General features: G+C 36.3%; 2 protein-coding genes across 3 annotated transcripts; one reads left to right on the forward strand and one right to left on the reverse strand.

Annotated features, from left to right (window-relative positions):
- Window positions 1-46,521: 46,521 nt before the first annotated feature.
- LOC131068614 (E3 ubiquitin-protein ligase COP1) lies at window positions 46,522-114,452 on the forward strand. 2 transcript variants are annotated; one of them, XM_058003845.2, is made up of 13 exons: window positions 46,522-46,990; window positions 91,941-92,018; window positions 101,049-101,204; window positions 102,800-103,159; window positions 103,809-103,984; window positions 104,149-104,214; window positions 106,008-106,086; window positions 106,216-106,371; window positions 106,511-106,609; window positions 106,904-107,008; window positions 107,101-107,280; window positions 113,186-113,296; window positions 113,401-114,452. In XM_058003845.2, exons 1-13 carry the CDS (start codon window positions 46,646-46,648, stop codon window positions 113,566-113,568), a joined length of 2,079 nt encoding a protein of 692 aa, XP_057859828.1. In that variant the 5' UTR covers window positions 46,522-46,645; the 3' UTR covers window positions 113,569-114,452. The 2 variants fall into 2 exon arrangements, with proteins under 2 accessions (XP_057859828.1, XP_057859827.1); XM_058003844.2 differs by having other exon boundaries at window positions 46,525-46,990; window positions 113,180-113,296.
- A 20,328-nt stretch (window positions 114,453-134,780) lies between these two features.
- On the reverse strand, window positions 134,781-135,695 carry LOC131068582 (uncharacterized). Its single transcript, XM_058003812.2, has one exon. The coding sequence runs from the start codon at window positions 135,693-135,695 to the stop codon at window positions 134,781-134,783; it is 915 nt and encodes a 304-aa protein (XP_057859795.2).
- Window positions 135,696-144,179: the final 8,484 nt, after the last annotated feature.

The following is a 144,179-nucleotide window of genomic DNA, read 5'->3' on the forward strand; positions in this document are numbered from 1 at the left end:
TTGCAGAGCTAAGAAAGGATTGTTAGTTGATTTTAGTCAAAGTTGTATCATGATTTGAGTAATCAAGCTGATTTGAAGGTTAGTGAAGACTGAACTGATGTGCACTTGAGTATTCAACTGGTAAACGAGGCAGCGCACGTAAACTAAGGTATTTCTTTGAAAAATACTGGTTCGAATCTAGTCTATCTGAAATGGCATCATCTTCTAAACCAGTAGAGAAATTGATAATCACATATGAACCTATGGAGGTTGTAAAGTCAGAATGAATTGTGTCTTATAATGCTTTATCTCAAGTTCCTAGTGGTGTCGTAGTGAAAGGAGATTTGTCCAACTACATTGATTGCAAAATTGAGGATTTATGATCATTGTCGATATATTCTCAGTTGAAATCCCTTTGCGACAAAAACAGAAAGATTCAACCAGAGTATATTAGGGTTTATGATAAAGGTTTTCATAATGCAACTTATTTTCTTGAAGATTTTGAAGAGGAACATATCCGAATTATTATGAGTCGTGTTCATGGGTAAAACATGTATTTAGAAAGGACTCACACTATAACCAAGGAGGCTATTCAAGCAGTAACTGATTTTTGCTCAACCGGTGATGTACCTAAGCTGAGGCAAATTTCAAAAGAGACAGTAAACACTTTGGCTACATCAACTTCTGATGGACGTGCTTTTTTTGTCAATAACATCAAGGACCCAACGGTTAAGTTAGCAGCTATGGTTATAGGCTACCAAATATTCTATTCCAGTAGAATGAATAGTGTACCATCTGCAGCAGTGCATATTGCTTATAAAATGATAGCTGAAAATGCTAATTATGACCTATGTGAGGCCATAAGGAGCCAATTAATGTTGAATCTTTAGTCTATCAAGAAGGACGGCAGTCAAAAGTTTAAATTTGGTCAGTAGTTGATTGGTCTATTCTTTTATTTCCAGAACTTCCTACCGGGAATTGGTGATGTTGAATGGTCTAAGGATCTACTGGTAACTGCCCAGATTAAGAACAACATCAAGGCTGTGAGGAACACCACCTCTATTGCAATGAATAAATATTGTTGGTATTACAGTAAGAAAGATTGTTGATATTCAATAAGGATATTGAGAAGGTTGTTGAAGATTATTGATATAACTGAAAAAGGATGATAACTATCTTTATAACATTATTTTGTCATTGATGTCAAGAAATTGATTATCTGATTCAGTATGATGTTGCCATATCTTGAGAAGATTGATTAGAAGAGAATTAAGATGTCAGTAAAAGACACAGAAAGAATGTGATGAATAAGGGGAGGAATAAGTTATTCAATGGGCAACTATTACCGAGTTAGACAATGATGAGATCATGATGTTTAGATTGTTTTGATATCCTACATATGTTGTTGATTGTAAGGATAATACTATACTATACAACCGAGCAATGAACCTAGTCGGTAAACCCTAAGGTTATCGATATTGGTTAATGAAGGCGAAATGTCTACCGAGTAAAGTTTAGTATTTACCGAGTTGCAACCAAGTTATGACAGTGCGCATGGGATGGATAAAAGAATTATTTAATGAAGGACAATGATTAGCTGGAGATGTATAAATGATTGGTATGTTGTGTATGAAGTTTGTTAAGGATCTATGGCAAAGGAAAATCAGTAGGAAGATCTACAACGTAGATTGAACCGCAATAACCTTATTCAAGTTCCAAGATAGGAATGCAAGTCCTGAGGTAAGGTAAAACATTTTCAGATTGGAAGGATACATTGAACCTATTCAAGTTTGAAGATCTGATGGCTAAGATTGATCATGGGAAATGTGATCAAGGAGATTTAGCGGTTAGCAATTGTTTATAAATAAGGAATTGTTAATAAACAATGTATGCGGGCAAGTGTATGCATAGGGATGCTACATAGTGATTACCGAGCATAGAAGCTTGAAGACCTGTTTGAATAACAGAGTAGAGAGCCCAACAGAGGGACAAGATAAGTCCTATTACTAGATTGTTTTGATCAAATAAGAATCTACTTTAGCATTTAAGATGTGAAGTTGCAGATAGATTTTATTACTGTTATTTTGTAAGTGACAGAAAATCTCTTAACCGAGTGGACTTAATAGTCTTATATGTAAACCCTTTAGCAAGGTAGCATTCTAAGTGAGTGTTTGAAATCCTTTAACAAGGTCACTTCTAACAAAGTGAAGATCCTAATAGATCTGAGGGAAATCCCTTAACCGGGTCACATCTAGCAATGTGTTTGTAATCTTTAACAGGATTTGCTTTTAACCGAGCATATTCTGGAAGAGTATATTTCTTAGTGGGTCTGAAATCCCACAGTGGTTTTTCCCTATTTGGGTTTCCACGTTAAATCTGGTGTTATGAGTGTTATTATGATTTTGTGTTCATAAGTTTGCATGTTTAACAGTTTTTTGGTTAAGTTGCTGAAGTATAAGTTACCGAGGTTGAATCTGTTGATTTTATGGAAGTTTAAGTTTGTATGATTCACCCCCCCCCCCCCTCTCATCTTGTTAGCTATTGGCATCTGTACTTTACATTAAGTATCAGAACTAACAATTGGTATCAGAGCTAAGGACTCTGGAAGAAAAAGTTTAAAGGTACTTGAGGCAAAGATCCGAAGATGTATAAAAGGGATGCATCGAAGCTGAACAAGTCAAGTTTCTCCACATGGCAGAAAAGGATGAAGCTACATTTATCAGGAATTGGAGAATATGCAACATATTATCTGGAGGATGATTACATTTCACCGAGCACCAACCCTATGACCTTGGAAGAGATTAAAGCAAAGCAAGAACATATTCAAGCTATGATTGAAATAACATCAGCATTGATCGACTCAGAGTTTAATGATCTAGAAGGCTACAATGATGCAAAAGCAATGTGGACTAAGCTCACATTTGTATATGGAGGTGATGAACATGTTCAAAGAGCAAAAGTAGATAGTCTAAGAGGACAACTTGAATCCATGAGGATGAATGAAGGTGAGAACATAACCCAATATAGTGCAAGACTAAAGGAGATTGTCAATCAAATTAAAGGAGTAGGTGGAACTATTGAAGAAAAGGATATAACAACTACATGCATTTGAGTTAAATAATTTTGATAACAGTGGGTCTTCGGTAAATAAAGTAGAATCTACATTCAGTTCTTTTCATATTGGTGAATCTGATGATTACAATGATAGAATGAGTAAGTACTCTGAAGGGGATCACGGTGGAGCAAGTGAAAGATTTCGCAAGAACATGGAAAAAGTGCACAAATTGTATGAGGAAATCAAGAAGCAAGAAGAATTTGAAGCATTATTAGCTAGAAGCTTACTGAGAGGAAAAGGTAAGTATAAAGGAAAGCTACCTTTAAAATGTTTCAATTGTTATAAAATAGGACATATGGATTATAACTGCCCTGAAAAACATTCTAGTGAAAAGAGAATACCGAGATAATAGGCAGAAAGATAACCAATACAAAGGACACCGAGACTTTAGAAGTAGATATAGAAAGACATGTCTAGTAGCAGATGAGAAATCCAACGATGATGAATTTGATGAAACTAATACTGAGGAAGTTGTTTATGTGGCTATTAAAGATGGATCTGATGAGGAAAGGTATGAAGAAAAATCCCTAATATCTCACATAAATAATAATGATTCTTGGATCATAGACAATGGATGCTCACATCATATGACAGGTGACAAACACAAGTTTGTTAAATTAGAAGACTATGATGGAGGCTATGTAAGATTTGGTAATGATGCACCATGTCTGGTAAAAGGTAAAGGATCTATAACACTTCTTGACAATGCTAAATGTGATGATGTATACTGGGTTGAAGGTTTGAAATACAATTTGTTGAGTGTAGCACAGCTAAACAATACAGGATACCGAATAGAATTTCAGAAAGGAATTGTCAAAGTTCATGACAAACATGGAAAGTTAGCTGCTACTCGGACACAAACAAAAGGTAATACATTTCATCTTGACTCAAGTCGGAACAAGTGTCTATTGAAATGTGGCAACTAATCAGTAAAGTACTATACACTCAGCATGTATCCTCGCCGAGGTCTGGGGTCGGGTGGGCCCCGAGCAAGGGTTCGGGGGCGGCAGCCCCCGAGAAATTTTTTTTTGCCATTTTTTCATTGATGAAAACCAACATTGTAATAAAACCCTAAAAAGGCTGACTTTGTTTGTTGCCCAAAAAATGCATGTTATAAGCGGCTGGGATGCTTAAGGCATTGTAAGGTTGATGTACTGTTTTTCCTGGATAATAAGAAAGATTGGATGGCTGTGTATGGTGGACGTAACCCATTCTGGGTGAACCACGTTAAATCTCTGTGTTATCTGTGTCTTGTTTTATTTCTTTATCTTTTGTATTTAAATCTGCATATAATTGTTAGTTCATATTTGCTTTGGATCTGCTTGAAACCCTAACAGTGTCTTTATGCAAAGATAGATGATACCTGGTTATGGCATAAAAGGTTTTGTCATGTAAATTTTGATAATCTGATCAAAATAAGTAAGAAGCACCGAGTAGGAAGTCTACCGAGTCTTGAAAAACCTGAGAATGCTATGTGCCGAGGATGTCAGATGGGTAAGATGACAAGATCAAGCTTTACAAGTAAGTCCTACACTTCTAAAGGAATTTTAGATCTAGTACACACTGATCTTTGTGGTCCTATGAAATTTCAAAGTTATTATGGTGATAAATATTTCATATTATTTATGGATGATTACTCAAGGATGATGTCAGTTATGTTTTTAAAAGAAAAATCAGAAGCTTTTCAAATGTTCAAATGGTACAAGACAAGAGTTGAAAATGAAACAGGAAGACAACTGAAATGTCTTAGATTTGATAGAGGAGGATAATTCACTTCTGATGAATTTAACTTATACTGCAATGATCATGGTATAAAGAGGCAAGTATCTACACCGAGAACACCTTAGCAAAATGGGATAGCCGAGAGAAGGAACAGATCAATTGTGGATTGTGTAAGAACCCTGATGATAGAAAAGAGGGTACCTCAAACATTTTGGAGAGAAGCAATCAGCACTATAGTTCACACCCTGAACCAAGTTCAACTGAAGAAAGGAACTATGAAGACACCATATGAGATCTGGTATGACAAGAAGCCTAATGTAAGTTACTTTAAAGTCTTTGGAAGTAGATGCTATGTTAACAAAGATGACAGAAATGGAAAGTTTGATCAGAAAAGTGAAGAAGGAACATTTCTTGGTTATTCTTCTAGAAGTAAAGCATTTAAATGTCTGATCAAATCATCTAACAAAATAGTGGAAAGTGCAAATGTGAAAATTAATGAATTTACAGAAAGAAATGATGAAAGAAATTCCAAAGAACCAGAAGATTATGAAGAATTTGTTTATGTTCAACCGAGAAGTCCTACCGAGAAAGTTGTTGAAGAAAATGAAGATAATGTCCAATTACCGAGTGATGAAGAAGATCATATAGAACCTACCGAGCCTATATTAGCCAAATATGTCAGAAGACATCATGCATCAAGTCAGATTATAGGAGATAAAGTGATCCAGTGATGACAAGAAACAAACTAAGACAAAACACATGTTTGATTTCTGAATTTGAACCGAGAATAGTGAAAGAGGCATTTAACAGTGAAGATTGGGTAAATGCTATGACAGAAGAAATTGATCAAATCAAGAAGAATAACACATGGATACTAATCCCAAGACCAAAGGACAAAAATGTAATCGGTACTAAGTGGATTTTCAGAAACAAGCTAAATGAAAAAGGTGAGGTCATTCGCAACAAAACAAGACTAGTTTGCAAAGGTTATGCTCAAGAAGAAGGAATAGATTATGGTGAGACTTTTGCACTTGTGGCTAGACTTGAGGGACTAAGAACATTGTTGGCATATGCTACTTTCAAAAATTTCAAGGTATATCAAATGGATGTTAAATCTACATTTTTGAATGGTATACTAGAAGAAGAAGTTTTCATTGAACAACCTGAAGGATTTGTTGAAGACAAGAGTAAAGATCAGGTATGCAAACTGAACAAAGCCTTATATGGTCTGAAACAAGCACCTAGAGCATGGTATGAAAGATTTCACTCTTATTTAATCAAGATTGGTTTTATAAGGACAAGTGAAAACAACAATATGTACATGAACAAAGATGAGGACAATGGAATACTGATCTCAGCCATATTTGTTGATGACATTATATTTTATGGAAATGACTCCTTATGCAAGAACTTTGGAAATGAAATGTGCAAAGAATTTGAGATGTCACTAATCGGTGAGATAAAGTACTTTATAGGTTTACATATATTGCAAATGAAAGATGAGATTTTCATTACTCAATCCAAGTACATAAAGGAAATCTTGAAGAAATTTGGAATGGAGGATTCTAAACTAGTAAGTACTCCTATGACTACTAACTATAAATTATCAAAGAATGATGAATCTGCATCTGTTGATGAGACACTTTACTGATCTATGATTGGAAAATTGCAATATGTTGTGCATAGTAGACTGGATATAGCACATGCAGTTGGTATTGTAGCAAGATTCTCTGCAGATCCCAAGGAAACTCATATGACAGCAATCAAGAGAATTTTCAAATACTTGAGAGGCACTGAAGATTATGGCTTAGTATATGAAAAGAGAAATAATTTTGATTTAAAAGTTTATACTGATGCTGATTGGGCAGGCAACATAGATGATAGGAAAAGCACAAGTGGTGGAGCTTTCTTTTTGGGAGAAAGACTAGTAAGTTGGCTTAGCAAGAAACAAGGATGTATTTCTCAATCTACAGTAGAAGTTGAATATGTTGTTGCAGCATTGAATTGTACCAATATAGCATGGATCAAACAACTGTTGGAAGGTATAAATGAGAAAGTTGCCAAGCCAATAACTATATTCTGTGATAATACTAGTGCCATTAACATTTCAAAGAATTCAGTGATGCACTCTAAGACAAAGCATATATCTATAAAGTATCATTATCTCAGAGAAGAAGTTCAAGAGAAGAAAGTTGTGCTGGAATATATCAGTTCAAAGGAGCAATTAGCAGACATCTTCACAAAGCCACTGCCAAGGGACACTTTTGAGTATCTCAGAAGCAAGTTAGGGGTCCTACCCCTATCTTCTACTCACTGACTGAGCTCGGTGAAAGCATCAATTCGATGAATCTATAGAATATTATGTGTGGATTGATGCTAATTTATGCCCTTTATGAGGTCACCTAAAGGTGTGCAGAAAAAAATGAATAGAGGCAAGTTGATCTGACTGAGACTGAGATGTTACACAGCAAGGCAAATCACTTCACAGAGAAAGAAATCATGATTTAGTTCTTTTACTTTTTGAGATTGTTGTCAAAGGGGGAGAAGACTAAATGGTTGAAAGACTAAATGGTTGACTGCATGATAAAGCCCTGAATGATGGAAATAACAGAAGACTAATGACAGGGGGAGTAGATTACAAAAATGGAGAAGACTAAATGCAAGTCAACAACTCAGAAGCCTAATGAAAAATGGAGAAGACTTCAGAAGACAACATATCAAGGATAACAGGAGAAGTCTAACAACAATCTGAATCTGAATCAATTTTAATATCTTGTTGGTATTACCATTTAATTGCTGGTTTTGCCATCAATGCCAAAGGGGGAGATTGTTGGCATTACAGTAAGAAAGATTGTTGATATTCAATAAGGATATTGAGAAGGTTGTTGAAGATTATTGATATAACTGAAGAGGGATGATAACTATCTTTCTAACATTATTTTGTCATTGATGTCAAGAAATTGATTATCTGATTCAGTATGATGTTGCCATATCTTGAGAAGATTGATTAGAAGAGAATTAAGATGTCGGTAAAAGACACAGAAAGAATGTGATGAATAAAGGGAGGAATAAGTTATTCAATGGGCAACTATTACCGAGTTAGACAATGATGAGATCATGATGTTTAGATTGTTTTGATATCCTAAATATGTTGTTGATTGTAAGGTTAATACTATACTATGCAACCGAGCAATGAACCTAGTTGGTAAACCCTAAGGAACCTAGTCGGTAAACCCTAAGGTTATCGATATCGGTTAATGAAGGCGAAATGTCTACCGAGTAAAGTTTAGTATTTACTGAGTTGCAACCGAGTTATGACAGTGCGCATGGGATGGATAAAAGCATTATTTAATGAAGGACAATGATTAGCTGGAGATGTATAAATGATTGGTATGTCGTGTATGAAGTTTGTTAAGGATCTATGGCAAAGGAAAATCAGCAGGAAGATCTATAGCATAGATTGAACCGCAATAACCTTATGCAAGTTCCAAGATAGGAATGCAAGTCCCGAGGTAAGGTAAAACATTTTCAAATCGGAAGGATACATTGAACCTATTCAAGTTTGAAGATCTGATGGCTAAGATTGATCATGGGAAATGTGATCAAGGAGATTTAGCGGTTAGCAATTGTTTATAAATAAGGAATTGTTAATAAACAAGGTATGCGGGCAAGTGTATGCATAGGGATGCTACATAGTGATTACCGAGCACAGAAGCTTGAAGACCTGTTTGAATAACAAAGTAGAGAGCCCAGCAGAGGGACAAGATAAGTCCTATGACTAGATTGTTTTGAGCAAATAAGAATCTGCTTTAGCATTTTAGATGTGAAGTTGCAGATAGATTTTATTATTGTTATTTTGTAAGTGACAGAAAATCTCTTAACCGAGTGGACTTAACAGTCTTATATGTAAACCCTCTAGCAAGGTAACATTCTTGTAGCGTCGTAAATTGTACGCACTTGCTAGGGTGGTACAATTTCACACCTAGTTTAGCACCCGGCTTGGTGCATTTTGCATTTTGCATTGCATTTCCCCTTTAGCACTTAATTAATTAAATTAATTAGGTCTAAGGTCCTATTTTATCATCTCCCATATCATAAAGTTGGGCCCTTTTCATTAAAGTGTGCCCCTTTCATTTTATTCCTCCAATACATCATTTAATCAGAAACCCTAATTAGGTCCTATTTTGAACTTGGGGGCTTGATTTCGGGGGTCAAAACATCTCGAAATCACCTGTAACTTCGGGATTCTCTCTAAAATCATCATATCCGATGGCCCTGAAAATTTGGTGAAAAGTTGTCGGGACCATGGCGCCCGGAGTGCACACGGTCCCGGACATTTTTCTCGAAATTTTAGTAGCGCGATCCAATCATAAAATAAAGCTTAACCCCAAGAAATTGGCGGGAGATTCAATCTCTAAGTCGGCCTAAAGTTGAAATTAAGACCTAGGGTTTCATATATAAGAGCTCTCTTTCTTCATTTAAAAGGATCTGAATTTTGGTTTCAGGGGACCTTCTATGTAGCGAAAGAGCAGATCTTTGAAGACTTCAACAACATTCAACATCCATCCATCAAACATTCATCAATTTCATTCATCCATTTAGGGCTTTGAAGACATTGAAGAGAAATAAGGGATCACTGACTGAAGATTGGCTCGTACCCCTCCCTTGGGGTTGGGTATTGTAAAGCGGAAAATCGCGATCGAACCCTAGTTGCTCTCCCCTCTTCCAACTCCGAGGAGAGAGAAGGGAGAGTCTCTAGGGTTGATGGTTTTCACTTAGGGGAGAGACTTTACATTCAAAAGAGGGGTTGAAACCCACAAGATCCAATCCCACGCAATGCAAGATTGGATGCTAAATGTGTTTCAAGGGTTATGACAGCAAGGCTACCCTCTTTTGTAAAGAATGTTGATAGAAGAATTAAGCTAGGAATGCATAAAAAGTGAGAAAGATTCGCTTATAAACTGAGATAGGAATACAGTATGAAGCTGCAGACCTGGAATTAGCAGTAAAATGTCGATACGGCGCTGTCCTGCAAATTTGAGCAAAAGTTGTCGGGACGATGGCGCCCGAGCGCCACGGTCCTCCGAAAAATCCGCGAAACGAAGGGGGATCTGTTCGTCTCTGCACAAGGATTCCAGATCTTCAATTTCAGTCGTGTACCTACAACCTACACACAGAAAAGCGAAGACGATTGGGGGGTTAGGGATTAGGGGTTTGCCTTTAGGTCAAACCCCGGTTTTGGAATTAACCAAGAAATGAGCAATGTTGTAAATGTAATGTAAAACAAGTACTAATACCTTGTTGTAAGGATGTTTGTATCCTTATGTGCGAAGGTATAGATGTTGTATGTTATATGTTGTTGTAGTATGTGATCTCCTCTTCAATGGTTGAATCCTTGTCTTGAATGCAACACTTAGCCTTGAATGGAGACTTGAAATGATCAATTGCTTGAAGGAATGCTTGAATGCTTGAATGCTTGAATATAGTTTCCACGCTTTTTCCCTCATGTATGTATCTATCCAAATGAGAGAGGAAAATGTCATTTATATACTTGTCATTTAGGGTTGATAGACTGATTTTCCCGACCTTAGGCCGACCAGGAAAGATAATTTTCCAATTTGCAAACATAAAGACCCGAAGTCCAAAAGAGACCGTGCCCAAAATAGGACCCAGGGACCAGGGCGCTGGGCGCCATGGTCTTGGGGGACCAGTGCGCTGGGTGCCCTGGTCCCCCAAGGCACTGGGCACTCTGGTCCCACCTCTCGGGACAGCAAGGTGCAAAGGAGGTTCAGGCCAGGGTGCAAGAAAATGCAGTTTTTGGTGTCATGAGCAAGTTTCGGGGTCTCCATTCAGGTTGCGTGTTGCGTCGCCATCGTGAAGACCGAAATGCAGTCAAAATTGCAAGTGTCACAATTTTAGGACGCTACATTTAGCCCCCACTTTAGCAGGAGTATGTATGCTCATACTTCCGGTAAAGTACAAGGAAACAACATTGAAAGGCTTTCACCACGTCAAGGAGGCAAGACACACCAAGCCCCCAGTGGACTAAGGATCTTACGACTTCGATTGACAAAGTAAAAGGGAAGATCACGAGGGAGAACCATGACTGTCAGTAGTAAGGTTCCCTCACTATGAGTCATGCAAGAGAAATACCGAAAATTTTCAAGGCAAAGCTGAGTTCTCCAAGAAATTTTCATGTATCCTGAAGGGATAGACAGGGTGTATGCCCCCCTACATTAAAGCGATCGCACACGCCTCAATGGGGGTGATTGTTTTAACGTAGTGATACACATAAGAAATGAGAAAGGAAAGGAGCACGATATCACAAGGATTTAGCCCCCAAGTGTGAGATAAACCCAAGGATAATAGACACAAAACACAAAGCACGAGGTGACTTCGCTTTCCTCGGGGTCAGTATGTCGTATGATAATTCATGTATATCATATGTATATATGCATAATTATTCTTCATTCCCCAATCAAGGAAGGTCACCTAGAAGAAGGGAACACATGTGTCTTTTGAGTCAACATGAGAGAGACCAAAAGAGATCTCAATGCTTTGCATCATCCTCAAGTAAACAACACTAAGGACAAGAAATAGAAGAATGAGAATAACATATAGAAGAAGTAACACAAGAGAGGAGGAGAGAATCTGCTATGCTAATGTAACTAGTCTAGCACGTCATCTACCCCCCGATCTTGCTGATCAATGTTTCGGGAAGGCAGGGAACACGCTAGACGAGGAACATTCAACACAGCAGATGGAGCTATCACAAGATCCAAACAAGGGCTATGTTCATGTTCCAAGCCACGCTGTTCTTGTCTAGGAGCTAGGATAAGTGCTTTAGAAAATTCATTAGATAAATGGTTATCAATATCAACAAGTTCATATTCACTATCAGAAGCAAGAGAAGTAACATTTTCATCATGAATAACATTTTCATCTATAGCATCATCAAGATTTATAAAAATAGGATCTTTAACTCGCACAGGATCAAGACCATCATGCATCTTATGTTTTGGAGATTTTGGAGAAAATGGAATAATGCTTGTTGAAGGTGTTTTTGGAGATTGCAAAGTTTGAGAAGCAGCTGCTTGAGCTCTAAGACGACGCTTTCGTCGATGTTCGCGTGTAGAGCGATTTCGTCTAGTCTTAGTAGGAAGTGGAGAAGATTGAGGAGGAGGAATGTTCTCATCCTTATCACTTGGGTGTTTAGGTTGTGGTCTCTTAGGCTGGATAATAGGAGAAGAGGAAGGTCTCTTCTCTCTATAGAAGGAAGGAGGAGGGACTGCTCCATACAAAGGAGGAATATTTGGTTTAGGAAGAAGACCAAGTCCATCATGACGAGGAGGTATAGGTCTACTCTTAGAAGGTTTATTAGGCATAGACATAATCACATCTATGGGAACGGGTTGGGAATCTTCTTGAGGAAAGACATTAGTTTTATCTTTCAAAGGAAGAACTTCCTTCTCAAGAATGATAGGAATATCAAGTTTAGGTGTTCTAGGTTCACTTAGAGATAGGATCATATCTGTTTTCCACTTTTGATAAGATTTGAAAAGATGATCACTTCGCGGAGGAAGGGATTGGAATTGTTTAGGCCAAAAATAATCAATAGGAACGCTAGAAGTTCTTTCAGCTGGTTTAAAGAGACTATGATTGACAGTAACAACTTCACCATTATGGGGAAATTTCAAACACTTGTGAATAGGAGAAGCAATAGCTTTCATGGAAGATAGCCAAGGATGGCCAAGCTTCACACGAAATTGTTCGGATGAAGGAATAATAGCAAAGTTCACATCAAGGGATTTGTTATGGACCTCAATAGGCAATGTAATAGAACCAATTGCAGGAGAAGAAAATGCATCAAATAGTTTCACAATCACATCTGTTTTGTCATATATCACTTGATTCAATTGCAAAGTAAAAAGAAATTCTTCAGTAATAACATTAACCATGCACGAAGGATCAATAAGCACTCCACGGCAAGGTGTATTCTTGACTTTTGCAACTATGTATAAAGGACCATCAGGTGCCCTAATGGTTTCACTGGAATCAAATGTGATGGAAGGTTCTTTAGGGTTTTCTTGCTGCTCTACAAAGTTAATCACATCCGGAGTCATAGACACAAGACCATCAGATGAGAGAGAGGAATCATTAGCCTCAATTGCATTAGAGGTATGAGAAGGTAATGGATCAGTGAAAATATGAAGATTTTGATTAGGAGGAGCTACAGATGTATTGCCTTTATCATTCACTCCAGAAACAGAAATAGTATTATTATCAATCAAATCTTGAATTTTACCCTTTAAAGAAAAACATTTTTCAGTATCATGCCCAGGCTGACGATGAAATTGACAAAAAGCTTTGTTATCAAAATAAGGTGAAGTAATCTTTGCAGGATCAATTTGTCTTATAGGAGGAAGAGTAAGCACATTTTGTTCCAATAACTTATTCATAATACTATGCAATGATTCATTCAAAGGAGTATACTTTCTTTCTTTCTTGAAAAATTTAGAAATAGGAGGCACACTTGATGCTGCATTCACATTGTTGTTGATGATGTTTTCATTGAATTTGATGGAATCTCTGTTCGGTTTAAACTTCCCAAATGGTTGTTGACTGCTATCACCCTTATCACTCGGAGCCATAGGATGTGATTGTTCCATTTGACTCACAGTCAGTTGATAATTGTGAAGAGTTGCACACAACTGTTGGAAAGAAGTAAACTCAGAAAACAAAAGTTTGTCTCGAATATCTTTTTGTAAATTAGAAATAAAGATTCTTTGAATATCATTGTCAGGCACTGGAAAAGAAATTTGAGCATACAAATGCTTATATCTACCAATGAAATCAGTCACTTTTTCCTTAACACCTTGTTTACAATGCATTAAATCAATCAAAGTAACTTTAGGACTTATATTGTTTTGAAATTGTTGAATGAAAGCATTTGCAAGTTGTTCGAAAGAAGTAATAGAATAGGAAGGCAACGAGCAATACCATTGTAGGGCTTTGTCTCTTAATGTTCTAGTAAACAGTTTTGCAAGCAACCTTTGGTCATAAGCAAAATCGGTACATATTGTTTGAAAGGTCTTAACATGTGTTAGAGGATCACCCTTACCATTATAAAGCTCCAAATGTGGAATTTCGACATGTTTAGGGGGGATAGCTCGAACAATGTCAAGAGAAAGTGGGCTCGCAACATCAAATGTGGGCACACTAAACTTAGATTGATTCATAGAGGCAATTTGTTGCTGTAAAGAAGAGACAGTTTGTGCAAGATTGTTAATGGTCGCTTCAGTCGAAGAGTTCATACTAGATGTGTTAGATTGAGATGGAGGTGTTATATTATTGAAAGAAGGTAAAGAGTAAGGTGGTGGGACTCTATGATAATTAGTCATAGGAGATGATTGGATAGGAGGAACACTACAAGGAGGAATGGAATGATTGAATGAATTGCCCCCTTGCATCATGTTCATTTGTGGAGATGTAATAGGAACACTCATTGAAGGGATGAATGAAGAAATCGGATTGAATGAAGGAAGAGGGTTAATTGAAGAGGAAGGATTGCCCCCATGACTAGTGATCACAGGAGGAATGTCCTATGTAGAAGTAGCCATTATGTTTGATGTAAAGGTAGGTATGCTAGCAATAGAAGTCATCAAAGGAATAGAATGATTGACTTGAGTAGGAGGTTGTGTATAACCCAAATTTTCAGCACAACTCTTCATAGGCATCACATTCAAATCCACAATGTGTGCAATACCACGCAAAATATCAATTCCATTCTTATCACTTTGAAGCATACGTTTTAGACCCTCAATTAAAGGAAGAGCTTGACTATCGGGGTATTCTTGAGACATCCATTGTCGAAAATCGTCAAATTGGTTATCCAATTTTGAAAGTTGTTCTACAGAAACCTCATGGAGAGCTTCTTCATCATTAAGAGGATTAGAGGAATTACCCATGTCCTCGTTAAAAAGACCATTCAAATTAGGTTCCATCTCCTCAGTAATTAAACCTCGGAAAGACTTAATTCTATGGCTTCGTCTAACGGGAATAGTGTAAGTAGGGCTTATTGTTGTAAAACTCATGGACTAGAGAGAGAGAGAAAGTTTTGAATTTAGAGGTAGCAATTTTCAGTAAAATCAGCCAATCTTCCAGATTTAAGCTGTTAAATACAATCAGGACAATCTCCCGAAATTTCAGAAAAAATGTCAGGGACCGTGGCGCTTCGGAGTGCACACGGTCCTGGCAACTTTTTTCGAAATTTGCAGGGATGAAAGTTATGATGATTTTGGAGCTAATCTGAAAAAATTGAGTGGTTTTACGATCTGTAGATAGGCCAAATTAAAGTTGCAATCTCGAAATTGAACCCTACCAAGATTGTCGAAAAATGCAAAAATTTGAATTTTGAAAAAGAGAGGGAAACTGAAATTTTGAATTTTATGATTTTAGAGGGAATACCAAAAGCAATGCAAGTTTTGAAATTCAAAAGTTGACTCAATTTCACGCAAAATTCAATTTTGGAAGCGGAAATCAAAGTTGTTGTAATTAAGCACTTAATTTCAAAAGTCACAGATTGCAAGAATTTGAATAAAGCACTGAAATTTCGAATGAATGCAAACACACTTTTCAGATTTAGGACAGTAAGAACACAATTTTGACACAAAATTTCAATTTCAATGATTTTTGAATGATTAGAAGCGTTAATCCAAGCAATCCCTAGACCAACTTTGACTTTAATTTTGAAAGTGTTATAATTAATAAAATCAGCCAAAATTCTGGATTTTAGCAGGAAAATACAGTAAGATCTAGCTCCCGAAATTTCAGAAAAAATGTCGGGGACGATGGCGCTCGGAGTGCACACGGTCCTCGCAACTTTTTTCCAAATTTTCAGGGATGAAAGATATTGTGATTTTATTGCGGAATCCAAAGTTACAGCTGATTTGGAGATGTTTTGATCAGTGAAATTGTCAGACAAAGGTTGAATCAAGAGGGTTTCAAAAATTAGGGTTTTGACACTTAACCACTTAATTTTCAAAATTAAAGCATAGATATGAATTGATAATTTGTAATAGAAGGGTAGATCTGAAACAAGCATTAACATTTAGACATTTCACAAGCTTAATTACTAAAAAGAAAATTTAGGGTTTTTATGCAATTAACCTCTAAAATTTTGCAAAAGATCAACATGGAAATGTAATCAAGGAATCCTATTTTCAGATCTAACCATGAATAATCAGAAAGGATGTTCACGTCAGGTTCACCAAAATGTAAAGCGGAAAATCGCGATCGAACCCTAGTTGCTCTCCCCTCTTCCAACTCCGAGGAGAGAGAAGGGAGAGTCTCTAGGGTTGATGGTTTTCACTTAGGGGAGAGACTTTACATTCAAAAGAGGGGTTGAAACCCACAAGATCCAATCCCACGCAATGCAAGATTGGATGCTAAATGTGTTTCAAGGGTTATGACAGCAAGGCTACCCTCTTTTGTAAAGAATGTTGATAGAAGAATTAAGCTAGGAATGCATAAAAAGTGAGAAAGATTCGCTTATAAACTGAGATAGGAATACAGTATGAAGCTGCGGACCTGGAATTAGCAGTAAAATGTCGATACGGCGTTGTCCTGCAAATTTGAGCAAAAGTTGTCAGGACGATGGCGCCCGAGCGCCACGGTCCTCCGAAAAATCCGCGAAACGAAGGGGGATCTGTTCGTCTCTGCACAAGGATTCCAGATCTTCAATTTCAGCCGCGTACCTGCAACCTACACACAGAAAAGCGAAGACGATTGGGGGGTTAGGGATTAGGGGTTTGCCTTTAGGTCAAACCCCGGTTTTGGAATTAACCAAGAAATGAGCAATGCTGTAAATGTAATGTAAAACAAGTACTAATACCTTGTTGTAAGGATGTTTGTATCTTTATGTGCGAAGGTATAGATGTTGTATGTTATATGTTGTTGTAGTATGTGATCTCCTCTTCAATGGTTGAATCCTTGTCTTGAATGCAACACTTAGCCTTGAATGGAGACTTGAAATGATCAATTGCTTGAAGGAATGCTTGAATGCTTGAATATAGTTTCCACGCTTTTTCCCTCATGTATGTATCTATCCAAATGAGAGAGGAAAATATCATTTATATACTTGTCATTTAGGGCTGATAGACTGATTTTCCCAACCTTAGGCCGACCAGGAAAGATAATTTTCCAATTTGCAAACATAAAGACCCGAAGTCCAAAAGAGACCGGGCCCAAAATAGGACCTAGGGACCAGGGCGCTGGGCGCTCTGGTCCCACCTCCCGAGACAGCAGGGTGCAAAGGAGGTTCAGGCCAGGGTGCAAGAAAATGCAGTTTTTGGTGTCATGAGCAAGTTTCGGGGTCTCCATTCAGGTTGCGTGTTGCGTCGCCATCGTGAAGACCGAAATGCAGTCGAAATTGCAAGTGTCGCAATTTTAGGACGCTACAGGTATGATTTCATGTTGTTTTCATGTCTTTGCATAAGCCTCATTATATCATTTGTATTCATGCTTTAGATCACTTTGCATCTTGATTTGGAGCATTTACATTATCATTTACAAGCAATTAGGGTTTACTTTCTAGGTTGCTCTAGTTTGCTTACTTGCATTTTAGGATCTTGCACACACACTACTTTTACAATACAACTTGGCTATTCGTGGAGGTGGGAATCACCAAAGTGGGGGTTTGACTAAGGCAAAACCTTATATAGCTGCCCACCATACCTTTTAAGATATAAGTGCAGATTTTGGGATTCGGACGATGCCGCAAATTGCAGATCTGGCGGAAGCAGACGGAAACTGAGCTACACACCGAAATTCAAGGCAGAAGACCAGGACAGGGGCGTGGGGCGCCCTGGTCCTGCCAGCACAGGGGCGCTGGGCGCCCTAGTCCCTGGGACAGTGGCGCTGGGTGCCCTAGTCCCTCTGTTAGACAGCAAGTTTTAGCATTTTCTGATAGCTTTTCAGGTTGCAAAACAGCAGTTTCAGGAGCAGAATCAGGACAATGGTGCCTGCGCCCCCGTCCCGAACATTTTCACTCAAATTTTAACTCCAGGTATGCATCTGCATTCTTGTCTTGTCCTTGTGTTTACAGCTTTCCATTGTTTAATCTTAATTTTGCAATCTTGTTACTAGTTCATACTTACACTTTAGGGTTAATAGTTGAACTTGCATCATTCTATCTATCATTTGCAACAAAGGAATAGAAATCCTAATAGGTAGCCTGTGGCTCTCTCTTCCACAAAAAGAAGTAGCCAATTGTGTGATACCTCTAGACTCTTTCGTATTCCACAATGTGTGTCAAAAGGTAGGATTAGGGCATGTTAGCCTAGTTTCGCTTTTTCCCCCACACAATTCTAAGTGAGTGTTTGAAATCCTTTAACAAGGTCACTTCTAACAAAGTTCAAATCCTAGCAGATCTGAGGGAAATCCCTTAACCGGGTCACATCTAGCAATGTGTTTGTAATCTTTAACAGGATTTGCTTTTAATTGAGCATACTCTAGAAGAGTATATTTCTTAGTGGGTCCGAAATTCCATAGTGGTTTTTCCCTATTTGGGTTTCCACGTTAAATCTGGTGTTATGAGTGTTATTATGATTTTGTGTTCATAAGTTTGCATGTTTAACAGTTTTTTGGTTAAGTTGTTGAAGTATAAGTTATCGAGGTTGAATCTGTTGATTTTATAGAAGTTTAAATTTGTATGATTTACCCCCCCCCCTCTCATCTTGTTAGCTATTGGCATCTGTACTTTACATTAAGTATCAGAACTAACAAATATTTCAATGAATTTCAGAAGAAATGAGTATAAGGGTAAGGCTAGCTTAGGATATGGTGAAAAACTTCACTAAGGATATTATTTTCACAGTCACCATTGATTTCTATCTGATGGAGGCTATTGATCCTAGAGAAGATGAAATGGAAGACATGAGCTATGAAGTCAACTATGACTTATTGATCGGTTATGCCAATAATCTGTTGGCATCTCTAGTGGACAAAAGGAAGACAAGATTGGATACAGTTGAAGTTCAAACTGCAAAAGCTGAAACCAGTAGTGTTCCAACCATAAGTGGTAAAGGTAAGAGGAAGAAGGCTGAGAAAGAACCTCCGGTGATAAAAAGTACAAGAGTGACACTAAGTGTCCAAACTAAAAAGGAACCAGAACCTAAAGTATATGCAAAGAAGGAGACTGCACCAAAGAAAAGAAGTCGGAAACTGATTCTCCAAGCAGAATCTGAAAGTACTGATGCTCAAGAGGAACCCAAGAAAGTGAAAGCAACTGGCAAAGCAACCAAACCAGTGAAAGAAGTGCCAAAGGAAACTGTGCGTCTTAACTTTCAAGTCTGAGACTAATTTTGAGAGAAAGGTGAAGACATTAGGAAGAAATAGATTTGATAATGTCAAAGATCATTTTGTTTTAGTCAATGAAGATTAGAAGGATCAAATTGTTCAACAGGTAATCAATTATTTATGCCATTACAATCTATTACCTCATGATCTTGAAAAGGATATTTCTAATTCCTTATATACTATTCTTTTGAATAAATGGGAGGAAGCTGTGAAGAAAGATAAAGAAATTATAGATGATGTATTTGTGCAATATTTTTTTGATTTGTCAAAGGATGAGTTAAATAAATTGCTTGATAAGTACAAAGTCCAATTTGCTTTCAAGGCAAGAAGATTGAAGCTACTTAGTGAAAAGGTGCAACCTGTTGAAACTAAGACTCATTAGATTGCTCGTAATATCCAATGGATGCAAGAGCTTATAGATTCTTCTAAGGATGAGCAAGATACTATTGATGTACCTGAAATTGATGAGGAAGAAATTGTGCAAGCTGATGTTGTCTATCTTGTCAAGGAGAAGGATGACACCATTCCCCAATGAGTCATACTTGTTGATGATATTCAAGAAGCAATAGATCTATATGGAAATATTATTGCACCAGATATGCAGCCACTGACAATTTTAGACTCACGGGTTACTTCAATTGAGATACCGACAAATCAACCAAGAGTGGATATTCCACCAGCCAAGGAACAACCAGTGAAACCCCAACTCCCACCGGTTTCACATGCCACTCAAAAGGAATCTTATGAAAAAGTTGATACACAGATTTCTGAACAGGAACTAGAGAAAGAACAAGAGAAAGAGAAGATTAATAAGGTAACATCTTCTGAACCGGTAAAATCATTAGTTATATAGCAGACTGATGATGATGATGATGATGAATCATTACGCATCTCAGGGCCTATAATTGTTGATAACATGAGTGCATCTGAAATGATGAAGATTGCAATTGTCATGCAATCTAGGGCACACAAGAAGAGACTTAAAGAACAGAGAATGGAAGCAGAAACCATTCAGAATGTTGTGGATATTCTGACAAGTCTACTACCGGAAACTGCTACAACGCATTTGACAAATCCTATTTGCAAACTTGGTCAATTGGTTGCTGATGCATCTAACCAACTTAAGTCCCTAGAAGAAGCAATTCTAACTTATGTTGAGAAGAGTTATAGGAAGAAGCGTGGAGAGCAGCTTATGAAAGAGATTGATATAGGAAAAATTGCTCTCTCTTAATAAAGATTTATTAAAAAAGCTATTGAAACAAGAGGTAAAATTCTTGCATCTACTTCTAATGTTTCATTCTTTTATTCTGATATCAATAATAGGTGAATCAAAACAGAGCAAGAGCTAGAGAAGATATGTAATGCATATATACCACTATAAGATTCTATTTTTGTTTATGGCAAATCAGTGGATGATTTGCAAAACAGGTTAGATACCTATGATTTTGAAAAGACAAAAAGACTTCGATCCCTAAAGGAATTGAAGAATATACTCAGACCCCAAGTGGACATACTGCAAAGAGCCTACAAGAATGCAGAAGCTATTTTGGCTACTCCAAAAACATGTACACTTGATTCGATGGAAGAGTTCTATACTCATATTATGACCACAATTGAGATCACTGAGAACTTGTTGGAGGCATGGGAACATGCTTTTTCTCAATTGAGAGAAAATTTAGTGACATTTTTCTAAGGATCGCACTACATACATCTTGATTCAGTTTTTCAAGTTTTTGTATATGTAAAACATTTTGATACAAATTTTTCTATATATATATATATGTATTTTGCTTTTCAATTTGGCATTGTTGTTAAAGGGGTAGTAGAAATATGTATGTGTGTTGTGAAAATTTTGTATGTTGTATGTAGTAAGGGGGAGTATATGTGTGTGTGTGTGTGTGTGTGTGTGTGTGTGTGTGTATTAATTTTTTTTTTGTAAGCACACTTAGCGGTATTGCTGTAAAATTTTCTAAGTTTTGCCATCAATGCCAAAGGGGGAGATTGTTGGCTTGATGATGATTGTAATGAATAATTTCATCATATGTTGTCATTGATGAAACACATACACACACATATGTTCATATTGTCTATCGGTGTGACTTCAAAGTTGTTTATATTACAACCGATATACTAGAGGTTTATATCTAACTAGCACATGGTGACAACTGATATATACATGGAGACAACCAGTGGATATACATAACTCAGCATCAACCTAGAGATCCAGTGGAGATTATCAAAGGAGCATCAAAGGACAAACGGTTTATATGTTTAACTCCAATCGGTATTGTTATTCCAATCGATATTCATTAATTATGTGATGTGTTATCACTAGTTGTGATGAGTTATCCTTACCGACAATTTTTGGCGGTATTTTTGTGATGAGTTATGATTGTTTGACTAGATACACTACACCTAGGAAATTGTGATATGATTTCTAGAGGCTGACATGAAATCTAAATGTTTATATATTGACATCACAATGAATGATTTTGTATGAGCGAAGGAGATGTGTTATGAGATGATTTGATGCGAAGGCAGAAGTAGAGTATGTTGGTAAAGAAGTGTTGAGTGCGCATGATCTATTCAAGCAAATTGTGCTACTACTAGATCACACCACTTGTTGTTTTCTAATCACTGCAACAATCAAATCCCCTAACCAGGTAAGCTCTAACAAGCTTCATTGTACAAATCCTCTAACCAGGTGATCCATTAGTTTGGATTAAAAAATCCTCTACCGAGGTTACTCCTTATAGGGTACTACCTTTTACAGGGTATAGCTTTTAACTAAGCTTTGGGATCTTTAACAACATTCGCTCCTAGCAGAGCAACTTTTTGTAGACCTTAACTGGTCAGTTATCTATTACTACAGATAGTTAACTTGTGAGTCCCATCTCACCGTGGTTTTTTCCATTTGGGTTTTCCACATATAAACACTTGTGTTATGGTGGATGTTTTACTTATTATGGATGTTGTTATAACATTTTGGATTGTATGCATATTGTTTAATAAACTTGTTAAGTATATCTACCGGTCACTGTTTAAAGTAGTATTATTTTTGGTGTCATTGATTCACCCCCCCCCACCCCCCCCCCCCCCCCCCCCTCTCAGTGCTTTACAAGTCTGTCAAGGTGATAAATCTGTTAACCAACATGTTCATGAATGCAAGGTATGATCACGAGAGGATTATATTTATTTTGAACATCAAAAGAAGGAAATTCATCTTGCAAGAATATAATATCATTTGGTTCAGCAGAAGGAGAGTCAACTACCTTCTGGAAGGTTTCTTGGATCAACCCATTGTATGTAGGTGAAGTTTGAATTAGATCCCAAAGGGAGATCTTAACTAAAGTATCATGAATTTGTTCAACAAGATTAGGTTCCCTAGTATCATGTTGATGAAGGAACATTGTTTGCATAGTTATGTGTATGAGCCATTGCATGATAATTATGTTGTTATGGCATTTGTTGTTTCATCCTATCCCTTTGAGTGATTTGTTTTGCATATTTCTAGATGTAGCTAGCTTCTTAGCAATAATCATAGGTTTGGTTTGAGGCCGAGGGGCATCTTGATGAAGATGGATAACAATTTTAGGCTTGACATGTTCATTTGTATGATTGGAAACATAAATTATATTGGTATGGCATGGATTAGGCTCTTGTTCTCCAAGGATTCATCTATAGAAGAGAGAGCATCAAAAAAAGTTTTAATGATATCATCCTCTTGCTCAAAGGTATCTTCACAAGTAAGACAAACTTTGGGAGAGGGACAAACATAATTCATCAATGCTTCATCTCTAGAAGCGAGATCATTGAAGTGAATATAACGTGAGGTATCACTAGAAAAAGTAACAATGATGTCATCCTCTTGCACTAAATTATCCTCATGGGGTTGGGGGGGAGGGGGGGTACATTTTTGGAGAAGGATAAACATCATTCCTCCAACCCCATCCCTAAGATAGATATTTTTGAAAGAAATTTTAATACTCCCTTCTTGCATGAAAATGTCCTCATGGGTGAGATCAATTTTGGGAGAGGGAAAAGCATAGCTATGGCTATAAGGAAGAGATAGGTTATCATCATATACATAAAATGAAATGTCATGAATGTCTTGGATAAAACTTGAAATTGAACTAGCAAAAGAAGATAACAACTCCATTCATTAAATGCACTATGATTGAACGCGATACTTAATAAAATATACCATATTAATCAAAAATGATGTAGCCAAAGTAATGTTCAACCAATGTATGTAATGAATTTCTAAAAATTTTATGCAAAAATCACATCTAAAACTGAAAAATCAAAATTTATGCAAATGTAAGAGGAGTTGGGTTCACCAAAATGAAAAGGTGGTGGAATGGGTTTTCACTAGACTAAACATGCAAAATAGGAATCAAACCCAATCTCATCAATTTCATTCATTGGAGAACAATCAATTAGGCCCAACTTCAGACCCTTTGGAGAGCTAGGCACTTGGGGTTGATTATTCTCTTTTTTTATTTTGATATGATTGGAATGAGAAACAATGCAATAACTAGGGATTTTGACAAGAAACAACATAAATTGGAAGGTACAAAACTGTAAATCAAGAACTAAGCACGAATCTAGAAATGTAATACATAGAGGAACCTATGTCTACAATCTAGGCCTAAAAGTGTTGGCAACTATGGATACATGCCACTGTTCAAGTGATATTTCCTCAACTTAGATGTGCAAAATCAAGATTAGGATGCTTCATAGATTGTCCTCCCAAAAAATAGTAGAAAAGTGCTAGACACTTCTGAACATTGAATAGAGACCATGGTTTTTCACATGTTTTGAATCTAAAATTGTGTATCTTTATCTGCACTTTGTGGATCTATAACTATCTACAGTCAAATCTATCGCTTACACACATAAAAGAGAAGAAAAGTGTTGGGCTATATAGGTTTTTTCCTAAGTCAAACCCCAGGTAGGTGTTAACCTCTATTGCAACAATGATGATTAGAAAGAGAGCTTACCCTTGGTAGCGTAGAGGCTAAATATGAAGGAAATGTTAAATTGAAGTCCTAAAAGGGAATGATTATACCTTTTGTTGATGATGCAATTCTCTTTAGATAAGTTCTCCAAGTGTTGATGCAATAACATGATAAATCACAACAAAATCCATCATGAAAACATAATTGAAGACAACTTGTTGTATCTTGATGTTCCTTATACTCATATATGCTCTTGAATGAAGAATTAATGCTCTTGAATTGGAAGATAGATTATGAAAGGATGTAGATGATCAAATGAATTAAGGATGATGTCTTATATAGGGTTCTCAAGATACTTTTTCATTTAGGCATACTTCTAACGGTCATATCCAAATTTCGAGACCAGATTCATAATTTTAAGGTCGACACATAATTAACCCAAATTTTGGCAAAAAATGTTGGTCACTATTCACTTTTGAACAATGACCCAACAAAATAGGTTCCTCTTTTGTAGGAAGTGAGATATTAGGGACCTAATATTGGATCTAGAATTTAAATTTAGATTGACAACATTTAAGTGTGGAATATAGTGCTTTGAAATTTAAAATAGGATATAACCCAAATAAGCTTGAAATGACATAGCAAAGGGCACACTAAAGCAAGGAACCAAAAAGGAGTGTGAGTAAAGGGTTACAATTTATGACACTACAATACCCATTCATGTCAACAATAAATAAAAAATATTATTATGCAATCGGTGGAAATAAACAATAATGAATACATGAAAACTACAAAGGAAGAGTTGACGAGGCTTGGTAAACATGACCATAAACATTTTTTGGAAGGAGCTAGAAACAAGTAGAGAACTAGTAGATAATTATTTTTCACATTAATATAATAGATAGAACATGCAAAACATTTTTATGAGTTTCATATAGATAAAGACATCCCTTTATAAATTAGTGCATAACCAAAGTTATTCACCATTAGAGAGGTTACAAATGGGATACAGAGAGTAGAGAGTTCTACAAAAGATCGAGATATAGATGGTTTATAAGTCAAACACTTAAAGTGGGAAAGCAAAATTGTGGTACTTCACATTAGAGAATTTCAACAACATTATTGTAATATTCCCATTTTCAGGTTCTCTAACAGTGCAATTGTCGTCAACTTTCTAGGTTTGTGTCAGCATGTTTAGAGGGGTAAATTGATGTTAGTAGTGAGCTCAAATGGTTTACAAAAGTCATGTGATGCTTTCCAAATGTTATTTTTGGCTTTTAGTTTGGGATCCAAGGTTCTTAGAGGTAGCATTTATTTTTAATAAGTAATCCAATCAAGTTCATTTATCATATTTTATCACTAGGATCACTCCTTACTCAATCAAATTTAAATTTTGAAGCATTTCAACCATTGTCACTAATTGGGTTTATTATTAAGTTATATTTAATCATTTTCACTAATGTTTCCTTTTTAATGAAATATATTTATTGGGCACCTCAGTGTTATAGCTCATTGGAAAGAGAATGGAAAGTTTTAAAAGATGGGATGCTTAAAAATGACTTTAAGTGCCAAATTTTCTTTAAAACTAAATTAACTCACCTTTTAGAGTTAAAAGGCTTAATAAATTAATAAAGTGATTTTAAAAGGAAGTTTATAGAAAGTTCCCTAAAAATCTTATAAAAAAGGGGGATGTAGAGCTCATTTGGCATGTTGAGTTTATTATTTTTTATATATCTCTGAGAAAACTCTGCATGGTTCTAGAAATTTGGATTTGGTCCATCTTAGCCATCTTGAGGACAAAATCCCTCTTGAATAAGACTATCAATGGTAGTTGAAGATCTTCTCTAGTTGGTATTTGTTAGAGATATCTTATAGGTATTCCATAATGCATTTCTAGTTTGGTTTTTTTGAGTGATGTTTGAGTTTCAATAATTTTTTAGAGACATTTTCTAGTGTTGTCTGTACCATTTCAGCTACCCCAAGATTCACATTTTTGCTCATATCTCTAAAAAATAAGACATATATTATTCCAAGTATTATCTCAAAGATTTTCTTATGGATAGGTGACGAGGATGCATATATAATATGTGGGTTTTGTTAGGGAATTTATTTTTCTAGCCCAAGTAGCTCCTTTTAGGCAATGCCCAACTTGGGTATTGGCACATGGGAATTTATGAGGTATTTCTTGTGTCTGGAGGCTACAAAATCATCTTTTGCGGGCATTTAAGCATTCCTAACAAATCTAAATCAATTTGGAGGGTAAAAGAACTGTCTCAAATTTATTATATGAATCGACCCTGTGTTTTTCCTTGCATTTACTTATTGGAGCATAGTTTGTGATGCAGGAGCATCCCCGGTCTATGAGCAATCTTGCATCAACCAAAAATATTTCCTTTCAGTTTAGTTCTTGTTCAATCCAGTGTGCAATTTTCTATGTTCTTACTGGTAGGTACCGGTAGTTGCTTGCTTTTCATTACAGATCCTGTTTTCAGTTTCCAGGTTGATTTATGTGCTTGATTTCAGATTTTTTAGTCCATTTGGATTCTTTTCCGGCTAGTTATCGCTCCCGACTGACTGTTTCTGGGTTTCAGGATAATTCTTGTGCTTACCGATTAACTTTCCTTCATTACCGGAGTGGTTCTTGCCATGTGGATCTATTTGGGGTCTTGTCCGATGTTCTTGGGCATGTGGTCGACCTTCTTGTTGATCCAATCTTCTTGGTTGTTATTTTCCAAAAATATTTCTTTCATTCTTAGGGACGACCTAGTTACACGTTTCATTTTCCTACATTGGTAAATGTAATCTTTTGAGGCTGACTCGGATATGTTCTAGAGGGTATATATATGGCACTATGTAATCATTTGTAGGATAGAGGACGTAGAAATAAGAATAATGATTGAGATTGGTAATTAGTGATTTAGTTGATTCTGAGAGTCCTGGTTAGATTGTATCTGGCTTATAGCCTGCATGTAATCGGTTAACTACCAAATGTTCTTTGATGATTGTATGATGATAATCAATTGATTGTCGGAAGTTCTAAGTCAATAACATGATCTGTTTCTATAATCTTGCTATGTTTTATTGTTTCTTTTGTTGTGTTACTCTTGTTGCATAAGCTCGTTAATTCTCTTTGAGGGTTTTACCAGTTATGGTTGCATCAAGTGGTATCAGAGTTGGTTATGAACTGATTAGTGGAAGAGTTGTTTGCAAACCTTGAGGCATTCCTTTGGGTGGATAGATCGCTGATTGGAGGCAGGCTACGCATGTGTTCAATAGATAGCCGAGGATAGATAATTGAAACCGGTAGTCAGATCGTCAATTTGAGACAGTTCACCGGAGCAGAAGAGGAGATGTCGCCTAGAAGGAAAAACCCCCAGGGGGTAGAGCAGATGATGGAGGACTTTAAGAATGAAGCGAGGAACGAAATCTGAAATGCTTTGGTTGGTTTGCAGAGAAACCCTGAGTCTAAGGATAGTATGAAGAAGTCGGTGAAGAGATTGAAGTGGAAGAGGCTGAAGGACCGGAAGACGAAAGAGAGGAAATATTCCTGAGAGCAGTGGCGCAAGCGAGTAAAGTTCATAAAGTGAAAGTTTCAAACTTTTCCAGAACATTGAACCTGGAGGATCTAATTGATTGGATCAGAGAGTTGGAGGATTACTTTCAGTTTGAGGATGTCAAGGACCCACAAAGAGTTTGGTTGGCATTAACTAAGTTGAAAGGGCATGCTGCCTTATGGTGGAAAGAATTACATAAAGACAAAGTGGACAATGGTGAAATGAATATCACTCGATGGAGACAGATGGTTGCAAGATTGAAGGCCAAGTTCATACTGGGAGACTATGAGTTGGAATTGTTCAAGAAGTTGTAGAACTTGAAATAGAGAAACGTGACTGTGAAAGAGTACACTGCGAAATTCTACAAAGTGATGATTAGATCTGGACATAGAGAGATGGATAGAAAAGATGGCGAGGTACATAAATTGTACTTTCATTTAACATTCTGGAGGAGATGAGTATGTTGAGGGTTTCCACAGTTGAAGAAGCTTACTAGTATGCTTTGAAGGCTGAGGAGAAGATGAGAAGAAGACAGTCGAATAACCCTAGAGGGAAGGAGAGATTCAAATGATAAATGAGTATAAAGAAGCAGAATGTTGAGGAAGAATCAAAACCTAAGTGGAGTAAAGAACCGGAATAGAAAACATAGAGGAAAGGCACTAGCAATATCGATAGAGAATTTTCGAGTAAATATTTCAAGTGTGGAGAATCCGGACATATATTTTATGAATGTAAGCAAGGAATGACAAGAATTTGTATGAAAAATGAGGAACCAAAAAGTGAAGTTACTGGAACTAACTGTACACCGGAGCAAGGAGAATCCCTTATGTTCAAAAGAGTCATGATGGAGCAGAGCAGTGAGGATACTGAATCTAATTAGAGAAAGAATCTTTTTCAAATTGTGTGCAAATTAGGTGGTAAGTGTTGCAAGGTTATTGTGGATAGTGGAAGTACTAATAATTTGGTATTTGAAGAGATGGTAGTGAAGCTTAGATTGAAAATTCTTGAGAATCCTTGTCCTTACAAGGTAAGTTGGTTACAAGATGATCAAAAGATAGAAGTAAAGGAACAATGTTTGGTGAATTTCAATATTGGGCCTTTTAGGGATGAGGTCTTGTGTGATGTTGTGTCTATGAGTTCTTTTCATGTCTTGTTGGGAAGACCTTGGCAATTTAATAGAGGAGCTATTTATGACTTTAGAAGAAACCTAGTCACTATTGAGAAATATGGGAAAAAATTCACATTGACTTATTTGAAGGAGAAAGAGAAGGAGGTGAAGAATCCGAGTCTTGAGAAAAGTTGTAGTACTGAGAAACTGATTGCAAAGATAATACCAGAAAGTGGCATGAGTTTACAGAAAGATCTGATAAATAAGCCTGATGGACAGATAGAACTGGATGACAAAGAGCTTATGGTGACAAACCGGATTGTCTTGTGGCAGAAACAAATTAGAGTTGCGGAAGAAAGAGAGCAATAAATAGAGATAATGTGCATATATGAAGCAAAGGAAGAGAAACAAAGAGAGTCAGGGATTAGAGAAGTCAGTTAAGATTCTAGAGGAGCTAAAGAAGAGGTTGACAGATAAGGAAGATGTTTGGATCAGAAATGAGCATGGTGTCTTTATCCCGAATCCTTTTAGATGTTCATGAGTTGCCTCTCATGGAACATCTTTTTCTACCTGGGGTGTTTGATGCAAGAGCATCCTCGGTCTATGAGCAATCTTTCATCAACCAAAATATTTCCTTTCAATTTAGTTCTTGTTCAGTTCAGTGTGCAGTTTTCTGTGTTCTTACTGGTAAGTACTAGTAGTTGCTTGCTTTTCATTGCAGATCTTGTTTTCGGTTTCCAGGCTGGGTTATGTGCTTAATTCCATATTTTTAATCCAACTGAATTCTTTTCCGACTATTTATCGCTCTCGGTTGACTGTTTTTGGGTTCTGGGACAGTTCTTGTGCTTACCGGTTAACTTTCTTTCATCACTAGAGTGATTCTTGGCGTGTGGATCTATTTGGGGTATTGTTCGATTTTCTTGGGTGTGTGGTCGACCTCCCTGACGATTCGATCTTCTTGGTTATTATTTTCTTAGGGCCGACCTAGTTACACATTTCATTTTCCTGCATTGGTAAATGTAATCTTTTGAGGGCGACCCAGATATGTTCCGGAGGGTATATATATGGCACTATGTAATCATTTGTAGGGCAGATCAAGTAAAAATCAAAATAAGGATTGAGATTGGTAATTAGTGATTCAGTTGATTCTGAGAGTCCCGGTTGGATTGTATCTGGCTTATAGCCTGCATGTAACCGGTTAACTACCGGATGTTCTATGAAGATTGTATGATGATAATTAGTTGATTGTCGGATGTTCTAAGGCAATAACATGATCTATTTCTGTACTCTTTCTATGTTTTCTTATTGCTTTCATTGTGTTACTCTTGTTGCATAAGCCGATTAATTCTCTTTGAGGGTTTTACCAGTTATGGCTGCATCAATTTGAGTTACATTTTCTGAGTATTAAAGGCTTAGTTTGGTGGTTTGTGGATTGTGTTATGATTGAAATATTGTGGTAGACTTGTAGTAATCTTTGTATGATCATTTGATGGTAAATTTGAAGGCATTTCAAACCTTTAGTAGCAAGAAGACACATATTTCTAAAGGAACTCATGCTAAGTCTATTTTCTAAGTGCATACTTGATTGTAATATCCAAGTTAGATGTGAAAAAATCGTGATTTTGTGAACAAAAAATTGTATGGTTCATGTATTTTGGTTTAGATGATGTTAATGTTGCTTTCCATAGACATGTATTTGCTATGAATGAATGAAACAAATTGGATTAATATTTCAAGTATTTATTTGTATTAGTAGATTTCATGAATCAACAAGTTAATGTACTTTGTTAGTAAATGTATGCAAACTATTTGACAAAATTAATCTAAGGTAAAAGTGCAAAAAAATGAAAAAACAATAGCAAACATGGCACCATACTAGAATTGCGCATGAAAGATTTCATGAAGAATGGACTACCAACCTATTCAAATCCCTTTTCATGAGTGAAGAGGTCAACAATCCATCAAATTATATAACTATTGTGATCAATTATCCATGCCAAAGTTGCTTGCAAGTTTAGTTGAATGTAAGATTGGCTATTAGGTTGAAAAAGTGTCACGACCCAAATTTAGACTAGTAATTAGACATTTATACATGATAACATTTTGATATTTTGATGGCATTTGATGCTTGACGACAGTATTTGTATTTGATATTATGATGCCATTTGATGTGTTTGGTGACATTATTTTGTGATGTTAGTTATGATGCTAATCAATACTAATAATATTATTAACATAGTGTAATTTTAATTTTATTATGGAATTTTATGATCTGACACTTTTTTTGTCAAGTGTTAGGTGGATGCAGGGTCACCCGTCAAAGACAAACATATGATCGAGGAGGGGTCTCCTAACTTGTCAACAACGACTCACGAAATGTAAACCTGTGAATACACCAATAACAATTAAATAAATTAAATTTATAAAAAATATAATAATGAATTAATTATAAATAGATAAACAAGATATAATAATAAATTCAAAATTTTTACGTTCGAATGTTAAATTATTTTTAAAAGTTTATAATAACTAAAAACTGTAATAAGAATTGAATTTGTGGTTTCCAAAAGGTAAAACTATTAAAATATGAATTTAAACATGTTTTTTAAATTAAAACATGAGTTAGAATTTGATTGAAGAGTTAAACTCCCCTTGACTCCAAATTAAACTCTTGATTAGTTTTCTCAACTGGTTAATCTATTTATGTCTTCCCCACTCCAAACTTATCAACCACCCTTGATTTTGTCAGTTAGATCCATGAATTTTGGATCAACCTCCTCAACTCAAGCTTTTATAATCTTAAACTAGCTCGTCCAAATTTGGCTGGAAATTTCATTTCCAATTTCCTTTTTCTCTGTGAATTCGCTCTCTGCAAATCAATTTTTACGAGGTGGAACTACTGGGAGGGAAGAGACCACGTCTCTTTCTCCCTTTCCCCACCTCGACTTGCTAAGACAACCACATATTTATATCGCCCTTCTTAATTTTCTTTTCCATGTCATTGGTCTGAAATCAGGCTGTGCAGTAAGGCGTGGAAGGTGAAATAGAAGGATAAAGCAGCCGACAATAAGCCATGCCTATCCATCTCCGCTCTGCAATTTGAACGGCTAGCAAAGGAGATCGAGTTTGCCTGTGGAGAGTCGCCCTTTCTCCTCTTCTCTCCACATGTTTGACAAGGAAATCTCGCACCCTATCTCCCCTCCTTTCCACGAGTGTTGCAAGGTAAGAGATTTTGATTTTGATTTGCATCACCTTCTTCATACAGATTTTACCTGAATTGATGGGTATCTAATTGATGTTGTATGTCTCGCATATCGCTTAGTTGGCAGAGTAAGACCAATTCCAATGTGGACAAATGCACTTGCAGATATTTTTGAAATTCTTGATGTGAATTGTATCTTGCTTCTCTTTGAACTCAAACAAACATATCGCCCTGCTGGAAAATCCTATGACTATTCAAAACGCAAATTTTGGCTGCTGACTCCAATTAAAAATTTGGTTAGGCTCCTATGTTTATGTGGGTCTGTCTGGCAAATAAGTGTTTGTTGTTACTTGTTTCTGCAGATTTCTCTCAGGAATGTGGCATATACATTTCAAAATTCTTTTTGTTTATCCAGTCAATTTTGGATGACTGAAGACTTTTATTTGTTTTCATGTATCTCACCCTTGGTTGATTGTTGTATACCAATTTGGACGTAGTATTCTTATTTTCTTTATTTGTCTAGCAAGTCGATATCCATATCCTCCATATTTCATTTTAAGTAACCTTGGTTGCCCCTTGAAATCTTTATGGTAGATTCTCCTACTAACTCTCATGTCACCTTTTGGGTAATTTAATTTAATTAGTATGGTAAAAAAGGTTATATTTCTGATAGTAATCAAATGGTTCAAATTTATCTTCTATTTATTTATACATACCTATTTTTAGGTTATGATTTAATAATTTTATAATTTGGGGTTTGGATTTATGATGGTAGGATTTGAGTTAGAACCAAATGGTTCAAATTCATCCGGTACACACACACACAAGGATATATTTATTTTGGATAAATGGGAAAGTATGATTCGGGAGAAATAATATTCGAAAACTTTAAATGAATAAAAAATTGAATTTATCTGGGAAGGAAAAATTTAATTGTCCATGATGGATGTTGACGAGTCTATAAATTGACCATATTATTTCATGTTTTATGATACTTTACCTCATGTTTATAATGTCCTTTCAAGTCATTTCCAAACATTACCTTGGTTTTGTGAAGCATTAACTAGGATTAACGGTGTTTGATATGCATATGTATGTCTAGCTAGTTAATGCTAAATAAAGGTAAAATATTATAATAAATACTTATTATTGAATGTAAAGTACTTAAGAAGGATTAATATGTCTTTTTTGAGTGGTTTGAATTGTTCATAAATGATGCAGAAGCACCAGAGTAGTTCAAACTGACACCTTGATTTGATCCCGATGAGACACCGATCCTGGTATTGGTCTGGTATTGGTGTGCTCTTATCGATTGGATTTGATCCCGGTGAGACATCGATCTCGGTATTGGCTCAATATTGGTGTGCTCTTACCGGTTGGTTTTGGTTGTGAATGGAATCGGGTTGCAGGTGATTCCCATGACTTGCGGATCGTTGAGTGATGTTGCTTTGAGCCTTGTCTGATATTCCCGGAGGCCTGCGTGATGTTTTATGCATTGGAAGTTGTTATTGGTGATTTGGGCCAATGTGTTATTGTTTATACATTTCATCATGAACCGGTTGGTCTTTGGCCGACTTGATCGAGTTGTTAATGCTTGCAGATGGTATAAAGGGAAAGTTTAGAGATTCATTTCAGGACAAAAGACAAAGGACAGAGATCAGAGAAAATAGAGATCGAACGAAGATGTAGTTTCCAAAGAGATTCTGATCTAGGGAGACTAAAGCCCAGAGGGACTGAAGTCTGGATCAGTGCAGAACAGTGCAGACTATTACCGGAGACCTATTTTTCGAGCATAAGATATGTGGATCTTAGTTTTATGTTGCAAGGATTGTTTTGTAATCTTGGGTTGCGGTCCAGCATGTGTAGTCGTTGAAGGCTTATGTAATTATGTAGATGATTTTAATGATGGATTTATTTGTTACCGATTACATTGTGTGTGTTGCTCCTACCAGTTAAGGTTGCTTACCGGTTAGACCTTGTGTTCTGTTACCAGTTGTCGGTATCTTGCATAGTGTTTTATGTTAACCCGGTATCTTTCATGGAGTTTTGTGTTATGAGCTGCAAGGTGGGGATTTCCTTCATTGGATCTCCCTACCTTCACTACACCAATATAGTTAGAAGAAAGGAGGAGCAATTTGGCAATTCATAGATGTAGCAGTTGACTGAAATTACAGAAAAAGTCAAAAGATCAATTTCAGTAAAATGAGCATACCTCACTCATTTCTTAACAAAATTCATATTTTCAAAATGACGTGGAAATCTTAAAATTAGATCTAAAAACCCTTTAAACCGTTTGAGCAGATTCACAATAGTTAATTAGAAGTATTCACTAGAACTGAGACAAACTAGCAGATTTTCAGGCAGTAGTTAAGGATTGAGTTCTAATTCAACTTGGACTCTTCTACCTCTTCATGAGTTCATGTATTTGGATTTATTAAAGTCAAGGAACATTGGATAAGCTTGTGGAAATAATATTTGATGATTAATAATTAATTTTAACATGTTTTGTACACATGTTCAACTATGATTGTATTTTATAATTGTAGAGTTTGAAGGTGATTAGAACTCTCAACTATTGTTAGTTTAATTTTTATTATCAGTCTTGAATAGAATAAGTCATCTCCTTGTTGTCATAGGAGAAATGAAATTTATAATAAGTTGTTGAGTTTGTAATTACTCCAACTCTCAAGCCTCAAACATAAATCTAAGATTTTGTTGAGTTGTGAGTAAGTAGTGTTGAAAATAGTGTAGAGAGTATCCAATTAGTGTTGAGTCTTGTTAATGGTGTCTATGTTCAATCAACAAGTCCGATACATGTCCATGTAATATTTAATTTGCAATAATAAGATTATTTGAATATTGAAGCTTGTCTATTGAAGATGGAATTCTAATGACAGATTAAAGCAACTCAAGCAAGGGCCACTTGAGGAACTGTGACTCCATCATAATTTATATTTGTAATAGTTTAGTTTTTTATTCATTATGCTTTACTTTTATTAGTGAGTTGGTTATGATTGATGGTGTGATGAATCAATAAGGATCCAAACAACTACTGTGAGGGGGGGGGCGGGGGGTGAATCAGTAGATAGAAAGCTGACTAAACTTTCACCAAACTCAAAAACAATCTCTCAAGTCAATCACTGAACAAACTGGTTCAAACACTGAGCTACAAACAACAATAGCACTGACAGTTTACCGGTTTGACTGGCATATCAAAATAACAGTATAATAGATCTAAAACTCCCAAACCATTTAACCAAAATATCAAAATACTTTACTGACAATAGTAAAAGCACATTTCAAATAACTATCGGTCGTCTTAACATAACTAAGTGGATTAAATAGTTAAGCAAATTAACTATATCAAACATAACCACAAAAACCGTTCACCACTTGACACAATGATTTCTGATGTGGAAACCCAAATGGGAAAAACCACGGTGGGGCTGAATACCCACAATTATTATGAACTCTTCTGAAGTTCGTCCTGTTAGGAGCCAAGCTTGTTAAAGCTTTACAAAATATCCTGTTAAGAATGGATCTTGTTGGGGACCACCCGGTTAAGGGAATGACTATAATGCCATGTTAGAAGCAATACCCTATTAGGAGTAACCTCAATAGAGGATTTGAAATCCAAGCTAATGGATCACTTGGTTAGAGGATTTAGATAGCACTACTAAGCCTATTAAAGTTTACCCGGTTAAGGTATTTAACTGTTGTAATTGTTAGAGAACAACAGGGGTTTGTTGATCTGGTAAATAGCACTACTTTGCTTGATCAGACCCTTTTCATGCTCCTATTGACCTTCACACATACTGCAGATACTCCTTCTGGTTTGACAATCAATCACACTGACACAACCAAAATTTCCAACACTACAACAAAACAACTCATCGACCTTATAAACAAAACAATAGGTCAATAACACATCACAAACCTAAGATCTCATAGAGATTACAAATAAATTGGTTCAAGTATGACCCTTAGATTGCATATCAATCAACATCACATTGTTCAAGACAACCTCAACCGCTCCGTGATCACCGCTCATTGATTCTTGTAATTCATCACACGGTTTCTTCTTCATGCAATGTACTCGCTCATTCCCAAGATAAAACTGTTATCTCTATGCACCAAAAACCACTTGAAACTAATCACATACAACATGAATACATAGCATAATCATTATTGATTATCATTTGATCATAAACTAATACAATTGATTCACCAAGCTCCATTGGTTAGGGTTTGACACATCAACAGGTAGGGTTACCAGTTGATCTCACTGCTTCTTAAGTAATATCGGTTTCCTTCACTTGCTCACCTACCTGTTGCAAAACAACATCATAACAACATCATTATCGGTTACAATTGACATCAATGACAACACAATAGTTCATCAATGCAATCTTCAATCAAATACCAACAATCTTCCCTTTTGGCATTGATGGCAATATAAATATCAATACCCTTAATTGTGTTGATTGAGAGTAATGCACATACACAGATATAGGAATCTTGGTTTACATTTTACCATGTACTTTCCTTCAACTGAGTCTCCATGTCTTTAGCCGGTAACTGGCTATAGGTCTTCTCTTTATTAATCATACAATTCATCTCCCCATAATCAAACAGTTCTTCTCCCCCTTTGACAATGATGCCAAAGTGAAAGTAAAACATGCAGTGTGACACTTCACTATTATGCATCAACAATCTGCAACTTGATGCTCCCCATGTGGAGTAACTCCACTCTACACCAATCCTACTTCAAGATTCTTCAATTAGCTCTAGGACTGATGTCTACCACATTTGCTCAATTGACCTCATGTAGGGGCACAACCCCTAGTTGACCTCTAAGATACTCAAAAGTAGTCTTAGATGGAGGTTTAGTAAAGATATATGCTAGCTTCTCCTTAGTAGATAAATGCTACAATAATACATCCATACTCTGCACTTTCTCCATCAAGAAATGACATTTCAGCTCAATATGCTTGGTTCTAGCATGCAACACCGGGTTCTTTGAGATATTTATTGTACCGGTGTTATCACATAAAATCTTTACCGATTCTGAGATCTTCAACTTGAATCCTTACAGAATGTGTTTCATCCAAATTGCCTAGGTACAATTCATATACACTGCAACATATTCAGCTTCAGCAATGGACTGTGATATACAACTCTGCTTCTTGTTGCTCCAAGATACAACTCTTCCTCCAAGAAAGAATGCACCACCGGTTGTTCTCTTCCTGTCATCAACATTTCCTGCCCAGTCTGCATTTGTATAAACCTTCAAATCAAAGTTACCTGCATATGGATACCATAATCCATAATCAATAGTACCTTTCAAATATCTAAATATCCTTTTAGTTGCAATCATGTGTGTCTCCTTAGGGTTCTTCTGAAATATGGCAACTAATCCAACTGCATGAGCAATATCCGGTTTGTTGTGAACAACATAATGCAATTTCCCTTTCATTGATATGTACTCCTTTTCATCAACAGATGCAACACCATCCTCCTTAGACAGTTTACAACCTGTAACCATTGGTGTCCCAACTGGTTTACAATCACTCATTCCAAAAGTCTTCAATACCTCTATCACATATTTGGACCGTGTGATAAATATACTACTCTTCATCTGCTAAATTTGCAAACCTATGAAGAATTTTATCTCTCCTACCAAAGACATTTCAAATTCACTCTTCATCTCATTTGCAAAGTCATCACTCATGTCATCATTGCCTCCAAAAATGATATTATCCATAAAGACTTCACTAACCAGTATCTTATCTCCTTTAGTCTTGAGATATATATTGTTGTCTTCACTAGTTCTCTGGAAACCTATCTTCATCAAGTGTAAATGTAATCTTTCATACCATGCTCTTGGTGCTTGCTTCAAACCATATAGTGCCTTGTGCAGTTTACACACCATATCCTTTGAATCAGTCAAATCATAACCATCTGGTTGTTCAATTTATACTTCCTCTTCCAGTATTCCATTTAGAAATGTTGACTTCACATCCATTTGATATACTTTGAATCCCCTATATGCTGCAAATGCAAGTAGAGTCCTAACGCCTTCCAATCTAGCAACTAGTGCAAATGTCTCGCTATAGTCTTCTCCTTCTTCCTATGCATAACATTTGCTTACCAATCTAGCTTTGTTTCTGATCCATCTTCACTCAGATTATTCCAGAATACCCATTTAGTGCCTATCACATTTTTACTCATCGGTCTGGGTACTAGGATCCATGTATTGTTCTTCTCAATCTGGTCAAGCTCCTCTTCCATAGCTTTGATCCAATGATCATCTCCAAAGGCTTCCTTAGCAGTTCTAGGCTCAATAGTGGAGATCATGCAAGAATTCTCTCTAATTCTTCTTCTGGTTAACAGTCCAACATCTTTATCTCCAATAATTTGTTCAGGATTATGATTGAGTCTCACATACCTTGGAATAACATGATCGTTATCTTTAGGTTCTTCTTCCTCACTATCATAATCTTCTTCTACAGAATCTACCTATTCTGGTTGAATTGGTACTACAACATTCACTTCACCAATTTTTGGCTTCACCGGTTCTGGTTCCAAAATCAGAATGTAAGGTTCATCTTCCTTCTTCTCCTCACTGGTTTCTCCTGAAACTTCAGGACACTCATCCACTCGGACATCAACACTTTCAATGATTCTCTTTGTCTGGTTGTTGTAACATTTGTAGGCCTTACTCTTGGTGGAGTAACCAAGAAATATGCCTTCATCACTTTTAGCATCAAACTTACCAACATAGTCACCTCTCTTGATAAAACATTTACTACCAAAAATCTTAAAATAACTGACATTAGGTGATCTACCATACCAATATTCATAAGGAGTTTTATCCTTACCTCTCTTTACCAATATCCGGTTAAAAGTGTATACAATTGTGCTAACAGCTTCTCTCCAGAAATTTTTTGCTACACCTCCTTGTATTAGCATCATTCTAGCGGCTTCAATAACTGACCGATTGTTCCTCTACAATATTATTCTGCTGTGGTGTCATAGGTGCAAAAAGTTGCCTCTTAATTCCATTTTCTTAGACATTTTATCTTCTTACCACTTTCCTTTTTAGCTAAGGCCTTGAATGCCTTAAACTTACTAAAGGCTTATGTTTTGTCCTTCAAGAATTTGACCCACATCATTCTTGAGCAATCATCAGTGAAGATCATAAAATATCTATCACCTTGAATACTTTTAGTCCTTATTGGTCCACAGAGGTCTGTATGAACCAAATCTAACAAATATTCTGCTGAGAAAGATTTTCTCTTAAAAGTTGAGGATGTCATCTTCCCTAATTGACATTCCTTACACAGAGCATTCACCGGTTTGTCCAACTAAGGCAAACCTCTTACCGACTTGGACTTACTGACTTTGACAATGTTATCAAAATTTATATGACAAAATCTCTGACGCCAAAGCCAACTATCATCTACTTTAGCAATTAAACAGTTGTTGACTTTAGGATTTAGGTGAAACAAGTTACCTTTTGTCTGCTTGTCGGTTGCAATCAGTTCACCTTTTCTCCCATAGATTGTACATTCCATTCTTAAATTCCAATGGATATCCTTTGTCATTTAGTTGAGCTACACTCAACAAATTGTGCTTTAATCCTTCAACCGAGTAGACATCATTTGTACTGCTCTTTCCATTAAGAGAAATGATTCCCTTTCCTTTGACCATGCAGGGTGAGTCATTTCCAAATCTCACAACTCCTCCATCAAATTCCTTCAAAGTAAGAAATTTACTCCGGTCACCGAGCATATGGTGTGAACAACCACTATCTATGATACAATCATTAGAACTATCCATGCGAGAAACTAATGCCTTCTGATTAGATGTCTCCTCTTTAATGGCAATAAAGACAATGTCTTCATTAACATCTCCCTCAGATTCCTCATTAGTGATTCCACCATCAACTGCAATGAGGCAATCTCTTTTGCCTTTTCCTTTGTACTTCTTGTACTTATCATATTTATGCTCATTGTCACCATTAGGAAAGTTAGCAACAATATGTCCAATCTTGTTAAATGCAAAACACTTCAAAGGTAATTTACCTTTGTACTTACTGGTACCTCCGGGTAACCGCTTGGCCAACAATGCTTCAAGTTTGATCAGACTGTCTTCATCATCAACTTCTCTGCTGGATCTAGACTCGTAACTGTGACTAACATCTTTGCTTTTCCTCACAGGTGGATTAGAAACTGAAGCTCTAAATGCAGGTTCAGATTTATGAGCACTACCATCATAACCATTTAACTCAACTGCAGTAAGTTTACCAATGATGGGGTAAAGAGTTACCTTTGTTTTATCAATAGACTTTAGCTTTTGAATGGTTGCAACTCAGATAGCATAGACCGATAGAAGGGTTATCAACACCTTACTAACCATTGTGGCATCCTCCACTTTATCACCAACACTTGTGATCTCACCAACTATCTCCTTGATCCTTTGACCATACTATTGAATATTCTCACCTTCAGCCATCCACATGTCATCAAATTTACCTCTCAGACTCTCTTCTTTGGAAATCTTCACATGCTCATCACCGCTATGGATTTCCTCAAGATTTTTCCACACATCATAAGTAGTCTCTAGACCATGGACATCAACATACTCTAAATCAGACAAAGAACTGATAATGGCTTCCAATGCTTGATTATTCTCTTGTTGCTCTTTCTTTTGATCATCAGACAGAGTCCCACTAGGTATAGTATATTGTGTAACAACATGTTCCCAGTATTGACTTCCTAGACACTTGATTTAGATTTTTATCCTATCACTCCATATTTTGTAGTTTTCCCTATTAAACCTCGGACCTTCTTTCTTCATCATGTTCTTCTAGATCTTTACCTCAAGCTGTTAGGCTTAGACACTAGAGGATTTGAATAGCTCTGATACCAATTGATGGTATGATGAATCAATAAGGATCTAGACAACTACTAAGAGGGGGGGGGTGAATCAATAGATAGAAAAATAACTAAAGTTTCACCAAACTCAAAAACAATCTCTCAAGTCAATCACTGAACAAACTGGTTCAAACACCAAGCTACAAACTGCAATAGCACTGACAGTTTACTGGTTTGACTGGCATATCAAAATAACAATATAACAGATCTAAAACTCCCAGCCCATTTAACCAAAACATCAAAATACGTTACTGACAATAGTAAAAGCACATTTCAGATAACTGTCAGCCATCTTAACATAACTAAATGGATTAAATAGTTAAGCAAATTAACCATATCAAACATAACCACAAAAACCATTTACCACTCGACACAATGATTTTTGACATGGAAACCCAAATGGGAAAAACCATGGTGGGGATGAATACCCACAAGTATTCTGAACTCTTCTGAAGTTTGCCCTGTTAGGAGCCAAGACTGTTAAACCTTTACAAAATGTCTTGTTAAGAACAGATCCTGTTAGGGACCACCCAGTTAAGGGATTGACTATAATGCCATGTTAGAAGCAATACCCTGTTAGGAGTAACCTCGATAGAGGATTTTAAATCCAAGCTAATGGATCACCTGGTTAGAGGATTTAGATAGCACTAAGCTTGTTAAAGCTTACCCGGTTAAGGGATTTAACTGTTGTAATTGTTAGAGAACAACATGGGTTTTGTGATTTGGTAAATAGCATTACTCTGCTTGATCAGATCCTTTTTATGCTCCTATCCGCCTTCACATATACTGCAAATACTCCTTCTAGTTCGACAATCAATCACACTGACACTTAACCGAAATTGCCAACATTTCAACAAAACAACTCATCGACCTTATAAACAAAACAATAGGTTGGTAACACGTCACAAACCTAAGATCTCATAGAGATTACAAACAAATCGGTTCAAGTATGATCATTAGATTACACAACAATCAACAACACATTGTTCAAGACAACCTCGACCGCTGCTTGATCACTGCTCATCAATTCTTGTAACTCATCACGTGGTTTCTTCTTCATGCAATATACTCACTCATTCCCAAGATAAAACCATTGTCTCTACACATCAAAAACCACTTGAAACTCATCACATACAACATGCATACGTGGCATAATCATTATCGATCATCATTTGATCATAAACTAATACAACTAATTCACCAAGCTCCATCAGTTAAGGTTTGACACATCAATAGGTAGGGTTACCGATTGATCTCACTACTTCTTAAGTAATATTAGGTTCCTTCACTTGCTCACCTACTGGTTGCAAAACAACATCATAACAACATCATTACCGGTTATAATTGACATCAACGACAACGTAATAGTTCATCAATGCAATCTTCAATCAAATACCAACAATGATAGGTTTTTTTTTCAACATATTTAATTTCACTAGTTTTAGAACAGTCAGCTTGCAGCCACTGCTGTTGCAAATAACCAGTCTACCTGCAACCATTGTTGTGTAATTAGTTTTGTTTCCAACATTGTTGTGTTTTCAATTTAGTTTATTGTTTTGAGTTTATTTGCTATACACAACTGATACAATAGCTTAGAAGGTTTCCATAGTGCAGATATATTGTTGTCTCATTTCAAGTTCACGTCCTTGGGTTGTTAATTAAATGTAGCTTCTAGTTCATGAAGGGTTGCTCAGTGTGGATAAAAATCCCTAAGTTGTGAATTAGTATCCCAATCTCAATTGCAATTAAAAATCTCAACAAATGCATTGGAAATATGTGCTTGATTATAGGATAAATCAGGGAAGGGTGTTTCTCACCTACCCCAATAGGGTTAATTGGCCAATAAATTAAAATCTTCCTGCCATAACGCGTGTAGCTAAGTTCAACAATTGGGTTGTTAGATACAACATGCACACACAGGTTCCATACCCAAAAGTTGATGCCGATTTGCTAGGAAACTTCATCGTGAGGGACGGGAGCTTCTCATGAGCACCAGGAAGCGAAAGCTTCATTTGGTTGGGCAGATAAAATGCATAGGTCATATGTTCGTCTTCCAGATTGCAGATGAAGGTGAGTCCAATGGCAAGGAAGACACTACACCCGGATACAAAGATTCATATTATATCATTGTAAAATCCTATGTATTATTGTATATTGTATTATGGATTCATTATAATAGACCAATGTGGTCTCATGATTGAGATATGAAAACTATGTAAGGGATTAATGGGGTCTATTGCCATAAATGCGACAAGAGGTCGCCATGTAAATGTAAATAACAAAAAGTAAGGAAAAACCATCAACCCACTAACCTACTAACATGTGTCCTTGTGTGCATGACTCATCTCTTATGTCTTTTATTTGCTTAGTTTCTATCTTTTCAATCATGAATGCATGTTTTATTGATACTATCGAGTTGATAAGTTATTATTACTCATTTGCACATTGATCTTATATTGTATTAATCATTAGTTAACATAGAAATTCAAAGTTCTTCATGCACATTCATGTTTAGTTATCTTAACTTATTTATACTAACTATAAGTTGCAACATTTATTTTGATAAGATATTTCTTATACTTGATAACATATAGTCCTTAATTTATGAGGAATATCTTAACGTTCATTTATGAGGAATGCGTTATCAAAATCCTTATCCAAATCCAACTTATATTCTTATAAGTTGCATTTGTATGATAATTTATATTCATGCGAAAAATGCATGTTAGATTATTATTTCGGTATGCATATATGTTCATACTAATGATAATTTTTTATTCATTTGTGATAAATGTATGTATTCTTTAATATATGCAAGTTATATTTAAATAGGATTTAATGATGATAGTTTTACTAAGGTTAGGACTAGCGAGTCCTTACAAAAGTAAGGAAAAAGAGTAAAGGACAAGCAAGCTTCAAACCAAATAATTCAACTATAGATAACTACATTACCCTTAAAAATTTAATTGAAAAAGTATTGGACAACAAAGGAGAAGAATTTTTTTGTTGCTTTATTGACTTCAAAAAACCATTTTATACTATCCCTAAAATTAAGTTGTGGAATGTGACGAAAGAAATTGAACTACTAAAAGAGTATATAGATGCAATCCATAAACTTTATGAGCAGGTTAGCACTATAATCCTAATACATAAGGTTATTAGAGACTTTCAATAATGACACGAGGCTTTAAAAAGGTTGTCCACCTTTACCCTCCCTATTTGGCTTATATATTCACAAGTTGAAAGAATGAATAAATAGATTAGGAGGATACAAGGTCTGCATAGTTAGTTATGTTATCAAACTCCTTTTATATGCATATGGTCTTATATTAACCACAACAACCACCTAAAGTTTAAGGGATCATTTGAAAGCCTTAAAGCTCTTTGGTAATGAAGTTAGAATGCACATCAAGGCCAACAAAACAAAGATTTTGATCATCTCAAGATGAAAGAATAAGAAACATAATAGCCTCATATTTGACGGAAACACACTTGGGATAGCTACAAAATACAAGTACCCAAGGCTTGACTTCACTAACAAGCTTAGTTGAGAAACTTGCATAATGAAAATAATTCAATGTGTATGGAGAGTGTTATGTTCACTATAAAAACATGTGCAAATATGTTGATTTATGAGAATGGAAAACCACTAAGGTCTTGTCTGGGTAGCTAGTAGTATTAGTGGTGCTCTTTGATTGCGAAGTTTGGGTTAGTGATACATCAAGTCTAAAGTGGAGGTAAATTGAGAGAATTTAGAAATACTTAATCACAAGAAACTAATCACAAGCAACTTTAAAATTGATGTGTTAGTTTCACACATAATAATTCTAGTAAACATGTACTTTTCCAATAGAAGTAATAGCTATAAATCATCTCCTATGCCATATAAAAATAGAGAAAATAGTGGAGGGCATGTGACCAAAGGTTACACTGAGAGAAGAGTTGATCAAAAGAAAGAGGACATGAATGAAACGAAACAAATTATGAATGTAAATGTAATGAAACTTCTTAGATTTAATTGTGTGAATTTTTATGTTATTAATTATGGATGACTAAATGGGGTATTACCTTACAAGAATATCAAAAAACTATCAAGAAGTAAAAGCTATGTGAAGGAAAAATTTAAAATAAATATGTGGACAAAGCAACATGGGACGAAAAAAGTAATTCTATACGTTAGTATAATCTTATCCATGAAAATAGTTGAAAAACACACAAAAGCAAAAAAGCCACTGAAAATGAAGATGCTTATAACCTAATTAAAGAAAAAATTGAACCAACTTAGATACAACAAGGATAAACAAAATGTTCCAAAAAAAATAAAAAATAAAAAATATACATTTTGTACACCTCAATCAACATTAAAATAAAATGGTACTATATTATAAAACACTACGCATATTAAAACATTTGAGACACATATTAAGACAACTTGGAAATACATAACATGTTACTATTTGTCTTTTGAGCCAATTTCAAGATTGACAAAGGGAGGCCTACTTGTGGAGCTTTCTATCGATTGTTGTTGTTGTTGTGTAGTGATTGCACTTGGTCTTTGTTGTGCGAAGCAAAGCTTCATAGCTATGTGATGTACAAAATTTGCTATTGTTGTGCATTCATTTATATTGTGGCATTTGTTGCTAATATATTATGTAATTTTTGTTGTTGTTTTGGAATTCTTGATGTAACCATCTTGTAGTTAAACTACTTTTCAGTAAAAAAAGATCATTTTTTTTATACATTTGAAAAGAGATATTAAATAATTTTTTTGATCAAAATTTAAATGAGAATGAATTTAAAAAAATAAAAAATAAAACTCAAATTAAGACCTTACCATTGTGATCTAGTTTTAGCAACACTAATTTCAGTTTTGTAAACAAGTGAAAATACAAACAATCATTATCGAGCCCTTGGTTTGTTAGTGAAGTCGAAAGGTTCTTAATGAGCTCACTAAGGATCAAGCCTTGCTAAGTGCAAGGCTCCGACATCATAAGGGATGAGACTGAGATCCTGCCCTGAGCAAAATTAGCGATACCCCTGAGTCCTTGACTCTTAGTCAAAGAGGTTTCAACCTAAGACTCGTGCTCCTATATCAAATAGCTAAATTAACTTTGTGAATGAAAAATCCTCCATAAAAAAAATAAAAATGAAACAATAATTACATCATATTCTTAAAACATTAGGAGGGAATAAAACAAAGCACAACTATGCATCGCCTCCATTAAGTCATTTAAGGATAAATGTAATTGTTTTATTTCAACTCCAATATAAAAAAGAGAAAAGTATAGCAGTTATCGGAGGATATTATAATGACCGCATTTCCCCAGGTTTATCTAGATGGACCCTCGCACTTGATACGACGACGTGAAGCATCCATATTTTAGTGGCTCAGAGTTGCCGGCCCATTTCACACCTTCCAAACCCCCACCTCATATTCGACACTGCTTTCAAAATATAGCATTAAATACACCCCGCCAAATACAAAAATAATTTTAAAAAATGAGGGCTGATTCATGACGTCATCGTGGGGAAATATCACCCTCACATTCTCGCACCCCCGTGGCCACTTTACTTAACTCTAGTTTATTCGTTATAACCCCGGGCGAGTTAAAGCGGGGTTATACAGGGGGTTCACTTGCACACTGTAAACAAAACATTCTGTATGGCTCTGATAATCTGTTAATTGACAGGAGAATAGAGGAAAACAATGGAAGGTTCTGCCGGAGTTCGCGTGCCTAATTCCGTCAAGGCGGAGGCAATGATGTTGCAGGAGGCGCCATCAAGTGACGTGAACAATAATAATACCGGTAGTGGAGAGTGGCTTTCGCAGGGATCGAACCCGGGTCTGCCCGGTGTAAAAAAGTTGGATTTGGATAAGGATTTTTTTTGCCCTATTTGCATGCAGACAATTAAGGATGCGTTTCTGACGGCGTGCGGGCATAGTTTTTGTTATACATGTATTATGACTCATCTGAGTAATAAGAACAATTGCCCCTGCTGTGGACAGTATTTAACTAACAATCAGCTCTTTCCCAACTTTTTGCTTAATAAGGTCAGCTTTCTATTCGTTAACTTCTGTTTTTTGTTTTAAATTTAAGATCTGAAGGTTGAATTTTCGTGTTAATGTTAAGTAAATATGAGGTGCTGATTTTATCCACTGGAAACTGCTTATTCTATATGCAATTAGGCGTCACTTTCTAAAGATTATAGACGGAAATTTTGTGTTTTAAGTTTTAAATGGAAAATTTTGTTTGAAAGTGTGAAAATTGTAGGTGTTTTTTCTCACTAATTTACGATTACTACTCTGGGCGTCTTTTTTAATGAATTGTAAGAGCAGATAAGGTTGAAATTGCGTGTAAAAGTAAAGTAAATCACTGGATATAAAGTGTTGGTTTTGTCCTCACAAAATTAAAATTGAAGGTAATAAAATTGAAATTTCATTTGGAATTACAAAAATGAAGGAATTTGCTCTTGAAGGTGCCATTGCTATCACGCAACTTTTATTTATTCAATGTGAAAGCAGAAGGTTGAAACTTTGAGTAGGAAGCTTAATTTTTTTTTTTAAATTGTGTAGTTACGATATTGTCCGCATGAAATATGTTCACTCTGCGTGCATTCTCTTGGTTCATTATATGTTTCCATTGGCTTAACTTTTAACTAAGGTAGTTTGTAGATTATCTTTGAACTTAAGAGCCTAAAGCTGAAAATTTATGTAATTTTTCTGTCAAGGTGCATTTTGAGCGGCCAAAGCTTAAACTGTTAGTTATGCATAGAAAACATCTAGACATTACAAAAGAAATTACATACACAAAATTGCAGAAAATAAGCACTGTTCTAGTGTTACCAAAAGTGTGACTATGCCAAATTAAAGCGTGCAGCCATTTTTATGCCACATTTAAGAGCACAAGTGAGTAGTTTTGTATAGGAAATCTGAATGGAAGAAATGTACAATATTGATTTTATCTGCCCCAAGTTTAAGAGCATAACATGGAAATTTTATGTAGAAAGTGTAAAATTCGCCCCCACCCCCAAGTATATTAGAGAATCTTGTAATTCAAAATGTAAAAACAGAAGGCCGAAATGCAAATAAAAGTTCAATAAATATGAAATGTTGAATTTGTCCACACAAAATTTGCCTGTTGCATATACATTTTGAGCATCATTTTTTGAGATTGAATGGAAAAGAATAAAATGAAAATTTCTTCATGAATGTAAAAATTGAAGAATTTTTTCTTTTCTTTAGGTGGTACGATTTCTGCTATGATACTCCTTTTTGTTTTAACGTAAAAGCACAAGACTGAAAATATGTGAAAGTTTAGTATGTGTGGCGTTGATTTTGTTTGTATGTCAGACCTATCATATATGCATTGAGATTTAATTTGAGAAAATAAGATAGAAATGTTGTTTATAAAGAATATAAGTTGAAGGATTGGTTTTCTCAGTAAGGTATGATTACTACTCCGAGGTCCTCTTTTGTTTAAATGTGAAAGGAGGAGCTTAGAATTTCATGTGGAAGTATAGTATATATTTAATGTTGATTTTGTCTACATGAAATTTGTCAGTCCTGTGTTTGCTAATTTTAAAATTGAGAGAACCAGATAGAATACTTATGAAAAACTCGTAGAATTGAAGGTGCTCTTTATTTTTTAGTGTGAAGTCAAAGGTTGACTTTTTGTTGGAACGTTACATTATGTGTATTATAGTGTTGATTTTGTCTATGTTTATGGAATGCAATTATTTTATTAAAAGAATGGAAGTGTACATGTAGCGTTCATGAAGACGATGTTATTAAGAAACAATCATAAACAGAAGAAAAATAGAAACTAACTAAAATGTTCATTATGATACATTATTGACCATTAATAATTAATAATAAAGATATTATTCTAATACCCTTCCGTAATGGTCAATCTATCAACTACACCAAGTTGCCTCCTAAATTTTACAAACTTGTCCAGGCTCAGAGACTTGGTGAGAATATTTGTTGTTTGATCATCTATCGGAACATACAGCAACTGAACCAATCCATCTTCAATCGGCTTCCAAATGAAGTGACAATGAAGTTCAACATGCTTGGTTCTCTCGTGGAAGACCGGATTCTTGGCCAGTTTGAGCACCCCTTGATTGTCACAGTAAAGGGGAGTAGGACTTGCTTGAGACATCTACATCTTTGAAAGCAGCCTCCGAAGTCAAACTGCCTCACAAGCTGCCTTGACTGTTCCTTGCTACTCTGCTTTTGTCAAGGAAAGAGCCATTGCCTGTTGCTTCTTGCCAGTCCATGTGACTGCACCGGATCCCAAACTGAAAACATACCCAGACGTTGATTTCCAGTCATCAACAAAACTTGCCCAACCTGAGTCTGTAAAACCAATGAGTCTAGGATCGTGACTTCTGCTGTATAGAAGACCAAAATCAGAGGTGCCTTTCACATGACACATCACATGCTTCGTTGCTACCCAATGATCAGCCTTGGGGGCTGTGGACAAGCCAAATGTTACTCATTTTGGCTGTAGGAGCAAAAGTCCTCATAGTCAATGCCTTCCTTCTGTGAGAACCCCCTAGCAACGAGACGAGCTTTGTACTTGTCAAGAGTTTCATTAGCTTTGTACTTAACTTTATACACCCATTTGCAACTAATGGGTTTCTTCCCTAGTCGAAGATTAGAGAGGACCCAAGTGTTATTCTTCAGAAGACTTTGGTGTTCAGCTTCCATAGCCTTTTCCCACTCAGGAATTCCTTTAGCCTTAGAATATGTTTGAGGCTCAAAAACACTGTGAATGTTGGCCATGAGAGCCAAGTTGACTGTAGTTTGCTGCTTGCTCTTGTTTCTGGAAGATCTACCTGTTGATTTGTTTTTTAATGCACATGCGAACACAGAATAAAATACCCAAAAGTATCTTATCCTCTCTTGAACAAAGTTTCTCAAATGCTGAAGATTGGCTTAAGGATCACTTGAGACAACTCCAAGGTTCATAAATGTTAGGTCTTGACGTGTGGATAAGCACAGTGGGTTGATGTGATTGCTGGTATCACAAAGGCACTTACGTTGAATTGTTGAATGCTTGAATCGCTGGAACTCGATCATCTAATGTTGCAATCCTGTGATGCTTTTCTATCCTAAGCTAACTTGAATTGAAAAAAGGGCAAAAGATAAAGGGTTGGGGAGTTCTATTCTAAGACCTAGAATGTAAGAAGATGGATGAATGATTAGATGGAATCCTACTGGGCAAGGTCTCACCATCAACTTGAACAATTTGACACAAGCTTAATGCAATCTTCTAAGGACATTTCAAAGATGTTCAAATCATTACCATCAAACATTGATCACCATTCAAGTTAAGGCATGAACAATGGACTTATGACAATCTGAAGTTAAGCTCATATCACTCCAGTTGACCACACAAGGCACACTTACAATCAGCAAGAGGCTAGTGGTATGGACTAAACGGATTCCATATAAATGCATTCAACAATTTCTTCCATTCAATCTAATCAACATGAAAGCAAATTGAGAAGTAAAGATCATGCAAGTTGTTGAAGCAACAAATCAAATTCACCACAACTTCAATGAAATCAATTGTTGTTTACAACAAGGTTTGGCAACAATCTTTGCCGTCTCCTAATCTAACTTCTACTCTAATTGCTATGCTATTCTTCTCCTACTACTAACTATTCACTACTCACTATTGCTATTACTATTCACTATTAACCCTTTACAAATGAAGAGCTTGAGCCTTTTGTAATACTTTCAATACAATTCAATGGCTCAGATCAATTTGAGATCAATGGCCGAGATTTTACAATGAAAACCCTAGTTAGGGTTTGTTACAACAAACTCAGTTTTGGCCAATGAAATAATTACAACATTTTAGCATAACCAAAAGATAATAAGGGTAGGTGCCTCGAAGTTTGTGCCATCATGGGTGAGTCAGGTGCTTTGAATCAAGATGTGCTGATGTGGAACTCCTCTGATTGGTGAGTAGTGACTGGGATGATGACTAGGATTCCACCTTTAACTTGCACTTGTAGGCTTGATAGATCATCATGAAGGAATATTTCTTGATACTCAACATTATTCAGCTTCAACGATGATGATGATCTTCTAACTTTGATTAACTCTTCTGAAACTATCCTCTTGAGGGTTTCAATCATGGAGGTGCAAGGTATAGATATTAGTTTTGAAGTATTGATGTTGCCTTGGAACGAACTTTTGATGTCACCACTGCTTCTCTCCTTTGGAATTCCTTCTTTGTGACTCCCTTCATGTCGTTGATTCTTTCAATGCATTAGACTTTGAGTATCTGGATCATGCTCTTGTATTAGTGAGTGCTTCTTGTGTAATCATCTTCTTGTGCCTGTCTAAGAAGTTCCTGTGAGGATATCTTCCTTGTATCTTAATCTTGATGTTGAAATTTGATCTTCGAGCAACTTGTTTCAATCCTTTTTCTATGCGATCCCCTTGATTTCTTTCTTCGTCTCTTGCACAACAAACAAGCAAGCATCAAACACACATGATATATATATCTTCTATATAATCTCCTAGTTTGGTATAATTATGTAATTGCATGTGGTTTGCAGGTTTAATAAAAGCATTTAGAGAGAATTTGCCTTCGTGAAGGAGCACTTGAAGTTGTTTTTCACTCCTAGAGAAATTTGCTCCAATACTGATGTTCATGAAGTTACCCTTAGACTTGCTTCACATGAAGTGATCTTTGAACTTTCACCTTTCATCTTCTCAACTCAAAATGACTCTTTCCAAACATCAAATTAGTTAAGGTAGTGGTCTTGTAATCAGTCTTGCAAATTCGCTCTTGAATCTCAGAAAATGAAGTTCGCTCCCCTCTGTCCATTCATGAAGTTCGCTCATAGGTGCTCGAACATGAAGTTTGCTCATGTCCCTCCAAACATGAAGTAAACTTGCCTTTCATCATCTTGAATTCGAATTTGTCCTTTCCTAAATAGGTTAAGGCATCAGTTCAGCTTAAGGTAATGATCTATTAGCTGCTTTGTATCTTGTTTTGAAACAAATTCGCTCATCTCCTCCAAATTGTGAAGTTTGCTCATGTAGGCTGATTCTTGAAGTTCGCTCATGTAGGCTGATTTGTGAAGTTTTGCTCTCAAGTGTTTGAAGATGAAGTTTGTTCCAAATTGAATCAACTCAAGGTAAATGCTATCAAATCTCCTTCGCTCCTCTACTTCTAACATGAATTTTGCTATGCTCCTTCAAATTGTGAAGTTTTGCTCTTAGGTGTTTGAAGATGAAGTTTGTTCCAAATTGAATCAACTCAAAATAAATGCTATCAAATCTCCTTCGCTCCTCTACTTCCAACATGAATTTCGCTATGCTCCTTCAAATCATGAATTTCGCTCATCTACCTTAGTTTGTGAAGCTCGCTCATGTACCCTGATTTGTGAAGTTCGCTCATGTAGGCTTGAACATGAAGTTGATTTCAACTCAAAATTATATCGACTCAAGGTAAATACTCTCACATCATTTCTCGGGCATATGAAAGAAATTCGCTCTCACTTAGGAATATATGAAGTAAGATTTCGCTCCACTTAGCAAGCTTATTAAATTCTCTCTCCTTCCTCAATTCCTGAAGTTTGCTCTCCTTCCTTGATTCCTGAAGTGAATTTCTCATGAAGATTGCTCAAATTCAAAGGCAAAGGAAATGCTTTTCAAGAGGAGATTGTTCAAATTTACCATCTCCAGCAGCTTTTTATCAAAATCTCCATTAATTCGATCCCCTTAAATGGCTATCTCCAGCCTGCTCTCATCAACACTTTCCTTGTCATGTCCCTTCTCTAGCCGCTGTAATTTTTTCTCCTAATAAGGCTTAAGTATGTTTCTTCTCCATACTTAGCCAATTTTATGAGTTAGAGAAGTCTTTTGATTCAATAAGTGGTGGGGTCCGGTTCACTTAAGTGGCTTCCTGATTTTCAGTCATGGCTTGGGGCCAAGATAAATTAGATATTTTATGACTTCTTCCTACCTTGTGGATCAGCGCTGAGGGTTATTATTTTCCCTAAATTATCGCCAAGTTTAGGTTTAAAGGGGGAGCGCATATTTTAGGGTTGAGGGTTATATTGCTACGGTGGAAGAAAAGGAGGTATTCTGCAATCAATATGATTTAATATTATTTTTGGTCTGCCGCCAGAACTCCATGCTAAGGACGCAACCCCTGAGCATCAAGCCTTGGATGCCACCCCAAGCAAACAGTCCCAGTCACTGCATGCATGCTACAACAGTGTATGTGCGGTTACAGTAGCAGATTTCAGTTTCGGAATTACAGTTCACCATTGCTGAGGGTTTCAGAGGTATTTATGAAGGTTTCAGAGGTATTCACTCAGGCAATGCTGATGATGGACAATGAAGGGTTTGAGATCGTCGTGGGTCCTCCTCTAGATTTTTTTTTAGCTCTTGGTATTCCTCAATCATCCAATAAGAAATAAATAATATTGTTTTCAATACCTTACTTCTGTTTTAGACAGTTTAGGCATATCTGGTTTATATCCAATAAGATTGATCTATCTTGAATGGAATGCTTCAATTTGATAGTATTTTCAACTCAATACCCTAGCTGGGTTATTTCAGTGGTATCAGAGCCACAAACCCTGCGAGTCTGTGGGGTTTAGTTTGCTTTTTCGTTGCATGTTCTTGTAACAGGGTTCTATGCACTCTAGAGGGTTAGAATATCACAAATACAATACAAGGAGTAGGTATGGACAACGTGAAGAAGCCGAAATTATCCCAGTTGAATCTGAGATGGGTGAAAGAAGAGATGCAAGTCCACCTAGAGATTTGAATAATCAACTGGATAACTTTTTGACAGTGTTCGCCCAATAGCAGCAGCAAATGATGCAACAGTTCCAGGACAAAATGATCACAGCCATAGGGCAATTGAGAATTGATCATGCTTGCTCAAGAAGGTCAAGTAGTCATCACAATAGAGGTGAGGTTGGATAGGGAAATCAAGATAGAACTGCCTCCAATGTGGTATGGACAGCTGATACAAGGTCTGGTCGACCTTTACGTCCTCAATTTTTACCACGTCAAAATGACAGAGAACCCCCTCCTGAAGCAGAGGAAGAAGAAACTCATGTCACAGTTGATGTCATGGTGGCACAAGATGAATATATGCAGCTACCAGCTGACGTAAGGCAGCTAATGAACTTAAATCAGTTCATGAACCAATGTAGGGACAAGTCCAGGAATCGTCAGGAAAGACAAGACAGGAGGCCTAGAGGTCCAGTGAGGCAAGCTTTCCAGCCATTGGAATATAAAGATGCCTTGAATAAGATAAATATTCCAACTTTTAATGGAATTGGAGAACTATCAGCGAGATCATGGGTTCATAAGTTGGATACCTTCCTGGCACTCAAGCCCATAGAAGAGGAAAAGGCAATATAGTTTGCTACCATGCATTTGGAAGGGGTAGTATATGACTGGTGGCATCACGGTCTCGTTTCCCAGGATCATGCCATGATTCAATCATATGAAGAATTTGTTAATAGGCTGATCACCCGCTTTGACAGGAAAGATATAGAAGTTTATTACAGAGAGTTGGCTCAATTGAAGCAAACCGAACAGCTGGAATCATATATCAATGAATTCTAGAAGATTGCAGTAATGGTGCCCGATATGCCTTAGGAAAGGATCACCATGCTCTTTGTTGAAGGACTTAATGATAGATTGATAGGCTTAGTGAAATCTCACAGGCCGAACTCCCTTGATGATTCCATCGGACTAGCTATGGATTTAGAAGTTTCAACACCTTATCAGCCTCACAAAAAAGTATACAGTCCATGGAAAGCTGAGAAAAAAGGCCCGAATCAACAAAGGAGTACAAGTTTCAACCAACCAAGAAGTACTCCTTCAAAGGCTGATCAGGAGTCTAGAAATGAGCTTAGGAGGAAGAAGTTGTGCTTTTCCTGTAAAGAGCCTTGGGAACCAGGACACCGCTACCTTGGTAAAGGCAAACTTCATTTAATTGAAGTTCACTCAGAAGATGAGGATGAGTCCGAGGAAATGGTTGAGAAAGATAACACACAGGGGTTTCAGAATCCACTGATTGAATTGGAAGATACCGTTGTTGAAGAAAATCCACAGGTAGCTACTCTCTGTGGAATTCCGAAAGGTAGACCTTTTCGGCTGAAAGGAGTCATAAAGGGACAACGAATAGTATGTTTGGTAGATAGCGGCGCAACTCACAATTTCATTGATGAGAGTCTTGTTAGCAAACGTGGACTTCAAGCAGAGGAGTTCCCTGGATTTAATGTGATTGTGGCGGATGGTTTTCCCTTGAGTTGTACCCAAGTTTTACCTCAACTTAAAATTCAAATGGGAGACTATACCTTGATAGGAGATTTTTATGTTCTTAATCTCAGTGATGTGGATGTTGTCTTGGGTCTCTAGTGGCTTGAATCCTTAGAAAGGTATGTTCAGGATTTAAAACAAATGCAGTTGGAGTTTATGGTTGAGGGTAAGAAAACAGTGTTGAAAGCCATGGTGGATGGTGGACCTAGAGTAGTCTCTGCCAAAAGAATGGAGTCTCTTTTCCGTCATGATGACATTGAGTGGGCAGCCCATTGTTTTGTTTCTAATAATGCTGTTACAAAAAAAGAACTAGTCTATCATGTGGATATACAGTCTATGTTGGACAAACACGGTGCAGTGTTTGGAGATATTCCACCAAGATGTCCTCCTGATAGAGGATTTGAGCATGTTATTGAGCTGGAAGAGGGCTCAAAACCAGTAATAACCACTCCTTACAAACATCCTTGTCACTTCAAAGAGGAAATAGAAAAGACAATTAAGGAGTTGCTGAAAATGGGTCATATCCGGCCAAGTTCTAGTTCGTTTGCTTCTTCAATAGTGCTGGTCAAGAAGAAAGATGGCACATTACGGATGTTTATAGACTACAGAGCATTGAATAAAAGAACCATTAAGAACAGGTACCCTATTCCTAGAATAGATGAATTGTTGGATGAATTACATGGTTCATTTTTGTTCTCCAAAATTGGCACTTCCGTTGTCATTATGGGCACTTCGAATTTCTTGTCATGCCCTTTGGTTTGACCAATGCTCCTGCAACTTTTCAGTCTTGCATGAATCATGTATTCCATGAACAGTTGAGGAAGTTTGTATTAGTATTCTTTGATGACATACTAATATACAGTAAAACGTGGGATGAACATTCACAACACTTAGACGTGGTCCTCAACATCATGGAACAACAATCTTTGTTTGCCAAAGCTTCTAAGTGTGAGTTTGGAATGTTAGAAATTCTCTACTTGGAACATGTGATAGGTGTTGACGGGGTAAAGGTACATCAGGAGAAGATTCAGGCAATCCAGGGGTGGCCAATTCCCAAAAATATCTCTGATCTCAGAGGATCTTTGGGATCATGTTGCTATTATAGGAGGTTTATACAAGGCTTTTCCCAGTTAGCTTCGCCATTGACTGATCTTACAAAGAAAGGGGCTTTTCAGTAGACCACAAAAGCACAAGTTACCTTTGAGAAACTCAAAAGTGTTATGAGTACATGTCCAGTGTTAGCACTACCGTATTTTACAAAGCCTTTCATTGTGGAGTGTGATGCTTCAGGATATGGAATTGGAGCAGTATTGATGCAGGATAGACATCCTATTGTGTTTGAGAGCAGGAAGCTCATAGATCTAGAAAAACTGTACTCCACCTATGACAAGGAGATGTTGGCTATCATGCATGCTTTAGCCAAATTTAGACAGTACTTGGTGGGTGCTAAATTTATTGTTAGAACCGATCATAATAGTTTGAAATATTTTTTGGAACAGAAGGATCTTAATGAGAGGCAGCAAAAATGGGTGAGCAAGATTCAGGTGTATGATTTTGATGTGGAATACATCAAAGGGAAGAAAAATGTGGTGGCTGATGCACTTTCTAGGAGGCCTATTCTTTGTTCACTTACAAAAGTTTCAGCTGATTGGAAATCACAGTTGGTGGCTGAATATGCTAAGGATTCTTTTGCTTGTTATATACTGGATGAGAAGATGCATGATGACAGATATACCGTGCTAGAAGATATAATATACTATAAGGGTAGAATCTATCTTGTACCAGGGTCCAAGTTGAAGCAGAATATCTTGAAAGCTTTACATGAGACTCCCATGGTCGGGCATCTAGGTTTCTTTAAGACTTATAGGCGGATTAGAGAAAGATTCTCTTGGAAAGGTCTTAAGGATGAGGTGCTGCAATATGTTCGTGAGTGCTTAATTTGTCAACAGAATAAGGCAGGACATACCTTTCCAACAATTTTTCTACAACCCCTACCCATTCCTGAACAAAAGTGGGAGGGTATTTTAATGGACTTCATCACGGGTCTCCCAAGGGTACAAGGGAAGGATTGCATATTTGCTGTGGTGGATAGATTGACCAAATATTCCCATTTCTTTGCCATTGCCACAGATTACTTAGCACCACAGGTTGCTGATTTGTTTTTTAGAGAGGTATTCAGATTGCATGGTCTTTCGAAGACCATTGTTAGTGATAGGGACAGCAAGTTCATCAACTTGTTTTGGCAGGAGTTGTTTCAGTTGGTAAGGATAGAGCTGACACCGCGTACCAGTAATCACCCTCAGACGGATGGGCAGATGGAAATAGTAAACAAATGGATTGAAGGCTATCTCCGAAATTATGTTTGAAGACAACAACGTACATGGATCAGATGGCTGTATATGGGTGAATACTGCTACAATACAACATATCATATGACTATTGGGATGTCCCCATTTAAAGCTCTGTATGGATATGAGGCTTTGTCATTTGTGGACTTGGCTTCTGATAATAGCAAGGTACCCCGGGCAAGGGAGACTATATTGGAGTACCAAGATATACTCAAAAGTGTTGAAGGATAATATTCTACATGCACAAAAACAACAAAAAATGTATGCAGACAAGCATAGAGTGGAAAGGGAATTTCAGGTTGGTGATTTAGTATTCCTTCGCTTGCTACCTGACAGACAATCTTCCCTAAAGAGCAGTGGAGCAGAAAAATTGAAACCGAGATTTTATTGACGCTATAAGGTGATTAGAAGGATTGGAGAAGTTGCCTATGAACTTGAGCTTCCCTTAGGTAGTAAGATTCATAATATTTTTCACATTTCCTGTTTGAAGAAGGTTGTGGGACAACAGACAATTGCATCTCCTGAATTACCACCATTAGATGAGTCTGGGAAGTTGGTGCTTGTACCTGAAGGCATTCCTGATTGGCGAGAGAGAAAACTGAGACATAAAGTGATCCGGGAATATCTAATTAAATGGAAGGATTTACCTTTAGAAGATGCTTCTTTGGAAGTGTTGATGTGTTTTTCATGCACATGCGAACACGAAATAAAATACCTAAAGGTACCTTATCCTCTCTTGAGCAAAGTTTCTCGACTACTGAAGATCTCGCTGAAGGATTAGTCGAGGTAACTCCAAGGTTCTTGTATGTAGGTTCTCTACTCGTGGATAAGCTCTCTGTGGTATGATGTGATTTTGCTGGAATCACAAGGGGACTTACACTTGACGACCTAAACGTTTGATTTGTTGGAATCACAGGTCCTATTAACTAACTGGAAGACAAACAAATGACAAAAGATGCAGGGTTCAGGAAGTCTACTCTACTACCTAGAATGCAAGAAGATGGATGAACGACTAGGTGGAGTCCTACTGGGCTGAGTCTCACCATCAGGCTTGAACAATCCGACATCAACTCAGTGCGATCTTCTAAGGGATGCTTCCAATATGTTCAAATCGTACACCATCAGACTGATCACCATTCAAGATAATGCATGAACAATAGACGTGTAACGACTTAAGATTAAGCTCATTTTATGCCAGTTGACCACGCAGGGTGCACTTACAATTAGTAAGAGGCTAGTGGTATGGACTAGACGGATTCCACACAGGTGGATTCAACAATTTTCTTCATTCAATCTAATTATTTACCATCTACAATGAAGATTCAACAAGAGACCATGCGTATTGTAAAGAAATGACATTTTTCACCATATCTTCAATAAAAAAAGGGGTTCATTTACAATCAAGGCAACAATTTCTTGCCTTCTCTTCCTAATTTACTCTAATTGCTACTCTATCAGCTGACTATTCACTATTTCTAACTATTCACCCCACTACTGACTATTGACTAACAATTATCTTTACAAATGAGGAGCCAGGGCTTATATAGTGCCCTCAATACAATTCGATGGCTCAGATCAACTTGAGATCAATGGCTGAGATTTTACAATGAAAACCCTAATTAGGGTTTGTTACAACAAACTCAATTCTGGCCAATGAAATAATTGCATTATTTGGACACATGTCTTCTCTGGAATACGACCAATGGATAATCGGGGTAGGTACATCGAAGTTTGTACCATCTCCAATGAGTCAGGTACATTGAATCTCGACACACTGAGGTGGACCCATCCGATTGGAGGAGTGATGATTGGGATGCCACCTTGTCTGACGCTTGCAACTTGGTTGATGTTCAATTTGATGATGCCGAGAAGCTAACTTTAATTAACTCTTCCGAGACTCTCTGCTTCTCCAATGGACCCTTGCTTTAACCTCCTTTGTCTTTGATGTGCAGGATGGATGGTGTACCTTTCCTTCAAATGCTAGACTAGAAGAGGTCGTCCTTGATGATGCTGGACTGGAGGAGGTCATCCCTGCTGATGTTGGACTGGAGGAGGCCGTCCTTGCCCTGGCTTGGTCTTCTTTCACCTGCAAGACAAACCATAAAATGATTAAGGACACATAATATATTTATTCTAACATAGCATTTTATACCTTAAATCATCATCAAAAGATATTAAAATGAAGCTTGCTCAAGGTTCTCCCCAGGGACAGGACCTATCCAGAATTTCGCTCTGGACCCTTTGGAAGGGTCAGGAGCGAAATTCTCATTTTAGCTCAAAATTCACACTTTTGAAGGTCAAACATCTTTCCAAGGCATTCCAAATAGTTTTTCTCACCCTAGTCCAGGCCTGACTTAGCACAAAAAATAAAAAAAAGGATGGTTTTAGTGTTTTTCACTCTGGACCCTTTGGAAGGGTCAGGAGCGAAATTCAAGTTTTAAGCTTGATCCTTCATCTTCTTCACTCCAATCTATCTTGCAAGGCTAAATAACATCCTTCCATCCTCAACCATGCCCTAAGAATCAAAGTCTTGGCCTCACACAAGGGAAAAATAGTTGATTTGAAGAATTTCGCTCTGGACCCTTTGGAAGGGTCAGGAGCGAAATTCATTCCTAGCTTGTCTTCCCTCACTCAATTCCATTCTTCTCACTCTGTCTCCCCTTGACTCCCTCAATTGGATCTATCTTTCAACTTGACAACATTTGCTTGATCCTCAGAAGGCCTAAAGGGAAAATTCGCTCAAAATCATGGCCAGGGACAGGACCTATCTAGGATTTCGCTCTGGACCCTTTGGAAGGGTTAGGAGCGAAATCCTTGTTTTAGCTCAAAATTTACATTTTTGGTGACCAAAATCCATTCAAGGGCAATCTTAAGGCTTATCTTACGTAGGTCTCGGCTTAGCTTGGCACAAATTTTGGAGAAAATGATGGGTTTTAGGATTTACGCTCTGGACCCTTTGGAAGGGTCAGGAGCGAAAATCTTGTTTTAGACTCATTCCTCCATCATTTCAACTTGAACTCACCTCCAAGACTAAGGACACTCACTCCTATCTAGGCCATAAAAATCAAAATTTTAACTTGTCTTGCAAAGAAAGTAGGTGATCCTAGGATTTTCGCTCTGGACCCTTTGGAAGGGTCAGGAGCGAAATCCTTGGTTTGGGCCAATTTCCATCATTTTTCAACACCAATTAACTTCAAAAGGTAAGAACATGTCTCCTCGCACCCATCCAAGCCATGAAAACCTAACGTTTGACTAGACTTGCAAGGAAAATAGGTGGTTTTAAGATTTTCGCTCTGGACCCTTTGGAAGGTTCAGGAGTGAAAATCACTTTTTGGCTCAATTCCTTCAAATTTGATAATCATTAATAATTCAAAGTCATTCCTAAGGCCTTCTTTGATCCTGATCCACACTAGATTTGGCATAAAATTGAGGGAAAAGATAGGTTTTGCACAATTTTGCCCTGGACCCTTTGGAAGGGTTAGGAGCGATTTTCAAGTTTTCTAGCATGTTCATCCATCATTTCATCTTGAATTCACCTCACAAGGCAAGGAAACACCTCTCTTCTCTCATCCAACCCAAGTTTGACTTGATTTTGCAAGGAGAAAAGGTGATTAAAGAATTTTTGCCCTGGACCCTTTGGAAGGGTCAGGAGCGAATTTCTTCCTCTAGCCCAAAATCATCATTTTTGGAGACAACAATCAACTCAAGGGCAATCTCAAGGGCATTTTTCACCTTGGTCTAGGCATGGTTTGGCACAAATTTGAAAGGAATATGTAGATTTAGGATTTTCACTTTGGACCCTTTGGAAGGGTCAGGAGCGAAAATCTTGTTTTAGGGTTATTTCTCCATCCTTTCAACTTCAAATCACCTCCAAGACTTAGGACACCTCGTCTCACTCCTCTCTAGGCCATAAAAATCAAAATTTTAATCTTGCCTTGCAAAGAAAGTAGGTGAACTTGGGATTTTCGCTCTGGACCCTTTGGAAGGGTCAGGAGCGAAAATCTTAACTTGGCTCAATTCCTTCAATTTCGATGATTTCTAGCAACTTGAAGTCACTCTCAGGGGCATCTCCTTCTTGATTTTACCTTAACCCTCACTCATCTAGCACAAAATTGATAGCAAAGAGAGGTTTTGAGAAAATTCGCTCTGGACCCTTTGGAAGGGTCAGGAGCGAAAATCTCATTCTTGACCAAAAATCATCATTCTTTCAACTTGAAACTTCATTGCAAGGTAGAATCTCACCTTTCTTCGCCCTAGGAACAAGGTTTTAAGCCTAAGAAAGGTCAAAAGGTAGGCTTGTAAGGAATTTCGCTCTGGACCCTTGGGAAGGGTTAGGAGTGAAATTTCTTTCCTTGGCTAAAACACTCATTCCTCAACTTTTTCAAACGTCCTTAAGGGTTTCAATATGCCCATTTTCTCTTTCAACATACCTTGGACATCAAAATTTGGCCAAATAAGGAAAGAAATGAGGTCTAGGAGGATTTTCGCTCTGGACCTTTTGGAAGGGTCAGGAGCGAAAATCTCATTCTTGACTTGATCCTTCATCTTTTCAACTCCAATCTTCTCTGGAAGGTAACAAAACATCATTCTTCACCCAAGAAACAAGGTTTGTGGTCTAAGCAAGGTCAAAAAATAGGCTTGCAAGGAATTTCGCTCTGGACCCTTTGGAAGGGTCAGGAGCGAAATTCACCTTCTTGGCTAGAATCCTTCATTTTTTTCACCTCCAATCCTCTCTAGAAGGTAGCTAACATCATTCTTCACCCAAGGGACAAAATCCTCTTCAAGGCAAATATGTATCAAAACCTACCAAACCATGCCTTAGAAGTTCCTAACTTGGTCAAGCTAAGAAGCAAAATAGAGGAAATATGAATTTCGCTCTGGACCCTTTGGAAGGTTCAGGAGCGAAATTTACATTCTTGGCTCGATTCACCCTCAAACTGGCTTGACTTTGTTCTAGGCTAGATCCTTGATTCATTCCTTCCCTGTCTTAGCCAAATTTGCTCAACCACTCATTGACTTCCTCGAACTCAAATTGGACACCACCAACAAAACCAAGCTTAAAGAAGACCTAGAAAGAAACCCATCTACTGACTCATCTTAGCTCGAGCAGAGCCTACTATCCATTGATCCCTCTGGCAACACTCAAAAAGCAAAGGCTAACAGACAAAACCCTAGAAACCCAGAAAAACAAACCCTAGAAAGCAAAAAGCAGGGGTCCCCATTTGCAATGGGGCGATGTGTGAATACGTCACAACAAGAAGGAGAGGAAATTTTGCAACATCCAAACTTGCGATTGCTTGTGGATCAGCAATCTCGGGAAGGGAGGACTGTCATGTCCCTTCTCTAGCCGCTGTTATTTTTTCTCCTAATAAGGCTTAAGTATGTTTCTTCTCCATACTTGGCCAATTTTCTGAGTTAGAGAAGTCTTTTGATTCAATAAGTGGTGGGGTCTGGTTCACTTAAGTGGCTTCCTGATTTTCAGTCATGGCTTGGGGCCAAGATAAATTAGATATTTTATGACTTCTTCCTACCTTGTGGATCAGTGTTGAGGGTTATTCTTTTTCCTAATATTATCACTAAGTTTAGGTTTGAAGGTGGAGCGCATATTTTAGGGTTGAGGGTTATATTGCTATGGTGGAAGAAAAGGAGGTATTCTGCAATCATTATGATTTTATATTATTTTTGGTCTGCCGCCAGAACTCCATGCTAAGGACGCAACTCTTGAGCATCAAGCCTTGGACGCCACCCCTAGCAAACAGTCCCAGTTGCTGCATGCATGCTACAGAAGTGTAGGTGCAGTTACAGTAGCAGATTTCAGTTTCAGAATTACAGTTTGCCATTGCTGAGGGTTTCAAAGGTATTCACTCAGGCAACGCTGATGATGGACAATGAAGGGTTTGAGACCGCCGTGGGTTCTCCTCTAGATTATTCTGTCAGCTCTTGGTATTCCTCAATCATCCAATAATAAATAAATAATATTGTTTTCAATACCTTACTTCTGTTTTAGACAGTTTAGGCATATCTGGTTTATATCCAATAAGAAACAGTTCCAGAACTGTTTGATCTATCTTGAATGGAATGCTTCAATTGATAGTATTTTACTATTTTCAACCCAATACCCTAGCTGGGTTATTTCATTCCTTGATGCACTCTTCTGTCCAGCCCTTATGCCAATTGTTCATGTCTATGAGCAAAGGAAAGGTTGTATTTACATCAAGGCAAAGAAACTTTCAAGAATCTTAATCGGCATTTACACCTTCAATTGCCTTCATCAAACAGATCAAGTTATTGAATTTTGTTTGCACAAGACAAAAAGTGCCCAACATATCACTTATATCCTCTAGCGTTAATTCTCTGATTGAGAATCGATGATTTTATCTTCATTTGTATTCTTTACCAAGACTGATTGGTATTTTGTGTTCATTTGTACAGAGTCAAAGCAATCTTATCTTTACATAAACAAAATCTTCACTCCTAGATAGGTGACCAGAGCTTCATTTGTATTTGAGGATTTGATCAATCAAATTTTGCTTGTCTTCACCTTTCGAATCCTCATTGATTTGGGGCTGCTGCCTTCTATCTCCTGCAATTTCAACACCTTGAGTTACAGTATCAACATTGAAAGCAAAAATGAAGGGTAATTAGATTCTGGAAATCAGAGAATTAATATAAAATCTGAAAACTATTCTTATTTCCAGCCTTGACTCATATGATAGCCCTTTATTAAACTCAGATTTTACTTGATAGTGACCATGTTAGCACAATTTCATTAACAGAAACAGAATTTGATAATTAAAGCCCAGAAAGAAAATCATCCTCAGGCCATTATAATGTTCAAGACTCAACATATGTCTGATCCCAAACCTGCATTAAAGAGGTTAACTTAAATCAAGCTGAGATTTAATGAAAATATCTTAGAAATCATAGCAAATGATGCTTCCAGGTCTGAGATTGCTCAGAAATTCATTTAAATTCACCTTAATGCTTGATCAAATCTTTCTCTGCTTTCTGTTTTCTCTTCTTATGATCTGATAGGCAGATATTTGTCCTTGTATTAGGCCTGCAATACTGGCTTCAATGCTTGGCAAGACCCCCTTTTATGTCTGATTTTGCCTTATGTGGAATTAAATATCCAGTGTTTTATTTATGTGACACATATTTGCTCAAAGGCCAGCTCCCTATCTTTGTAGAGCCACACCTTGCCCTATGGTTCAACGTGGACTAAAGGGGCTTAGGCATATGATGAGGATGGTGAGGTGGATGCTCTCCCTTTTAAAAATAAAATAAAATGTCTTAAAAAAACTTTTTCCTTCACCTTAGAGTTTGGTGGGGCCCAATCAAGGCTGCGGTGGTAAAGGAAGTCAAAGGAAATACTATGTCTTAAAAGAAGCTTTTAAAATCTCCATTTCAGATTTTGTGGGGCCCAGCAAAGAGTCCTTCAAAACTTATTTAATTCTCTATTTTGAGTTTAAAGTGGGGCCCAAAATGTGTGAGAGGAATGTGAGGGAAGTGGTAAGGGAAGCTGCTACGTGAGGAAGGGAAGGAGAAGATGTTGGGGAAAGGGAGACATAATGGTGTGGATGATGAAGGTAGGAGATACGTGGGGTGAGGAGGTTTAGGATGTGGGAGGAGTTAGGAGATGTTGGGGAATAAAGTGGAGTGGGAGGTAAAGAGGGTGTAGGTTATAATGGGATGGGGGTTAGTGAAGGGAGGTTAGGGTGTGGGATGGAAGGGTAGGTTTACAGAATGTGGGTGAAGGTAGAGGTAGGTAAATGTAGATGAAGGGTAGTGGATGAGTGTACTAGGATGAGGAGAGGGTTAGGTAGGTAAAGGTATAGGTTAGAAGGTGGGATGTAAGGTAAGGGAGATGGAAGTGGTAGGTTATGTAGAGATGTGAAGGAGATTAAGGATATGGGGATGGGTGGAAGGAAGGGTAGATGGAGTATAGAATGGTAGGTGAGTTAGAAGGTATGGTAAATGGAAGTTAAGAATGGTAAGGGAGGTGGAAATGGAATGGTGAAATGGTGATGGCAATGATGAGAAATGGGAATGGGTATGATTGGGTTTGGGCACCCATTGACAGTGTTGGGAGAAGTGGAAGTGATTATGCCTTGGCTGGGCAAAGGGAGTGTTGAACCTCACTTCATTCTTAAGAGGGAGACTTGATCAGCTCTTGAGCAACTACAAACAAAAGGTTAATAGCAAAGACTCGACAACAACTAACTTCCAGGCTAAGACAACCAACCTAGAAAGCGAAAAAAAGTGGGGGTCCCCATTTGCAATGGGGTGATGTGTGAATACCTCACAACACTACCCTCAATGAGCTCATTAGGATGAAGATCACTTATGGTCTTAGCCCACCATTTAGGCCAAAGGGTAGAAGGACCAACATCAGATGCAAGAGGAATAATTGGAATTGGATTTGGAACAGGTTGAATAGGTGGAATATCGACCTCATCCGGAGGAAATTCAGGTTGAGCATCATCAAATTCAGATTCTGCATCGTCCCTCCCATCAGGTGAACCTAATGGAAGACGAACACCCAAATCAGTAGCCTTCAAAGGCTGATCTTCAGAATTTTGCACAGACAAGGATAGCTGAAAAGGTCCTTGTTCTTCATCAAAGACAACATTACGACTAAAGATGAGACAATCAGTTTCTACATCAATCTACCAGTAAGCCTTGTGGTTGTCACTGTACCTTATAAACATAAGTTTCTAACTCTTGGAATCCAACTTGGAGTGCTTGGCATTTGGAATCCAAACATATGCTAAAGAGCCAAAGACTTTCAGATGACTGATCCTAGGTTTGCGACCAGTCCAGGCTTCCTCAAGAGTCTTCCCCTTAACAGCTTGTCTGGGAGATTGATAAAGAAGATAAACTGCAGTATATATTGCTTCTGCCCAATATTTCTTGGGAACACTCTTGTGTTAGAACATTGACCTAGCCATTTCAGTTATAGTGCGGTAGAGCCGCTCAACAACACCGTTCTGCTGAGGGGTGTATGGTGTGGTTAACTGGCGTTTGATGCCATGAGTATCACAAGAGTTGGAGAAAGCGGTAGAACAAACCCCCCCCCATTATCTGACCTAAGAGTGACCATGGGACAGCTAGACTCTTTCTCTACTAAGGCCTTAAACTTCTAAAATACAATAAACACATCTAATTTCTGTCTAAGAAAGTACACCCACATTTTATGATTGAAATCATCTATAAAAAGCAAGAAATACGTGGAACCAATAACAGAAGGTGTATTCATTGGTCCACATACATCAACATGAACCAATTGTAGTACCTTGGAGGCTCGCCATGAGTCACCATCCTTGAATGGTGTCCTGTGCTGCTTCCCAACCTGACAAGCTCCGCAAACTCCCTAATTTTGAGTCAGAATCTCAAGTAAGCCATGAACTAAATCTTTTGGAACAAGCTGAGCAAGATAATGAATGTTTAGCTGCCTGTATCGTTGATGCCAAAGACTGCTAATAAAAGATGATTTGGCTGCAAAAGCATGCTCCAGAGACTCACCCGTATCCACAAGTCTATATAGACCATGATCCTCGATGCCAACAGCCATAGTAGTGCAAGTCGCATGATCAACAATCGAACACTTGTGTTAACTAAATACCACATCAAGCTGAGGAGAGTGTCGCATAATCTAGCTCACGAAGAGAAGGTTTAGTTCCATGCCAGGAACGTAGTATACATTGAGGAAAATGAGATTCCTCCCATCAGACTGTATTTGAACGTTGCCCTTGCCGACAACAGTATACTCTTCACCTCCTCCAAAAATGACTGAATCAGTGAAAGGTGAGAAGTCTGTGAACCAATCACTCTGATGAGTGAAGTGTTGAGACGTATTGGAGTCAATGTACCAAGGAGAAGACTTCACATGATCTGCAGGTTGTTTCACCATGAAAGCGTAAAAGATAGATTCTTTCTGCTGTGAGTGCTTTGCGACATTGGGCTTAGGCCGAGACCCTACCCGCTTTTGCTGTTCAAAAGCCAAATGATTCCGACAGTCCTTTATCAAGTGACCATACTTGTGGCAGTAGTTGCACTGAACTTTCTTCTTCTTCGAGGTATCCTGAGACTAACTAGGGCCTTTCTGCTGAGAGGACTGAGATTTGCTTTTATCCTTGTTAAAGGATTTGGCTGCGAAGGCTTGTTCTGTGGAGGACGAAGTGGCATTGCTACCAAACTGTTGTTTCCAATGATCCTGCTACAAAAATATGGTGCACAACTCTGGAAACTTCAAGTCAACATTCGTTGAAGTAATGTTGAGCATTTCTATAAAGTGCTCATAGGATTCAGGTAGACAATTCAGGGTGATGACTACCATATCCTCTTCCTCCATTTTCCGATCAATTGCTTTGAGATGATCTCAAATGTCCTTAATTTTTCTCAAATGCTCCTGTAAGGACATACGCTCATCCATCATGATAGAAAATAGTTGGTTCTTCAAAAAGAACTTACTACTCTTGTTTGATATCTCATGGAGATCCTTTAGATGGGACTAGATTTTTGCAGCTATCTTGCTTGACGACACTTGAGGCAGCTGATCATTAGTAATTGAAAGTTTGATAAGCATGACCACTTCCTAGTTGCGCTCGTCAAACTTATCCTAATCTTGTCCACATGTGGTAGGATGAGTCTCTTTACCCAGAACGAGATCATCGAGGCGACAATATTCAAAGATCGTCATCATTTGTTGCTTCCATGTGTTGTATTTTTTGTTGTTAAATTGTTGACTACCTTCCAACATTATGTTGGTCAAAGACGCCATCTTGCATGCGTTTTGATGCATGAAAAGCGAGATTCATTGAAGAGGCGAAAAATTGATTTTTGAAGAGCATGGAACCCGAGGCAGATTCAGGTGTAGACTTTGAGACTAAACGAGGTACGGTTGGCACAAATCCCAAGGTACAAATTTTGACAGATCCAGAAAAATTTGACGAAGACCCAAAAATCTTTGTAAAAAAAAAGCACAAGGAATTTGTTGTTGAAAACTAATTTCAACAAAAAATCAGAGGATTTATTAAAAACCATAGCCGACAGAAAGCAAATCACAACTTTCTGAGAAACGTGAAAAAAATTGGCACAAATTTTTATTAGAATATGTGGGTGTCGAAGAAAACCCCAGGTCACAGAGAGTACAAAGGGTTAAACGAAAACTCTAGGCATTGCGTGGGTGCAGAAATCGCGAACAGAAGAGGGGCGACGGGCTGAAAGAAGAATAGAATCCCATCGCCAAATTGAAAAACCTAATGGCGTAGAGGTTGCAGGCTGCGTGCAGGAAAATGGAGGGAAGTTGCGTGGGTTTCGTCGTGAAATACAATAGGTTCCCAGAGCAACTCGAAAATTATGCCCCCGGAAACACCTAAGTTGCGTGTATAAACCGATGTGAGGGCACGAAGAACCCGTCGCAGTCATGTATTGAGAAGAAATAATGCGTGGGCATAAAGAAGTTCATTGGTCGAAACAAGACGGACGATTTTGCGTGATTTTTAGAAAACCCTACGTAGAGGCAAAGCGAATACAGAGAGTTGTCAAGCTAGATAAAAACGATACCCACAAAGGCACCCAAAAAACTCACGACCCAGAAAAATTTGAATTTAATGAAAAGATTTCTTCAAATTTTTTTTTTTAAAGATTTTGACAAATTTTTTAATGTCTTCCTACTTTGATGCCTGTTGTGACCATTTCACACATCGCCCCATTAAAATGGGGACCCCCTCTTTTTCGCTTTTGTTTCGCCTGTTCTTCTCTCTGCTTTTAGGGTTTTGAGTGAGTGAGTGGTCTGTCTGGGCTAAGGCTAAACCTTATGGGTTTCTTCCGAATGTTTTTCAAGATGAGTCCAGTCAAATTTTGAGTTATTAAGCATCCTCCCGAGGATTGGGATTGAGTCGATAAGGTAAGTCTGTCAGGAAAGTCAAATAGGTCTCAGGTTAGGTCTAGTCAGGGTTTTTTGAGGGAAAATTCAAATTTTGTCTAAGTGTTAGCATTTTGAAGATGAAATTGTGTATTCTTGCTTAGGTAAATTTTGATCAAATTTCGGAGGCAAGATGATGCCTGAAACAGCAAAAGTGCTCTTGTCCCTCTCCAAGGGACCAGGGCGAATTTCATTCTAAGTGCAATTTCTTATTTTGCGAGGGCTTGCTAACTGATTCCTGGCCTTGATGATGACCTAACTCTACCTTGTGAAGTGTTTGGAGACTTAAATTTTGAATGGATTAGCCAGAAAGGACAAAAGTGCTCCTGTCCCTCTCCAAGGGACCAGGGCGAAAATGTTATTTTATGCATATTTGTCACTGACTTTTCTATTTTGTTTTGTGCAGGGTCTCCAGGAATAAGAATTGGATGTGACTTGATATTTTTGAAGATTTTGAAGGCATGAAAATAACGAATTTTGAAGGATAAAGTGGAAAAGTGCTCCTGTCCCTCACCCAAGGTCCAGGGCGAAAAGACTTATTTGAGTCATTCCTGGCCTTGTTTGGTCAAATTGAAACATCAAAGGCATGGTGGACGGCGAAATGAATGTGATAGAACATCCAGACTTGATTGAAAACAATGAAATGATGAAGTTTTTGCCTAGAAGGTCAAAAGCGCTCCTGTCCCTCACTGAAGGACCAAAGCGATTTTCTTTATATGCACAATTTTAGACCTTTCTTAGACATCAACTTGGCTTAGAGGGCAAAAAGTGCTCCTGTCCCTCACTGAAGGACCGAAGCTTGATTTTCAAATTTGCACTGTTTTTGTAGGATCAAGACAATTTTACGATTTGAAGAGGTCAAGGGAAGCATGATTTATCCATTGAATATAGTTTAAGTGGTCTACAAAGGAGGAAATCAACCCAAATGACAAAAAGTGCTCCTGTCCCTCACTGAAGGACCATGGCGTCTTTTCCAAAATTCTCCTCTTTGTTTGAAATTTTATGGCAAAACTTGATTTGGATGGGAAGGACGAACAATATTTTATGCCTTAGACGCGATTGAGGGTTTAAAAGACAAAGAAATACACCAAGATGTAAAAAAGTGCTCCTGTCCCTCTCTAAGGGTCCAGAGCGATTTTCTAAAAAGTGCAAATTTCTTGCAAAGCCAAGGCAAGTTTGTGATTGAAATGAATGGAGGAGGACATGATTGGCCCATTGAAGATAATTTGGAAAGCTAGCAAAGGACGGATAGGCTTGAAATTGCAAAAGTGCTCCTGCCCCTCTCTAAGGGACCAGGGTGAAAACATGTTATCTAGCTCTCCTCTCCAATTTTGGACAAATCTAGGCCAAGGCGCAAGTTTGAAATGATGTTTAAAATGCTTCGAGGTGGAATTGAGATGCAAGAGTTGCAAATTTTGACGACAATTGGCAAAAGTGCTCCTGTCCCTCTCCAAGGGACCAGGGCGAAATTTCCAAATATGCCCATTTACCTTGCATTTTAAAGATGCTATTTTGTTTTCAAGGCTCAAGAAGGAGTGGGGAATGATGTTCTACGCCTTGAGGGTAATTTGAAGATTAATGTGATCAAGAATTTGCACAAGGACTCAAAAGTGCTCTTGTACCTCACTGAAGGACCAGGGCGATTTTTATAAAATCAACAATTTCCCTTCGAGATTATGCTAAGGCAAGATTGTGCGAGATGGGAAGGATCTTCTAAAGCATGGTGAACAAAGATTTGACTTCAAAATTTGAGAATCCTAGCCTAAAAATGAAAAAGCGCTCCTGTCCTTCACTGGAGGACCAAGGCGAAAAACTTGGGAGAGCTTATTTTGCCTTGCTAAAACGAGTTAAGCATGCATGGAACAAGTGAAAGAGATCATTGCTCATTCCACAACAAAAATCGACAAATGGAGGACGAAGAAATAAGAGCAAAAGTAAAAAGGCGCTCCTGTCCCTCACCCAAGGTCCAGGGCGAAAATGTCATAAGGCACGTCCCTTCTAAAAGATCAAGTGAATTAAACTCAAGACTCCAATCAAAAATGTCATTTTAAAATGCCTAGATGAAGTTTTGAATGTGAAAATGAGGAATGCGAGGCTTGGATTGAGAAAAGTGCTCCTGTCCCTCTCCAAGGGACCAGAGCGAAGTCATTGGCATTCATTATTTTTTGCCATATCCCAACGTTGATATCCTCCAAATCGCATGAAATGCCAAAATCATCAACTTCGAAATATTTCAAAAGGAAAAATTAATTAAATTGGCATTTAATAAAAGCGCATGGCATTTAATAAATTAATTTTGAGCCTTAGAAAATCGAATTCCTATTAGAAAGGCATTTAAAATTAATTTTTATTAAATTAAAATTGAAAATGGAGCGCTTGGAGGTTTATTTTCATTCATTTTATCAAGTCGGCCCCTCCTATTGCAATATTATTTATTTTTTTTTGGCTTATTTTGCCAAGTCGGCCTATGGGGAGGTGAAGTGATGAGCGCCCTATATAATAGGGGTGTTTTGAGCGATTTTAAACAATCATTCACTCATTTCTTCAAGTGCGATTTAGAGAACAAAGAAGAAGGTGCGAAATCTGGTCTAGTTGGGGCGAATTTACCTCAAGTATTGAAGACTAAAGATGGTGGAGTTGATGCTTGTGAAGACTAAAGGAGGCGCATTTTGCTAAAGGAGGGACTTCGATCTACATTTTGCCTAGCCAAAATTCACCTTATTTTTGCATCATTTTTTAGAATTAATTCTCAAGTGGAGGTATGGCAAAATCACCCTAGGCCCATTATTGAAGTTTTGAATTTTGAACTTTAAGTTTTTGAAAATTGTGTAGTTAATTAGGAAATGATAACTCAAGATTTATCATGAAGTTTCCTAATTAATATCTTTTGTCTTCCTTTTGAATCTTCATTGCTACCCTCTTAAATATTTTACTCATTATGAAATGTTGTGTAGGTGTCAAGATGGCGACCCCAAAGGCAGGAGCATCCACTAGTCGTCCAGCTCTCATGAAGGAAGATCAGAGGAATGAAGAATTGGAGACTAAGATCGTGTCCAAGTGGAGCAACATTGGAGATACCAACTTGGGAAACTTCAGTGTGAAAAAGTTTCGAGAAGTCCCTTACATTGGCAAGCCATCACCTGTCGCAAAGAGAATAATTGAAAGTGGCATCATCAAGGCGGCCGGTTTCCCTCCAGCAGTCCAGTGCCATGAGCTGATGATCGAGTGTGCTCGCCATTATGACCCACAATCAAGATCGATCGTATCCAAGGAAGGGAACACTTTGGCGTACCTTTCAGAGGAGCCTATAAGTGAAGCTCTCCATCTTCCAGAGCATAAAGATATGATTTACAAAAGCCTAGAAGGAGCCAGGTCGATGTATGAAGATGATCCGGACACTTGCTTGAGCATCATCAATAAGAATTGGTTACTCAAAAGTCGTCCTCGCCTGAGCAAGATTCCCAACACACCACATAGGATCGACTTCCAGGAGGAGTACAGAGATTTGATAACTTTGCTCAATCGAGTTACAGGGGCTCCTCAAGCCTTCTATTTTGAGAAGTGGATGTTCTACTTCATCCAAGTGATAGTTCAAGGAAAAGGAACGATTCATTGGGCTAGAATTATTAGCCATTGCTTGGACGTGCAGTTGAGAAGACTAAAGGCTACCAAGTCATTTCACATGAGCTCATACGTCATATATGCCTTGATCAGGAGTTTTGAATATGCAGGACTACCTCACAGAGGAGTGATCGGAAGAGGACCCGAAGAAGTGAGAGTTTGTGACTCTTATGTTCATTTGCATCATCCACCAGGAAGTGACTACAAGTTAGTCAATGATACCTTCACGATGAACATCATTAGGATATTGCAAGGCGGGATTCACAATCGACTATCTCCAGATGCACAAGAACTTATAAAGAGGTACGGTGCTTGGTTCATCCAGTTTCAAAAGTTTACTTATATCAGAGTTCATGGGTGTCCTTCACCTCCCTACATGTTGCCGAGGTATCCGACAGACAGGATAGTGCTACTTGAGGTGGCTAGGCAGTTGGCAGACTATGTGAAGGCATTCAGACACAGGCATAGAAATGGAGTTCCCGTGCCCATCATATTGGGGAATTCAGTTGAGGTATGTCCTAATGCTCTAGCCTTGGATGATGCAGAGAGGGAGTTGGCCTCATATTCATTCACGTTCTTTGCCTTGAGAGAGAATTTTGATCCTTATGGGTATATAGAAGAAACATATGGTAGGAAGTACAAGCACGAATTTCAAGTAGAAGACTTTTGGATGAATCTCTCAAGTGATTTAGAAGTGAAAAGAAAGATGCATTCCAGATTACCTTTAGATTTCATCAGGAAATGCAAAGTTTACAGAGTGGCCAATCAAGCTCAGGACAGTGGCAGGCATCTCCAGTCATCCTATGACAGAGAAGACAAGGCAGCGAAGATAGATTGGAACAAGCCTAAGATTTCAGACTTGAGAGTTTTGATGGCTCCAGTTTTGTCATGTACTCGTAGATGGGTGGATGTACAACATCAAAAGTTAAGAGAACAGAACGTACCAATGACTTATACTTTGGAAGAAAGACCAGAAGAAGGAGGAGCAAGCGCAAGTGAAGACAATTCTCATCCTAGAGGCGCGAAGAGGAAAGAAAGACCCGAGAAAAGGGAACCCTCCAAGAAGAAGCAAGAGGCCAATCGAGATCGCTCATCAGGTACATCATCTTGACATGAGAAAAGGACAAGTCAAGTTGAAGGACAAGAGATGACGATGCCTGAGGTTGATGAATCTATGGAGTCAATAGTACAAAATGATAAACCTGAAAAAGGGAAGGCACCTCAGCATTCGTCAAGTTGATCTCCCCAAGCCAATGAGCTACATGAAGACAAGAATGATGATGAAGTGACATCTCCTCTCCGAGAAGACAAACCATTGCCTAAAGAAATACAAGTTAGAGAGACAAGATCCGCCATTCCAGATTGGTTGAAGGAGAGACTGACAAGGGTGATTGTAATTGAGGATGAAGATAATGTAATTAACTTAGAGAGCCTTGTAGGAAATTCTCAGGAAGTAACGGAGAAGAAAAAGGCCACCAAGATGTCCAAGATGATCAGAGATGAGACAGGGTCCAGGAAGTTGCAGATAGCTACACGAGTAGTGGACAAGTATGAAGGTGAAATTCTTGCAGAAGAGTATGATGTAGAAACTTTTGAGCTTGGTCCACTCACGGCTGAGCAGGCACTGGATGAGGCAACCGATTCATTTGAAGTACTTAAAGACAAGCTTAAGGAAGAAATGGAAAAGAATAGAAAGCTTGAGAGAGAGGTCGGTGCTTGGAGAGGCTACTTTAGCCATCTCAATCAGCCTTTGGGACGTTAGGATCCAGCAGTGTCTCCTGTGCAAGCACTTCCCCTTGAATCAGTTGGCGAGGCAGAGAGAGTCAAGAGATTGGTTCAGCTTATGAGCTCTTGGATTGACAAATCCCACACAGTAGCCGTTGAATTTGCAACAAGAATGATGCAGACAATCCACCGAGCTATCCAAGTCCTTGAGATCGTCCACAACCTAATGATAACAGTAGCCGCTTTCGCTCACACTAGAGATGTTATCATTCCTGTTCTGTAAGTGATCAGGCAAACACCAAGGAAGATTCTAGCACAAGAAAAGATAATGGATGGAGGAGCTCATAATTTACTTCAGTGGTCAACTCTACTTCAGATGAAGGAGGTTCTTTTCGAGGACATCAGCACCAAATGCAATCAAGTTGAAGGCGTCATCCATCCAATTCAGGATAGGGTGTTTGAGGTATTATGTACCATTCTTGGCAGGAGGATCGAAGTTGAGACAGATGTGGACCTTCAAGAGTTGGAAGAAAGGGTCAAGGTCATCTTTTGCAAGGATGAGAATGTCATCACAGATGAGCAACGGGATCTAATGTTCACTACTATGCTCCTGATTGAGAAGATCAAAGAACTCGAACCTGGATGGGATGTGGCTCTTCTCAAAGCCTTTGATCAGGTTATCCACTTGGAGGAACGAATGAGGAATCTTCCTGAGATTCCTATTGCTGAGATTGAAGGAATTGTGTCCAGATTCATTGCATATGCTAAGAAAGAGCATTGGAAAGGAAATAAGGTTCTAGAAGAGAGGTTGTTGTAGATGATGTGGCACCTTAATTATCATTGGTCTATGTTTCCTAGATTTTTGTGCCAATTAAATATTTGGCTATGCATTTAATATTGTTCAACTAAAAAGGGAACTTTTTGTAACAAACCCTAATTAGGGTTTAGGTGTCAAAATCTCAGCCGTTGATCTTCTTTTGATCTGGGCCGTTCATTGTAATTGAGGATGATATATATACCCTCACTCATTTTCATTTTGTAATTAGAAATCAGATTTTAGATATTAAAGAGAAGAAAGTTATTTTGTAGCAAGATTGAGCATTGAAGAAGGAATTTCAAACAATTGTTGTCTATTTTGGCTTTGAGATCAATAAAATATTGAAGTTATGGTGTTTTATTGCAATTCTTGTGGCTATCTTCATGGTTGTTTACTTTCTTGAATCATTCTCAGTCGAAGTAGTATTTAAGTTTGAAGGACTAAGTGTTGAGCTTGATCTTTGGTGAGATTCACGTTCCAAACCACTAGCTTCTTACTGATTGTAAGGACGCCTTGTGCGGTCAACTGGAGATATATAGATTGCTTGAACCTTCGATCATTATTAAACTATTGATATGTACCTTCATGGTAGTGTCTATAATTTTTGATGATTCGAAAAATCACTAATCACCTTAGAAGATCGCATCAATTCCAGTAGAGTTGTAATTCCTTGGCAATACTGAAATTGGTAGAATCTTACCAAGTCTAGCCTACATTGAGTCATTCTTAGGATTAGATTAGAATTCATCTCTTGCAAACCCTACCTTTTGATCTTTTTTGAGAACTTGTTAGTTTTAGGAAATTCTATTCCTACAATTCGGAAACGTAAGGCCCCTTGATGAAACAGCATTCACAACGACCACTGGTGCTTATCCACACGTAGAGACCCTACATCGAAGAACCTTGGAGTCATCCTGATTGATCCTTTTTCGCGACATCTTCAGCAATCAGAGGCTTTATTCAAGAGAGGATAAGGTACCCTTGGGTATTTTATTCTGTGTTTGATAGTGTACAAAATACACGTCAACAATGCCATGTTCATGGAATGTGATTATTTTATTAAAAGAATGGAAGTGTACATATAGCATTCATGAAGACGATGTTTCTATTAAGAAACAATCGTAATCAGAAGAAAAATAGAAACTAACTAATATGTATATTATGATACATTATTGACCATTAATAATTAATAATAAAGATATTATTCTAATAGTCTATGTGAAATACACATATTCTATGTGCATTGAGTTTAAATTTAGGAATAATGTACTAATTTTTGCATTTAAATTGTGAAAATTAAGTTTTAATTTTGCTGTTAATATATGATTACTATTTAAATTCAAAGGCTTTCTTTTTGTAGAATAGAGAGGTTTTGGAGATACAAGGTCCATGTAGCATAGAGTGGATTTAATTTTGCATGTAGAATAGAGTGGATTTTGTCCGCATGAAATATACCTAGTCAATATGCATCAAGTTTAAACTATTAAGTGAAAAAAATGAAGTTTAATTTTTTTTCTTGATATGATAACTTCTTTGAGAATTTTTTTTGAAATGTGGACGAAGATTGGAAATTTGTGCAAAAGTTCGATAAATGTGTTTTGTTGTTTCTAGCCAGATGAATTATGCTTATTTTCATTATATTTGAGTAAGTGAAATATAAATAATTTGATCTCTAAGTTGAGAAAATTCACAAGAGTATTAACATTTAGGCACTTAAATCTGCAAATTCCCAAAGATTTACATGCTTGAAATGGACACAAGGTTAGGATGCTGAAATTTGTATAAAAATTTAGTACATGTGTAGCATTGATTTTTTCTAAATGGAATTTTCTTTATCCGTGCGCACTTAAGGAAACAGGTTAGGAGTTGAAAAGCCCTGGTGGAAAATAACAGTAGTTTCTCCTCCATACTAATGTATTCTTAGAGAGGTGTGTGTGTGTGTGTGATTATTCATGAATGTGTACATGATAAAGAGGTTAGAGAAAATTGACTACTCATGGAAAATAGTCATAAAAAATGATGAGTGTTAAAAATTCTCTCATGTAGTGAAAAAACTTCCCAGAGAGAAAAATATTTAGATAAAAAATATATTCAGGTATTCTTATATGCAATATTTAAGCATTTAACTCTCAATATTACAAGTATCGAAGGATTTATACACTCAAAATGAGCCACAAAAAAGAATTTATGCATTCAAAATGAACCAAAAAACATGTATAAATTTTTCTATGGAGTCTAAAATTGAAGACATGTATATTATAGATTCTCTCTGCCTGAAATTTAAAATCATAAGACTGGAATGCCGTGCAGAAGTTTGTTGAGTGTGTACTGCTGATTTTGTCTACATGAAATCCTCTTTCAGTTGTATATAAAACAAGCTTTAAGACTCGAGAAATTATTATAATTGAAGGATTGATTCATTTGAAGTGTACAAGAATTAAGGGCAACTGAAATTTGTTCAAGAAACATGCAGTATTGATGTTATCCACACAAAGTTTATTTGTTCAGGTGCTGTTTTTGATGTGTGAAGTTGAATTTTTTTGAAAATTATAGTTTTGAAAACATGTAGTGTATTTGGAGCTTCAGGCACTCGAAACTGCTCATATCAAAGAGTTTACACACTCAAAATATCTTGGAAATAAGCACAATTCTAAAATTAAAAGATGCAACCTTTTGTTAACTGTCTAGTTGCTTTTTTGTCTCAAATTTAAGAGCTTAATTATGTTTTCTTCCTTTTTAAAAATTGCAAAACCTGAGCATTGATTGTCTGCATTTATATTCAATATAAATGAGTATTGAAAATGGTAGAGCAAATAATATACTGGAAAAATTAAACCATGGCTGCACAAAATAAAAACAGATATATTGATTTATTGAATTCACTGGGATATTTTTTACATTACGTTGCATTTGCTTTAATAGCCTTACATTTCCTGTGACAAGAATAACTTCCCAAAGCTAACAACTAACTTTATTTATTTATTAATAACATTTATTTTATCTATAACATAAAAACCAACCTATTAATTATTTGTCTATCTATTCTATAAACTAAACTATTGATGTAATATATTCCAACGTTCCTCCCCTTTATTACATCAATCCGAACAAAGAATGAAACATTGCAAGAGTTGATTGCAGCAACCCTTCTAGAGACTTTGATGAAGTGCCTTCACCAATTCTCCCAGTTCACCCAAGAAACACTAAATTGAATGCATCAGCGAATCTCTTGACTGTCAAACTTGCAAAATATTTGTGGATCAAGACATACTCCATTATCCACAAGTACACTACTCCGTGAATCAAGAGAAACTCCATTATCCACAAGAAAAGATACCAACCAATTGTGAATAAAGACTTGCTCAATTATCCATAGTAACACAACCACCAATCAATTGTGAATCAAGACTAACTCAATTATCCATAGGTACCACTTACCAAATTTGCAAATCAAGACATTCTCAATTATTTGCAAACCAAACAAAGTTGTAATCCCCCTTGGTTCCATGAAGGGATTCAAGATGAAAGATGAAATGGTGCTTCTCATGCAATGAATCATCTTTAGGCGAGAAGCTAGCTTGAGATGATAAAAGACCTCCATCTTTGGATACCTTTGACCTCCAATTGGTCTTTGTTATACTTTATCCATCATGAGACTCTTCGATAGCACAAGCATGTGAGTTTCAAATCTCTATCAAGTGTAACATGAATGGCTTGAAGAACATTTACATTGTGTGAATTAATTATATTATTTGGACACCCTTACAATACTTCCTAACATTGCTGCAAAAATCTATTGGGGAAAAAATCTACAAACCAAAAGTATAAGATTTTGTTTTTAAATTGGAAAAAAATCGTATTGTCAAACAACTCAAAAAGGTAAAAAAATAGAAAAACCTACTTTAAAAAAAAAAATTCAAGTCATTTAAAACCAATTTCAAGCCTTTGAAACCACACAAACCTTCACAAGACATGCTATATTTCATAATATTATTGTTTGTAATCAAACTCCAAGATTCCCTCAAACCCCTCAAAGAACATTTGATTTTCACACTTTTAGATTTGAATGTTGTCAAATTTTTATTCATTTTTTAATTAATAATAAATATAATATTAATATAATAAAATCATTATGGCTTTCTAATATAAAATTATAAACATATAAGATCCTAAAACCCTAACAATTAACCGAAACTAAACTCCATGTAGCTTATAGTTAACCTAAACAATGAATATTGACAAATGCCACTAGAGATTGCCAGACAAGGTAAAATGATTTTAAACAAGGAGCAAAACATAGATTGCCATTTTGTGTAGGATAATGAGTATGGTTTTGGATCCTCAAATATGAATACAAATTAGTATATATATCTGCTAATAAAATAATTAAAATTATATTATTATATTAATTATATCAAAATTAATTAACTAGAAATATTTAAATTTACAACTAAAAATATCATTAAATTAATTTATTTAAATATTTAAAAAAATATAATTACTTGTATATCAAATGAAACAACTTAAATAAGTTCCTTTACATTATAATTTTTTTTATAAAAGTCAAAATATAATACAACCAACTTTATTATATACTATTTAAAAATGTGAGGCATAATGATAAAATCCATGAAATCACAAGCAATGTTGTCGTTTAGGGTTTCCTAACCTAACAACTAACATTATATATTTATTACTAAACATTTATTTTATCTAATATCTAACATAAAAACTAACCTATTAAGTATTTATTTATCTATTTTATAAACTAAACTATCAATGTAATATATACTAGCAATAAGACTATAAGGTTAGCAAGGTGCGTATGAATAAACGGACCATTATTTTTTTATCATTTGAATCAAGGGGCATGCTCAATAGTATGTTTTCCTTCAAGGTGACAAATCGTGTCTTCTGCGAACAATGAATCTATCAAGATTAATTAGGTATATAACAAATTATGTTTGTTTTCAATGCATTTTGAGGTTGAATTTCAAATTGTTAGACACTTTAACCATAAAATCATTGATCTGTAATAGACATGGATGTTCTGTTGTACAATCAATTAACACAATCCTTGATGCAACACCTTGTTTCTCACAATTCTATTCTTAATTGAACACCATTTAAGATTGCAAATTATTATGCTATTACAGCTTTGTGATCAATTTCTAACAACATACATTCATTATGCAAAGTAACATGCTCATATTCATCCCTACATCCTTTGAAGCCTTATTTCCATAGTCAAATACATACTACTACATATAGTTAAAAAACTTGGACTTGACAACTTGTTGGGAAAAACTAGGCAAATTTTGCAAACTTTAAAAAATACATGGATATGTAAAGTAATCTTGAAAAGCATGCATAAAACTAAAACTGCAAAGGTCATAAGTATTTTTTACTTCATTATATATAGAAAGTGAGTTCAATTCACATCATAGAGTTTTATATTTATAAATTACATGTGTATTAATATTTAACAAATTTCATCAGTGGAAAACTTGAGCCTAGAACAATATTTACTTTTTGGTGTATTAAACCAAAGTGTGGGTCTAGGGTGTTGAGACATGGACCAGCTAGGACTCGAACCTAGGACCTTCCATACGCTGCTGGAGTGCTCTACCACTGAGCTACTAGCCCCTCTTGGACCAGTCCATCGTCGGTCCGGGTGTGGCTTATTTCCAACACCAACACCCCCCCTTAAGCCACACCTCTTGTGTGCTTGGGGCTCCTAGCCTGGACCTGGCTCTGATACCATGTTGAGATATGGACCAGCTAGGACTTGAACCTAGGACCTTCCATACGCTGCTGGAGTGCTCTACCATTGAGCTACTGGCCCCTCTTGGACCTGTTGACGTGTATTTTGTACACAATCATACACAGAATAAAATACCCAAGGGTACCTTATCCTCTCTTGAATAAAGTCTCTGATTGCTGAAGATGTCGCAAAAAGGATCAATCAGGGTGACTCCAATGTTCTTTTATGTAGGGTCTCTACGTGTGGATAAGCACCAGTGGTCGTTGTGATTGCTGTTTCATCAAGGGGACTTACGTATCCGAATTGCAGGAACAAGATTTCCTAATACTAATGAATTCCAAAAAAGATCAAAAGGGTAAGGCTTGCAAGAGATAAACTCTAATCTAATCCTAAGAATGACTCAATGTAGGCTAGACTTGGCAAGATTCTACCAACTACAGTATTGCCAAGGAATTACAACTTTACTGAAACTGATGCGATCTTCTAAGGTGAATAATGATTTTCAAATCATCAAGAATCATAGGCACTACCATGAAGGTACATATCAATGACTCAATAATGAATGAAGGTTTATGCAATCCAAATATTTCCAGTCGACCACACAAGGCGTCCTTACAATCAGTAAGAAGCTAGTGGTTTGGAGTATGAATCTCACCAAAGATCAAGCCCAACACTTAGTCCTTCAAATTTAAATACTACTTTGACTGAGAATGATTCAAGAGAATAAACAACCATGAAGATAACCACAAGAATTGCAATAAAACACCATAACTTCAATATTTTATTGATCTCAAAGCCATCATAAACAACAATTGTTTGAAATTCCTTCTTCAAAGCTCAATCTTGCTACAAAATAACTTGCTTCTCAAAACTCTAACTATTTCTTATTGCTCTCTCTTAATTCTAATTTCTCCTATCTATATCAAAATGAAAATGAATGAGGGTATAAATAGTATCCTCAATTACAATGAATGGTCCAGATCAAAAGAAGATCAATGGCCAAGATTATGACACCTAAACCCTAATTAGGGTTTATTACAAATAGCCCCCTTTTTATTGAACAATATTAAATGCATAGCCAAATATTAAATTTGGCACAAAAATCTAGGAAACATAGACCAATGACAATTAAGGTGCCACATCATCTATAACAACCTTTCTTCTAGAATCTTATTCCCTTTCCAATGCTCCTTTTTAGCATATGCAATGAATCTAGACACGATTCCTTCGATCTCAGCAATTGGAATCTCAGGAAGATTCCTCATTCGTTCCTCCATGTGTATGACCTGATCGAAAGCCTTGAGCAGAGCAGTGTCCCATCCAGGTTCAAGTTCTTTGATCTTCTCAATCAGGAGCATGGTGGCAAACATCTGATCCCGTTGCTCATCTGTAATAACATTTTCATCTTTGCAAAAGATGACCTTGACTCTATCTTCTAATTCTTGCAAATCCACATCCGTCTCAACTGCAATCCTCCTGCCAAGAATAGTACATAATACTTCAAACACCTTGTCCTGGATCGGGTGGATAATCTCTTCAACCTGATTGCATTTGTTACTGATATCCTCAAAAAGAACTTCCTTCATCTGGAGTAAAGTTGACCATTGGAGTAAACTATGAGGTCCTCCATCTATTATCTTTTCTTGTGCTAAGACCTTCCTTGATGTTTGTCTGATTACTTGCAGGACAGGAATGATAACATCCTTAGTATGAGCAAAAGCAGCTACAGTTATCATTAGGTTGTGGATGACCTCAAGAACCTGAATAGCTCGGTGAATGGTCTGCATCATCCTTGTTGCAAATTCAATAACAACTGTATGGGATTTGTCAATCCAAGAGCTCATAAGCTGGACCAAACTCCTGACTCTCTTTGCCTCGCCAACTGATTCAAGGGGAAGTGCCTGTGCATGAGATACCGCTGGATCCTAACGCCTCAAAGGCTGATTGAGATGACTAAAGTAGCCTCTCCAAGCACTGACCTCTCGCTCAAGCTTCCTATTCTTTTCCATTTCTTCTCTAAGCTTGTCCTTAAGTGCCTCAAATGAATCAGTGGCATCATCCAACGTCTGCTCGGCTGTGAGTGGACCAAGCTCAAATGTCTCTACATCATATTCCTCTGCAAGGATCTCACCTTCATACTTGTCCACTGCTGGTGTAGCTATCTGCAATTTCCTGGATCTTGTCTCATCTCTGATCATCTTGGACATCTTAGTAGCCTTCCTCCTTTTCTGTCACTTCCTGAGAATTTCCAACAAGGCTCTCTAAATCAATCACATTATCCTCGTCCTCGATCACAATCACCCTCGTTAGCCTCTCCTTTAACCAATTTGGAATGGCAGATCTTGTTTCTCTAACCTGTATCTCATTAGGCAATGTTTCTTCTTCTCTGAGAGGAGATGTCACTTCGTCATCGTTCTTGTCTTCATGTAGCTCATTGACTTGGAGAGATTGGCTTGATGAACGTTGAGGTGCCTGTCCTTCTTCCTGTTTATCGTTTTGTACCATTGATTCCATAGATTCCTCCATTTCAAGTGTCCTCTTCTCCTGTCGAGAAGATGTGCCGGATGAACGATCTCTGTTGGCTTCTTGCTTCTTCTTGGAGGATTCTCTTTTCTCAGGTCTCTCTTTTCTCTTTGAGCCTCTAGGATGGGGGTTGCCTTCACTTGTGTTTCTGGGATTAGGATTACCTTCACTTACACTAGCTCCTCCTTCGCCTGGTCTTTCCTCCAAAGTAAAAGTCATAGATATACCCTGCTCTCTCAACTTTTGATGTTGCACATCAACCCATCTGCGAGTACAAGACAAGATTGGAGCCATCAAGGCATCTAGATCCAAAATTTCAGGTTCATTCCAATCTAGCCTCACTGCTTTGCTCTCTCGGTCATAAGATGATTGGAGATGTCTGCCACTGTCCTAAGCTTGGTCGGCCACTTTGTAAATTTTGCATTTCCTGATAAAGTCTAAAGGCAATTTGGAATGCATCTTTCTTTTCACTTCAAGATCATCTGAGAGATTCATCACAAAGTCCTCTACCTGAGGTTCATGTCTGTATTTCCTTCCGACTGTCTCTTCTATATACCCATAAGGATCAAAATTCTCTCTCATGGCAAAGAATGAAAATGAATATAAAGCTAACTCCTTTTCTGCATCATCCATGGCTAGAGCATTAGGACATACCTCAACTGAATTTCCTAGTATGATAGGAACGGGAACTCCATTTCCATGCTTGTGTCTGAATGCCTTTGCATACGCTGCCAATTGTCTAGTTACCTCAAGTAACACTATTCTGTCTGTCGGATATCTTGGCAACATGTAGGGAGGTGAAGGACATCCATGAACTCTAATATATGTAAACTTCTGAAATTGGATGAACCAAGCACCGTACCTCTTTACAAGCTCTTGTGCATCTTGAGATAGCCGATTGTGAATCCCGCCTTGCAATGTCCTGGTGATGTTCATCGTGAAGGTATCATTGACCAACTTGTAGTCACTTCCTGGAGGATGATGCAAATGAACATAGGAATCACAAACTCTGACTTCCCCGGGCCCTCTCCCGATCACTCCTCTGTGAGGCAGTCCTGCATATTCAAAACTCTTGATCAAGGCATATATGATGTATGAACTCATGTGGAAGGACTTGGTAGCCTTCAGTCTCCTTAACTGCACGTCCAAGCAATGGCTACTCATTCGAGCCCAATGAATTGTTCCTTTTCCTTGAACTATCACTTGGATGAAGTAGAACATCCACTTCTCAAAATAGAAGGCTTGAGGAGCCCCTGTAACTCGGTTGAGTAATGTTATCAAATCTCTGTACTCCTCCTGGAAGTCGATCCTATGTGGTGTGTTCGGAATCTTGCTCAGGCGAGGACGACTCTTGAGTAACCAATTCTTGTTGATGATGCTCAAGCAAGTGTCTGGATCATCTTCATACATGGACCTGGCTCCTTCTAAGCTTTTATAAATCATATCTTTATGTTCTGGCAGGTGAAGAGCTTCACTGATAGCCTCCTCTGAAAGATAAGAAAAAGTGTCTCCCTCCTTGGACACTATCGATCTGGACTGTGGATCATAATGGCGAGCACACTCGATCATCAACTCATGGCATTGGACTGTTGGAGGGAAGCCGGCCGCCTTGATAATGCCACTTTCAATTATTCTCCTTGCGACAGGTGATGGCTTGCCAATGTAAGGGACCTCTCGAAACTTCTTCACACTGAAGTTTCCCAAGTTAGTATCTCCAATGTTGCTCCACTTAGACACGATCTTGGTCTCCAATTCTTCGTTCTTCTGATCTTCCTTCATGAGGGCTGGATGACTGGTAGATACTCCTGCCTTCGGGGTCGCCATCGTGACACCTACACAACATTTCATAATGAGTAATAGATTTTGCAATATAGAAATATAGACTAGATTAAAGATAGAATTTAGGAAACTTCATGATAAGTCTTTGAGTTATCATTTCCTAAATACGATTGAGCTACTGGAAATTCAAAATTTCAAAATTCAAAATTCAAGACTGAGACTAGGACGATTAAAATTCAAAATTTGAACAAGGGAACTTCTCCATACCTCACTTTGAGAGCTAACTCTAACAAAAGGATGCAAAATTAGGAAATTCGCCTAGGCAAAATGAAGATTGAAGTCTTCAACGTGAGGTTCCTCTAGCAAATGCGTCTCCTTTATTAACTTCACCACCTTGAGGGCAAATTCGCTCCACCATAAACAAAGTTCGCACTCCTCTTGATGAGATCTCGCACTTCCTTATTTGCCTCTCCAAATCGCATATGAACAATGATTGAATGATGGTTGAAACATGCTCACATACCTTCATTATATAGGCGCTCACCTCTTTGCAATCCCTATAGGCCGACTTGGAAATAAGGCAAATAATAACAAAATTTAAATAAAAAGAGGAGGCCGACTTTTGTAAAAACATTAAAATAAAACCCAAGCGCTCTCTTTTTATTTAATTTAATAATTAATTAATTTTAATGCCTTTGTATTTAATAATTTCGATTTTTAAAAAGGCTAAATTAATCATTAAATGCCTCATGCGTTATTTTTAAATGCTAATTCAATTAAATATTTCAAGTTTTATCGATTTTTAGCATTTAATGCATTTCGAAAATATTGGCGCCTAATCATGGGAGGATTTTGGAATATTAACAATATCGCTCTGGTCCCTGGGAGAGGGACAGGAGCGAACTTTGTGTTTGAGCTCAAAATTGTTGACTTTCGACGTTAACCCCTTGTTCATCATCTTCCTAAAGATATTTTCGATCTTGCATGTCCTTGCCTTGACGTGGTCTAGGAAGGAAATGCTTGTTTCAATGAATATCGCCCTGGTCCTCCAGTGAAGGACAGGAGCGAACTTTTGTTCCTTGTGCTAATCCTTGATCATATCAACTTTCAATTGCTTTCAAAATGCAAAATAGTGTCTCTTACTCCTTCTTGAACATTTGAAACGGAAGTGACACCTCAAAATTGGACACACTTGCATATTTCGCTCTAGTCCCTTGGAGAGGGACAGGAGCGCCTTAGTCATTTCTCATCACTTTTCGTGGTCTCTGTAACCTTGCTTTCCTTCGAAGCACCTCCAACATCTTCGCCACCTTGTGCCTTGGCTTGGATCCGACCAAACTTGGAAGGGACGACTTGATAATCTATATTTCGCCCTGGTCCCTAGCAGAGGGACAGGAGCGATTTTGTATTTATTAGCTCAATTGTGTTTCGCCAACTTTCAAAATTCATCTTTGACGGATTGGTTGGGTGGCCCTTCATTCATCTCTAGCTTGAAATTCGCTTTTCCTTGGTCCAAAACTTGTCCTTCGAGAAAATCGCTCTGGTCCCTTGGAGAGGGACAGGAGCTATCTTTAAAATTCGCCTTGGTCCCTGACAGAGGGACAGGAGCGAACTTGACTTCTTGGGTAGATTTTCTCCTTCGGGGTCCATTCAAGTTATATTCAATAGGCAAAACGCACCTTCCTTGATCTCTTCCACATTGCGAAATCATTTAATCCTGCAAGGATAAGGCAAACTTGGTGTTCAAGCTCCGGTCCTTCAGTGAGGGACAGGAGCGATTTTGTCATTTTAGCATATTTCCTTGCTTGCAAATTACTTCAAACTATATTCAATGGGCAAAAGATGCCCTCCTTGATCTCTTCCAATCCAAAAATCGTCTTGGTCCTGCAAAGACAGTGCAATTTTGAGAAACAAGCTCCGGTCCTTCAGTGAGGGACAAGAGCGATTTTTGTCCTTAAGGCCAAATGTTCAACTTTCATTGCAAATGACTAAGTCTGGATGCTCCATTAGGTTGATTTCATCTCTTATTGCGTCCTTGATGCCTTAATTTTGATCAACTAAGACCAAAAATGGTCTAAGTAGGCCATTTCGCCCTGGTCCCTGGCTGAGGGACAGGAGCGATTTAACCTTAAACCTTGCAACTTGCCATTTTTGAGTCTCAAAATCTTCAAAAACCCCCTATTTATGTTCAACTGCATCTCCTGGCGATCCTGCACAAGACAAATGAAACAAGTTAATAACCAAGAGGTATAAAATACCAACTTCGCCCTGGTCCTTGACTGAAGGACAGGAGCGATTTTACCCCTATAGGCCAAAATATCAAGAATTTAGGCTTTCAGTCACTTCACAAGGCATTACTAGGTCATCTCCGAGGCCAGGGGTCAATTATCAAACTTTCCAAAATTTGGTCAAAATTCACCCGGACAAAATTGCACAATTCCATCATCAACACTTAGGTAAAATTTGAACTTGCTTTCAAAATTCCTACTGGACCTAGTCAGACACACCTGACATCCTGACAGACTCATCTTATTTCAAAATTGCAATCCATACGAGAATGCTCAATAATCTTCAAAATTTGACTGGACTTCAGCTTGAAAATATCAAAAAAGGAAACCCTAAGGCTTAACCCTAGTCCAGACGACTCACTCACTTACTCAAAACCCTAAAAGCAGAGAGAAGAACAGGCAAACCAAGCAAAAAAGAGGGGGTCCCCATTTTAATGGGGTGATGTGTGAAATGGTCACAACAGGACCCCAGTCCATCGTCAGTCCGGGTGTGGCTTATTTCCAACACCAACATAGGGATGGCAGGTTTTGGGGCAGATCTCCCAATAGTATCAAGAGGCAGCACTTCTTCTGGAGGTTTGGGGGTAGAGCCTTAGTGGGGTCAAGGGGCTGACCCTCATGGGGTTTGGTGATAGTGCACTTGTTGCAATATAGGACCGAGCCAAGTGGCAAAGCCCTTGTGCCAAGCCCAAATTAAGGCCTTTGAGACTACATGAAACTTCACGACACATGCTCAAATGAAAAAAGCACAGTTCAAATGCTCAAAAAAATGGAAAAATGATTTTTTTCTTGGCAAATAACCTGTCATAAGCATGGCTGAGTTTTTCCCTTGAATTTTGCCAATAGCATGCTGCAGTAAGTAACTTGTGGGTTCTCTAATTTTTTTTATCTATGCTACTATACAGGTGAATTCTTAATTGATCCACTAAACCATAGTCCAACCAAGAGTATGCTTATGTGAGGTTAATTCCAACAATTATTAGTTGTGAATAACAAGAACTATGCTTGTGATTACACATACAATTATTCATCCTTGTATTCACTTGATTCTTATCTTCTTGTGCTAAGAGATAATATAAACTTGCAAGAAAATAATGCAAGCAAGTGATAGGAACGACATCACATGAAAAGAAGATCAAGACAAGCAATTTTAGCCCAGAGAACTTGGATATGGAGAAACTCCAGAAAACTATCCATTATCAACTGGTTGTACAAGTTTCCTTCCTTTTTGAGGATCTTCAAGATCAACATTCCAGCATCCTAACACTTACACCTAGTGAACTCCATAACTAAGCATACTCAAAGTTTCAAATTATCTCTAGAATTCATTACAATGGAGTTCAACCTTTTAATTGCCACATTCTCTAGGATAAGAATTGGAAATTGGAATACATTCAGCATTCTCAAATTGAGCTCCTTCTAAGCTCACTTTAACCTCTTACATGCCTTCACACATCTTGTATGCTTCACTCCATACCCCAATGTGTGTATTTATGAACAAGGATGAACACAAGCCAAAAACAGGAATTGAAACATCTCCCATGTGAAGGGAATAATAACTGATCCAATCCCCCTAAAGACTCTCGGCTTTGCTTTTTTTATTCTTCTAGGTTATGAGTTCTGTAATGGCTGAGATGAGATTTTTCAACTAGTGACTTTTTCAGCTTTGACTAAAATTGTATTATGTTTTTGGCCACATCTAAAGCTGTCACTGATACATCATCTTACTTGCAGAGATTATATCTTTTGCGTAGAGATTCAAAATGACATGTCATTTTTGAAATTGCATAATTTTTTGGGAGGAATATAAATGTGTAAAACATTCAACTTTTGATATCTCCCTTACGATGCACTTACCTTGAAACAAAAATTTATTTAACATGCTCTAACACTCAAAAGTCAGTCAACTTATTTGACTGACATTGATTATTTGATGATCCAATTCTGGGTCATTTATGCACAGAAATTGGCATTTTAAACACTAATATTGTAGATATCATCTATCAAGTATGTAGGCACTGAAGTTGCAATTATAAATTATTCAAGTGCTTAAACTTTCAATTGTTTAGGCACTTAGATGCTCAAACTTTCCATTTCTGTCTTCATAATGTTCGATTGCTAATTTCTTTTTATGAGCCTCTAAGTTTAAGATGAGAATGCTTAAATAATTGCGTTCAATAGATGTATGGTATTAATTTGCATGCGTGAAATATGTTTATTATGTGTCTTTCAATGTGCAAAGAATCATTTCTTTTTTTGAGTTTGAAAATATGCACTGAGAAAAAGCATCTAGGATATCAATATACATAGTATTAAGAATTTATACACTCAAAATGTTATAAGGTAAGCATGGTTCTAATTCAGAAAAGACGTGACCCTTTTTTGGTTACTATGTAGCTAAGTTTTTGTCTACACAACAATATTTAATCTTGTGTACATTTGGAGTGTTTGAAATTTAAGTTAGATATATTTAGTTTTGAAAACCTGCACGGAGAATATGAGCATTTAGACTATCAAATTACAATTATTTAGCATTTTACTCCTAGAAAAAATATTAAGTGTGTTGGTACTATAAAAATCAATTTTTAAGTGATTTGACATTCAAATTGCAATTATTGAGCATATTGATGCTCAAAACTGAATCAAAGGATTTATATACTCATAATTTACAGAAAATAAGTTTCCTTAGACTATTGGAAAGCTATGCCCCTTTTTAAATTTTTTTATCAAACGTGTGGGAACAATGCTTTAATTTTTATTAGAAAACCTAAAACACAATAGATTTTTTATTTGATCTGGGAAATATAGCACAGAATATGTTTGTTCCTGTGCATTTTGAGTATGTGAACTATAAATGGTTTAGTATTTTCTATTTTTTAAGTCTCTCAAAACTTGCTAATATCAAAGGACTGGCACACTAAAATGCACATAAAATAACAACAAGACTGAAATTTTGTCTAGAAGTTATGAACTTTTAAGAAGTGTGTTGTGTTGGTTTTGTCTGCATGAGATATGCTTATTCTGTTTGCATTTTGAAGTTGTATAATTTAAAATATCTAGAATTTCTAATTTGATTCATTAATGCTAAATAAAAAAACTAAAGTACTAAGGTTCTCATGTTGGGCAAGTATAATCAACTATGCATTGTTCACTCAAAGTACACGTAAAATAAGTGTGAGACTGAAATTTTAAAGTAGAAAGTCTTGTAACTGCCAACTGCAACTCTTAAGTCACTTTTTGTTTCAAATTTAAGAGCGTAGGACATGAGTTATCTCTAAGTGTGAAAATTGAGACTTTGTAGCATTAATATTTGTATCCTGTTTCTTTAACAGAAATTACAGTTTTTCTTTGTGCATATTGAATGTGTGAAGTCTAAATTGTTTGATATTTTTAATTTTGTTAAATCATTTGTTGCAAATAATTATTTCAAGCTGTAAGATACTCAAAACCACAATTTTAAGGAATTTACACACATAAAATGCTTATAAATCTGAGTATGGTCCCAATTTTGTAAAGATGGAGCCTTTTTTGTTTCAAAGTTTTCTGTAAAAATTGCACCACAATCTTAAAACACCAAGGACTCAGGAAAGTGCATATATTACAACTTTTTCCAGTGTATAATTCAGAGTCCTTTCTCCCTTGTTCTTCTCTGGCTTTTGATTGAATTTGATGTCTGTGTGGGCATTGGATCATCATTTTGTATGATGTTTTAACCAAATATATAAGATCTCAAACTGTCGTATTTGATGAATCTTATTATAGCAATAAGTTTGTAGCAATAAACAAACATTGACATATTATAGAAATATGTCTTACATTCATGCCCATGAAAGTGAAAAAGGGGGATTCTTTGTATAAAATTTTATGACATCATTCCTTGGCATCTTGTAGCTTTTGAAGAAGACATCTGCTTGTCAATTAGCAAGTACCACATCACCGGCAGAGCATCTTCGACAGTCTTTACAACAGGTTAGTGCTGCTTCTGACTGCTTATTCCAAGGATTGATTTAACCATCTATCACATTCTTGTCATCTGCTGATTCAACCCTTTTATTGTTTGAACCTTTTTTTTGCGATGTAATAATTTTGGCATGTAAGTCTTTGTTAGTTGTTTGAATTTATTTCAGATCATTTAAAGAACAGTATCCATTCTTATGGGCCTTCCTTCCTAAGGTCTTTTGTGTCCTGTCAAAAGTTGATGCACATCATAGTTGAGCATTGAAACTTCGCTTAGAATTGTGACTAGACTAGGTAGGCTGTTTGAATGTTAATGCCGCATTGTGAGGATTTATCCCACATTCATCACTTCATGTTGTATTAGTACAATTGGTTAATGTTTAATTGTGTGGATTTATCCTATACATTAGTTGTGCCTCATAGGTCACCAGTCAAATAACACTATATCAATGAGGTTGTTGTACAAGTCGTAATCAACTATTAAAGAAGCAAAGTACCTAATGTGAGCAGGATCTACTTGTGTTTTATGTCTGAGATCTGTGGTAACTGAGGCCATGATTCTGGCATTGGCTTGAGTGTATTACTTTTTGGTTGGCTAGGGCTGTGTGGCATATGGCTGAGAAGAGCTGTGTTACAAATATTATCTAGTGCAAAACATTTATTTTTGTGCAAGGTTGCATCTGTAGGTGTGTTGTTTTCAGCATTTTGTGGTGCTGTGTTTTTGCTGTTGAGGCCAGCACAGTTTATCTCAACATTATTTTTTGGGGGATATGAGTGGCAACCCATGGCAGGTATAGTCTGTGTTGACTACAGATTTGTGGTGAGTGTTGGTGGTGTGATTTTGGAGGTTGTATGTTGTAGAAGCAATGTGGTTGTCATTCCATGTTTTCAGAAAAAAATGTAGTAATATTAAAAAACATAGCACCAATATATTTTAGAAAACAAACATTTGCCTTTCAAAAATAAGGTGTGGTGTTTTAACTATCAATAGAAAGAGGGGTGCACAGTCACAAAGAGACATAGAACATAACAGGTTGTGTATGGACATATCTGGGTTGGGAAGCTTTGCAATGATTTCAAAATTTAACAAAAATCTGTTTGCATGCTTTTAATCACAAAAGTATTACACTCGTTTTCTTTTTAATTAAAGCTTTTGTTCTGCGTGACAGTTTTTAACTTATTTTGACATATTTTTTGAAATTGGTATTCTGCAAGCTCTCTACAGTGGTGCAGTTGGAATTCAGTTTCAGAGCCCCCAACAGTGAATTTTCAGTTGTTTTTGTTGAGGTGCATTTTTGCATTTGCATTGTTTGTTTCTTGTGAGATTTGCATTTTGTTTAGTTTTTTAGAGTTGTTTGATTTTGTTTATGGATGTGGATGTTCTTGCTAGTGTTAAACAACCATCAATCACAGAACACGTTTCTCTACACATTTGTTCCTCTCTCTCTCTCTCTCTCTCTCTCTCTCTCTCTCTCTCTCTCTCTCTCCTTTGGTGATTTGTCATTCAAGCTATAAATTTGGTGTGGAGGGAATTATAGTGTTAAGAGGGGTGGTTGAGCCTTCTAGTTATCATGTATTATTATGCTATATAAAGCCTTTGACCACTGTGAGCACTGAGCAGTTACATCATTATACATACATGAAACCAAAGTTTTAAAACTTGGACTCGCCACGGACTCGGCAAACCAAAAAATTGGACTCGGACTCGGACTTACCATGGACTCGGCAAACCAAAAAATTGGACTCGGACTTGGACTAGTGAAAGACTCGCGAAAGACTTGGCAAAAAAAAAAGAACCGTAGTTTTACAAAAAAACATAAAGAAATTAATGCATTTAGAGAACATAAGAGCCATAATTGAAACATTACACATATCATATGATCTCCAAACTCTCAATATTTGAAATCTCATCATTCATACTCATAGTTTCAAACTTTAAAATGTATAATAGCAGCATAAGTATATAAATGTTTACAAAATTACATATAATGATAGGTCTAGATCTTGGGGGAGTGAGGAGAGACTGAGATAGAGAGTGGTAGAGAGAGGGGATAAAGGAAGAGTGATAGGGAGATAGATAGGTCTAAAATTCAGGGCAGATAAAGAGAGAGAGAGAGAGAGAGAGAGAGAGAGAGAGAGAGAGAGAGAGAGAGAATGCTAATAGGAGCCTATTGATTACTGAAATTTGACTAAGTCTGAAAATTTAAAAGATCTTTTAAAACCTAGAATTTGCATTATAACTCCTAGAGATCTGAAACCACTCTCAAACATCCTGCCAATATATACATGAAATATAATATTGAAATGTGACTTATACTTAAATGTTATATTTTATGTATATATTCTGATGAAGAGAATGAGATTGACTTGAAACCCTTCAAACCTGTTTTCACCAATAAACAATGCCAAATGAATGAAAAAAAACAAAAAAACACTTTAATAGCTTGTTGGGCGTGTTTTCTGGGTCGCGCGAGTCCGGGTAAAAGACTCACGAGTCCTTGGGAAGGACTTGTTTGGATTCGGCTCGCGAGTCCTTGGCGAGTCGACTCGGCCCGCCAATGGACTCGTGAGTCCGTGGTGAGTCCACGAGTTTTAAAACTATGCCTGGAACCTTTTTATACCATCTTGTACGATGCCACTCTACTCTCCCACATCATTTTTTTCTCTTGTATAGATCTACTTCCATGTGCTTGATAGATATATCAAAAGGATTGGTATATTGAGAGGATTGTTATTCTATGTCATCACTCTTCCATGTATTGATTGGTATATAATAAGGTGTGAAATATTCGGCAGTTTGGCTTGCTAGGGCGATAGGTATATTGAAAGGTAGGGGTGATAAGGGTTTCTTCTAGGAGAAATAAGGAAATTTTTTGGAAATCTTAAATGTTTGAAACTCCTCACGCTTTGCACATAACAACATGAATCAGTTGTTCTCATTGGTAGTGAGGACTAGTTTGAGTGGAAATGACATATTCATATTGGACATTGTTAGTGAGGATTCAACTACACTTTAGAATGCCTAATGACATTTTAGTGCGATATTAACATGGGTTGAATTGTTAGAGATTAAAGGTGAAGTTGTTGAAGTATGTTGATATCCCAATTCAAATGCAACTAATCAAGTGTGACACTAGATATTTTTTTGCAACAATTGGGGAGGATGTATGAGGTTAGTGACATTTATCAGTTGGTCAATTTAATAGTGGCACTAAATAGTCTTAGGGAGCACAATATCCTTGTGTATCTAAATAGGCTTGAAGAATATAGGACCAAGCCCGTGGCTTTAGGATAGACTTGTGGAATTATGATAAGTGAATGTACACCCTTGTTGTAGAGAATCTTTTGGTGTTGTACAATAATCTCTCAACTCTCATGTGGGATGATAGTAAAGTGAATAACACATCATGGGAGCATCTTAAGGAACAAGTTATTGGTTAAAGAGGAGTAGTTGGAATGGTTGAATTTTTTTTGAATGACATCCTCAAAAGCCCTTGTTTCTACATCAAAGGGTTTAGTTGTTCAAAAGAAGAAAACATTTCAGAGGAAGAATTTTTGGAATGTTGGTGTGCTATTCACCTATAGAGAGTTTTTGGGTGAGAGAAGATGTTTTATTGTTCAAGATCCCATTGATAGTGTTTGATTGCAAACTAGTAATAAGCTACATAAACCTGTGTGGTAAGCCGTGATAAGTTTCAAATGTTGTAGTATGGAGGTTTGCCATAGCCTTGTGTTGCTATGGTAGCAATTGCAAGGTCTTTGGTGGATAAATCTTTATTGCATCTTAATTTGAGTAGTTGTTGGATTGTGTATAGTAGTGCAAGTGCACATGCAGCACTACTATAGTGCATGCTGTAGAGGATGCTCAAAGGTACCACAATTGGTTATAAGCAATAAATATTTTTATATTATCACGAACCATAGTTTGGTTTTGATTGTAGTGCTGGAAAACATATAAACACAATTTAGGTGTTTCGATCAACAATCTGACTATGTATCTCTATTAGTATCCAAGCATATGCAGTTGTTATTCTTGTGGATAAGTCATGGTTTGCATAGTGTGTGATATGCTACCATCATGGGACAATCATGAAATGGTTGAATGATTGCTGGTATTCCAAGGGGAAGTTAGAATTGTTGAAATAGTTGGGATCTGAAGAGAATGATTTAGTGGCTATATCTAAATGTTGCTATATATGGAATAGGTTGATGAGAGATTGCCTGATGATGTTATGATGTTGTAAAGTGTGATTTCAAAGGTTGTATGCTGTAGTTTGTAGATTGAGACTCTATGAAAGAGACCAAATGTATTTAAAATTTGTTTCTTGGCCAATACAATTGTAATTGCCGTTTTGCTAGTGGGATTTTTCTTGAAAGGTTTTCCCACATAAATCCTTGTCTTGCATATTTGGTTTGCGTATTGTTTCATGTTCTTCCTTACTGCAGATGATTCGAATTATTACAACAAATGTAATTTTATTTGATCACACAATTTAAAGTGTTCCAATATCCTAGATTATTGTTTGTCTATGATAGGTATTAATTTCCAACAAGAATTAGAGTAATGAGATGAATTAGAAACAAGAAAAATGATAGAGTAGCTAAAGAAAGTACACAAAATATAGATAAAACATAAATCAACCTTCTAAGCAAGCTGAGGAGGTGTTGGTGTATGAGGTCAATCGCTTTGGATGCAGGCCATAGGAAATTTGAATGTTTGGTATGGCATGCAAAATAGAAAGTAGTAAAAAGAGTGGATGAATACCTTGCATAATTTGCCAAAGTTTCTTCTTTTAGTGATCGCTGTGTTAGTTGCATGATAACATTGATTAGTACTACTAATAAGGCATCAATTGGATTCTTGATATCTATGCCCCTAAGCTCATTGACCTTGACAAGGGTAGTTTACTTTCCTAGAAACAAGGAGTGAGTGGTCATAATGTTGTGTTCGGCGATGGTTTTTTAATACTAGCACTTGGTGGGGGTACTATGAACTTTGAAGTTCAAGAATTGCTTATTTTATATTGTTTTGTACGCTCTTGGCATGCTGAAGAATCTTTTGTTGATATGACATCATAAGGGTATAAGATTGAGTTTCTTGAAAGCAGGGGTTGGATTAAGGATCTATAGAACAAATTCTTTGTTGTTGTAATTAGTACTTAGAAGGATAATTGGTGGATCTTTGACAAATTTTGTGATCAAGAGAATCGAGAATTGATTGCATCAATGGATGATGCTTGTCATTTGCAACAAGAGAGATTGGGACACTTGAATACTAGAGTATTGCTTTCTTGAAGAGGCACAATATAGTGTATGTTGTTCCATGTGTCACTACATCCAAGGATGCTTGGGAAGCGTTTGTGTATGGGAAGCATCATAGGGAACCTGATGCAGAAGCATCTGAGAAGACTGGTAATCAGCATCAACCAAAAACATTTCCGGTTTCTTTTGCTTCAGTTTTGGTTTTGTTCTTAGTTTTTCAGGTGGTAATCAGTTGTGGCACGGTTGGAGATTGTTGAAGTTTCTAGTGACCAAATTTGGTCTCTCTGATGTTTACCTCACTGATTGGTATGAAATGGGGGCTTTGGAACAGGCCATGGACATCCATCAAATCATAAAAGACACAAAATTTTGTCAGATGTAGTTGCAACTGCCCTGGTAAACGTGTGTGCAAAATGTGGAAGCATAGAAAGGGCACATAAACTGTTTGACAGATTGCCTCAAAGAAATGTTGACTCATGAACTGCAATGATTCAGGATATGCATAAACTGGATTTGTCGAAGAGGCTTTAGACACTTTCAAGCAAATGAAACTTGCAGGTTTGAAGCCAAATTCTGCAACCTTTGCCAGCATCTACACGATCTGTGGAGTGGCAGTTTAGGAGCTAGGTATGGATATCCATCGAAGCATAATGGGAAAAGACTTTAGAAACTTTCAAACATATGCAATTGGTGGCTGAAAAGCCTGAATGCACAACCCAAGTCTGCATCCTCCCTACTTGAGCCAAAATGAAAGCTTACGATGAAAAGAAATGTGCTCTTGTGGAATGCTAAGAATGTTCAGTAAACACCATTCAGCTTCCTATAACGCATTAGGCAAGTATAAATTAGCAACAGCAATAAGGTATATGGGGTAGTGGCTGAGAGAAGAAGGTGAGATCCTTTTTATCACACATGTGGAGGGCGTAACTGCGTGGAGTGAACATTAACAAAAATTAAAAGTCTTCTAAATCAATTCAGCTTCCAAACTTGAGCATCAAGCAGTGAAAGAAGAGAAGCACATAATGACTATGTGTAAAAGGAAAAGAAGTGGCAGATAAAAGAAAGAAGGTTGCACATATGATTCAAAGGCACAGAGATATAGAAGCTGTTATGGAAAGCAAAGAATTTCAAGAGGCATTAAAAACTGAAAAGAATGAAAATCATTGAAGGGGCTGTGAGCTAAAGTCTTTGGCTTTGAGTTTGTAATGCCAGAGTGGAAGTGCGTGAAGGGGAACACCAAAAGTAGAAGAGGAAAAGATGCACATAGATATAATATGAGATTTCTGTTGCAAGTTCAAGTAGCGCCCAAGAGGGGCATAGTGTGGGTTGTAGTCAACAAAGTCTGTATGGAAGGGCATTGAGCAGAGAGAGAGAGAAAGGCCAATGAAAAGGACCAAACTTTGTAATTAAATTTGTGTTACACCAAATGTTCTGTAAATTTTCCAATTTCACTTGGAATGTTGATGTTGCATTGTGAGGATTTATCCCACATGGAATAGTCTAATGAGTTAAAATTTTAGTGTGGATTTACTGCACATGAGGTGTAATTCATAGGTCATTCGTCAAGTAACACTATATTAAAGCAATTGTTTTACAAGTTGTAATCAAGTACCTAAAAAGTGCATTTATCTATTTTGTGTATTATAATTGGTGTATGCTTTTATCATGCATCCTATCCTTAGACAATGTAGGTCCTGATATTTTAAAGTGTTTTTTTAACAGAAGCCCTTTTTTATTTTGTTGTATTTCTTTTATGAAGTGTGTTCCATACGCATCTATAAAGTTAAGTCACCTGGAGATTTGGGATATGTGGACAAGAAAGGAGGGTGTTAATTTGTAAGAGGGTATATGAGTATATGAGTATATGAATAAGGGTACCACCTATGTTACATTTAAATATAGTTACCAGGAGACATGAGTATGGGGATAGGGTCTTTGTTTATGAATGTAGTTAATGCAAAATGACTTTGTAATGTTTCTTTAATTTGTTTGTATGTGACTGTTATTTACTCATTGGCTTGTGGGTAGTTTTTAGGAGTTATCTGTTAGCAGTCGTCTACAGTTGTCTTGTGCTTGGCAACTGTTAGGTATTTTAAATAGATTTCTTGTAGTCAGGGAAAATAGTCTCATGCTTGGCTGATCATCTCTGGTGTACTTCTAAGTGAGAACTTCATATGAATAAACATATACATCTGTTGCTCTATCTGGTTTGGATTGTTATTTATATTCATTTATGTATATACTAGTTTTATTAGATAGAGGAGTAAACAATGAGCCCAAAATTTTGGGTGATAATTCTTTAGAGCTTCTAGATGATCTCAAGGTTAAGATCAAGCACTTTGGCACATTATACTGAATTTTTGTGAAATCAGCCACATCTGTGGTTACTCTAAACACAAGTGCCTAAGATTCTGTATGCATAGCATTTTTGCAGTTTTATATGAATTCCTTCCAGATGGATCTCATTACATATCATTCTAACATTGTTTGAAATAAAAACATTAACCTTATCATGTGGAAATTTAATATTTTTTAACTTTCTCAAATGATAAAGAAAACATGAAAATATTGTGGTCTATGTTGTTAGGGTCCTGTTATTTCCATAACATTCACTTCTACCACAGATAAGAATGCCTATTAGCCAGATCTGTTTAGTATTCATTTACCAACTGAGACATGGAGAACTCAAATTGAAGTCTTTTTGGAGTTGATAAAAATATAAACAAAGCATTCAAATATTATGGTGTACGTTCTTAGGGCTCTACTTTTCCATTGCATTCATTTTTACTACTGAATCCAGTGCATGGAAGCAAGATCTGTTTGGGTTCATTATGGAGAAACTACCAAGACTTGTAAAACTCAAGATGAAAAATTCATAACCAAAGCTAGAAATCTAATGAAAATAAAAACTAAAATCTGACTTTATTTTCATCGTCAATGTAACTGAGATTAGAAAGTTGATTTTCCTATTGAGATCTAGATAATGGGACAGGAAAGGAAAATGCCATAAAATATTTAATTAATCAAACCATATTATTTTTCTTGTAATTCAAAAAGCATTTCCAAATTCTACCTAAGCTAAGGAAAACAAGTAAAATAAATATCTGCTATTACAGTTGAAAAACCAACTGCAAAACTATATATCTGAAATTTAAACAAGAAAACTAAAGTCTGATCTTTTTCTTTTAAAACTAATTTTTTGATATACTTCAATGAGTTCAAACGTTGCTCGGAAAAAAATCTTTTTCAAATGGTATGCGATATGAGAAGAAACTTTTATGAGAATGTATGAGTGCTGATTAGCATCACTTTCGCTCATAGTTCAAAAGTTTTTAATGAGACTTCTTATATCAAATCATTTAGTGCTTATACTAGATCTATCCTGTGTGAAACTGCAGAAAATTAGGAAATACAATCTATGGCAAGGTGTGGATTTTTGTAATTTGTTGGTCCATATATAATAGGCAAATGATAAGTCTTATTATTTTCTTTAAAAAAATTGTTAGAGGAGTTTTTTGCTATGTCTGTTGTAACTGCAAATTTGAAACTTTTGCTTCCATTTCATATGATTTGTGATTTTTTCAGCTAATTTTTTCTTTTTCTGGAACTGCTAGCTGTAATCATGTTTTTTAATTTATAACTATATATGTATATCTGTTGTCAACATTTTCAGTTAAGGGCACAATGTTACTCATTACACATTGATAAGCGTAGCATTTGTACATTTAATTTATAATTTATAATCGATATTTGATAGTTGTTCTTGTATTGATTATATAGGGAGCAGAAGTCTCAGTAAAAGAGTTGGACTGCCTCTTGACTCTTCTTGCAGAGAAGAAGCGGAAGATGGAACAAGAGGAGGCTGAAACAAATATGGAGATACTTCTTGACTTTTTGCAACGTTTGAAGCAACATAAACAGGAGGAGTTGAATGAGGTGCAGTATCTTGTGTAGGATGCTATCAAATAATACATTTTTCTGCGTTCTACTTGTTCCAATTGCATTGTACTGTGCACTTGATTTTTTATGACTTGTGATTGGCATCAAAGAATATCAAGAAGGGAGCATGCTGATAGTTGGCCTGTGAGGCCCTTAATGTAAATTTCATGAAAACCATGAGTGCATGTCGATGGCAAAGAGTCCTGATACAGTAGTCATAAATTACATTTGTCATTCAAGATGTTGGATAAATACATACTATGAATCAATTTATGGTTCGAAAGAATTTCAGCTCTTAGAATCAGTGCTAAGCTCACCTTATATATATATATATATATATATTAGTAAAATAATCTTTATTTTAATATGGTAAAAATACTACAACAATTGCAAACTTAGTAGAATCTTTCATTTTTGTCTCTGTTGGGAACTGCAAATGGGAACCAACTCCCGAGGTTATTCTTAGCATCTGCTAGAAATCTGTTTGAAGATATTCTTCATTCAAATGCCTTTTTGTTTGCAACTGTGACAGGTCTCCGGCCTTACTTCTGAGATAAACAGAAAAGGGTCAGCTGCAGTTTCTGCTAGATATATAATCCATTCTAGGGCAGGGTGATCACCAGATTCTTTCCATCATACAACTGAAATTACTATGGATCTTTCCATCCTTGTAAAAGATATATAGAAAAATGAGGATGCTGTGAATAACTGCGCATACATAAAGGACCACAATTTCTTTCCCCAAACTGAATTAGAATTTATCACAACCATTCCATGTTTGTGAAAGACATGTTAGGAACAGCATGCTATCAAATGTCAGGCAAAATGCCAAAAATAGACTTAGCAAGGACATTGTTACAAATGATAAATAGATAAACTTTTAAATTAGGTTAGGACTTAGTCACATTGACTTATTCTTTTCATCTTCTGTAAAACTGTAGAAATATGTGGAAACCTTTCTTGATAAAATCCAGGAAAATGGTCCGTTGAGAAAATGGTTAAGGCCTGTGGTGGTTCTGGTTAAGAATACTTTTGTGTTTTTCTTTTCATACCCTCAAGTTTGATCCCTTGGTTGATTATTTATGACTAACCAGTGTTGTCATCTTGATTAATCAGGCTGAAACAGAGCGCATGAATATTCTGTTTGTTTGTGCTCCGTCACTAGCTAGCCTTTGTATCCTTTTCAGGAATCGTTCAGGGTGGGAGCTTGAGAACTGAATTTCACGAACCTAAACCTTACCTAAATGATGTTTATGGTCCTGTTTGATTTAGGTTTGAGACCACTAATTCTCCAGAAATTTTCAGTCAAGAGCAGTGCTTTGTTAATATTTTGAAGTTCTGTTTTCAATTTTCTTCGAAATCTAATTTATAAATTTTAGACACTGCAGATAGGTATTGTTTTCATTTTTTAAACTTTTTCTACTTTTTTGTAATGACCTATGTCATTTCAAAAGTTATGTTGGTACAGTTCATGGTAATTGTAAACTTCAGTTTTGAAGCTGGAATGGTTTGTGGTATCTGTTAATATGAGAAAATATTTAATGTTGAATGTAAATACAATTTTTTTATTACATGTTTATGATATTTTATAGGTACAAGCAGATTTGCAGTATGTTAAGGAGGATATATCTACAGTGGAGAAGCGAAGATTGGAACTGTCCAAAGCCAGAGAACGATACTCCTTGAAATTACGTATGCTTTTAGATGACCCAATAGCCACTTCAGTAGGTCATGCTGCAGCTGATAATGTCAATAATCGTTCTGCATCTTTCATGCATGGTGGGCAAGGTGGTCTTATGTCAGGAAAATTTCAACAGAAAAGGTCTGAAATCAAGGTGCAATCTAGTTCTCAGGACATACCAAAGAGAACTTTTTTTTGTGGTTCTGATTCCCAGGTTTTGCCCATTCCATCAGGAGTGACAGTTGCAAGGAAGAGACGAGTGCTTGCACAGGTAGCTTACATTCATATAGGTCATTTCATTACACAATGAAAGCAGCATTTTTATGTTGTATTTGTATTTTTGTTCCCATCAGGTGTGGTGCATGCTCGCTCTTTGCTCTTTAGATAGTTCTTAATAGTTGCCATTTTTGTTTTCTATTTATCAATTTTCTTTATCTGCTTTTCAGAATGATGAAAAAGCATATAATATGCTTACTCATTTCATTTTATTCTTAAGCAATTATATGATTGTACTTTGAAGCTTTTGCAATGGTTGGAAATTAGCTTACAAAGGTTTTACTCTCCATACAGAGGTACTTAATAGGAAAGTAATCCCACAATTAGGAAGATTTTTCTATTAAATTAAGGCAGGATGATGGTAATTCATGAACTTTTTAAAATTAGTTTTATATTTGGAAAATTTGCTCTCATGTTGTCAATTCTAAAATATTTTATGGTAGTAAAGTGAACAAAATTTCTGCAGTAGCATACTAATAAACATAAATCTTGACCTAAAATTTAGTATGCTTGTGTAATTTCTTGTCGAAGGTGGAATAAATTTAGTATAAAATAGAATGATTCAGTTTAATCATCAATCATGTAATGCTTAAGAGTGACATTTTAAGCCCCTTTTAAAACCATCTTATGACTCTCTCCAACAGTTTGATGATTTACAAGAATGCTACTTGCAAAAAAGACGGCATGGTACTCGCCCCTTGAGAAAATCATTTGATGGTGGTTTTCGAAAAGAAAGAGATGGGAATAATATTAGTAGAGAAGGCTATCATGCAGGCCTTGAGGAATTCCAGTCTGTTCTCACAACATTTACTCGATACAGGTTTTTCTGTTTTGCTTTTTTTCACAAAGAATTATTTTTTGATTTCAGTATGACTTGAATATAGATATACAGGTAGTTCTCCAATGATTTAATGTCTTGTTGCATTTACTAATATATGCTATGCTCATCCCTAGTCGCTCATACTTTCCATTTGTATTGTGTAGTCGTTTGAGGGTCATTGCAGAACTTCGACATGGGGATCTATTCCACAATGCAAATATTGTATCAAGGTGAGCAAGAATTGCTGTGGGGTTACTACTTATGGTGTGTTATGTGCTTTAGTTATTGCTGGAATGTAAAGTTATGAGGGATATTCATAAATTGGAGAATTATGATGTTGACAATTGTAAATTATTAATAAACAATAATTTGACAACGCTTACAATCATTTGTATGTCAGAGGGGTTGCCCACTGATAAATACAATTGCTGACTACCATTATATTTATCAGGGGTTGCCCACTGATAAATACAATTTGACAACGCTTACAATCATTTATGGCCTAGCTATAAATGTGTATCATTATATTTTAGCATATGTCTTTCCGTTTGGAAAGCTCTAACCTTTAAGTATTGCTGACTACCTTACCTGCTTTTAATGTTGAAATGTATAGTTGAATGAAATATTTTATAGCTTTCTGCAAAAAGTAAATCACCTAGATCCATTTTTTAGATTTGATAAGTTGATTTCAGCCTGTGACATTACTGTGAAAGCAATTGATGCACTAGGAGGCTTTTTGTTCAATTGGTAGTCTGTGTTATCCTTATATTAATGGTGCTACTAACTTAATCAATCCTGAAATTTGGATAGGACAATTGACAGTCAATGCAATGACAACCAAACTTAATGAACAATGCTTGAAACAATCACACAAAAAAGACAGGTATGAAGAGTTGGCTCTGAAGATAGTGAGAGAATCTCCTACATACTTGCTACGTTGCAGCTATTCAGTTCTCCATAAAGCTGCATCTATTGCAGGAAGACCTTTTGGTCCTTTTTTTTTTTAAATCCTGCTGCGAATGTTAGTGGACTTACCCAGCAAGGTCAAGTTTGGTGTCATTTCATTCCTGGAAATTTGCTGGGACAACTTGTTATAGATCCATCCAAATTTGGGAGAGTTTGTAGTATTAAAATGCGATCTTTCAAATCATGGGAGGGAGCTCGTGCAGATACAGTGGTCTAGGAAAAATTGGCATTCAAGTTTAACTTTTTAATATAAAGTTAATTTCACAATAATCTAGGGTGGGATGATTTCAGTTCTAATAATTCTAAATTTATTATAAAGTCAAAAGCTTTGAAAAATTAGTATTATATTAATTATTTTTTTTAAATTTAAAGTGTTTCTTAAATGTTTTTTTTTTCTAAAATCTGAAGGTGCATTTTCAATATAGCCCAACGCCCTGACAGACTTTTTGGTTGAGGGGAGGATTCATGTTCCCATGGAGATGATAAACATCAGGAAAGATAGTTGTAGAACTGTGAGCGAGCTTTGGGCAATTAATTCGTGGTCTATAGGACATTTAAATTGATTTGGCTAAACAAATATTGCAAGATGCTAGAAGACCACAGGATGATGGAGGATAGCTTCCAATCTTGAGTTTGCTGCTATCTCAGAGATTGGATTAATTGCTTTAGTAGCATTTGGTTTAGAAGAAAGTTTTTAGTAAGGCCTAAACTGACTGAAGACCATCATATATGTCAAGTGGAGGCCCATGTTCACACTTGTTGTGAATAGCAGAGTTTGTCCCTATTCATAAAGCTACACAGATTGATCCTCTGTAGCTAGTTTTGTGCATACTGTTCAAATAATATATAAATAGATCAATTCAGTTAAAATGTGGACTGCTTTTCACTTTCTTTTCTGTTGAAATCCTGATTTAGATGCAGTAAACCATATATCCATGGCATTCATGCTGTGTAATGTTTTTCTGTATTTTGAGTAATTGCATATTTGTTTCAACTTTCTTCAGACGCTAAAATTTTGACAATGAATTTTCTTATGTATGGGGTTTGCCTGTTACAGCATAGAGTTCGATCGAGATGATGAATTATTTGCCACTGCTGGTGTTTCTAGGCGTATCAAAGTGTTTGAGTTTGCTACGGTAAGTTTGTTCCTTTCACATAATTTGCAATAGGATAGTGTGAATTCTGCAGATATATCAGGTTGTCATTTTGTAGATTTTTATGAAATCCTCAGTGTACTGATAGCCAGATTGGTTGTATATACCCAGGTAGTAAATGAGCCTGCAGATGTGCACTGTCCTGTTGTTGAGATGGCTACTCGGTCAAAGTTGAGTTGCTTAAGTTGGAACAAGTATATCAAGAGTCATATTGCGAGCAGTGATTATGAAGGCAGTGTTACTGTTTGGGATGTAAATACACAACAGGTAAGTTCTCATATCTACTGAAATTGTATGTACTTGCAAAAGAGCAGCTGTATGGCCATAGTTATCACCAAACATTCTTCGCTTAAGGTTGTTGAAGTTCTTTATATCTTACAAGGTAGAAATGTTCAACTTTTTACAGGCCGTTATGGAGTATGAAGAGCATGAAAAACGGGCATGGAGTGTAGATTTTTCACGCACAGAGCCTACAATGCTTGTCTCAGGCAGTGATGATGGCAAGGTCTGTTTATTTTCTCAGGATAACATTTTATAGGTTTAGTTTACATTTTTTTCTTGTGATAAGACATAGAAGAAAGGATGTAGCACATCTTACTAGCAGTAAGAATTCTGGTAGGAGGTGGTTTTGTATTAGGTTGCATAATTCATGCAGTCTCCATCGTTTGCTTTGCACAACAATAAATTTCTCTCTTTATTGGTATTCATTGCATATGCTTATCTTATCAAATGTGTACCATGGTTCTGGCAAAGCAAATTTTGATCTATGAAATTGTTCTAACGATCTCTGTACATACAGGTTAAGGTATGGTGCACAAGGCAAGAAACAAGTGTTCTCAACATAGACATGAAAGCAAATATTTGTTGTGTAAAGTATAATCCAGGCTCAAGCAATTATGTTGCAGTAAGCTTCTCTAACAATGTCTCCAGTTATTAGCTTTATAATTGAGTTGCTAAAAATGTATCCAGGCTTAAACATACTATTCTGTTTGGCAGGTTGGTTCAGCAGATCATAACATTCATTATTATGACTTGAGAAATATCAGCGATCCATTATATGTATTTAGTGGTCACAGGAAAGCAGTTTCATATGTCAAATTCATATCAACAAATGAACTAGCTTCTGCATCAACAGACAGTACATTGCGATTGTGGGATGTTAAGGAAAATTGCCATGTATGTAACTATCTTTCCTTTTCAATGTCTTGTTTGGTATTTATCATATGTAGAATCACCAAACTGTTGTTTTTTCTCACCCAAATGAGTGGCATCAGCTTCACTTGGTTTTTGTTGTCTTATACATTTTTCTTTTCTGCAACTTTTTTCATTGAATATGCTTTTGTTGATTCCTTATACTATTCTCATTAAGAACTTTAAAAATCTTAAGTAGCGCATCACTTAGGATCTGTACTACATCCATTGGAAATTACTTGGTCTATCAGGTAAAGGGAGTTAATCTTAAATTTGTGAGTGTTGACAAACCATCAAGACTTGTCAAGCCTGGAAGCTCCACTCTAGTTTTAAATTAAAATTATGCTAGATTCCTGTCTTTATTCTATTTTGATTATAATTGTTTTGAGAAATCAAATGTATCGAAATAGGACTTATTTTATGTTTACCTAATATTTCTTCAAATTCTGATGAAAATTAATAGCAAGGTAACTTGTCTTCAGAAATCATATGGCTTGTTGATTGGGTATTGCTAGTTCAATTACTAAGCCTGTTGAGAAATGAATGAAATGAAATGAAAGTTTGTAATGACCTCTACCAGATCAGCCAGTCTCTGTTGTGCCCTAAAACAGATGATGCTTCGCTATGCGAGTCTTCATTGTTTATTTTACTTAGTTTAAATAATGCTTTTACTAACATGTTTTTATTAGTATGCCAACCCTGACCATCAAAGTCTAGTGCACGCACTATCTTCTACTCTTGCTATTATGAAGTTCTTGCTTCTTGCATTGATGTTGCATGATGTCATAATGGTCTTTCATTCCTCTATTTCTTTATCTGCACCAATGATGTTTTACAATCGGCATATGGAGCACCAAGGATAACTATCAAGAGAAGATCACATTGTCTATAGCCTAAGTCACTGGATTGGCCTGGAAACTGCCTGGGTATGGCTACAAAATGTTTCAGGTGTGGATATCCTTTGGAATTGCTCTGGGAATTGCAGATCCATCTTGGAATTGCCCACATATGTTGGTTGACATACCTGGGCAATTCTGGGATGGATCTGCAATACTCTCTGCAATTCCACAGGGTACCCACACTTTCTAATTTTTTAAAAAACTGTAAAGAGAAATCTACTCTCTGCTTAATAATATGTGATGAAGTTCAATCTGAAATGTCCAAAATAAACGAGGATAAAACACAATTGAATCCAGAGATAGTATTCAAAATGTTCACCTGCAGAATTTTATGAGGAAAAGACTGCCTTGTTATCATAAACATCTCAAATATCTTGAGAGACTTGCTTATTTGGCCTATCTGACTGCAACTGGAAATGATGAAACCTAGATGTTACAAATCTTGAAATTTGTTCATTATGCCTATCCAACTTATACTGTGAAAAGACAAAGCAACAAGGTTGCTGCCTTATCACTTGGTGTTGTGTATATATGAAAGGTTCATATTTCTTAAGTTTGAAGGATCAATTCAAATGAACAATAGTACAAACCTTAGAGGCTCTATCATTGTAAAGAAAATATCATGCAGCGCAACTAAAACGATTAAAGCAATGCAATTGTTGCTTGAATTTTCATTGTTCTGCAGACATCTTTATTTTTGTGTCCAACTACCAGGCTATGACCTTTTGCCCAATTATGTTGAGTACCATGCCAAAAAAATCTACGAGGCAGGACACATCCATTTAGGTGAAACATAGCTCTCTGAAGAATCCTAATTCAGTATTTGTATGACGTGCAAAAGGTTGCTTCTATTACATCTTCATCGTGCTGTAGTTGTGATTTTCTTATTTTTATTTAAAATTTTGAAGATCATATTGAACAATCAATATCTATCACGACATTTGAGTTTGACAAATTGACATCGACTCGAGTAGTATCATATGGTTGTTTTGTTTATTCAATGCATCTTATGTGGTTATTTGAACTTAATTCTTGTTTTTAGGATAAATATATATGTGATTTTTATATGTTTTTTTATACGGATATATCCAAAACATACCCAACCCAGTTTGTTATGTACCAGCGTACCCCAATTAGTTATCCCATAATGGTAACTTGACCCATATGTGATGAATTTGACTTTAACAAATCAGAGATACACTCTTTTAGGATTTGATAATAATTGTGCATTTAGTTTTGATAACATTTGCAAATAGGGGGTTGGGGGGAGTGGTACCTTTTGATAAGGAAAAGAGTTGAATAAGTTGGCCAAATTTCTAATGCTAACTGAACAAAATCCGTTTGATTTTGAAAGGATTAGGATAAGTCGTGTAATTATGCCGAAGGCATTCCCTCTGTGAACTGAGGTGACGTGTTAGTGTATCTATGCCTGTCCTGGTGTCAAAACCAATGCAAGACAATTGAACTGATCTCGTTCATTTATTGTTTTTTGCTGGTTTTCGACTGTTTTTCACCACTGGTTTTTTCTTCCATTATATCGCAGTTTTCATGTAAATCTTGGAAATGCTTTGCGGAAAGTCATACATGCAGTTTTGTACTCTATCGTGTAACACATGTTGGTCTCTTGAATACAACAAACAAGGAATGCATTTTAGGAGGGTCTCACGAAAATTCCCGAAACATTGAATACTGACATCAAAAACTTCCATCAGGAAGATTTGTGATTTTTGATGGGTTCATGTGGAATAAAGGGCAAAATCTTCTGCTCATGATTTATTGGGAAATTTGTAAAAATCGTTGAAGAAAATGTGTCCCAAGACAAATGTATTAATATTTAGGGTGGTGAATGTATGGTTTTTTGGGTTATTCAAGTCCTTTGTTTTATGTTCTATATTAGAATTTAAGTATTCTGTTTTTTGTAAGTTCATTGATTGTTAGCTTTCCAAATGCCCCCATAGATGTACCTTAGAAGATGTTTGATAGCAAGTGGCCAGTAATTGACCTTATGCATGCTATGAATGTAATAAGGGAGTGCAAGAGCCTTTTGGAAAGTATTTAGGATATGGCAGGAGTGGTATTATCAAGCATTAGCCTCAAGACCTCTCTTGCATAGCTGTAATTGATAAAGAGATCACTGCAGTTCTCTTCCTCAAGTTGACAAAGGGCACACCAGTTAGTCCCAGATAAGCCCCTTCTTATGAAATTGTTGCATTTTAGCAGCTAGTTTTGGATCAAGAGCTTAAGGAAGAAATTTAGTTTGGGAATGACACCATTCTGCCATATATATCTCCAATTATTTATAGTTGGGAGAATGCCTTATAACATCTTGTAAACCTTGTTGACAGAGTAAGTACTAGCATTCTTAATGCTTCCCCAGATTAGCTTGTAATCATCAGTAGGATTAAGAAGGATCCTTTCCTCCATGGATTGTCAGAAAGTTTGCCATTCTGCTCTCATATCCAAAGGGATACCAAGATCTAGCCATTTTTATTTTGTTTTATGAATGTCTCTAAAATTTATAATTTGACTAAGAGCAAGGACATTATTTAGAGTTAGCCATTGTTTAAGTTGGACAATGCTGAGGTTTGACAGATTTCTCCAAATTTGAGATTTCATCACCGAGGGAGAAACTTGCTGGGATCCCCTTTTTACCTAGCATTGATCCTTTAGAGAGGAAGTTAGCCTACCATCTTTCCTTGAAAGTGATCATTTGCCATAGAAGCTTCGCAACCAAGGCTTTTTGATGGTCTTGAAGGCTTCTCAAGCCAAGACCCCCTTCCTTTTTGCTCCTATATTGCCCCCATTTTATAAGATGGAATTTCTTCTTATTACCATTCCTCTCTCCTTCCCATATAAATCTCTTGAGTAGTTACACTTCCATCTTGTAAATGATTCCTTTGTTTGATATTCACCTGGAAAATGAGGAGAGAAAATAGAACCATGTTCGTTAGACTGACTATTGATTTTTGACTTCATTTTGTTGAGAATCTTCTGCCAGTGATGAGATTTGGGGGTTTTAAAGGAAACAGGGATCCCCATGTAGTAGAAACTCTTATCATTTCTTACTTTATAGCCCAGTATTCTTGAAGTCTTAGCAATATCGGGATAATTTTGGTGAGAAATAATTCAAATAAATGACAGAATTGTGGTATTTATCTTGCTCTCTGTCGAAAAGCTATCCCAAACAACATTTTGTTATCTACAAAATTGGGCACGATTTAACTTCTTCCCTCCCTAAATGGTAGGAAACCCAAGAGGTTCTTCTGTTGTCTTTTTTGTTCCAGCATTATTTGTAAAAGCTCATCAGTGATAATATATAGGGAAGGAAAAACAGGACACCCTTGTCTGATACCTCTTGAACGGTGGAGTAAATTTGTGGGGTTACCATCAACCAGTGGATCAATGCAAGCCTTCGATCATTCTTTCAAATCGCTCAAATTCCCAATTTCATCGAAGTATGGTAAATAACCATATGATTTAAACTGGCAAATCAAAACGAATTGGCCATGTCCAATTTGATGGCCATAATTCTTATATTGGCAATCGTACTTAGTGGCTTGTGTCCTGTGTGAAAATTATTCCTTCAAAGATGTGTCTGGTAACAAACCAATTTGCTCCTCTGAAACAAGATTTGATAATAGGCTTTCTTGTCTTTTGGAAATAATCTTGGTTACTTTTTTATAGGAGGTATTACACAAGGAGATTGATCTGTACGTTTCTAACCTCACGCTTGAGCTTCTTTAGGGACCAAAGCTAGAAAAAATGTATTGATCTCCCTATTCAACTTGTGATGCTAACAAGAGTCTTCAAATATCTCCAAAATATCATATTTAATATCATCCCAGAAGTCTTTAAAAAAGTTGGCATCAAAGCTAGCGAGGCTTAGAGCATTGTCTTTTTTCATGTTGAAAACAAGTCTTTACAGCTCTTCTAAACAGATTTCTTTATTGCAATCTCTGTTTTGGTGTTGGGTGACCAGAGAAAGTATATCATGAAGTTTATGCAGCTGCTGGCTTATATTTATGTTATTGTCTTTGTACAATTGCTCAAAGTGATATGAACCTGATCTTTGATGCCCTGAACTAAAGCGATAACATGTCTATTATTGGTCTGCAGCTTAGTAATAGTCTTTGCCTTTGCTGGGTTTTCCACCTCCTCACAAATACAAACTACTAAACAATTCTTTTCTTTTAGTTCACCCTACATTTTAAATGTATCAATAGTATTTCTTATTGCCTTTAGGGCTTCTTCATTCTATAGGGGCAGGGGAAAAAAGGGAAGTCTCTTCAAGAGGATCACAGGGGCCTAAAAACGAAGGGCAACTCCAAAAAAACATATCTTTATCCTCTTGGTGGTGAAGGTAGGAACAAAGAAGCGTCTCCATCTTCAGTCTCCATTCTCTTTTAACCCAGTGCTCCAATGTTCTAGGAGATGGCCAAGAACATCGCAATTCACCCACCAATGCGAGCTCAGAGAGATTAATGAGCATTTCAACAATTTTATCCTGAGGAATATCAACTATAGGAATCTCCTAACATCTTTTTACAATGCATAGTTCTTCCCTTTCCTTCACAGGTTTACAATTTGCAGTGGAATCTGAATTTTAGGAAACTAATCTTTTAAGGGTAAGAGGCCATGGAGAACCATATTATTATTTGAATCAATCTTCATCTCCTGTCTGGATCTCCATCAGCCATATCTTCTTGTCTGGTAGTTGATTCCCATGCATTATACATTGAAGCCAAATGTTTGCTGAAAATATGGGTAATGGTTTGAAACTTTTATTCCCATATATTGGGTCATTTGTTTTTTTTGTTTTTTTATCAAATGTGTTAATAGACGTAAGTTTTGAATTTTAATGGACAAATTGCTGAGCATAAATTGATGATAAATATATGTTTTATGTATTCATGCCATTTATCTTTTATTGGATGTGAGTCTCAGATTGTATTGGGTTCCCTAACATGGCTAAATGATAAATTTAGTCTCAGGTACGGACATTCAAGGGACATGCTAATGAGAAGAATTTTGTTGGGCTTACAGTCAACAGTGAATACATAGCTTGTGGCAGTGAAACGAATGAGGTGTTTGTCTACCACAAGGTGTGTGGTATTATTTTTGCATGATGTGTTACTTATAAGTTATATGCATGAGCTATATTGATATTCCCCTTCCTTAAGGGTCTGATATAGACTTTGAACTGCAGGCTATTTCAAAGGCTGCTGCTTGGCATAAATTTGGCAGTCCAGATCTGGATGACAGTGATGATGATACATCATATTTTATAAGTGCTGTTACTTGGAAGAGTGAGAGCCCTACAATGTTGGCTGCAAATAGCCAAGGGACAATCAAAGTCCTTGTACTTGCACCATGAACTGCAAATATCTTGCATGGACTTTTGATTGCCGTACCTTGATGGGGTGGCTTTGGAAATCCGTCAGAAAATTGTAGGATAAGCTTCTTTTTGGACACTCTCTAGACTACTTTTGGCCTGCAAGTGTTAAGAGAAGAAGCTGATAATGGGCTACATGCAACTGTCAATATTTTTATGACATTTTTTTTAATTTTTGCTGTTTTGCTGGTCTCTGAGAAATTATCCAGACTAGCTTCCAGCAGTGCAGTATGATTTTTTTGGATGTTCTCTAAAGCCCCAACTCTAATCTTATGATCTCCATGGTTAGAAGAGGAGCCCAGAGGTGAACTTTTATACTATGCAAGCATTCTTTGTTTCGAGGAACCTTATACAAATGTCACTACCGTATCTCAGCATCATTAACTGAGTCACTTGCTGACTGCAGTGAAACTAATTTTATGGTTACACTGAGTTTGGGAAAGAGTCAGAAGATGGGCAGTGCGGAGAAAATATTTTGCATTGATGCTAAATGTATTATAGCTGGCTAGCAAACATCTTTGTAATCTTTGCCAGCCATCATCAGTTTTTTTCAAGGCTTGTACAATTAGAGGTTGAGATGTAAAGAATTGCCCCATTTGATGGGCTAGCTCGTTTCAGCATTGGGAGTTGCTTCTTGACATTATAAATAGATAGAAAAATATCAAAACATTGTCAAATTATCTTTTACTATGTAAAAGATTGTATCGCATGAAAGTTCTTGCTTCCCATCAATGTTGACAAGAGTCTGCTAACAGATTTTTGCAAGTTCCATAATCAACAAAGTTATGTAAATATAAATGAAGTACATTTTGTATGATTCTGTATATGTGTATTTTTCAAAGAAATAAAAGCTAGCAGTTCTTTTATGTTGGTGGGGATAACTGCAATAAAAATGTGATAAGCAGATCCAAGTTTGGCTCCTAAAAGTGAGATAATGACAGAATCTGTGTTATCATATAGGCATCTCGGATCAGAGAAATGATGCTTTACGCAATGGTAAAAAAAAATTAATTTCTTATTCAATAATTTTGTAAAGTGCCTAAGCACTCTAGTTTTTGTGTATGCTGCATTGCACTAGTCTGCGGGCTTCAAAAATAATGGTGACATGGAACTGAGATCAAAATGGCTGGTCAAAATAGATTGCTTTTACTGGCTATCCTAATCTGCCATCTTAACAACTGTACAGTGATGCATTGTTCTCTCTGAACGTTGTTCTTTGTCATCAGAAGCACCAAGCATGGTGTTGCAATGTTTTCTCTGAAGGCTATGTTTATTTATTTGAAGAGTGCAGTGCAACTGCTTATTGATTTGAGGTTTTGATTCTCGCTTCCTTGTACGAAGCAGTCATTGTTGTTTGATTAATTGAAATTGACACCATAAAAGATTCTCCCAATTTGAAAATTCGCGTTAGAACTGGAAATACTAATTACAATGTCAATGTTGGAAACAGTGCAGCAATCTATTTTGAATCGAAAATAAAACAATGAACTATCCAAAAATATTGAGGAAGAGACATTTTCATCTTTACTGGTAATTTTGAAGTGTGTATATATATATATACACACTATTGAAATTTTTTGAACCACAGAAATAAAATCCATGGTGTGCTAACGCTTTTCAGTTGGGTCTTCTAGCCTTTACATTTAATTCAAGCTCAATCACAAGTTAAATCAGAAATTGGATCAGCAGATGCTATGAAATCATTAATGATTTTAATCTTAACTTTTGTCTCTGTAACCATAATATATAGTTTCAATTCAAACTTGAAACTACTCGTGTTCTAATTTGAATCTCTTTCTTGTCATTGATTTGTCTACTTAACTTGGATATGGTTTGCTATTAAGGAATAATAGTTCACCAAGTTTCAGCTAGTTGAGGGTGGTTAGTGCAGTATGTGATTTGAAATCATTCGCTTGACTTTTCTCTAGATGTGGTTGTTCTTTGCCCATTTCAAATTTTGTGTAGTACTTAAAAAGGAATTTCTATTTTCATTTATGGTTTTATTGGTAGTTGATATAATTAAGCCTTTCTTTTCACTATGGCTTCTCGAACTGTTAAAGTTGCCCAAAATGTTTGTCTAGCTCCCAATCAGACTTGACCAAAAGAGCTACCATAGCAACCATAAAAAGTGTGTTTGATACAATTAAAACATAGAAGAGGGTGTATCACAGCCTCAAAATTCCTATATCACTTTTTGAAACAGGACAAGATAAATATCATTTTCAATAGATGAAAAACTGTAGAAGAGGAAGCCAGCACGTGAAGATATCCGTACAAATGGAGGAAATCGTTAATGACAAATTCACAAGGAGTGACCAATAATTAACACATTGTAGGACAGAAGTTGATGACCTGCAAACATACCTCAATACGAGATCTTAACTTCTAAGTTGAGCTTGTAAAATATCTTTTTTCTCAACACCTGTAGATGAGAAATTCAATACAGGCAACAATTTCAAAGATTATTTGGCAGGATGCTATTAATTGAGAAAAAAAAACTAAAAGCAGAGGTTTTAGGCAGCAATTTGTTTCTTATAGGTCGATCAATGGAATCTTTGAAAAAATCAGAGTGATATTTTACTAAAATGTATTAAACCTTCGGAGGTTGAAGATCTATTGTAGGATTTTCACCAAGGATATTCTTGAGGGAACTATTTAGTACAAATGACAACAACAAAAATCGCTGGCAAGATTACATATTTTTCTTTAAAAGCATGAAATTTATCTTCATCATTAAATTGTTACCCACAAGTAAATAGTCTCGCATATTATGAAATGAAATGGTCATATTTGTTAGGTAAGATGATTGTCCATATTGCAAACCTTTCCAATAATGCATCATTTGGAACAAGTAATATAGGTCACACATTTCAAGATGAATATTGTGTTGGCTCCCTAAGTCGTATTTCATTCTAAACCTAAATACAAGTCAGATTTAAGCCTCAGGGAGAGTCAATTCAAAATGACAGGCTTGTAACGTATGATCAAGTGGGGACAATTATGGACCAATTCATGAAATAAGAACTTCTCTAAAGGCTTTGCTAGGCCAATGGGGTGTTCCTCGATAACATGACAACTAAAGAGAAATCGATTGAACACAGTCGATGTTGAAAATACACCATATTTGCTGCAATAGAGAACTTTTATAATTTGTTAATTTAATGTGTTGGATTACCATCATCAAGATTAAAATAATATTCCTTTAAGCAAAATGGTGACAAATACATGAGAGAAAATATATCAACTATGATCCCCATTGATGTATTCAATTGAAGAGAGCACTTATACATGGTTAAAAGAAAAAAAAAATCTCTTTGCTTAAGCAATGAGATGCAATATTAATAGGACATCTAATTCAAAATGATATAGAACAACTTTTCGCTTTCCTTTTGTGTACAGGTGTGATAAGAGGCCTAGTTTTTGCATACTACTGCCTTGATTCTATTAGTTTATATGGTTGAATCTCAATACTAGGAAGTATTGTAGTTGCAATCCAAAACTACACCTTACCTAACAAGGACTAAGTATTTTATACACACAGACTGAAATCTATGCACTTAAGACGTAACACCATCAAATTACAACATTGGAAGTGGAGTCTACTTCTATAATACATAAACAAACAAATATATTTTATCTATTATATAAAAAACATAGGCTGCAAAGGCTTTAAAAGGATTTTATAACTTTTTGTGATGATCAACTAATCCAATATAACACTCTAACAAACAAATCTTGGTCAGAGTGTTGTACTGGAAAGTCTCTTTGAGAGGCAAACATGGGTTTTCGGATATTGCGGGAACTAGTGGGGGTCTAGGATGTTCCAACATCACGTAGAAAGTTTCCCCCTTAAACATCTTCAAAGTTGCACAATTACCTTGTGATGGGTTATGGTGGAGAGTTTGCATAGGTTGAGATAAGCACGTAGGTCAAGATTTTTGAAAACTCTATTGTCACATCTAAACATCCATGCAATTCTCCAAACACATGAAAATAACTTGGCAGGATTTTCATGTCCACAAGGGCTTGCTGGAGGATTGGGGACCTCAAGATTTCTCAAAGACTCTGCATTCTAGGTACTACCCAACTTTTCACTTTCTCATATCTTACTACGTTTGTATTAGAACTTTGTTGAACTTGAATTGTAAACACCCATTTGGCTCTTCTTCAAGATGAAGTTGTCTCTTGTCTAAGAATCAAGTAAAATTATCTATAAAAGATAATCAACAATTGCAAGCCAAAAAAAGGAAGGGACGTCAAAACAAGAAAATGTTTTTGGTTGATGCAAGATTGCTTGTGAACCTGGATGCCCCTAAATCAAACATGTTGGGTAAGTGAAATGTTCCTTATGTGTACAACTCAAAAACATTTTGGCAAGTCTGGGGCATGAATCCTAAACTTAACCAATTTTGCGGCCTGCATCTAATAGTCTTTGTTTGTTGGCTTATCTTTTCAAATTAGACTATATACTTTCTATATTATTTCCTCGTTCTCTTAATCACTTGGGATTCAAACACCTTATCTTTTACTTATTTCATCTACCTTTTTGGTAACTATTGTAACCATCCTTTTGCATTTTGTAGGTTTGATTGTGAACTCCCTTGATTACTAGTTTCATGCTCATAATACTTACATAAATTAGAAACATTGAATATTGGAGAGATATCTATGTCTTATGGAAGCTCAATTTCATAAGCATTGGATGAAAATTTCCTTAAGACCTTACATGTTCTAATCTTTCTCCAATTTAATTTGTTGTGTGTTCCCTATGGGAACCTCTCCTTCCTCAAATCTGCCAAGACTAAGTCACCTACTTGAAAAATCTCTTTTTAATGTACTTTTAATATGCTCTTTATTCTTCATGATATTTTTCCCTATATTAGGTTTTCTTTCACATGGGTATTTTTTGTATGTAATCAACAAATTCATTAGTTACTTGAAGTGTCGTAAATTGTAACCCCTTACAATTTCACACTACTTTTTTGGCTCCTTGCCTTAGTATGTCTCCTTATAGCTCTTTTCCAAACATATTTTTGGCCTTGTACTAAAAAACTAATGTCATATGATGATATCATGATTTGATTCCCTATTGTGAGCTTGTGTACACTGGAGCTACCTTTGTCCCACCGCTTGTTGCATGGACTAGGGCACTAGGCGCCATAGCCCCCCTAGATTGAGCCCAATTTTGAATATGTTGGTGTATCGATTCCTATCGGTTGATTTCTGATCTTGATATTTCAATATGATTGTTGGAGGTTTGTCTAATTTATGAAATACCTTGGGAACCATACATAAGAGCATCTTTGCTAATTCAATTTCATCCTAAATCATCACTCAATAATTCAAGCACTTCCTAAAGCAAGTATTATGAGCAAATTTATTCAGACATGAGCATTATGGAGCAACAAGTTGCAACAATATTCATGCAAGTGACTTTTATGATTGATCTTGTCTTGTCATGTTATGTTATTGCATCAACATTTGTAGGTCCTATTCAAAGAGCATTGCATCATTATCAACAATATCAAGCTTGAGGTAATAACATTGTGGTTCAATGCATTACTTTAGATTTCATATATTTTCTATCAATTCATCATTATAGGGTTAATTACAAACTTGAGGTTTGACCTAGGCAAACCCTTATCAATCCAACACCATTTTTCCTCTTTTGTGTGTACAAGTTTCAAATTTACCTGAGAAGGAATATAGATTTGGAAAGTGCAAACTAAGACTAAGAGATTCAAACTTTGAAGAAACAAAAAGCCCTGAAGAGTGGTAATCCTCGCACAATGTTTGACACTTTTTTGACAAAATTTTGGAAGGATACTTAGAGCAACATCTTGATCCCGAACTTGTTTTCGATATCTACATTGGACACATTTAGGACTAGGATGTCTATTGACATATTCCAACACTTTCAAACTCAAATTGCAAACATATGTTCCTCTTTGATCCTCATTTCCAAATTTGTAATCATAGTCTGCATATTTGATATGTAGCTTACTATTTATGTTGATTACTCTCAATTTTGCATCATTAGACCTAGTTCTCACATTCTTTTATCAAATCAAATCATAAGAAAAAGAATAATCAATCATTATTTCCCAACTTTTACCCAACAGGTCTGAAGTTGGGCTTATTGATTATTCTTGAATGTATTGTTGAGGTAAGTGAGTTTGATTCATAGTCTAGTTATGTAAACTAGATAGATAGAAAAAGAGAGCTTACCCTTGCAAGGTTGAGGCTAAAACCTTAAGGATATGTTGAATTGAAATGTTATAACTTTGGTAATGAATCTCTTTTCCTTGAAGTCTTCATGAAAGGTTGATGTTGCTAGGAGGAAGATCGTGCATGCCTTCACATAAACTTGATCGTGAATACCATCTTGAATGCTTAAAAATTTGTGTAGACACTTAAAAATAATTATTTTTAATTATTTTTAATTCCTCACATAATTAATTATTTAATTATGTTAATTCAAATTCTCCTCAATATTAATTAAATATAATTAGTATTATCACTATAGTATGCGACTGATTTATTTAATAAATCAATCCCTTTCTTTATTCTTCTAAAAATTAAATCCTCACAAATCTTCCTCTTGGCTAATTAATTTCAATTAATTAGCTAAGCCTACATCATTCCTACAAATCATCTTCTTAATTCATCATTAACCTAAGAAATTCTTCTAGAAACTCCCTAAACTCACTTAACCTTATTCTTCTAATTTTTAATTCCCTCCACTCATTCTCTCTCCTAGTCAAATCCTCCTACAAATCCTAATCCCACTTAACATTTCCTCTAATCCCCCTCCTAATGAGTTGCTAATGGCTAATCATCATGATTAGCCACGAAGTCAACTCCTTGTCCCTTCCATCCAACCACTAGCTTTTAATGCTCTTTTTCGAGGTGAATGTGAGATCTTCAAAATCTCACAATCCTCTAGGCATCTCCTCTCCCAAGGAATTTTTAATTCCTTCTTATTCCTCCAATCCCCATGATTATCCCTTTTTGGAGAATTTTAAATTCCTCCTCGCCATTCTTCAAGGAATGTCACATCCCTTGCTCCTCTCAAGGTACATTGAGAAGTCTTCCCAATGCACTTTGCTCTTCTCAAGGTACCTTGGGAAGTCTTCCCAATGTACCTTGAGGAGTGTGGAGACAAGAAATGCCTCTAAGGCATATCTCTTGGTCTCCACACCCTCTCTTGGGCCTTGTGTGAGCTCACAAGCAATCCTAGCCCTTCATCTTGAATCCATCCTAGCCATCCATTCTTCCTATCCTCTTCTTATAAATTGAGGACTCCATCTCTCCATTCTTCATCTCCAAGTTCAGTAATCTTATGCTGCCCTTTTAAGCCTAGAAAAATCATTTTAGCATCCTTATCATGTCAAAATCATCCTACATCCACGCTTAATCATCTCATTTCCATTATCTTCCAAATTCATTCCATTTGTGCACAACATTGGAGAGCCATCCACATCAAGCAAGCAAGAGGAGCACATCAAGTGGAGCATCATCCAAGGGCGCCTTCACTTCATCAAGCTCCATCCGAAGGAGAAGGTAAAAGGATTGTGTGAGGTATATACATTTTCATTATTCATGTTTTCATGCATTTCAAATTATGTCTTTGATTTCATATACTTCCATGTTTGATTTGCATGCTTATTAACTAATCCACCTCACAGGTCTTTTTCCATTCTTCAATTTGAATACTTGATCTCGCCTTCATTGCCTTGAAGATGCTTGATTACTTTCTCAATCAAAATTGAATTGCTCACAAGGAAATGTAATTGAGAGGTGTTTCAAATGAGGGGAAGATACTTGCTTTTATACTAAACCTCGTGAAACGTGTTGAAAAATTCAAAGAAGGTCGACATTAGGAGCATTTTCCCACTCAAAATTGTTGGACTGTTAGAAGGTTCAAATTTGAGTTCCTTTTGGATGGTCTAGGGTACTAGTCCAAGTGGACTAAGCCACTAGGCACCCTAGTCTAGGAGGACTATTCCCTAGTTTGGTCCTGTTGGGTTAGAACATAGTCAGAAAGCATGAACAAGGTGCTAGACTTCTAAAACCAAGTACTATTTGAGCAAAATTAGGCAATCTGGGGGCAAGGAAGAAGAAACACCAAAGTGAGCCCCAAATGAGTATAAAATCATATGAGGATACAATTTATGACACTACATTTAGAACCCACTTTAGTGAGAGTGTGACCTCATGCTCATACTCTTGGTAAAGTACATGATAGCATTGAAAGAATTTCACTGAAACATTAAATAGACAAGAAACACCAAACCCCCAAGGACTCAGGATCTCATCGATCTAAAACATTAAGATAAAATGAGCAAATATGATCAACACATGGAGCATGCAAGAGTGCAGAATATATATTGCTTCTAGGTCTACTAAGGAGTTGCTTACTATGAGCCTTATGAGAAGAGAGAAAGAGGAGAGACATGACTTCTTGGTCTAGTAAGGAGCTCCTTACAATGAGTCATGTTAGCAAAGAAGAGAGATTCCAAAGCAAAACCTCAATTTGCAAAGTAATATGAAAAAAGCAACTACAAAATGGGTGTTGCAGCATGCAACAAACACATATTGCAAAACAAAGCCTTGACTTGCAAAGTAATCCAAAAAAAATCAACCACGAAATGAGTGTTGTAGTGTGCACCAAGCATATCATGGTGTGTGATCAAAGTGTACAAACCAAGCCTCATGGTGTGTGATCAAAGTGTACAAACCAAGCCTCATGGTGTGTGCACAAAGCGTAACATTTAGCGGGCTATATGCCTCCACATTAAAGCGATTGCATACATCTTACTGGGAGCAACTGCTCTAAAGTAGCATATATGCATCCAAAAGACAAGCACACCGCAAAATGAAATTCCTCTAAACATAGGCAAATCAAAGGCAAAGATCAGAAGACATGAAAAGAGAACACAAGGGATCCACTATTTGGGGCCAGTATGTGCATTAGATAAATTATGTATATCAATTGTGATTGTATTGTATTGTCCTCATCTGCCAAGTGTAACTACAAGCACAATGAAAGAAGAGCACATAAGATGAACAACAACAAAAATTTGGTCAACATGGAAGAGAACCAAAAATCTCAACACTTTGCATCATCCCCAAGGAGACAACACAAAAGCACATTTACAACAAGATCACATTTACAATACATGTATACAACATATAGAAAAGTAAGATACAAATGTAGGAATGTTATGATAGTGTCAGTCCTTTTGTTGCCTTATGCAAATGGAAGAACGAGGGTCATCTAAAGAGAGCTTAATAAAACACAAAGACAAACCAAGCATCACATTACGAGAAACACATTACATGCAAGCAAACACACAAAAGAATATATTGCACGAGTGAGCTAGTCTAGCAAATCATCCACCTCCCAATCTTGTTCAACATAATTTAGAGATGGTGGACAAGATGCTAAAGGAGCCACAAATAATATAGTAGATGGAACTATCACTAGTTTCGAACAAGGACCATGCTCTAATGACGAATCACTATGTGCCTCACTAGGAGCTAGAGTTAGAGAGCTTTTAAAAATCTTGAAGATAACTCATGATTACTCTCAAAAAAATCATACATATGATCAAAATCATTAGTATCTCAACATTATTATCAACATCATCATCTAAATTAATCACAATAGGATATCTCATGCACGTGAAGGAGATGAAGAAGAATCATTTCGTATGGTCAATTTCAATCTTTGACAAGGGTGATTGAGATAAAGCCCCTCCCTAGGATTAGGCGAAGGTTGGGAAAATGAGACCAATTCAACATTGAACTGCTTAGGGGAGGGGTCACTTTGGGAAGCAAGCTCATGATCCTTGGCATGACGTCTTTGATGGCATTCTTTTCAACTATAATTTTTCTTGTTATGACTCAAAGCTTGTGAAGAAAAAGTTTGGGATCACTCAACATTGGTTCCTTTTTTTCCTTTGCTCTAGGAGTGGAAGGAGGAATGAAATAAACCACACTAGGTTAAGAGATACAAGATGTTGGGTGCTTCTCTCTTTGTCCATTATAGGATTTGGGTGGTGGAACCACAACATATCTAGGAGGAATAGGAGTAGGAAAAAGTCTAGGTCTAGGATGAAAAGGCAAAATAGCTATGTCCATATCCATAGATGAAGAATCATTAGGAAGAGTAGTCAAAGCAGACCATGAAAGTTTACTTAAGGCTAATATCCTATTGGCTTTGTACTTTTGATAGGATAGGAAGAGGATATCTTGATGAGGTTTCAAAGGTTGAGGTTTCTGAGGCCAAAAGCAATCAAGGGTGAAGTTTACATGATTGGCTAAGGGATGATAAAGATTATGATTGATCATTATAACTTGCCCATTGTGAAGGAACTTCAAACATTTATGAATGTAAAAAGGTATAGCTTTCATGGAATCGAGCCAAGGGTGTCCCAACTTCACACAAAATTGGTCTGAGGTAGGGATAATGGTAAAGGTAACATCTAAGCACTTAGTACCAACTTTGGCGGGAAGGGTGATAGAATCTATCTAATAAGACAAGTGAAACCATCATGTATCTTAATCACAAAAATAGATTTATCATATGTATCTTGATGAAATTATTGTGTATAGAAATGTTCTTCCACGATAACATTCACCACACATACTGGATCAATGAGCACTCCTTGCGAAAGCTCATCTTTAATCTTCTTAGTAATGTATAATGATCCATCAAGTTCTTTTATAATATCTCTTGATTCAAAGGTGATGCAAGGGTCACACTTAGGCTTAATTTCCCGAATCAAGTTCACAACATTGTTGGCTTCACTAGATATATCATCAATAGCAATAAATCCTCTATCATAATGTTCAACAACATTAGTAGAGTGGGAAGGAAAAGGATTGGTAAAGATTTGCAATTTTTGATAAGGAGACCTGACATGTATTTATTTCCTTTATCATTCACACCATCCAATACGAAAGTATTAGAATCAATAAGTTATTGAATTTCATGCTTCAATCAAATGCACTTCTCAATATCATGCACGGTTTGGCGATGGAGTTGGAGAAAGGATTTGGGATCAAAAGAAGGTGGCAAAGGTTGTATGGGATGGATGGGAGGAAGGTTCATCACATTTTTATTAATTGATTTAAGAATTGATTATATGCAAATATTTATCTCTTAAGGTACGAGGGAATAGTTTTGCAATGAATGTTTGGTCATATTTGAAATCACTACATAGAGTGAATAATGTTTTCACATGAGTTTGGGGGTCACCTTGTCCATTATTTCTCGAAACAAGGAACCTCAATGTGTTGTAGAAGAGGAGTATGAAGGATATCGATGGAAAGTGGGCTACTGGTGGAATATGTAGGAATGGTGGATTTGGATTGGGTTATGGCAGCCAATTGTTTTTGTGAAGATTAAATTTTTTGAATCAAATGGTTTATGGTGGCTTTGGTGGATGAATTAGACTGAGAAATGTTGGATTGTGATGGAGAATTTGAAGGTTTTCTATGATAGGTAGGTGGAACATTATGATAGATGGGTATATGAGACTTGAGAAACAAATGGAAGATTGGAAGGTGGTATGTAGGAACATTGATCGATAGGATTTCCCCCACTACTAACATGTGCAACATTAACATTTTGTGTAATGGTAGTCATGATGGAAGACGTATATGTAGGCACATTAGGTAGAGATGTAGGAATAAGTATGGAAATATCAACTTGGTTTGAAGGGTTTCAATGTCTAAGCACTTTAGCGCAACATGTCAATGGCATAGTGTTTTCATCCACAATGTGAGCCATACCACATTACACTTCCACACCATGTTCATCATTTTGAATCAACCTTCTTAAACCTTTGATCAAGGGGATTGCCTCTCCACCCAAGATACTTGACTCGCAAATTATTAAATACCTTTGAATTGCTTGTCAATAATCCCTAATTGTTTAATATTCATTTGAGTTGAAGAGTTATCCTCATCATGAGAAGCATGAAGGGAAGGATTCTCAACAGTGTTAGGCATGTTAGATGTTGGATGGAAAGAAGAGTGTTTAAACATTGGGAAGCCATAAGTCTATACCTTCTTCTCATCAAGATATTGAATTCGGGACAACAAATGATGAAAATCATACACAAATAAGTCAGAGCTAATGAAATAGATTTATGCTCACAATACAGTTTATACAATTGTAAATGATAATGCAAGCAATTATAGCAAAAGAAGTGATTAAGCAATGCAATATAATAAACAATGATGAATTAACCACTTAACTAAGTAAAATGAGCTATAGAAGTTATTGATTTTTGCAATTAATGTCTCTAAATGTGAAAATGATATGCAATTAAAATCATATTTGAGCATCTAAAATAAAAAATTATGTGAGCAAAAGTTATTTTCACAAAAATGTAGTGGATGGGGGAATGGGGTTAACTAGTCTAAACATGCAAAATAGGAATCAAACCCATCTACATACCAATAGGCATAACTACAAACCCTTGGGAGAATTGGGCACATAAATTGGTTAGTTCCTTGTTGTGATTTGATATTAATTGATAAGATAGAATCATGAAATACATGAACGAGGTCTAAAGATGCAATTTTGATAGTAATAAGCATATGTACAGTAAGCTACAAAACTAATATGTAGACTTTGAGAATAGATTTAGCAGTAGGGACTGAAAAGGAACCCATGCTTGCAATTTGAGCCTGAAAGTGTTGAACTATGTGGCTAGGTGTCCTAGTCCTAAAGATATCTGATGCAGATGTTGTAAACAAATTTTGGATCAATATGTTGCATAGATTATCTCCCTGAAATCTTATCGAAAAAGTGTCGAACAATGTGGCTAAGCCACCGTGTCTAGGGTTTTTGCTTCTTCAAAGTCTTAATCTCTTTGTCTGAGTCTATACTTTTTAAATATGTAATCTTTCTCTATCAAATCTGAAAATTTCACACACAAGAGAGGGAATTAACCTAAGTCAAACCCCAGATTGGAATTAACCCTACAACAATGATAGATAGGAAAAGAGAGCTTACCCTTGTGGGGTAGAGGTTACACCTTAAGGAAAATCTAAATTGAAATGTTATACCTTTTCTAATGAATCAACTTGCATTGAACTCTTCGTGAAAGGTTGATGTTTCTAGGTGGAAGATCATGCATGCCTTCACATAAACTTGATCATGAGTGCCATCTTGAATGCTTTAAAATATGAATACTTGACCTCTCCTTCATTACCTTGAAAATGCTTGATTACTTGCTCAATTGAAATTGAATTGCTCATGAAGAAATGTTATTGAGAGATATTTTCAAATGAGGGGATAAGACTTACTTTTATACTCAACCTCACAAAACGTGTTGAAAAATTTGAAGAAGGTCGATATTGAGAGCATTTTCTCACTCAACATTTGCAGACCATTAGAGCGTTCAAATTTGGGCCCCTTTTTGTTGGACTAGAGTGCTAGGGACCCTAGTCTAGGGGGACTAAGGCGCTAGGAGAACTGTGCCCTAGTTTAGTCCTCCTAGGCTAGAATAGAGTCAGAAACCATGAATAAGGTGCTAAAGTTCCAAAATTAGGCACTGTTTGAGCAAAATCAAACAATCTTGGGGGCAAGGAAGGAGAAACACCAAAATGAGCCCCAAATGAGTATGAAATTGTATGAGGATACGATTCACGACACTACACACTTAAACAATTTTCATTAGTTATTTTTCATCAAATGCAATTAAATAATATCTTTCAAATAACCCTTGGTATATATGAATTCAAATTCTAACTAGTTAGCATTTTCTATTTTTCAAATGCAATGAAACTCATTTCAATTTCTTTTCACTTGCAATAAAATAATGCATAAGAGTTTTTTCACTAAGGCACGATCTATTTTCTTTTAAACTCGAAGCACTTTTAAATATTTAACAAATATGATAAAAACATATTTTGAAATCAATTTAAATGCTATGTGACAAGGTAAAAATAAACACACACAAAGCGTCCTTTTATTTTGCAAGTTTAAACACAACACATAGATTTTGGAATCATGAGTGAATCATATCTAGGTTTTATAGGGATTCACAAGACTTATCTCATAATTAATTCGAGAGAGATGGAGGTAAAGCAAACATATTTTACCCAAAGTCATCATTTCCAATCAACCACCATTGAAATTACTTATACTTGCACACTAGATAAGGAAACATCAAGCATACTGGTACCATATAGAAATAGCTAAAAACAACATAAAACATCCAATGTGATGTAATATTGAATGAAATGATAGAAAATTGTCACATCTATCTATAAATCACTTATTACTATCATGACCCACATTAAGATGTAAAAATCTATAATAATCCACAATGTTGAATAGTATAAAGAAAACAAGTAAATTCAAATATTGTGATAGTCTAGCATATAAATCATGACATATGCATCAAAAATTCATTTTGAAACAATATATGTTGATACAAAACCTCATTGAGAAAGTACATCAATGGCAATACAAAACACCATCAATAAGATTAGTAACATAAATCAACATAAATACAAATCGCAAAGGACTAAAGCATTACAGTAGGGGGTAATTAGGTTGTGTAAGAGTATATTAGCTCACCAAAAAAATTGATATACATAGAAAGCACAAACACTTAAGACATTACAATAGGGGAAAATAGGGCATGTAAGAATAGATGAGCTCACCAAAATATAAAGAAAAATAACCTTTATAAACACACATAAGCATGAGTCAACATATATTATTTTAGTTCAAGTTGTAGGAGCAATAATTGAACATTTAAGGCTCGTTAATGAGTTCTCCTGGGTGGATCCAGATGCATCTTTGGGCACAGGGAAAATAAGGGAAGTAACTGTTTGGTAGAAGCCAAAGATTCATTGGTTGAAGATGAACTTTTATGGGGCGTCAAAGGGTAATCTGGGGCCTTCGGGGGCTAGTTTTGTTGCTCGAGATTGGAGTAGGAATATTTTGGCTATTGGAGCTAAGAGAATGGTAGATGGGACGAACAACAAAGTTGAGGTGCAAGATGTGTTGTGGGGAGTGAGAATGGCACAATGTCTATCAACTCCATGTCTACATTTAGAGGGGGACCCTCAGATAGTTGTGAATGCCCTTATGAAAGGAGAGGCGAATGCATGGAAAATTAATAAATTCATTCAAATAATTAAGAAGGAATTAGAATCCTTCGAATCCTACAAAATCTCTCATGTATTGAGAGAAGGCAATGATGTGGTCGATGTACTTTCTAAAATGGCCACATTATTGCATGAAGTGGGTAGGGATGGTGTGTGGGAGAATTTTCCAGAACTCGAGCTAGATGAAGGATGACAAGTACATCATCAAATGTGCAAGCTTAAATGCCCACTTATGATGGAAATGATAGGGGTGCTGGAGTTTTTTAAATGCAAGGGTGGGCGATCGTTATTTTGCATTCTCCAAGTGTAGGTGTGTCAAAGAAGCCTATGTGATTGTGACAGGAGGGTTTCAGAGAGAGTTACAACTAAGTGTAATGGAAGCGAATTTCTCGCTTCATTCTATCAAGCAGAAGCTTGCCTTTTTTAGCAAGATTTCAAAGAAACGGTTAGGGGGAATTTTCAAGTTTGGCGATCCCTCCTTCTTGTACATAATGGAGTTGTTGCTTGGTGAGGACTATCTGTAATCCAAATTTCATTACAGGATGAATGATGATATCATTTCCATATTGGTGGCTTGGGGTTGGTTTTTGGGTTGAGAGAGGAGGTGGTGAGGGTGGTGAAAGCATGTGTTCCAAACCATTCCTTATGTGGGTTGACACCCCTTATGGTGCGTGCAGTGGTGGGAAAGGGGTTGCGAAGACCATTTGGTGAAGGTATCATGTTGGAGGGTGCAAAAGTAGAATATCTCCCCTTCTTACTTTAGAATGATGATGCGGACAGGGAGGCACAGATGGAGGAAGCTCGCTTGGGATAGGAAGCTCTCAAGGATTTAATTTGGGAAAGAGAACTGGAGTTGGGATTGGCAAGGGAAGCCAAAAAGAGGGTGCTAAGTAGAAACCAAATTTTGGCCATGAAGACTTTTGGGTCAACGACCTAGGGAAGAAGAAGAAAAAAATACAGTCTATTTAGTTTTCTTTTGTAATTGGGTATGGGGTCAGTTATGTTTTACTTTGTATTTGGTTAATGGTGATCTGTGATGGTGGTAACAAGCAACATTTTGTAGTAGGTGGGGCTTGGTTTGTAGGTGGGTAGTGTTAATGTTTGTTAGGTGATATAGTGGTTTGGTCGTAGGGGTTTATGGTTAGTAGCTTGGTGATTTCTACATGCACTGAGACTTGGATAGGGATTAATTCCTAGTTTTTCCAATACATTATGTATGCTTTACTTTTGAAAATAATAATATAATACCAAAATTACCAATAAAAAAATAATTGAATAGTTAAATGATAAACTAGGAAATTAAATGCAAAGGATAGGTATATTTATCTCTATATGTTGTGTTAAAGATATTTTGGATGTAGATGTTGTAATCTATTGTTCTATAACAACAACAAAAAGTAATATAAATATGTTTGTTGTCTTGGATTATGAGCACAATTGTATCAAATATTTAGTTTTGGTTCACTTCCAAAAAAATGATTTATTTGAGGATCCAAGGATCTAATTCTTCTAATGATGTAATATTTCTCTCTAATTCTCCTTGAAGTTCATTGCTCATTGGATGTCACAGAGTTGATGATTTTTGAAACTTCTAAAGAAGATTGTTGGATGGCAAGTGTTGTATTCTTATAACTTGGCCCCTCTAATACTAGCAGTTGTAGGGGGACTGCCTGCAACAGGAGGCCGATAGGTCTGATTGTAAAGGCTTTATAACATTACAAGGAGGGTTTTTTTTTTTGAAGGAATTTGATTTTTAGAAAAGTGCTTTGTAGATGCATCATAATGAGAAAAGGTAATTGAAAGCAAAAAGAATAATATAGAAATGTTCTTTGTAGATGCATCATAATGAGAGAAGGTAATTAAAAGTCAAATCGAATAATTTTATTGATATATAGTATTGGCACTGTACAAAACTCAACCAATGTTTATAGTTGTTCCCAAAATAAGATGTTGACCAACTACCATCCCCCATGCTACTGAATGTAGCATGATGTACAGAATGAAAGTGCCATGAAGAGTATTTATTATAAATGCTTTGTATTGTAGATTGTATTAATCCCAACCAATGTTGTACAAAATGAAAGTGCTATAAAGAGTACTTATTATAAATGGTTTGTATTGTAGACTGTATTAATCCCAACCAATAGTATTTGTTGGACCCAAAAAAAAATTGTTATCCACCCTCCATCCCCCATGCTGGTAATGGTAGCATGTTATACAACCTTTTGATGTATATCATCTTAAACCTGTGAGAAATAAATTGTATTAGGAAATTGTAAATGTATGAAGATAAACCTGTGAGTAATAAATTGTATTAGGAAATTGTAAATGTATGTAACACTTGTAGAATATAAATAATATTAAAGGAAGGTACTTACAGTTTTTGTTGATGTTGTATTTGGTTTATGTGCTTGTTTTGTTTTGTAGGTTGCTTCGTTGCCTGCCATTTGATACTTGTCAGAAATAACATTGTATTAAAAAAGTTCAAGTGTTTTAAATTGCAAAATTTGTAGATTGAAAAGAATTGTAAAGGATCGTAGTTACATCTATTAATAGTAGGATTATCTTTGGTGGTGGTTCTGCAATCTGCAAAGCACACCGACAGTAGAAACATAAGTTAGTATCATTGATTGTAAAAGTTAGAGTTATTTCGATACCCTTGTAGGTTCTGTTGTTTGAAATGGTGTCTTCATTGATTCCCTACAAGTAGAAGAAGACCTACAAGTAAAAGAAGAGAAGAGAAGTTTAGTAACCATTAGAAGAAGCATATTTGTAAGGAAGCTAAATAGTTGAGAAGACAGTGGATGGCAGATGTGTACCCGTTGTTAATTGAATTTGAATAGTAATTAAAAATGCTTGTTGAGATGTAACCAGTTACATTTGTTGTTGATCCTGCAAGCCATGACTATTGTAATGCATTGAAATGATTGACATAAAATATATGGAATGTAAAATCACAATGAAGTTGTGTTTGCAGTACCTGTTTATCTTTGTTTTGCAAGTAATTTTCTTTTGTGATCTGGGAAAGCTTCAACAAACAAGCTTCTTCTTTTTTTCTTAAAATGGTTGATGCAACACCTTGCAATCTTGAGTACCTTTGGTAGGTTAAAGTCGGGTGAATTCGCAGGTGGTTAATTGATTTCACTCTGGAAAGCGTTGTAAATGTAAGGCATTGTTTCTTTGTTTTTCCAATGTCAATTGTTGCAAAGTCTAGTGTCAGACCCTGTGATTTGTGAATAGTAATACCCCATTCCATTGTTAATGGAATTTGTGTGCGGTTTCCCCTAGTAATTGGTGGTATGGGAGCATGTTTTGGATTTGTTGGATCCCATGATGGGCCAATGTAATGTTGGAAGTGGACCACCACATATTTTGGCAGATTGGGTGGCTTAGAACTTGCATCGTAGACAATCATTTTGATTTGACCCAGAGCACCATTGACAAGCCCAACTTCTATCCATAAATTTGCAATAAGCATTACTTCATGGTCTATAAAAAGATGGATTTCAAATGATAGTTGTTCTTCTTGGTGTGTTTGTTTATCTTTGTGGTGTGCAATGATTGTTGTTGCACGCGCAATGGGTGAGTGCAATTGCTTCAACATCTTAATGTTGTGTGCGTTTGAAGCTGCGTTTGTTGCAAACAAATGTTTCTGTTGGTTGAAGTGGTTGTTCTGATCAAGTGTCAAAGCATGGGTTGAGCGCATCTGTAGAATTTCCCAGTCTGTTTGCAATGGTGTTGTGTTGCGTATATTAAGTAAAATATCACGGAAGTGAATTCGGGAGGGGCTTGTACCTTGTTGTCAAAAAGAAACATCCAAGGCGACAACATTATTGAAGGAATGCCATAGAGCGAGTGCTGTTGAGTGGGATGCATATAATGGTTTATCCATAACCGGGGGAAGTTGTGCAAGATAACCAACCAAGATGATTGAGAGTGCTGCAAATGATTCATGTTGTTTGGTGGGAAAAGCTTCTCGCAATCTATTATCAATCTTGATCAGTAATTGAGAACCAACAAAGCTCATTTCATCTATCAAAATGTAGCGTAAATATTTTCATTGCTCTTGAAACATTAATAATGAATGGCCTGTTAAGGGTTTGTATTCTTGAATAGGTATACGAAGGGCAGCATGGATTGTGGTAGCCTATATATTATATGCGGATACACCTGTTGGTGCTAGTACAAGCAATGGGTATTGTGTAGGATCTAAATGGAAGTTTAATTGTCTATGTATACAATCAATAAGAAATGACTTTCCAGTACCTGTTGTGCCTTGAATAATTAACCGTACTGGTGAGGAATTCAAATTTTGTGCAGAGTGCAAATTTATAATATCAAGTGCAGTATTTTGGTTTTCTGCAAGCTCAAAGGTATTAGGTGCATTTGAATGTATGTTGTCAAGGGTGTGAGCTGATTGGCTTTTCTCCGTTGAAATGAATTGAGATGCTTTTGTATGCAGCATTTCATTAGGTATGGAAGCACCCCAATTAAATTGAAGATCAAAATCATGTTTGCCAAGCATTTGAAGAGTAGCAACATCAAAGTTGTTTGAGGCTCCCATTTGTGACAAGAACTCCCATTCGTAGAGGTCCTGATCAGTAGATTGTGGAATATCTTGCAACTACAGGTCTTCACTATTTTTTGTAGTCAAGTGTTCTTCAATGCCATTTACATGGCACCAGATGTAATGAGTACTTTGAAGTTGTTTCCAATTCACTATAATTTCATCAGTTGAGGTACCTATATGTAGAGTGATGTTGCGGAATGGCTTGTACAAAATTAATTCACTCCAACAGAAAGTTTCAAAAGTAGTGTCAACTCCTGAAGGTAAGGATTTATACTCGGGGTAGACATTTACAATTGTTGGTAGCTTTCTTTTTATCCATTTACATGATTTGTGTTGTTCACAGTAAGTATATTGCTAAGTTGAATGGAGCAATGTTACGTATGCTAACTCTGATGGTCTTTTCATGTAATTAGAAATGAAAGAAATGGATGTCTGTGAAGCTTCATCACAGTTTATTATACGTTGGAAGATTTTTTTCCCAACAGGGTCACAAACTGACGCGTGCAAGAGATCAAGGGGAATTTAACTAGCATGTGGCAAGTTTCTTGAGCGTTAATGTCCCTATCAGCAACAATTACCATCATGAATCTCTGATATGCTAAGAGAATTGTATCTTTTGAATTTGTTGATCCAACAATTCTTTTTAACATGTCAGTATAGCTTTCTGATTTACGTTCAGTTTTTTATGCGTATTTTGAGATATATTGGAGAACTGCCTTTTTGGAGCATACTGCCTGACAATCAACATTAGCCCTCCATATGGCGAGCATCGTTGGGTTGTGAACATTGAGGCGACTATCATTCCTTGTTGGCTTGTATGATGGGCTATTATTATGGTCTAAAGTCAATGATGAGTCATGTTGTTCAGACCAAGGTGCTTTGTATCAACATTCAAGTGTTGGGTTTTTTTTTTCAAGCAGGTAAACTCTGAACACTTTGTATGTCGTTGAACACCATTCACAATTCAGTGTAGTCAGTGCAAGGATCGGATCTGAAAATGACATCTGTATTTGGAAGACATGGATCTGAAATTGCAAGTATATACTGCCTGTTTAAGCGGTCCACTTCAGTGCGTGGATTCCATGTTGTGATGTACTGGTCAAAGAAGATTTTAATTGATTGAATGCTTTCATGGTCTGACCAATCAAGGTTGTCAATATTAGGTGCTTGTGGCAGCCACATAAAGCCATGAATATGGGCAGACCCTCAGTGTTGCCATTCATATCTGTACCAGTGGTCAGTGGCATGCAACTGTTTGACAATGACTTCATCATGAAAGATCTGAAATCTTAAGTGCAAGTATAAAGTAGTTATATGCGGGTTATTGACCAAATTCTCAATAGATTGCCTTATATTGTGTTGCACAGTATTTGACTGTGTTTTTGGGAACATTTTATGCAGGTCAGGCCATTTTGTATCAGTCGAGCTTAGAGTAAAGAAAAGCGTTGGTGGACCTAACTGTTCTATCATTTTCACAAGGTCTCTATGGGATTTGATCCAAAATGCCCGTCCCGCGCAAGGAGGCTGCATATCGCATGATATGATTTGGCAATTCATTTGATGGTATGTTATGTAAGTACTCTCTTAGGCCATGAAGATTCAGTGGAAGAGAATCTTCTAAATTTGTCTCTATGAAAACAACAGTTGATTGTTGAGATCGATGCCTCATCATAAGGTTATAGATGTAATATCTAAAATGGACATGCTGGCCAAATCTTTGATCATAATATTTTATCAAGTACAAAGCATATTCATGTAAATGTACATGTCTTGTTTTGTCTTGAAGTGGTAAAGCCAATCCATTAGGGAATAGTGTGGGGAATGCCATTGAAAGTAGGCCTTTTGTATTGTACTCATTGATAGGTGATGTACTGATTTGTGGCCAAGGGACAACATTGTTCTTGGTATTATCTAGATGTAGGATTGTCTTGATTGCATCAAGTTCAGGTATTGAGGATGGAAGTCGTGGAATGAATGAAGAAGAGTTTTCTATTACTTCTTCTTCATTGTTGATGTTGGTCACATCAGGAATTTCTTGTATAGGTTCTTCTTGAGGTGAAGGTACTGAATGTAAAAGGTCTGAAATGTCAGTGTTGTGCTCACGTAATAGCTGCACCGCACCTAAATCAATGGCAACATCTTTATAGTATTGGTCATGCTTTATTTTGCAAGTCAATGCATTCATGACGTGAAACCTATTAACGTAACAGTCATAAGTTAACCCTTGTAGATTAGTTCTACGAACAGTAAGGAATTCTAAATGTTGAATTTTGCGGGGCAAGAATAATGCAATTTCTAAAATATCTTGTGGGAAGTTAATTGTGTGACCATAATACTTATATTGTCCTCCCCTTGCATGACTAACTTGCAAAACAGGGGCAATCCTTGCTATGAGCATTTATTCTACTTGAGAAAGACACTTTAAAATAGAAGGCTGCTCACCTGGGTCCATATTGTTTGATAATGAGAAATGGTGGATTCCTCTTTCAGCAGAACATCTCATGCATATAACTGCATGGTTGATATTTTTAATAGTCATGCCCACATAGCTTTCTCTACAAACAAAACATGCCTCCGTGAGCTCCAACATATCATTTTTTTTTTTGAAATTAGATAAAGCATGTAGGAATGAAGGAGTTTGTAGGGTGAGTTCAGGAGCAGTAGAATGTGTTTGAGGCACATTACTTTGCTCAAGGTCATTGCTTTCTGTTTGTAATAGAATGTCTAAGTTAGTATCAGATGTTTGTTGTGCACGACGCTTCATTTGGCGTTTGTTGGAGATATTGCCTCTATTCTTTGCATAGTAAGTTCTATTTGTTTGCTTCCTCCATTTGATGGCATCACCTTCTTGAGTGGAAGGTTCAATAGATATCAAATAGTTGGAAGAGAATAGAGGTATGTTAGAATTCTAATAATTGAAGAGAGAAAGCATTGAAGTATGTATTCAAAAGCATATGGGAATTGAAAACTGCTTAATCTAATTTGTATTGTTCTTTTGTTTAGTTTTGTGGTGGTCATTTTGTTGTGAGATGTATTTGTTGTGCAAGTGTTCAACTTACTAATGTATAGTTTGCTGAATGTAGTGCTTACCTATGAGTTTTCCTACCAAAGCTATTATTCAAATATACATATGCATAGATATATAAAATGATACCTACATACAGATGTTTGTATATATATACACATGTATATATACATATCAATGAAATATGTGTATATTTGTATACATAGATATGCACATATATAAATACACACACACACACACACACACACACACACACACACACACACACACACACACACATATATAATTTGATTTGTAATATTGGGTGCATACAAATCATGTTGGCTTCTTAGTATACACATGCTTGGTTGAGTAGTATTTAGAAACGTATGGGTATTGGAAACTGGTTAATTTAATTTATAATCTTCTTTTGTCTAGTTTTGCGATCGTCATTTTGTTGCGAGATGTATTTGTTGTGCAAGTGTTCAATTTACTAATGTGTATTCTGCTGACTTTAGTGTTTACCAATGACTTCCCTTCCCAAAGGCAGTATTGAAATATACATATGCACAGATATATAAAATTATATTTACATACAGATGTATGTATATATATACACATGTATATATACATATCAATGAAATATGTGTATATCGGTATACATAGATATGCACATATACAAATACACGTGTGTATATATATAAAATTCTATAACTGTGTATAAATATATTTTTGTACATAATTTTTTGTATATTTGGTATTTTTTTATAATTTTGGGTATGATAACATTTCGAGAATGTGATTATGGATATATATTTCTCCATATGTATATATTTATACATATATACAGATATATATATACAAATATGTGCATGTGCAAATATATATCTAAAAAAAAACTATATATGTATGTGTATATCTGTAGAAATAGATATGCACAAATAAAAATGCATATATATGTGTATATATGTATAAATTTTCTATAAATATTTATTTATTTACAGATACTTATATATGTGTACATATCTTTAGACAGTATTTCGTATATAGAAATATACATAAGTATGTTCATATCATACAAAAAGATTGCAAACAAAGATAAAAATACAAGTAATGAAATGAATAGGAAAGTGCATTGAACTGTAAATACTTTTATATGAAAGAAATTTGAAGGAAAACAATTTCGTGTTCTGGAAGGTAAGTAACCAGCATACATGAGTATGCAGTCTCTATATAGGAATATAAATAAGCATGTTTAAATCATAGGCGAAGAGAGCAATTAAAGTTAAGAATGCAAGGGAAAAAAGATATTGAAAAGTGTGTTGACTTTGTAGAAAGATCATAGTTGAAGAAATTAATTGCTTGAAAATCATTAATGTATGAAAGGAATAGAAAACTGGAATTTTTCATATAAATGTAAATATGTAATTGTATAGCAAAACATGAACAGTAAGTACTTATATACGAGAGGAATCTCAAGGAAAGCAAATTTATTCTGCAAGGCAATTAACCAGCATAGATGAGTATGTAGTTAAATATATTGTGCAATGTAGCGGCGAGTACTTCCAGAAGAGTTTGAAACCTTGTATAGTTAGTTGTCCATAAACATATAAATATATTTGTATGCAGAGATGCAAATTCTTACTATTCAATATGCAATTGTAAATGTGATTGTTGACATGTGTGTATGAATTTTTAAACTAAATATAGATAGTTATTGAGATAGGAATTCTCTATTATAATATTTATGCATACATAAATGGACTAATTTTAATTATAATAGGACATGCAAAAGTAATAAGCATGACAATAGGAAAGTTTATGTGGTAAAGAAAGAATTGCAAAGAGAACACAATAAAATTTTAATGCAATCTGTTATTTATGTAAGAAATATACATATACATATATATAGATGTAGTTGTGTATTCATAGAAAATAATCATTTGTATTTGTAAGTAGAATTATCTCAATATACAAAAAAGTTCTACATAATGCAGTATTCAAAGGAAAAGCGATAAGGCTATCAAGACATCCATATGTAAAGTTATGTGTAGGATTGTAGTATCATTTGTATTTGTAAGTAGAATTATCTCAATATACAAAAAAGTTCTACATAATGCAGTATTCAAAGGAAAAGCGATAAGGCTATCAAGACATCCATATGTAAAGTTATGTGTAGGATTGTAGTAGTATAAAATATGTAAAATTTGGAATGTAATAATTGTTTTGTGAATAGAAAGCTTTGTAATTAGGCAAAATGCCTAATATAGCTAAGCCTGTGTAGAGAGGCGAGCAATCTCTGCAAGTAATCCATCACACTCAGTTTTATAGTCAACAGAGCAGATTTTCTTGATTGTAACTTTCATCTTTGATTCAGAGTTGTACGTGTCAGTAGAAACCAGCAGTGTGAATGAGTAGTGATGTGAAATAAGTTTATTAATCACAGAGCAAGGTGTTTGTGATGTTGTGGCATCATTTTGCAGCGCACAAAGCTCTTTTGTAGTTTTCTTTATCAATTGAGTTCCAACCTCATCAAAAGAAGTAGCCCAAACAGTACTCATTGCATCTTGTAGTTTCATTGGTAAAAGGTAACTGTAATTGCATTCTGCCATGGTCATTTGACATCTAGGACAAAACCATGAATCATCAACCTGTTGAGTGCATTTGTTTTTACAAGGCTTTCCATTTACTTTTAGTGGACAAGCTGCATAACAGAAAGTTTTATCTTTTATGTTTACAAATCTTAGAACAACCAGTAAAGTGGTTTGAATAGTTTATGGTTTCACACTCATACGTTCACGGATTGATGAAATAGTCATTCTAGTGTATTTGTCATCAATGTGGGTAATTGCTGCAGAAAAATGTGGAGTATGCAAGGGAAGATTTCCTCTTAATATTAGGGATTTTGCCTTTGGGAAAGGAGGATTAATATGTAATGTTGTTGCAGTTGTTATGTTAACAACTTTACCATTAAAATACCTAACACGAGCATTACATACAGCAAGTATAAGAACACTATCATCGGCTAACATGTTTTTTTAATCTAGTCCTCTTTGTTCTGATGTTGGACCTCATAGGTTGATATCAATTGTTGACCCTAAGAGATCATTAATTCTAACAACTCGCTTCTGTGTTTGAGTGTCATCTTTCCTATGGATTGGAATGATATCTCCAACATGTACAACAACGCCAATGATGTCAACTAATGTATTATTAGTTAGCTGAAACACTTCACTAATAGGAATGAAAGGGGAGTACTCTTGATTTGGTACTTCATGGCTGCAGCGTTTTAATATGGAGGCATCAGATAGGATGATCTCTAAATGGTTGTTCAATTTGTTGTACCTTGTGTTTGCCTCCTTAATGAACCCCTTAGAAATGACATAATGTGCACCCACCTCCACGCGGTTAGAATGTAGTTGAGCTATTTCGTCAAAACATGTAACTCTAACTTCATAGCCCTCAATGTCGACAATGTCAAAACTAAAGACGTGGCCATTCTTAGTAGCTGTACTGTATGATTTTATAGGCCATTTATGAGTAACTCTGCCTTTGATTGTCCATTTATTTTGGTATGGATTTAAAATTTTGATTGGGCTTATATTTTCAGAGGTTTCACTTCGGGGGGATGGTAATTCAGTAGAAAACTGAAGAGAACGTTTAGACGATAATGGTGTATCTTCACTCATCATTTCTGGTTGTTGTTCTTTGAACAAGTATACTAGTTTGCCAAAGAATTGACAATCTCTTTGTTTGACTTGTAAACTAATTATTATAATAGTCCTGTAAAATGAAAATACTTTTCTTTAAGTTTCTTTGAATTGTAGCTGGAAACAATTAAATAGCAAAGAAGGATATTGTATTTAATAAACATAGTATCTTTCCTACCTTGTGTTCCATACATATCTGTAAGTATAAGTGGACAACAGGACTATCAAGCCTATTTTTAGAGCGTCTGAATCTATCAGAGTGGCATACTTAGAAGGCAAAATTGTTAATTGCATGTATGTCCCATTAGACAACACTAGTATATATATGTATGTATCATCTTTGCTACCCTACATTTTCTGGAATGATAAAACTTGGAGCAATGTTGAAGGAAGCTCATCCCCAGCATTGATAGATTGAATTGCAAATGGGGTAGGGGCATACTCTTGGGTAATTTCCTACAAAAAGATAATATCAATATTCAGGACTTAATGTCAAGGGCTACGAAGACATATATGTGGTTATTCCTTAACGTATAGTTTGTTGTTTTGGAGTGTATGTAATTCAGCAATGTAAATTACAGAATCCTCAACTATATTTGTGTATGTTAGAAAAAAGGTTGCATGTCAAAATGGAAGGGATGGAATAAAAAAGAAAGATATATTATGAAAGTAATGACAACAAAGTTGTGTTTTTTAAAAGGTATGATGTATTAGCTTACCATCCATTGTTGATTGTTGTATAGATTCAGAGGTGGTTGGTGCAGATGACATTTTGGATGGAGAGCTTTAAATTTGAGAGGAATCTCAGGGCTAAACGTACATGCCAGTACAGGTTATTAACAAGTAATTAATTTATTTTGTACGTATAAGTTAAATTTATTGGAAGAATGCAATATTGTACAGATTATCGTCAAATAAAGCTATCAACACGTAAAGATATGTTCATAAATGAAAATCTTAATGAGTTGGAAAGTATTTTGCATGTTTGGAAAAAAAATACAGAAAAGGAGGGAATCAAATTTGCAGCGAACAGAGATGTACTTTTCAAGAGAAGGTTAATTTACCTGTTTGTTAGAGTAGAAACGGTTTCAGATCCAGTCTGATGAAAGAAGTCTTGTCATCTGGACTAGTATATTGCCTTGCATAATAAAGTTGATTGTGATCCTATTATGACGTTTCAAATATTCTGTTAGAAGAGATTGAACGACATAGTGCCGAGGATAAGTACCTAACTAAATCCTAGTAAATACGAAAGTCGTAGACAAAAAGAAATCATAATTTGTAGTCTGTTATTTTTTTGTGGTTTTATTATCTCAATCTAATTTTAAAACGTCTTTTACGTATCCATATTTGTAGGTATTTAGGAATCCATCAGGTTGGACCAGTAAAAGCAACTGAAAAACTAACATAAATAAAAGTAAAATTGTATCAACATTTTTGGTGCATGGATGATTCTATTAGGTTACTTGTAATAGGCATACGAATACCAAAATATAAAGTTGTAGTTTATGATTCAGACATTTAACAATCAAGTACAAGGATCACGAAGTTTACTTTTAATCTTGAAATATAATCAAAAGATGAGTTCAATTGATGAAACTCCCAGTAATTAAACCAAGACAATATCTACCCATGCAACCCATCCAAGTTGGTTATCATTCCACTTAAGGATCTTGTCTCCTAGCATGAAAATGGCCAGTGGATCTGTTAATTGTTCAACAGTTGATATTGGAAGAGGGCATAATACCATACTATGTATGGAAGTAACAACAGTGGAAGAAGTAGAAGGGGAGTTTGTTGATTGCTTGGCCATTTTACATTCATACTGATGAATTAGCTTTCTCAGGTTGTCCTTTATCTTGTTGCTCTCTTGCAACAGCATTGCAATGACATTGTTAATATCCTTTGTTTCTTTGATTGCTCTATGCATTGTACAAATTTGATTGTGTTAATGTGGCTCTTTTCTGTTGGAACCAAAAAATCAAAATAGATCATTTAAAAAGTTAATACAAGAGAAAAACCCAGCCAATGTGAAAGAAAATTAAAACATTTTTGGAAAATTCAAAAAAAAAAATTATTGACTGGTTATGAGAAACGTTAACTGAAAACATAATAATTCGAAAACTCCCAGGGTATAAAGAATACAGGTGAAAATAAGAACTGAAACAAAAAGAAAAGAAAAGAATACTAATGAATTTCATTTAACAAATTATACATTTACTTTACATTTCAGGAAAAATAAAATTGTACAAGAATAGTTGCCAACTGACAGAAAACAAGCACGGTGGACTGTGTTGCACTCTGCTAACACATTACCAACACCAGGACATCAAACAGTTCAGGATTCGTGTTGGCCGATGGAGGCAAGGCCAACTACGCTCACCAGTACACATCACTAGCGCTGCAAGGGGAAAAAACCGACCGGTGGAAAATAAGCTGGCCGGCAAGACTTACACTTTGGCAGGTAAAGACCCCCAGTACAAGTCTATGGCCTTAATTAATATGCCCAGAACATAATTATAGAGGGTCATATGAGGTTCATCATCAATAACAAAGTTACACGCATTAAAGTATTGTATCAATCTTTATAGAGGGTCATACGAAGTGCATGAACAATAATAGAGTTACTCAGATAAACCTATTGTACAAATCTACAGGGTTATGGCTAACTTTGTTATTGTTCATGCAACAACTATGGCCCTACATAATTATGTTTCTTTGTATGTATGCATAGTTTGAAGTTAGTGTTGCCTATTGAATGTTGGCATTATACACTTAGATGAGAATAGTTGATGTTGTCATTGATGGCAACCAACTGGTAACATGGTTCACAGGTTACACCGGCAACATACATCATTTACTGGCACCAGCAAGCACAACAAAATTTATTCTCACCGGCATCCAATCTACACCGATAGAAGATCTTACCGGCACTCCCAGTCGACATGAAAATTATATTGTTTTGTATTGTAAGAACTCATATATGTATGAGATCTTGTAGGTCATTTTGTATGTAAAAAAAGTGTGTATAGGTAATGAATGTAAGCAGTATATGAGAGCGAATAAATGTATATGCATTACGATGAAGGAAGGTTTATGGCAGAGGTATCTGACAGAGCTTAAACTGGTACTGAGTCTAGCATTGCAGATGCTATTTTGAGCAATACATTGTCATTGGATTTAATCATCCAATTGCGTAGTCAGTGTGACTCCTATTTTGTGATTGAGTAGTGAGCTCTAGGCTGTTGGCCTTCCTGCATGTGCAGACCCCTATTGTATAAGTAATATGTATTCATATTGGCCAGTGAGTAAATATTGTGGTCACAAATCCCACCGAGGTTTTTCCCCTACCGGGTTTCCTCGCCAAAAATATATGTGTTATGGTGTGCATTGATGGTTATATTGTTATCTCTCTTTATTGCATTATTACTTGTTTAACGGTATATTAATTTGGATTATAAAGTTGCAAACAAGTTTAAATCTTTTGTTAACCGGTTAGACACTGATTCACCCGCCCCCCCACCCCTCTCAGTGTCTTTGGGACTTTTCAAGTATCTAACATTGAAAGTAGGGTGACATGACACTACACTAATGTACTTTTCAAATGTTGTCACATAATGCTAGGTTTTTGTGTTATCTATTATTCTTTGCAAAGTAAGCTTATTTTGATTTTATTGCAGTTCGCTTTCCGTTATTTTTATGTTTGCTAATCTCCCCCTCGTAGTTTTTCTTTTGTAGGTTGCAGTGCTTTTACCTTGTACGGTTCTGTGGTGGTTGACATCCAACAGTTTAATGCCTTAAACCTGCAGGGGTGTGACGTAATGCAGGTCTATTACAACAATATAAAACTGTGTATAGTTATTAGTATATTATCTGTCTAACTTTGTTATTTTTCGTAACCGACTATTAATGTTTCGAGTGTATATTATCTGCCTAACTTCGATATTGTCCATGAATAAAAAGGTTACTCAGATAAATGTACTGTATAAATCTGAAGGGTGTGTTTCCTTGGCTTTTATTAGTGTTTGATTTTTGTTTCTCTGCAAAGTAAGGTTATTTCTGGTTTTTTCGGTTTTTTTTTTACCTCTTTTGGGTTTGTTATTTTTCTATCATTGGATTTTGTTTGCAGCTTGGGAGTGCTTTCAAAGGTATACTCGTCGCTTAACCA

Source organism: Cryptomeria japonica, chromosome 3 (assembly GCF_030272615.1).
Source record: "Cryptomeria japonica chromosome 3, Sugi_1.0, whole genome shotgun sequence".
Lineage (NCBI taxonomy): Eukaryota > Viridiplantae > Streptophyta > Pinopsida > Cupressales > Cupressaceae > Cryptomeria > Cryptomeria japonica.

Excerpts from the sequence above, each read along its gene's own strand:
- LOC131068582 (XM_058003812.2), bottom strand. The coding sequence starts at position 135,695 with ATGCTCATAGCAAGGATTGCCCCTGTTTTGCAAGTTAGTCATGCAAGG.
- LOC131068614 (XM_058003844.2), top strand. The coding sequence starts at position 46,646 with ATGGAAGGTTCTGCCGGAGTTCGCGTGCCTAATTCCGTCAAGGCGGAG. Across the intron at positions 92,019-101,048 it reads TTCGACAGTCTTTACAACAG|GGAGCAGAAGTCTCAGTAAA; the intron begins GTTAGTGCTGCT and ends TTGATTATATAG. Across the intron at positions 103,985-104,148 it reads ACAACATTTACTCGATACAG|TCGTTTGAGGGTCATTGCAG; the intron begins GTTTTTCTGTTT and ends TGTATTGTGTAG.